This window comes from Trichosurus vulpecula, chromosome 6 (genome assembly GCF_011100635.1).
Source record: "Trichosurus vulpecula isolate mTriVul1 chromosome 6, mTriVul1.pri, whole genome shotgun sequence".
In the NCBI taxonomy this organism is placed as follows: domain Eukaryota; kingdom Metazoa; phylum Chordata; class Mammalia; order Diprotodontia; family Phalangeridae; genus Trichosurus; species Trichosurus vulpecula.
Genome location: NC_050578.1, coordinates 208,646,764 through 208,790,942, shown reverse-complemented (window position 1 = coordinate 208,790,942; position 144,179 = coordinate 208,646,764). Strand labels below are relative to the sequence as shown.

The following is a 144,179-nucleotide window of genomic DNA, read 5'->3' as shown; positions in this document are numbered from 1 at the left end:
TGGTGGCCGAGGGAAATCCTGTTACTTCTTGGGCCTCGGCGAGGTCTCTGCCAATTCCCATTAATGATTTACCTTGAAGGAGTCAGTTGGTGTTTTTTAAAAAGATTCTTCCTGGACCAAACCACCTTTTCTTGTACCACTCCTGCCTGGGGGGAGTAGGGGGAGGAGGAAGAAGATCTGGTTTAAAGGAAGACTGAAAACAATGTAAGCATTTATTATTTTTTCTTAAGTTTAAGGGGAACAGACTCCCTGGTCTTCTGGCCTGGGCCTGCCGGTTTGCAGTAGCGGTGGGGTAAGAGGTGGGGAAAGGGCCCTGCCTGCCAAAACAGGGCCAGATAAGTTCAGAACTAGTCCAGGATACTAAGAGACCTTCAGTTACTGAACAGAGGCCTCTCTGCACAGGGGAGATACAAAGACCCTCCACAGAGACTTGGAAGCAGGGATTCAGGGCCAGCCAATAGTAGCATTGTGAGGGTAGTGGGGGAAGGGAATCACAGAATCCTCCTCCCTCCCCTGCCTATAACTTCTTCTCAGATGGGTCAGCATCTCTCCCAATGAGACCCCTTGTGCCTTCGGTCATTGAAGAAAGAAACACAATGGGAAGGAGCCCTGTACTGAGTGCCAGGAGATTCTAGCGCTGGCCATACCTCTGCCCCTAGAGTTCTCATTGTGGGAGCTTGGGGTAGACATTTCATGGTATAACTCAAATATCAGTTGCTCTCACGTCACTCAAAGGGCTCACGGACATTTGGGAGCATTTCTCATGTCCCTTGCCTACTGCTCCCACCCAGAGAATCTGGGAACTTCACTATAGGATCCCATCGAGCACCTCCCTTGTATGCATGTGGTTCTCAAAGAATGAAGCAAGGAAGGGTTGGTGTTTTTTATTTTTTAAATGGGTCAAAGAAATGAGTTGAGCTCTTAGACATTGTAAGCACTTGCCAGAGGCCTGTAGAAGGTCTGTCCCTCATAATCATGAATTTCCAGGAGAAGTGGCCATCTACCCTACAGGTGGTGGTGGCCATTCATGGCTCTTGAGCCCATCCATTCTCCTAGCAGTTTGCAACAGATCGTTCCAGCCATCTCTTCTCCTGCAGCACTCTGCAACTGCCAGCGGGGAGATATTAGCTCCCATCATTGCCTTGTGTTCTCTGCAGCTGCCAGTCATTGGTCTCAGCAGGCCCCTTTCCAGAGAAGGTGATTTCTGATATGGGCCCTTATCTCAGTTTAGCAGAGGTGGAGTATTTCAACTTCTCTGTCATAGCAGGAGATGCATTAGATTGTAAACTCCTTGAGGACAAGGACTCTTTTGCCTCTACAGCAGGCACTGATTGATTGAATTAGAGTTCCAGACCACAGTGCCTCTACTTTGAACCCTTTCCTTTACGTTATAGTTCTTAAAGACCTCTAGCCTCTCATAAAAGTTTGCCTTAGAATCAGAAGCAACATCCTGTCACCCTTTTGATCTCTGAACTAGTTTCCTTCGTCAGCATCGCATCAGGGACTGGGTAACTTCACAGTCTGATGCGATGTGTTTCCCACCCATGTCATTAATTCCCACTAGCTTAAAAAACTTGACCCAATTTCTCTCCAATTGTCTCTGAGGACAATTGTGGGAATGTGGGTTTTTCTGGGCATGATTAGGCAAGGTCTATTCCAATTACCCAGGGCTACTTCCCACCATATTCCTGGTTGGGTAAGAGGAGCTGAATATACCCTAGAATTACCACATGCCAAAAGAGTGGAGGGAAGAGAAAAGGAAAAAAAATGATCACCACATTTGTTCTAGGCCCAATCCAGCTCTGATATTCTGTATTCTAAGACTCATTCCAGCTCTCACATTTTTAGAGCTAAGATCTTAATGTAAATGAATTTGACATATTACTACCTTCCAGAAATATTTACAAGGAGAAGAAATCAAAGGGATTGAGCTCTAAGGGTGGAATTTCAGGCACTTGGGCAGAGTGAGCAGTATATTAAAGTTATAGATTCTCAGAGTTGTTAGGAACCACAGAGGTCACCTAATCAAACTCAGACCTGAACAAAAATCCTGTCTACAACATCCTAGAAGAATAGTCAACCAGTATCTGCTTAATTTATGGAGAAACAAGGCAGAACTATTAAGCTCTCACTTTTCTTCTGTGTGTATTTTTTCCAGCCAAGGAGAATTATTTTTAGCCTGGAAGTTTGGAAGAAAAATAGCTAATAGGGAGTAGATACTCAAGATAAGCAGGAAGATATTGAGAACACTGATTTCAAGTAATTAGACCCAGATGAACTACATACCAAGGTTCTAAAAGAATTGACAGATGTTATGGCAGTACTTCTGTGAGTGATCTTTGAAATTTCATGGAGAATAGGATGGCTATGATAGTCCGGAGAAGGGCAAATAACCTGCTCCCCCCTGCAAAAAAAGGTGAGGGTGGGGGTGAAGAGAATGGAGCCTACAATGAACTGGCCTTAAATTACTGCCAGAATTCTAGGACATGTTATTAAAGCAATGATTAGTGAAGATTTAGATGGAAAAGCGGTGGTCACAAAAAAACCACCATGGCTTCATTAAGAAGACTAACTCCATTTCCTTTTTGGGCAGGGTAACCGGGCTGTCAAATCAGGAAACGCTATACATAGAATTTACCTATATTTTTAGCAGTATTCAACAAGGTCTATCAGGCTATTCTCATGGAAAAGAGAGAGTGTATGGTGGCTGACCATCTGGTTAGGAGGATTTGGAACCGGGTGAATGAATGGCTGGACCCAAAGAGTTGTCATTAATGGTTTGATGTGAATGGTTTGAAAGGAAGTTTCTGTGGGACGTGGGCATTTCCTAAGTGCCCAATGGCTTGAATAAAGGCACAGATGGTGTGATTATTAAATTTGCATAAACTGCAAAGCTGGGAGGGTTAGTTAACTCACTGCATGCCGGAGTCAGGATGCAAAAATATCTTGACAACATAAAACAATGGGCCAGATCTAATGAGATAAAATTTAATAAGGATAAATGTTGTCTTACACTTGGGCTCCCAAAAGCTCACAAGTACAAACTGGGGGAGGTTTGTGGCTAGACAACAGTTTGTCTGAAAAAGATCTCCTGGTTTTAGTGGCACAGTGGATAGAAACCTGGGTCTGGAGTCAGGAAGACTCTTCCTGAGTTCAAATCTGGCCTTAGACACTAGTTGCGTGACCCTGGGCAAGTCACTTAACCCTGTTTGCTTCAGTTTCTTCATCTGTAAAATGAGCTAGGGAAGGAAATGGCAAAAAAAAAAAAAAAAAAAACTCCAGTGTGTTTGCCAAGATAACTCCAAACAGGGTCACAAAGAGTTGGCCCCAACTGGTCGATAAGAACAACAAAAGTTCAATATAAATTAACAGTATGATTTGGCAGCCAAAAAAGCTAATACTAGACAGTATTGCTATTAGTGTTTTTTTTCCCAATTACTTCTCAAGACAATTTTTAACATTCATTCTTACAAGATTTTGAGTTCTAAATTTTTCTCCCTCCCTCCCTCCCCTCTTCCTAAAATGGTAGGCAATTTGACAAAGTTTACATGTACCATCATGTAAAACATATTTCCATATTAATCACAGTTACAAAAGAAAAAACAGATGAAAAGGAAAAACATATGAAAAAGAATGAAGTGAAAAAAAAAGTATGGTTCAATCTGCATTCAGAGTCCATCAGTTCTTTATCTGGATGTGGATAGCATTTTCCTTCGTGAGTCCTTTGTGCTTGTCTTGGATCATTGTGTTGCTGGGAAGAGCTGAGTCATTCATAGTTGATCTTCACACAATGTTGCAGATACTGGGTACAATGTCTTCCTGGTTTTGCTCATTTCGCTTTACATCAGTTCATGCAAGTCTTTACAAGTTTTTCTGAAATCTGCCTGTTTATCATTTCTTTTCTAAATATTTAATTAATTCATTTTCAGTTTTCAACATTCACTTCCATAAGTTTTTGAATTTTCTCCCCCTCCCTCCCCAAGACAGCATGCAATCCGATATGGGCTCTATACATACATTCCTATTAAACACATTTTCACATTAGTCATGTTGCATAGAAGAACGATAACGAATGGGAGAAACTATGAGAAAGAAAACAAAACAAAAGAGAAAAGAATCTGCTTCCCTCTGCATTCCAACTCCATAGTTCTTTCTCTGGATGTGGATAGCATTTTCCATCATGAGTCCTTTGGAGAAGTTTTAGGTCCTTTCATTGCTGAGAATGGCTAAGTCTATCAAAATCAGTCCTTGCACAGTGTGGCTGTTACTGTGTACAATATTCTCCTGGTTCTGTTCACTTCACTCAGCATCAGTTCATATAAGTCTTTCCAGGTTTTCCCGAAGTCCACCTGCTCATCATTTCTTATAGTACAATAGTATTCCATTACATTTATATACCACAACTTGTTCAGCCATTCCCCAATTGATGGGTATCACCTCAATTTCCAGTTCTTGGCCACCACAAAAAGAGCTGCTATAAATATTTTTATACATGTGGGTCCTTTCCCCATTTTTATGATCTCTTTGGGATACAGCCCTAGGAGTGATATTGCTAGGTCAAAGGGTATGTACATTTTTATGGCCCTTTGGATATAACTCCAAATTGTTCTCCAGAATGATTAGATCAGCTCACAGCTCCAAAAACAATGAATTAGTGTTGCAACTTTTACATATCTTCTCCAACATAGTTCATCATTTCTTATTATACAATAATATTCCATTACATTCATATACCACAGCTTGTTCAATTATTCCCCAAATGATGGGCATCCCCTCAATATCCAACATTTTACCATCATGAAAAGGGCTGCTATAAATATTTTGAACTCAACTTATTTTTGCACTCCAATATTTTCCTTTTTTTATGATCTCTTTGGGATACTATCCTAGTAGTGGTATTGCTGGGTCAAAGGTTTGCTCAGTTTGGTTGCCCTTTGGGCATAGTTCCCAACTGTTCTCCAGAATGGTTGGATCAGTTCACAACTGCACCAACAATGCATTAGTGTTCCAATTTTCCCATATCCTCTCCAACATTTAAAATTTTCCTGTTTTATCATACTAACCAATCTGATAGGTGTGAGGTGGTACATCAGAGTTGTTTAATTTATATTTCTCTAATCAAAAGTGATTTAAAGCACTTCTTCATATGCCTATAGATAGCTTTGATTTCTTCATAGCCTTTGAGCATTTATCAATTGGGGAATGGCTTGTATTCTTATAAATCTGACTCAGTTCTCTATATATTTGAGAAATGAGGCCTTTATCAGAGACACTTGCTGTAAAGATTGTTTCCCAGCTTTCTGCTCTCTTTCTAATCTTGGTTGCATTGTTTTTGTTTGCGCAAACACTTTAAAATTCAAAACAATCAAAATGATCTATTTTACGTTTTGTGATGCTCTCTGTCTCTTGTTTGGTCATGAATTCTTTCCTTCTCCACAGATCTGACAGGTAGACTATTCCTTGCTCTTATAATTTGCTTATGTCATCATCCTTTATGTCAGACAAAATTTACTGAGACTATAGGTTGCTAGGCGGCACAGTAGATAGAGCCCTGGAGTCAGGAAAAACTGAGTTTAAATCCAGCTTCAGACACTTACTAGTTGTGTGATGCTGGGCAAACCATGTAACCACTGTTGGCCTCAGTTTCCTCATGTATAAAATAGGGAAAATAATAGCATCTATTTCCCAAGGTTGTTATGAGGATCAAATGAGATATTTGTAATGCATTTTCTAAACCTTAAAGCATTATGTAAATGCCAATTATTATTATTACTACTTATACTACCAACTTTCTCATACCCTCACTTCCCACCCCCATACTGCATATGTCTTCCCTCTCCACAGAGGACCTAGCTAATCTCCTATTTTACAGAAAAAAATCAGGTCATCTGTTGTAAGCTCCCTTACTTCATGGCTCAAAATCCTATATATTTTCCATCATCATTTTCTTTGCAACAATCTCTAAGGAAGAAGTGACCCTGCTTGTTAAGTATAATCCTTTTACTTGTGTCTTTGACCTTATCAACCCCTGTATCCCTTGGGAGTTGGTGCTAGAGAGTTTCCACCTTCTTTTTAATTCTCAATCTCTTTCTCCTGGTTCCTTTTCAGCTGCCTACCCCTATGTTCAGGTATCCACCATCCCTAATAAATTTTTTGAAAAAGCAAACAACTTCAATTGACCTTACCTTCCCCTCAAGCAATTAACCTATAACTGTGCTGTTCTGTACCAGAAATTCTTACTGTCTCTACAGCCGCACCACCCACATGCTTCTCAACCTCTCACAACCAGGCTTCCACCCCAACCACTTGACTGAAAGAACTCTCTCTGAGATTGCCAGTGATCTCTTACCTGCTGAATCCAGTGGCCTTTTCTCGGTCCTCATCCGCTGGGACTGCTCTGCATTTTTTGACCCCACAGACTATCCTTTCCTCCTCTTGGATACTCTGTCTTCCATTAGCTTCTGTGATGCTGATCTCTTTGGACTGTCCTCCTATCTCTCTTGCTATTTGTCACCAATTTCACACCACCTAAACAAGGGTGTCCCTCAAGGCTCTCTTCTCTCCTCCTGGACTCTCTCGTGGTGAACTCAGTTTCCGTGGCTTCAGTTAACATCTCTACATAGATGGTTTCCAAATCCATGCACCCAGCCCTGATCTCTTTCCTGAGCTACAGTCCTGCCTTGTTGTCTGCCTGCTTGATGTCTACGTGCGAATGTTCTGTTAGTATCTCAAACTCAACTTATCCCAAACAAAACTCATCATCTGTCCCCTAAAGCATGACCCCTTTCCAAATGTTCTCTGTTCTGTGGAGCATGAGGTGGCTTGATGGCTACAGCATAGGGCTTGTAAGTAGGAAGACCCAAGTTCAAATCCTGCGTGATCCTGGGCAAGTCACCTAAGACTTCTGTGCCTCAGTTTTTACATCTGTAAAATGGAGATAATAATAGCACCAGCCTTCCAGGGTTGTTGTGAGGATCAAACGAAGTAATATTTGTAAAGTGCTTAGCACAGTGCCTGGAACATAGTAGGTATTTAATGAATGCTTTTCTTCCCTCCCTCCCTCCCTCCCTCCCTCTCTCCCTTCCTTCTTCCCTTCCCTTCCCTTCCCTTCCCTTCCCTTCCCTTCCCTTCCCTTCCCTTCCCTTCCCTTCCCTTCCCTTCCCTTCCCTTCCCTTCCCTTCCCTTCCCTTCTCTTCCCTTTTTTTTTTTTAAAAAAAAAGAAAACAACAACAACTGAAAAACATAAGAAGCATTATAAGTACAAGAAATTATTAGTATCCACTAGCCTGTTTGGGAATGATCTAGATTAGCCCTCCTAAAACCCTCATTTAGAGAGAGACATCAAGAGCTGTTTGTGCTGGACTCAGGCCACTCTAAAAGGGACATTCGTTCATTCAACAAATATTGATCAAACACCTACTTCGGGGAGCAGTCATAAATTTAAGGTTGGAAGGGGTCTTATAGGTCATCTTGTCCGTCCCTGCTGCAGATGAAGAAACTGAGACTCAGGGAGAGTAAGCAACTTGCCCAAGGTCCCACGGGTAGGAAGTGGCCAAGACAATTGGGGGGGGGGGGAGGGAAGGAGGGAGGATGGAGGGAGGGGGAGAGAGAGACAGACAGAGAGAGACTGAGAGACAGAGAGATGGAGACAGAGACAGACAGAGAGTGGGAGGGAGGGAGCAGGGGAGAGAGAGAGACAGAGACAGAGACAGAGAATGTACATAGATGGATGACCCTGTTTTAGCCATTTGTGAGTCAACATTGCCATCTGGTGGTCAAGTCTAAGAATGCCCCCCAGCTCACGTCAGGAACCAGGCTATGAGAACACAGCCCTGCTGACAACCTTTTAAGGGACTAGACCCTGAGTTATAGCAATGGGGAGATGAGAGGACTGTGTGAGTCCCTGCACACGTATTTCTCTGTTAGCATCTATGGTGAGTGTGTGTCTGTGTGAGCGTCTTCATGTTCGGCGTATGCGCAGACACACCCGTGTGTTCATGCACTGGCCTGGGTGTGTGTTTGTGCAGACACACATTTCCATCTGCGGAGCAGGCGGGGAAAAGGCATAGTGTGTAGCTCTGGCATGGAAGGAGCTGGATTCTCTGAATCCCTGCTCTAGTGCTAAGTCCTGTGTGACCCTGGGTAAAGACCTTTCCCCTTTCTTGGGCCTCAGTTTCCCAGTCTATAAAACAAGTGTAGTGAAAAGAGGGCTGGATTCTGAAAGGGCCTGAGCTCTGTTACTTAGTGACCCTCATCATTTACCCTCTCTGGGCCTTGGTTTCCCCATCTGTAAAATGAAGGGTGGGACTAGCTGTCCTCTAAGGCCCCATCCAGCTCTAAATCCATGATCCTCTGTGTGTGAATGGTGTGGGTTGGTGTGCTCTTATGTAAGCGGATGAGAGCTTGTCTGGGTATTTGCTGCATCCGTCTGTATCCGGGTGTGTTTATTGTATACACCTGCGTTTGTAAGCAGCTGTGTGTGTGGACAATTGTGCAAGTGTGAATCTGTCTTGTTTGCATGTGAGTCAGAGTCATGGAATCTTGGAACTGAAAGGGAACTCACATGGGACCTGGTTCAGTCATTACCTGGTGAGAAATGCCCTCTACGGCGTTTCTTGGTTTATTGGGTGACTTCAACTACCCAAGCTCACCAAGAAGTTAGCCTTTGTTTAGGACTTCGAGTCTCCTTCTCAGGGGCTGACCATGACCACAGACAACGCTGGGAGGAGTGGAGGGATCTTTGGGGGCAGATCTAGTGACATCATGTTTAAGATGGAGACATCTTTGAAAATCTCTTTGGAGGATGAATTAGTTGACTTGGTCTAGAATGGGAAAAAACTGTTGTGTTCCTACAGGCGCACCGTTTTTGGCAAGACTTCACCACGGAATCGAGCCTTTTTGCTATTTTATTGGGCTCAGTGGATAGAGTGCTGGGCTTGGAGTTAGGAAGACTCATCTTTCTGAGTTCAAATATGACCTCAGATATTTACTAGCTGTGTGATCCTGGGCAAGTCACTTAACCCGGTTTGCTTCGATTTCCTTATTTGTAAAATGAGCTGGAGAAGAAAATGGCAAACTACTACATTATTGCCAAGAAAACCCCAAACGTGGTTGTGAAGAGTTGGACATAATTGAAAGACTGATCAAGAAGCTATTTTATTTCCTTTTTTCTGAGCAAAATTAAGACATCAGAGGCCCAAAAGTAGATTTTAGTCTCCAGGGTTACCTGTATGCTAGTATAGCTCCTATGGGACTGTTGGACCATCCTATACCCGAGTCCCAGAGATGGAAGTCTCTTAGTCCAAGAGATGTCAGAAAGCAGGACAGTACTGGAATACAAAGGGAAGAGAGGCACAAACATTCTCAACCATGTGTCAGCCATTGAGAGCTTCCTAGATATAAGACAGTGGAGCACCTGGACAGTCTAAATCCTAGAGTCCAGCCTTCTAGCCAGAGAAAGGAAGTTTCTTACACAGTACCAGCCTCTTGGAGAGAGAAGAGGATCACATATGTGGCTCCTGAAGATGGAGAGGGAGCAGGGAGCTTAAACAGGAAATTGAATCAAAAAAGTTGGGCATTGTCCTACCCTGTTACCATGAGTTATTCAGACAGTACAGCTAACCCAAGTGGAGGGAGTTCCTGAATGAGCTCCAGGAAGAAGCTTCTGTTTCCCTTTCAGAGTAGTACCAAAACACTGTGTATGGATCTCTGGGGGTGAAAGTAGAACTCACCAGAATATCAGGGTATTCCCTGTCTGGCTATCCATAGTCCCTTGTCCTTGAGAAGGGGAGGAGAAAGAAGGACAGGAATTTAAGTTATTGGGGTAACATCCTAAATTAGGATGCCCTGGTCGGGGGGGGGGTATAGGAGTCTCCGCACCAGAATGGTGGTTTATTGCAAACTTAAGTTTATTTCTCTTCAAAGGGGGAGTCCAAACTACACAGTGGTGCTAAGAGTTTGGAGAATTCTAGGATCTTGGGGAGAAGTGGGACTCACTAGAGAGGGAGGGATATTGTGTCAATTGTTTGTGGATTACTGAGTTCTTTATATGTTTTCTGCATTATCTGTGGGTGGAATATAGGCTGTCCTTACCCAATGTACCTATTGTTAACTTGAATGCTTATACAGGAAAGGGGAATCCATTTAGTCACATATAGGGAGACAGACATAGTTATATTCCATCTATATTCTGAGATTTTCCAGAGGAAATTTTGTGAAATCAAAAGGGCCAAAGAGAGAATGTTTTGGAAGGAACCAACCCCCAGATTGAACTTGTTCTGTGTCAACTCATAGTCTGGGAGCAGGGCAACAGGTTACACTTATAAATAGTATTCTGGCTTCCATTTAAAGACCAACAGGAGCGAAACAAAACAAAACAAAACAATTTACTACCTCTTTTGAACATCTCTCTGTATTTGTGTACATGAGTGTCTATGCTTGTTTAGGGGACAGTGTTAAAATGCACCTAACCTAGAGAGGCCCCTCGACCTTTTGTCTCTGTAGCTAGTCCAGGCCCCAGCAAAAATGTTACTATTTAGGGGAAGTTTGCCTTTGGTTGCCTCCATAGTTCTTTCTTTCCCACATCATTGGCCCTTCCCTCCACCAGTGCTCAAGGCTTGCCTCTGGACATCATCACTCCTCCCTTGGAAACAAATCATCCAATATGGAGGTCTTAAGTGTGATGGAAACATTATACTCCTTGGATTACACACTTCAGAGCATGGGTTCTTGATGTTTTCTGTGTCATGGATCCCTGTGGCAGTCTGGTAAAGCCCATCCCAAAATAATGTTCTAAAACACATAACATAAAGTACATAGAATTACAAAGGAAACCAATTATGTAGAAACGTAGGTATTGAATTAAAAAAAAAAAACAACAAGCTCGTGAACCCTTGCTTTACAATACTGTAAGGATAATTAACTGTGAAAGACTTAGTAACTTTAATCAATACGAGTCACCATAACTCCAAAGAACTCATGATATCAAATGCTTTCCACCTCCAGATAGGAAGATGATGGACCCAGAGTATAGATTTTCTTGCTTTTTTTTTCAGAACATGGCTAATACAGAAATATATTTTACGTGACCGTATAAAGGGTATCATGTTTCTTGCCTTCTCAATTGGTTGAAGAGGGAGTGGAGGGAGGGAGAGAGTGAAAATGAAAATAAAATAAAATTTAAAAATTAAAAGCAAACAAAAAGAACCCCTGCTTTTAGAAGATTAAGAAATGCTAATGGTGGAATTTCTTACATTGCAGAAGGTGAGTAGAGGGAGATTTTTTTGCTTAGAAAACCACAGTGTAGAGGGAAAAGCATGAAATTCAGACTCAGAGGTCCTGGGTTTGAGTTCTGGTTAGAGTTACTAGCTGTGTGAACTTGAACAGGTCACTTCCCACCCCAGAATCACAATTCCCTCCATAAAATTTAAGTCAATTCAACAAGCATTTATTAAGGCTTCCTATGTGCCCAGCACTGTGCCAGCTACTAGGTATCTCTAGTAAGTAACCCTACAAAGAAAGGAATGAAATTTCTACTGCCCTTAAGGGCCTTACATTCTGAAGTAGAAGGAACTGGTTGGTATGATCGCTAAGGTCCATCCCAATATGAATGTATTTCTCCCAGCTCACAAATAGGAGAACACCCCTTTGGCATAAGGCCAGTCTCAATCCCTGTGTTCCAACACACCAGGTCTTTGAGACCCTGAAAGGAGAGTTTTCTACACGAACACAGCATCAAATCTAACCAGAAGCCGACAAAATTTCCAGTTCATAGGCAATGCCTGAGAAAGGGAGGTGAAGAAGGAGAGAATGAGACAAAGGAGGCCGTTGGCTTATGTCCCTGTGTCTTCCAGGCAGCCTGGATTATTGTGCCTCCAGCCCTTGCAGAAATGGAGGGTCCTGCTCCAACTCCCAAGACTCCACTTCCTATCACTGTACCTGCCCTGAGGAGTTCACTGGCAAGGACTGCGAAATGGGTAAGGAGTCCCCTCCCCCACCCCAGCACCAGCCTTGAGAAGCAGCTTGGGGACCTGGGATGAGGGACAGGCAAAAGAGAAGGTGCTAGGTTTGGGATAATAGGCACAGGTCAATTTGACAGAGTAGAAGAAGCACTGGGTTGGAAAACAAGAGACCTGGGTTTGAGAGCCTGTTATACTTATTAGCTATTTCCTCATATATTTTTGTTTTAGTTTTGGGTTTTGTATTTTTTGGGCTCTACCTGTAACTACATTTGCGAGGGCTCTCCTACTCTGATGAATACACTTGTACCTCTGGGACTTGGCCATTTATAGTCTTAAAGTGATGCCTAGAGCAGAGAAAGGAGTCTAACCCTCTGGCCAGGTTTCCTATCCACTACGCAACGTTGGCTCTTTGGTTCAAACAGGAGATGCTTTGGTGAAAGATCAATCTAGTGCCTTCAGATAATTGTGACATCTTCACATTTGTGCCAACTCTTAAAATAAATAACATTTTGGTTAGTTGGATGATGTAGTGGTTAGAGCATTGCGGGACCCGGGAGTACCTGAGTTTGCACCCTGCCGCAGGCACTTAGTGCCGTAACCCTCTCAGCCCCAGGTTTTCCATCTGCAAAATGGGGGTACTAGTAGCTTCTCCCCCTAGGGTTATTGTGAAGACCAAGTGAGGTAATATTTGTAAAACATTCTGCCAGCCTTAAAGAGCTACATAACTGATATCGATTGTTATTATCAGACCTTTAAAAAGTACACTCAGGTCCTATATAGAAACCTCTTTGGGACTCCCTAAAATCACAGGATAGAGGCGGATGCCTGCTTCTTCTTTCCAATGCAGCGCTTTCTGATGTACATTTATTTTTGTTGTTGTTAATAATAATAACTCACATTTTTTATAGCGCTTGGACTTTCCTCATAACAACCCTGCAAAGTGAGCTGTATACATATCACAAGCCCCGTCTAACAGATGAGGTAACAGGGCACAGAAAGATGAAGGTCACACAGCTGCAGTGGGCGGAATCCAGCTAGCCTCTCTGAGTCCAGTACTTGTTCCATTAACAACACTGAAACCTGCACCTAGAGGAAGCTAGCGGTGGAGTGGATGGAGTCCTGGGTTTGGACTCAGGAGGATCTGAGTTCAAATAGAGCCTTTCTGGGTGTCAAGTTCCTCATCTCTAAGATAAGAGATTTGGACTAGGTCAGCTCAGAAGTCCCTTGCAGCGCTAAGTCCTGATTTTGACCAAGAGGAATCAATTGTTACCACGGAACCTGACTGCTGGACTAATTTGTCTTTATTGTCCTTCAGTTCTGTTCTCACTGATGTGATTAGTTCCTATTAGCTTCTGCTTTGTCTGGGATGGGAGCCTAGTGAGAGGAAGAACAAAGGTAGATGCTATTAGGACAGGATCTGGTTTATTTTTGCTCATAATTTCTATGTTTTCTTCCTACTGAACAGAGAAATGCTTTGATGAAACCCGTTATGAGTACTTCGACATAGATGAAAGTTGGGCTCGAATCCATGAAGGGGTCGTAGAATGGTGCAATTGCTCCAGGGGTCACATTAACTGTGAGAAGATCCGATTCACAGGTAGCCTGAATTTTCCCTGTCCCCGCTCCCCACCCTTTGGCAACTGAGCAAAATGGAAGGGAGGGAGCTGTTGCTAAGGGACAAATGATGAAGAGGTGAGCCAAATGGGACAGAGACACAAAAAGAGTGGGAAATACCACGAAATGTTAGAACCACAAAGGACTTCAGAAAATAAAGCATAGAATGCCAGAGATGGAGTTAATTGACTTTAGATACAGTTGACAGACTAGATTAGAGAGGACTTTAGAATGCAGCCACTAGGTGGCACTGTGGGAATGCACACCTAGCTGCCTGATCTTCCAATGGTGCCAGCGTGAACCAGATTTATGCTGGTTGCCACTCGCCTACTGACTCTCCTTATATTTCATCTCCTGGAAAAGAGCCCTAGATCTGGAGTCCAGGACTTAGACTTGAATCCTGGCTATAGAAGTGTGAGCCTCTACTGGTCTCTTGGCACTGCCTTTACTTATTGACAAATCTCTTCCTTCCACTCACAGAAATCTGTGAATCAAACGCTTCTACTTAAGCATCATTATGCCAGTAAACAGCTTAATTGGATAAAATAGAAGGGTAATAAAAAATGGAACCATTATCATGTTGTCCCCTCCACTTCACAGGGACCTCCAGGAAACTACCCAGGATTCTAGATATTTTGTGAGTCAGAATCATCTCCAAACAATGTCTCAAGAGCCCCTATTAATGTGCTTACTTTTACTAGCCAGCATAGGGATACAATTAATTCAAAGTAAAGGAATTTAGTAAAACAATACGGCAATAAAATAGCAGAACATTTCCACTATAAACCTTTGATCCCTCTATCCCACAAATACATGCACAATTAATAAGTGTGGACAGGCATGGGGTGATGCATGGTGCATACACATGTGAAGGACATGTGGGACCAAGGCACACATGGGGAGGAATGATTTATGCCTCAGATACTACTTTCTGCTGTGCCCGCTTCCAGTCAGATGTCCCTTCTCTGCTGCTCCCTGACAGACTTTATGTGGCAACTCTTCCTTGCTGGGCATCACATCTCTGTTCCATTTGATACACTGTAAAGATACCCAGCTAGCTTCAGAGTCAACAAATGCCCTGTCCAACACAAGGGATTTGATTCATTCAATTAAATTCAATAAACATTTAGTAAGCACCGACTATGTGCCAGGTACTGTCCTAAGCACCAGGGATACAAATAAAAAGAAGACAGTCCCTTTCCTCAAGGAGGTTACAATCCCATGGATGAACTAGAAAATGGGAGGGCTGGCCGCTAGGGACTATCATGTTCTGTGGGGTGTCCAAACCAAGCAAAGCTGCTGATGGAAAGGGATGTAAGCAATGATTTCCTTCAAGGGAAAGCTATAGATTTTGCAGCACAATCTTTCAGCCATCACCCTCCATCCATTAGGATGTGTTGTGATTAGTAAGCTCCTTTCCTGCCTGTAGGGAAGGGCTCCAGCTCAGCTCTGACCTCCAGCCCAGGTACCACCATCTGCAGGATCATCAACACTTTGTCCTCCATCCACTGGGGAATTTTGTGATTAGTAAACATGTCTCCTAAAGGGGAGAACTGTAGCTTTCTCTGGCAGGATGCTCACAGAAAATAGAAAATGCTCAGACTTTTGGAACTCTTTTTTGAGTTATGTACCCTTTTCCTATCCTGAGTCCTCAGTTCAGCTATAACATCTATCAGTCAGTCAATGCACACTTATTAAACATCACTCACTATGTGCCAGGCACTGTGCCCAGTCCTAGGGATACAAGAAAAGATAACAGAAATTCACTCTAGCTTTTAGTTCTCATTCCACTGGCTGTGGCAAATATCTCCAGGACTCAATTTCCTTAAATGGAAAAGGAACTGGGTGAAACTGTGGTAAGAAAAATGCTTTTATTTTCCCTTACAACGGTCTAGTTTTCTATGCAAATGACAAGGGCTGGGATGGCCGTAGAAGACTGGGAAGACCCGTGACCTCTATTCCACTTCCTTTCTCATCTACTTTCTTTTAGCATAAACCACAGCTTGGTCTCTGTCTGGTCTGTCTGCACTCCTAATTAATATTGATTTTATATCCTAATCAGTCACCAGGGTCCCAGTCCCTCCCAGAGACAGAAAACTCTTTAGACTCCTTCTATGTTTCTCTCTGTGTGTCTCTTTCTCCTTTCAGCCACACTGGGGGTCAGGAATAAGAGGAGTCCTGGAAATTTACTGCGTTCTCCTGGACTTCCCACTTCCCCATGAAAGGGAGCAGGATAGATGCAGCTGTCACCTCTACTTGGAGATTAGAAAATACCATGTAAACTTTAAGTGATTCTTGCAGTCACATCCGCACGGGCGAACAGGGCGATGGGATACTGACTCTTAGGTCCCTGAGAACACCTGTTCCCCAGAGTTCTAGAACTCTGTGCCCTGTCTGTGCATGATCTTGTCTCTCTTTGCAACTCTGAGTGTTGGAATGAGGTGCAGCTTAAGCTTCCCCAGAGACTGGTACCTTACGGCATGGGCAGATTGTTATAAGTCTAGTGCTGATTGTGGCGGGAGGCCCTGACTGCCCTGGTGTCCCTCCGGGTCCCACTCTTCTTCATTCTACCGAAGCATACAGGGAACTAAGCGTCATCATTGCAACATCTGCTACCTCGACAGTACAGGGATTATTGCCTCCATTTTGCAGAGAAGAACATTGAGGCCCAGAAGGAAAGGTGGTTTACCTAAAATCATGCAGCTGGTGACAAGGGCTGGGACATCAACCCATAGCTTCTCACTCTAAAGACAATGCTCCTTTGCCTCTATCATGTTGGGACTCAGCTTTCAAGTTCCTTGTATCTCAAAATAATCCCATCTTTTCCCCTTTCTGCCACAAATATTACCCCTGATACTCTGATCTAAACAATCTGGTAAACTAATTCATAGTAACACGTCAGGGACGGAGAATGGTTTTCTGTGGTCAAGGGAGGGGTTGGGACAAGAGATGTCTGGAGAGGACAATGCTGAACCCCAAAGAATGAAGCTGTAATGGTAGAATTTCAGGCCTTCTTCCAGGCTGATGAGAGAAGCATGTTTAGGAAGGGGAGCCTTCTCCACACACCTCAGATCATGTCATGTAGGTAATGCTTTTCCAATGAAGTGGATTGTCTCTTTGTGGGTCTTTCATTCAAGAAATATTTATTAAGGGACTATGCTCAGTGCTAGGGATACACAAATGAAAAAATGGCATAGTTCCTGCCTTCAAGGGGTTCATTATCTACTAGAAAGATATATACGGAAATAAATATAATCTCTGTTACAATATGATACATATTCAGCGGCAGAGTTTACACAGACTAGTAGAAGAGATTTGAGGGAGGGAGGGAGGGATCACTTTGAGCTGAGGGATTAGGGAAGGCATCAGGCAGGTGACACCTGAAGTGGGCATGGAAGAAATGGAAGGATTCTAACAGACATCTGTTTGTGTGTAGGAGGGCTGGGAGCAGTGCCCATACAAGCCAGGGAAGTGGAGCACAGGTGAGGGTGGAGAAAACAGGAACAGGACAGTAGGAGGGAGGTAAGAGAGGCTCCTAGCAGGGGGTCCAGCCTGAAGCCCTCAAGAGCCCCAGAATAGGGGAAAGAAAGGAATCCTGGGGGAGTTCAGGTGGTTCCTGCTCTGTATGATGTATCTTCCACCCACTCTCACCTGCAGCCTGTGTGAATAACCCGTGCCTCCATGACAGTGTCTGTAGAATGATTGTCTCCACGGGGAAGACCATCTGTGCTTGTCAAGGGCCCTATGTAGGGAAATACTGCAACATTGGTAAGTCAACATGCCAGCCAAAGAATTGTCTATATTAGACATTATCTTTAATATCGTTAATGAATGTCTACATTAGAACATTGAGATGGAACAGACTATAGAACATAGAATGTCAGCCCTGTTGTGTTTTGTCCTTTGTTTTCAAAGAGGACCATGGTATCAGAGAAATGATAACATGACTTGCAGTTGACTTTGATTTGAGCGAAGGAGGGCTGTGCAAGGTCACCAGCCTCACTTTTTCCTCCAGAGCCGTCTGGGTCCAGTGACCAGATATTCATCAGGATGACTGGAAATGACCCAGGATGCAATGAGAGAGCCCTTTTAGGCTAAGGCCTTTTCAGGTTCTCATTTAGAGTGAGGTAATGCCCATTAAGTGAATAGGCCTCTTTAAGAAGTGAGTCAGGCAATGGTCCCTTTAATTAGAAAAAAGAAGAAAAAATCAAGCTGGGAGGGGGAAGACCCTCAGGGTTGCTGTTTCAAAGAGACATTCTCTATAAGCCAGGAGGGTTAGGGTTAGGGTTAGTGACTTTAGAACACAGGATATTAGAGTTGGCTAGTACCTTAGAACGCAAAACATGGAATGTCAGACCTGGAAGAAGCTTTAGAACATAGGGCGTTAGCTAAAAGGGACCAGAAAACATAGAATATCAGAACTAGAAGTGAACTTCCAACATAGAACATAGGCTATCAGAGCTGAGAGGGACCTTGGAACATGGAACATAGAATATCAGAGCTAGAAGTGGACTTAGAACACAGGACATTAGAGCTGAAAGGGACCAGAAAACATAGAACATCAGAACCTGAAGGGAACTTAGAACATAGAACATAGGCTATCAGAACTGAGAGGGACCTTGGAACATGGAAGATAGAACATCAGAGCTGGAAGTGGACTTAGAACACAGGACATTAGGAACAAGGAAACAGAACATCAGAGCCAGAAATGAAGTTGGAACATAGAACATAGGCTGTCAGAGCTTAGAGGGACCTTGGAATGTGGAACATAGAATATCGGAGCTGGAAGTGGACTTAGAACATAGGACATTAGAGCTGAAAGGGACCATAGAACACAGAATGTCAGAGCTAAAAGGGAACTTACAATGTAGAACAGAGGCTATCAGAACTGAGAGGGACCTCGGAACATGGAACATAGAATATCTATAGAACTATAGAACAGAGACAGTTGGAACTGGAAGAGACTTTAAAACTCATTAGAGTTGTAACTATGGTTATGGTGCCTAGAGCAAGCAGTAAAAAGTGAATGCCTTGGTACAACTGAGTCTGACAGAGCCCCAAGGACATTATGAGGAGTAGGGGAAGGCCGAGCCAAGAAGAAGCTCACCTGGGGTATGGCTGCCAAGAGGAAGGGTGATAACCATTTGGTAGCTTCCTATTATAGTTAATTATTTTTGCTACTGAGGTGCTAAGATTAGTCGTTTCTATACCACTGAAGGAATGAAAGTGCCCTGTCATTTGAGCACCCCAGAAAAAAGCCCAGTCACCCCACCTTCATGACAGCTCCTTAACAAAGTGCTAGAGCTGAAAAGAATCTAGAAAATATAGAAGGTTAGCATTGGAAAGGACCTCTAAGAATAGCTAGTCTACCTTCTTCCTTTTACAGAGCAACAAAATAAGGTACAGAAAGGAGTGTGGGACAGTGGAAAGAGCCAGGACTCTATAGTTAGATGACCTGGGTTCAAATCTCACCTCTGGTGCTGACTGTCTGTGTGACCTTGAACAAGGAACCAAACTTCCCTGGGCATCAGCTTTCTCATCTGTAAAATGAGGGACTGGATCTCGCTGAGACTCCTTCAAGCTCAGGTTCTAGGAACCTATAAATAAGCTCAATATAATAATAACAATAATATATTATGATATAAATAATAAGTAATTTAGAAACAAAGCCTGAACTGGACCCCATGTACCCTGATTTTTAGACTATAGACAGATATGTAACACAGAGCGCCTGCCCAAGGGGAGCTCAGAGGTCAACTGGAGAGACAGGACTTGAACACAGGAAATACCAAGAGAACAGTACAAAATAGACCTGTGTATAACAAGATGGTAGAGTGTTGGAAACAGACTACGAAAGCCATCTGAGTTTGGAGAAGGGTCAGTGTAAGTGTGATCGTGTTACTCAGTCAAATGAAGGGACAGGAGGTAGGATGAGCCTGGATGGGGACTCAGGAGACCTGGATTCTCGTCCTTGTTCTGCTAACTTTCTATATAACCTTGAGAATGAGACAACATCTGAGATATAATCTCTAAAATGCAGATGCCCCGGAAGGTTGCAGGTATCACATGTGAAGAATTACTATCCAGGGCTGTTCAGTAATTCATAGTGGGGAAAAGATAGAAGTAATACTCATGGGCTCAGATGTCTATGGAGCAACACAAATAATATTAGTAGCTGGACCAACAGCTGAGTTTCAGTTTTCTTTTTTTTTTAAATTTTCTTTATTATTTATTTATTTAATATTTTTAGTTTTCAGCATTGATTTTCATAAGAGTTCGAATTACAAATTTTCTCCCCATTTCTACCCTCCCCCTGCTCCAAGATGGCATATATTCTGATTGCCCTGTTCTCCAGTCAGCCCTCCCTTCTGTCACCCTACTTCCCCCCCATCCCCTTTTCCCTTACTTTCTTGTAGGGCAAGATAGAATTCTATGCCCCATTGCCTATATACCTTATTTCCTAGTTGCATGTAAAAACTTTTTTTTTGAACATCTGCTTTTAAAACTTTGAGTTCCAAATTCTCTCCCGTCCTCCCTCCTCACCCACCCTCCCCAAGAAGACAAGCAATTCAACATAGGCCACATGTGTATCATTATGCAAACCCTTCCACAATACTTATGTTGTGAAAGACTAACTATATTTTGCTCCTTCCTATCCTATCCCCCTTTATTCAATTTTCTCCCTTGACCCTGTCCCTTTTCGAAAGTGTTTGCTTTTGATTACCTCTTCCTCCATCTTCCCTCTCTTCTATTGTCCCCCCCTTTTTATCAACTTCCTCCTTCTTTCCTGTGGGGTAAGATACCCAATTGAGTGTGTATGTTATTCCCTCTTCAGGTCAAATCCGATTGCTTTTTCTTGCCACTTTTTTGTGAGATAAATTACCCCATTCTATCTCTTCCTTTCTCCCTGTCTCAATATATTCTTCTCTCATCCCTTAATTTGATATTTTTTTTAGATATCATCCCTTCATACTCAACTCACCCTGTGCCCTCTGTTTACATGTATATATATATATATTCCCTTCAGCTACCCTAATACTGAGGTCTCATGAATTATACACATCATCTTTCCATGTAGGAATGTAAACAAAATAGTTCAACTTTAGTAAGTCCCTTATGATTTCTCTTTCTTGTTTACCTTTCCATGCTTCTTTTGATTCTTGTGTTTGAAAGTCAAAATTTCTATTCAGCTCTGGTCTTTTTGCTGAGAAATCTTGCAAGTCCTCTATTTTATTGAAAATCCATATTTTGCTTTGGAGCATGATACTCAGTTTTGCTGGGTAGGTGATTCTAGGTGATTTTAATCCTAGGTAGGTGATTTTAATCGTAGCTCCATTGACCTCTGGAATATTGTATTCCAAGCCCTTCAATCCCTTAATGTAGAAGCTGCTAGATCTTGTGTTATCCTGATTGTGTTTCCACAATACTCAAATTGTTTCTTTCTGGCTGCTTGCAGTATTTGCTCCTTGATTTGGGAGCTCTGGAATTTGGTGACAATATTCCTAGGAGTTTTCTTTTTGGGATCTATTTGAGGAGGCGATCGGTGGATTCTTTCAATTTCTATTTTGCCCTGTGGCTCTATAATATCAGGGCAGTTGTCCTTGATAATTTCTTGAAAGATGATATCTAGGCTCTTTTTTTTGATCATGACTTTCAGGTAGTCCAATAATTTTTAAATTATCTCTTCTGGATCTATTTTCCAGGTCAGTGGTTTTTCCAATGAGATATTTCACCTTGTCTTCCATTTTTTCATTCCTTTTGTTCTGTTTTATATCTTGATTTCTCATAAAGACACTAGTTTCCACTTGCTCCAATCTAATTTTTAAGGTAGTATTTTCTTCAGTGGTCTTTTGGACCTCCTTTTCCATTTGGCTAATTCTGCCTTTCAAGGCATTCTTCTCCTCATTGGCTTTTTGGAGATCTTTTGCCATTTAAGTTAGTCTATTTTTTACAGTGTTATTTTCTTCAGTATTTTTTTGGGTCTCCTTTAGCCAGTCATTGACTTGTTTTTCATGGTTTCCTCGCATCCTTCTCATTTCTCTTCCCAATTTTTCCTCTACTTCTCTAACTTGCTTTTCCAAATCCTTTTTGAGCTCTTGCATGGCCTGAGACCAGTTCACGTTTTTCTTGGAGGCTTTTGATGTAGGCTCTTTGACTTTGTTGACTTCTTCTGGCTGTATGTTTTGGTCTTCTTTGTCACCAAAGAAAGATTCCAAAGTCTGAGTCTGAATCTGAGTCCATTTTCACTGCCTGGCCATGTTTCCAGCCAACTTACGTTACCCTTGAGTTTTTCGTTGGGGTATGACGGCTTGTAGAGTAGAGAGTACTTTGTCCCAAGCTTGAGGGGCTGTGCTGTTGTTTTCAGAGGTATTTCTACACAGCAAGCACTACTCCTCCCCCAAGAACTGCCAACCCAGACCAGACTCAGATCTAAGCTGGCTCTGCACTCCTGCTCACATCTGCCACTTAATTCCTCCCACCAGGTGGGCCTGGGGCCAGAAGCAACTGCAGCTGTAGCTCTGGAAGCAGCCTCAGAGCTGCACCACCTCTGCTGCCCCCAGGGCAGTGGCCAAACAGCAGACTCCTTTCACTTTGTCCCAGCAGCTTTTCCCACTAACCTTCTCTGTTGTCTTTGGTGTTTGTGGGTTGAGAAGTCTGGTAACTGCCACAGCTCACTGATTCAGGGCGCTAGGGCCTGTTCCACCTGGCTCCCGGCCTGGTTGGTCTGGGGGCATCCCATGCTGGGCTCTGCTCTGCTCCTACCTCTGTGGGTTAGACCTTACCCCGCGACCATCCAGGTTGTCCTGGGCTGGAGCCCTGCTTCCCCTCTTCCTTTTCGTGGGTTCTTCAGTTCTAGAATTTGTTCAGAGCCATTTTTTATAGGTGTTTGGAGGATCCTGGGGGAGAGCTTTGTCCCTGCTTTCCAGCTGCCATCTTGGCTCCACCCCTGAGTTTTGGTTTTCTTATCTGAAAAATGAAAGAAAAATATAAGACCTCTAAGGTCTACTTCAATTCTGTCATTCTATATTCTATGATCAACTTTGATTGCTGGCAAAATTCATGAATATATAATTAAAGGAATATAATTTGTGAGTATTTTACAAAGGGAAATGCTGATCACTAAGAACCAGCATGGGTTCATAAGGAACAGGCCATGCCATATCAACATCATTGAGTTTTTGATAGGGTTACAGACTGGCTGATAAGTGAATACTATAGACATAGCTTATTAAGTTTTAGTAAAGCAATAAAAGTTTTTTTTAATTATAAATTCAATAATGAACAACAATAATCAAATAGACATGCAAAATGAAGAGTAAATTATTGCATAAACCTCATTATTTAACAAGGTAGAGCCAAATGAGTTAGCAGGCAACAAACAAGCAAAAAATATTGCTGTTCTATTATATAAAGTTCTATTAATCTCTGTATTTCCTCCCTCCCTCCCTCCTTCCTTCCTTCCTTCCTTCCTTTTTTCTTTCTTCTTTCCTTCTTTTCTTCTTTCCTTCCTTCCTTCCTGCCTTCCTTCCTTCCTTCCTTTTTTCTTTCTTCTTTCCTTCTTTCCTTTTTTCTTTCCTTCCTTTCTTATATGATTTCAATACAAGTGTGTATAATCCTGGTTCTCAGCAAAGCTTTTGACAGAATCTCCCATGCTGCCCTGGAGAACAAAATGGAGTGAGGTGAGCCAGGCGACAGTTCAGATAGATGAAGAACCGGTTAAGTGATTATTTACAAAGAGTAGTCATGAATAAGTCAATGTTAGCTTGGAGGTCTCCAGTGTGGTGCCTCGAGGATCTGTCTTTCACTGTCAGTTATTCAACCCTTCTAGCAGTGAGCTAAATGAAGGCATCAGAGGTAGTAGACTTATCATTTTTGTAGCTTACACCCAGCTGGGAGGAATTGCTAACACATTGGATGACAAGATCCCAAATAAACACCCTTTGGTTAGCTAGAAAAAGAGTGGAACCCAGTAAGATGGAATTTAATAGGGTCAGACATAACATTCTACATTTGGGTTCCAAAAAACAACCGCATAAGTACAAGATTGGGTGCAGGGAGTTATGTGGTAGGTTCAGTGCAAGGGAAAACTTCATATTAATTAGAAATATCTGGAAACGGAGCGGGGCTGCCTCAGGAAGTAATGGGATCTTCCTCCTTCAAACAAACATTGGGTGATAACTTGTAGAAGATATCAAAAATGGAATCTTTTGGGGCTGCAGATGGGATGGAATGATCTCTGAGGTCTTTTCCATTTTGGATATTCTGTGTGTCTGGGCAGATATTTCTTCCAGCTCTGATGTTCTGTGTTCTTTGTTCTAAAGTCCCTTTCAATGCTGGCACTCTAATTGCCAAGGTTGGTTCCAGCTCTAACATTCTAGGTTCTATGTTCCAAGGGCCCTTCCTGACTTTCTCTGCTTCTATGAAGGAAGGTCACTAAAGTGCAAGGTCAGTCAGTTGATAAATATTTATTAAGTACTTACTATTGTGCTCAGAATTGGGGGATATAAAAAGGCTGCTGAGGATCCCTGCCCTCAAAGAGCTCACAGTCTCCAGAGACAGGTTTTGGTTCAGTTAGACTCTCAGCTTGAATTACCAGGCTCATTTTGATAGGTTAATTGGGAAGAGGAATTGGGAAACCACCTTAATACCCTTCTCAAGCCTGGAATATGAGATGGAGGGCAGATTCCACGTTGGCCAGTGCTCAACAGGTTATTTCCTGTCCTCAGTTCCTAGGCAGACCTGTTACTTAGGTAATGGCACAGAATATCGGGGCATTGCCAAGAGGACCATCTCGGGCCAGAGCTGTTTGCCCTGGAATTCAGACTTGCTGTATCAGGAGCTCCATGTGGACAGTGTAGAGAAGGCCGTACACCTGGGTCTGGGCCCTCACTCCTACTGCAGGTGAGTATTCACCTAAGCCTGTTCTCATATGCCAAAACTCTTCAAGGTCTTTCCTGCTCTCATCACAGGAGCGAGCAGACCCTCTGCAAATAGAAAAGCCAATGACATTTGGGGAGGGAGAACCTATATCATGGGTCATGCAGACACCTTCTGCTGGTATAATCTCTCATTTCAATTTTCTCACCTGTAAACTAAAGATAATCATATTTGTACTACCAACTCCTTGGTGATATCCAAGTGTGAGCTGTTATGTGTGTGATAGCATGGGGTCTTTTTTTTTGCAGGGGGGAAGGCAGAGCAATTGGGGTTAAGTGACCTGCCCAAGGTCACACAGCTAGTAAGTGTGTCAAGCGTCTGAGGCCAGATTTGAACTCTGGTCCTCTTGACTTCAGGGCTGGTGCTCTACTCACAGCACCACCTAGGTGCCCCAGGTAGCATGGGGTCTTGGAAAGAGTATAAGACTAGAATCAGGAGACCAGGGTTCATATTCTGGTTCTGACTCTTTTAGTCATATGACCCTGGACAATTCAAATGGTGAACAAGGTGACAGGGGAGTAGATTGACACACCCCATCTAGGAACAATGGCAGATTTCATTAGTCCAGAACCAGAAAGGGTCTGGAAAATATTTTTGTCTATCAGCTAGGGGAGCTGGCAAGGCAATGGAGGAGATGTTGAGAGAATATGAAGTGAAGTCCTTAAAGAAAATGTAACACCTTGTTATTAGCTCATTTTAAGTCTAAGGGTAAGATAATGGTTTCTAAGGTTTACTAGTACCCCCCTCTCCCCTTGTGGCTTGTAGGATATTTATTTTAGTTGAAAAGATATGAGTACAATCACAATCATTTCAAGCTCTCCAGCTACCAAGCCCTGCTAACATTTAGAAAGAAGTTTAGCTCTCTGTCTTAATTTACATTTATATTTGTTTTTAGTTACCCCCTGCCTCCTTGTAGTTGAGAGAAGATTCAGGTTGCTGCAAACATTTGGGTTATGAATTCGGGTATACATAATTATTAAGTATAATTATTTGAGTAAAAGATTATCTTACAGGGTCTGTGGATAATTAGGCATTAACCTGAATCTTCTGCTCCTCCTACTTCCCTTTCCTCAGCCTATAAGATTGAGGACCTTCCTTGGTCTCACTTTGGTTTACCATAGCCCAGTCTTCCGCTTTCTTTCTCTTATCCCTGGTTGCCCGTGGGCTGCTGAGTCTTTATGGATTCTTTCCAGATTGACCCCACTCTTTCATTCCTCTTTCCAGTCCCTTGGAATCCCTCTTTAGTTCCTAGATAGTACAGAACTACAAGTTCTGAACTCTACATTTTATATGTTCCCCAGGATGTGACCAAGTCTCTCACACAATATCTTCTATTGATTTAGAAGATGTGCAAGACCCATTCACACGTTATGATTGATTTTACACGTACCTACCCACCCCTCCCCCACACACACCCCCCACACCCACGATTGATTGATTCAGTCAAGAAGAGCGCTTACCAAGGGGGCAGCTATGTGGCACAGTGGATAGAGTTCTGGCCCTGGAGTCAGGAGGACCTGAATTTGAATCCAACATAGCTGTGTGACCCGGGGCAAGTCACTTAAACCCAATTGTTAAACTTTACCGGCCCTACTGGTTCCCTGGACCTCTGAAAGCTCCAGGTTCTTTGTCATTCGTGGTGGTCTGGGCAGAACATCTGTTGCAGAGGTCAACTGGAAAATCCAAACCAACATCATATTGTGGTAATCTTTTTCTTTTTTTAAAAAATCTTTTTGGAGGGGGGAAGGCAGGGCAATTGGGGGTTAAGTGACTTGCCTAGGGTCACACAGCTAGTAAGTGTGTTAAGTGTCTGAGTTTGGATTTGAACTCAGGTCCTCCTGACTCTAGGGCCAGTGCTCTACTCACTGCACCACCTAGCTGCCCCCTGTGGTAATCTTTCTAAGAGTCAGTGAGACCACTCCACAGACCAAGCAAGGTTAGGCTGCCTGTCAAGAAGCACACTGCTATTCTCATCCTGGCTCTGATCTCAACTCATGGTATGATCTTGAACAAATGACTTCTTCCTCCTGGAACTCAGTTTTCTTGTCTGTAAAATGGAAGTGTTAGACTAAATGCTCTCTAAGGTCCCTGCCACTCTGACATCCTAGATTCTAAGGTCCTTTCCATTTCCAGAACTCTTTTTCTTTCGGTCCTAGGGTCTTTCTGACTTCTGGGCATTTGAATTTTTTTGTGTTCTAACATTGTCTTCTAAGGCTCTTGACCCTGTTGTGTATCCTGCACCTCTGGGGCAGTCCAGTGAAGCCTATGGAACCATTCTCAGTATGTTTTTAAATACATAAAATAAAAATATTAGGTATACAAAGGAAGCCAATTATATTGAAATATAGTTATCAGAATATTAAAAAAAAACTACCAAGTTTTCTAGGCTATAATATTCTATGATTCATCATTTGAATAGAAAATGTAGGGGTTAAAAAACTGCAAAACTGGCCTTTTCAGGGCCCCTCGTTCTCATGGCTAATTCTCCTTGATGTTACAGGGGGAGTTTAACTCTAACCCTTAGGTCCTCTGATCCTATTCTTTAGGGATGGGAGGGCTAAGGGGATGAAGAGCCTGGGTTTCCACAGCCTCACTGAATTATTTCTGTTGTGTCAGAAATCCCGACAGCGATGAGAAGCCGTGGTGTTACATCATGAAGGACAACACTCTGTCCTGGGAATACTGCAACATCTCAGCCTGCGGTAGGTAGGCTTTGAGCCAGGTGATGGGGAGAACTACGGTTGTTTTAGCTCATGGGCATGAAACACACTGTCATCCAACCCCACAAAGAAAAAATAAAACCAAACAGTTTTGCAATAAGGTGCATTCTCAGAAGCTGATGTAGGATATTTTGGATCCCACTGCTGGTGTTCTCACTGAGGACGGTGCTAGGAAATAGGAATAACACCCTTTAGTATGCTTACCCTGCTTTATAGCTAGAGGTATGATAGTAAATGTTTAACAATAGGCTCTCCAAAAAGGCAGGACATACTTTTAATTTTAATCTGCATTGTGAACATTTTCTCCAAAACATTCTCAAGTCCAGACAGTTAAAAAAATAATAAATTAAACCCTGATTTGTTGTCCTTGTGGATTTTTGAGGTGTGAATGCTCATGGTGAAAATTTAACAATTGGCTCTAACACATCCCTATTTGTGACTCACATGTAACTTTGTCTTTCTTTTTTTTTCATTTGGCCCTGTGAAGGTGGCAGGAGTGGGGGTGGGGAGGGGGGGTGGGTTATGCATGGAGGGGCAAAAGCAATAGAAAGAACCTTAAACTCAAACTCAAAAGACCTGGGTTCAAGTCCAGCTCTGCTACCTAATAAAATGTTTGAGCATGGATAAATTATTTGCTCTCTTTGGGCCTCAGTTTCCTCATTCTGGATCATAGAACCACAAAGATGGGAGGAGCCTAAAAGGCCATCCAGCCCAGCCCACATCCAAAGTAGGAGTCCCACCTACAGAATCCATGACAAATGGCAATGGATGTTTGAAGTTTTCTGAGGACAAGGAACTCACTAATTGTTAGGAAGGTTTTCCTTGTGTTTAAGTAAAATCTGCCTCTTTGTAACGCCTTGTCTGGTCCTTCAAAGCCAAGTAAAACAGGTCTAAAGACTCTTCTCTGGGACAGTTGTTCAGTTGTTTCAATCATGTCTGACTCTCCATGACCCCCATTTATACTGGAGTGGTTTGCCACTTCCTTCTCCAGCCCATTTTACAGATGAGGAAACTGAGGCAAACAGCGTGAAGTGACTTGCCCAGAGCCACCCAGCTAGGATATGTCTGAGGATGGATTTGAACTTAGGAAGATGATTCTTCCTGACTCGAAGCCTGGCATTCTGTGCACTATGGCTCCACCTAGCAACCTCTTCTCTGTGACAGCCCATTAGATCTTTATGACAATTGTCTTACACAGAGGCTCCCAAACTTATTTGGTCTAATACCTCCTTTAAAAAAAATATTACTGCCCCCCTGGAAATCTACTTTCTTTAACCCTTTAACTTTTAAAAAATTTGCATCATTTAAAAAAATATAAAAATATTTTTAAAATGTCACATATTATATTTAATAATTTATTGTAAATTTGTGGGTTTTTTTCCCACATTGAAATTTCGATGATGCAATGTTATGTAATGGTATAGTTATGGTAAACAAGTCATTGCATACACATATTCCTGCCAATGCATGCTGGACTTCCCAACAATACTGGATGGACATGACCTGCCAACACTTGCTTGTTGAGAGCTGTCAGTGGACTTGACCACTGATCAGTTATAACTTTCATTTTGTGTGTTTATTTGGGAAATGATGTAATCACTACGACTTTAATTGTTATACAGCAGGTGAAAGGTGCTTTTTCAAAAACTGCTTCTCTTCTTGCCTTATGCTTGCTTCCACTGCTCCCTTATTTTTGTTGCACCCGAGGCACTCCCCCTTGATTGTTCCAGCCCCTTCCCCCCGGGGGTGGTACCGCTCACTTTGGGAATCTATGCGCCCCTCACCACTACCCCATCCCCAAAGTCTTCTATTCTTCAGGCTAACCACAACAGCAAGGAATAATACCTAGCATTTATATAGTATTTTAAAGTCTGCAAAGCTTTTTAAGTTTGAGAGGCAGCTGGGTGGCACAGTAGATAGAACAGTGGGCCTAAAGTTAGGAAGACCCAAGTTCAAATCCAGCAAGAGTCACCTTCTAGTATGATCCTGGGCAAGTCACTCAACATCTGTTTCCCTCAGTTTCCTCAAGTTTAGAATGGGGATGCTCTTAGCACCTACCTGGCAGGGTTGTTGTGAGCTTCAAACAAGACAATATTTGTAAAATGCTTAGCACAGTACGTGGCATTATTAATAAATACTTTTCCCTTCCCTCTTTACATAATATCTCATTTGATCTTCACAACAACTCTGTGAGGTAGGTTTTATTATGATCTCCATTTTACAGGTCAGGAAACTGAGGCAAACAGAAGTTCAGTGACTTTTTCAAGGCCATATAACCAAGTATCTGAATCAGAGTTTGAACTTAGATCTTTATGACACTAAGTTGATCCCAATGAACCACCCTAGTCCCTTCAATCCATCCTAGAGTTTTCAGTCCATTGACCGTCCTAATTCCTATCCTCTGGATGCACCCGGTTTGTCTATGTCCTCCATAAAATGTGACATCCAAATGTGTGACTCGGTACTCCCGGTGTGGTCTGACCAGGGTATACGATATCACCTCCTTTATTCTGATCTCTGGCTCTTATTCATGCAAATGAATGGACATTAAGTTAGCTGTTACAATATCACAGTGTCGCCTCACATGGCCTTTGCAGTCACTAAAACTGCTGTGTCTTTTTCATACGGAATCAGAGGACTTCGATCCGGAAAGGGACCTCAGCGATCATTTAGTCCCACCCTCTTATTTTTGCAGACAAATAAACTGAAACGTAGAAGGAGGGAGGTACTGGTCCAAATTTGCACGCATAGCAATTCCCAGAGCAGGAATTTGCAGTCAGATCTAACTTCAATCCCGGAACTCTTTCCACTAACGCATCTCTTTAAAGCAAGCATGCGGGACTTTCCGTGAACGCTTATTAAACCCCATCTTGTACAGATGGTCCCCTGGGTCCTTTCTCTTTTTAACATTCTATTAAGCTCTGCCTTTTCTCCTGCCCCAGCTGACGGTCGGAGGAGTGTGGTTCCAACCAACGTGGAACTTTTCATGGTTCCCGAGACTTCTCTGCCCAACAGACGGGCTTGTGGGAGGAGGCACAAGAAGAGGACCTTCCTGAGGCCTCGAATTATTGGAGGCTCGTCCTCCTTGCCAGGATCCCACCCGTGGATGGCGGCCTTGTACATTGGGGAGAGCTTTTGTGCTGGCAGCCTCATCCACTCCTGCTGGGTAGTAACAGCTGCCCATTGTTTCTCCAACAGGTAAGCATGACCTTTTACCCCATCGCCTAGGGAAAGGTCAGCTCTTGGGCAAAATGGCGAAGAATGTAAAGATTGGCTCAGTTCAGGTGAAACTTAATGGATGCCCAATGTATCCTTCTCCCCTTTTTTTCTCATGATCTCTCACCTTCCTTCCCCTTATCAAACTCCATTGTCTGGAAAGGCTTTGAACTCCCCCAACTTTCACCGCCTGAGTTCTCCTGGGGGTGGGAATAGCTCTATCCCTTTGAGCAAGGATCCTCCAGTAGCTGATGGAGATGTGGGGAGAAGGGAGATTTGTGGGGCAGGGAGAACTTTCTCAGGATGAGATCGCCTGAATTTCTAGCAGGATGCTTATTCTGCACCATGTAAGGACAGCCATATCTTGGGGTAGACCTGAGAAAGAGAAAGCTGAGTGAGGGGAGAATTCACATGACTGTAGAAAAAGATTGGATCTGCAGTCAGAGGACTGAAGCTGGAATCCCAGGTCTGCTAGACTCAGGCACTTAATAGTTGTGTGAACCTGGACAAGTAACTTAAACTTCTGTCTGCCTTGGTTTCCTGAACTGTAAAATGGGGAATCATAGTAGATTCCTATCAAATGAAAGAATAGTTGTTACCTGTTTAGCACAGTGCCTGGCACAAAGTAGGTACTTAATAAATATTTGTTCACTCCCTCCCTCTACTACCTGTTTGAATTTAAGGAAGTGCCCTAGCCTCTTTGAACAAGGGGAAAAGGGGAGTGGTAGCCAGAGGGAGGTGCTTTTGTCTAGAACTTTATAAGGGTGGTGAATGAGGAGGACTGGCTGCCCATTCCAGTCACAGGAAGGCAAGAAGATTCTAGTCCCTAGGGCTCAGTTTTCCTTCCTGTTAACAGGAATAATACCTGAATTGCTGAATTCTCTGGATTCTGTAAGGACCATACAAGATAGTAACTTTGGAAAATACGTTAAAAAAAATAAAGTGTTACATAGAGGCAAAGTATGATTGATTATCAGGGCAGCTAGGTGGCACCATAGTGCACGGAATGCTGGACCTGGAATCAGGAAGACTCATCTTGAGTTCAAATCTGGCTTCAGACACTTATGTAACTATGGACAAGTTACTTAACCTTGTTTGTCTCAGTTCCTTCATCTGTAAAATGAGTTGGAGAAGGAAATCTTTGCCAAGAAAATCCCGAATGACATCCTGAAGAATTGGACATGACTGAACAACAAACAACATGATGATTGAACAATTCAGTGAGCATCCATGATGGAGATGATGGTACCACGTTCTAGGAAGGACATATACAAACTGGAGTGAGTCTAGAGGAGGTCAGCCTGGAAGATGAATGGTCTCTAGATGGAGAATCAGTGTGATATGGTGGAAACAATGCTGGATTCAGAGTTGGAGGCTCTAGGTTCAAACCCTACATCTGCTGCTTACCATCTTTGTTACTTTGGGCAAGTCATTTAACCTCTTGGCCTCAGTTTCTCATCTATAAAATAAGGTGCTTGGACCAGATATCCTGTAAGTTTTCTTCCAGCTCTAAATCTCTGATTCTATGTCATATGAGGATTGGTTTAGTCTGTCTATCAACCATCTGGCTCCATGTCCAATGTCAACCTATACTTGGCATTTGGAGACTAAATGTTCTTGGAGATTCCTTCCAGAGCAAAGATTCTGTGATTTGATGATGTTCACGCAAAGGCCTTAGGGTGCATTGGATCATGATATACTTCAGTTCTGGGAGATCTCCCAATGTGGTCACTAACTGCCTTCAAAACAAGGTGGTTGGATTTGATGGTCTAAAAGATTCCTTATAGCTTTGATATTCGTATGGATATCAGTGTGGTGAAAGGAACCCTAGAAAGTATAATCCTTAGGAACTGGGGCAAGGGTGAGGGTGGTGGGGGTCTCCTGGTATTCATGTTTCTAGAGGCACAGTAAAGGGAAGGGAGCCATGACCTACAGTACATCCCCCACAAGGACTCGGGAGAAATTGTAGTTCTTGGGCATGGCCACATGGTGGCAAAGTCACACTGCCCACAGTCAGCCTACAAAATGATACTGGGCACTGGAGCTGGGCATCTGTCAGAAATCTGGGGAGAGGGGTGTGCTAGAACCAGCTCCTACAGGTTCCAAAGAACTGATTGTTAAATTTCCGAAGCGAGCATTCACACCTTGGAAATCGGCAAATTCTAAAAATCAGGGCTCGAGTTATTGTTTTGTTGATAGATTATGGGCTTAAGAAAGTGATGGAGGAAAAGTTACTAATGAAAATTAAAAATATGTATACGTGTTTTTTGGAAAACTGATTGTTAAACCAATTTACCAGCACATCACTGATTGATTCCATGAACCAGGTGATTGCATTGATCATGATGTGGGAGTGGTCTTCCCTCCACTGAACTAATAGTGCTCTTTTGGGGTGTTGGGAGACCAGGGTTCTATCCAGTGTGGTCGCTAATTATCTGTCTTCAAAACAAGGTGGTTAGATTTGATGGTCTAAAAGATCCACTATAGCACTGATATCTGGTACTTCCCACTGTCTCATAATCTCCTGGAGGTTTGTTCATTTGCTGTGGGGCCTTGTAGGTGTGTCCCTTTACCGCTCTGAAACTCAGTTTCCTTATATGAAAAGTGGGAATAATTATATTTGCATCACCTGTCTCATATGGTTCACATGAAAAAGTTCTTTTGACGCATCAAAGTATTGTTGAAATGGGAGCAATCTAATGCTATTTTTTTTTCCTGTGGGTGGAGGATTCGAAGCTTCTTCTAGCTCTGATAGTCCACATTCTATATTCTAATGTCCCTTTCATCTCTGGTATTCTATATCCCAAGACCCTTTTTAGCTCTGATATTTTGTGCTCTCATTTTTAAAAGAAAATTGATTTTTATTTATGTCTTTTGTTTTTACATTGTGTAGATTTCTTCCTATATCTCTCTTCCCTGCCCTTCTCAAAGAGCCATCCCCTATAACAAAAATTTTAAAAGAAGTAAAGAAAAAGAGGAAGAAGAGGAAAAAATCCCACAAAACCAATCAACATATATATTTTTGAGAGTAACATATTGAGTTTGTTATATACTTCAAAGAAAGAAAGCTATATATAAGAGATTCATAGTTTCACAATGTCATCTCTTAAATGAGATAATAATTGTAAAGCATTTTGTGCCTGGCACATTGTAAGCAGTGTATAAATGTTATCTGCTATTATTATCCTATTTTCTGTTCTATTTTGTGTATGAGAATATTTTTATTTTTTAGGGTTCGTTAAAATTCAGAAAAAAATCCATTTTTTTTGTCTAGCTCTAATTGCTAGAAACCTCTTTGTTAGCAATCAAATGAAGCTGAATGCTATGTGATTATAATGCCCAATTCTTTGGAAAAGAAATGAAGAAATAAACTTCCTCCTTTTAGTTGAAGAGGTGGGGGACTGTGGGTATGGAATGGTGCATTTCATTTTAAATAGGGTAGATATGCCTGTTAGTTTTGCTTAACTTTTTTTTCCTTTGCTACAAAAGAAGGGAGAGGGAAGGAAGGAAAACACCAACTTAAGTTTGATATTAAAAAAAAACTTTAAAAGCATCAATAAAATTTTAAATAGAAAGTAATGTTCTCTCTATTAAGCAAAATTGCCTCCCAATAACTTAAAGACCACAGATTCTCCACCCCTGTTCTAGCTCCACACAGGACCCACCTCTGGAACCAGAGTGTTTTGGATTGAAAGGTTGAACTAGGGATGGAGTTATTTGTCATAACTCCAGTCTAGGGCAGGGGAGGCATTTTCTCTGCACTCACAGATAATAGTCTTCATTCCCACCTCTTGTTGCCTGCCCACTTTTCAAGATTCCTGGAACATTTGTGCCAAAGAGGAGTATCTCTTCTTGCATTTTCAATGGTTGAGAAAGAAAATCCTGACTGTTGATGGCTTTACCGTGCTTTATCTTTGGTCCAGTCCCCCCACCCCAGGGTCTTAGTTGAATATATTTTGATGTTTTATACAATGTTCCCAACCTGTGGATCCCTAACCCTACCCTTGCAAAGGACTAGAAGGAGGTGACTTCTATTTCTCCTTTAGGGTCAAGCTTTTTGTTCATAATTTTGCAGCCTTCAGCTTTTTGTACTCATTGTGCCTCATTATGTCTATTGTTTTCCTGGTTCTGTTTACTTTCTGCGTTCTAAATTCTAAGGTCCTTTTCAGCTCTGACATTCTATGCTCTATGGGCCCATCCAGGTCTGACTCCATATGTGGGTTCTAAGGTTCTGTCCAGCTCTGACATTCAGTGGTCTGAGTTCCAAGTATCTGTGAATCTGTGAATTTGTATTTGAAGGTTTTACCAAGCCCTTCGTGGGCAGGGCCCTGGGCTCTGGAGAATGCAGCTTTACCCTCATCCTATCTTCCCAGTGGGGCTAAGCGTGGATGAGAATTTATACATTTTGATCCCCATAGTAACCGCCCGCGAATGATTAAAATAAAAGCTGACTCCCAAGGGTCAAGAACTAGGCACACAACTCTTTGTGATATGTAGATGTAGCATGGTAGAACCACTGGCTTTGTCAGCAGGAGACCTGAGTTCAAATTCTATCTCAGCCTCTTACTTTTTTTTTCCTCTGGAAAAAATTTGTTAACACCTGCCCTGCCTCCCTCTCACATCTAAAATTAAATTATTGGTATGAAAAAAGGTTTGCAACTATAAATAAGTGCCAGCTATTCATTATTGTTATTCCGCGTTTTCCAGCCCACCCAAGTCAAGTGTCACAGTCGTCCTGGGCCAGCATTTCTTCAACACATCCACAGATGTGACACAATCATTTGAAATTGAGAAGTACATCCTGTATCCGTTGTATTCTGTCTTCAACCCCAGCAATCATGACCTTGGTGAGTGTGTTGAGTCTTCTTCTGCACCAGATGTCAGGTTTGGCCTTGGGTGTCCACGGACCAGGGCTGATCAAGGAGGGCTGAGGCAGGGAGTTTGGTGAGAAAGGAGGCTGGCGTGTACATCCAGTCATGGGAGTCAGAGGTCAAGGTGGGAGAACTCAGTTAAAGCGGGAAGAAACAGGCAGGTGCCAGAGCCTTCTACAGTAGGGCGTCACAGACAGTGAACCTCAGTTTAGGAATCAGGAAAGATCGGGAGATCAGGAACTTTGGGAAAGAGGCAGTAGAATCTAGATCAGGACACTGGACAACAGACAGGTTGACCGCAGTAGCTATATAAATCCCATCAAACTTGAAAGATTAGTGATGTCATCAGTATGGATGCTTCCTCCGCTTTTGTGGATGGTTTTTGGGAGCTGCTGTGACCAAAAACAATTCCCTTATGTGATAGCCAGTTTTTTACTTATGAAATTCTCTAGCATCTTTGGTTTAGGGGAAAGAACACTGGATTTGGAATCAGATGATGTGAGTTTGAATACCAATTCAGGCAATAATAGCTGCCCCCATTTAGCAGATGAGAAAATTAAGGCTTAGAGTGATTAGGCGATGTGGTGTTTTGGCAGCAGAACTAGGATTCAAACCATGATCTTCTGACTCCACAAGTCCAGAGCAGGAATTATTTTTTTCCCTGTTTTGTGATTTCATCAGTGTGGGGAACTCCCTGGCATGGAAAATTCCTCTGTGGATACAGGTTAACAACTCATTGTCATGGGATCAGAAATAGAAGCAACCTTGGAGGTCGCCTAGTCCAATGCCTTCATTTTACAGCGGAGAAGATTAAAGAGTTTGCTCAAGATCACCATTTCACAGATGTGAAAACTAACCTTCTGTACCACATCCACACTGCCTTCTTTGTTACAGAGCCAAGGGCCTCTTGGGGGGGGGGGGTCCTTATATACTTCCTGCTCAAGTCCATAATTAGGCAAGACTGCGCTGTGTATAGATCACTGGACCTGGATTCAGGAAGACTCAAGTCCAAATCTGGCTTCAGATATTTACTAGCTGTGTGACCCTGGGCAAGTCACTTAACCTCTGTCTGCCTCCATTTCCCCATCTACCTTGTAGAGTTGTTGTGAGGATCAAATGAGATAACATTTGCAAAAAGAGCTTAGCACAGTGCTTAGGCATGTTCGTTAGTGTTTAGTTGTTTTCAGTCATGCATGTCTCTTTCTGACCCCTTTTTGGGGTTTTCTCAATAGATGTGGTCTGCCATTTCCTTTTCCAGTTCATTTTACAGATGGGGAAACTGAGGTAAATAGGGTTAAGTGACTTGCCCAGGGTCACACAGCTAATAAGTGTCTGAGGCTGGATTTGAACTCAGGTCTTCCTGACCCCAGGCTTGGCACTCCATCCACTGCGCCACCTAGCTGCCAAGGACGTAGTAAGTAAGTGCTATATGTTAGCTGTTGTTATCATGTATCACAAAGAGCATCAGAGAAGGAACCAGAAACCCCTGCCCCCGGGGCTTGGCTCTGGCACTTCTTAGTTGTGTGTGACCTCTAAACCCCAGCTGTACTTTATTTTTTTAATTTAATTTAATTTAATTTAATTTTATTTCATTTATTTATTTACTTATCTATCTATTTATTTATTTATTTGTATTTTAATTAATTAATTAATTGATTGATTTATTATTAAACTTTCCATGTGAGTGAATTGTAGTCTCTCCAATAAGAGGTAAACACGGATTCGGTCGAGAGCTGTTGAGGCCCATTTGGCTCCTAGAGCAGGACTGAGCACAAACCTGGGGCTCCATAAACATCTTTGATGTTGGGTGAAGGAATTTAATTCAACAGACTTCCCCAGGAGTTCCTGTGTCCCCATCCCGTGGCACGTCTAGTCTACTTGGGGAGATCGGACTTGCCTCTGGAAAGTAATACTGAATGATATGAGTAATGTGAACCAGAAAAAGCTTTTATTAAGCATTGACAATGTGCCAAGCATTGTGCTAAGCATTAATGATGCAAATAGAAAAAAACGAAACAGTTCATGCTCTCCAGGGACCCATACTATAATCAGGGGAGCCTGAGCATAGAAGAAGTTTAAGCTCTTGGGGGGATGGAAAGGTCTGGAGGTCCTCAAAAGCAATGACTGGGCATATGGCAAGGCTCAAAGGGCCTGAGGTTAAGTCACTAGATCAGAATATGTGGCGGCATTCTGGTTATGGTAAGTAACAGATGAGTGGTATAACCTACTGAGTTCTGAAGAAGAGAAATGAACTTAGGATGGCTTTGACTCTACCGTGGATAATTCCTCCCCCCTCTCTTCTGGGGCTCTGATGTGGAGGTAAGACCTTTCACTTTGGAGTCAGAAGACGTAGAAATGAGTTCTAGCTCTGCTATTCACTAGCTGTGTAAAGTTGGTCATGATGCTTAAACTCTACAGGCCTTAGTTTCCTCATTTGTAAAATGGAGGGTTGAATTTAGATGGCTTCTAAAATGCCATTCAGATCTCTAAAGCTTATTATCCTATACCGTTATTTTTCCTTCAGGAGGGCCATGGAGTCCCAGGAATTGTTTCTGGACCCTTTAACCCCGATGGCCAGTCCTGACGGACAGAAATACTCTTGTCTCTGTGATGGTCAGTCTGATTCCCTTCTCTAATTTCCTGCAGCTCTGATTAGGCTGAAGAAGAAGGGCGACCGCTGTGCTACAAAGTCCCAGTTTGTCCAGCCCATCTGCCTCCCGGAGAATGGCATCACCTTTCCTGATAATCACAAATGCCAGATTGCAGGATGGGGACACATGTATGAGAGTGAGTCTCCTAATGACTGTGGGTGCTGGGGGCCCCTAGCTCATCTCTCTGTTGGCCCAGACCCGCCAAACCAGGGGATGTTTTCCTCTGAGCTGTGGGTCTTTCTGTTGGATTGTCCTCAACATCACAACCAGGGCTCTAGGCAGGGACTGCATACTGAAGAAGCCTCAAAAGTAGCTATGGGATACTGCTTACAACTGGAGGAGGAAATGGCAAACCATTCTTGTACCTTGGCCAAGAAGACCCCAAATGGGGTCATGAAAAGTCAGAGTGACTGACCAACAGCAACAACAACTACTTATAATCTTAAGGGGAGGAGACCATGCCTCTTCCGTATCACTGGCTGGCAGAGCTGTCGATCAGCATCGTGACCATCAGTTATAGGTTCTCACTGATAGCTGTGGCATGGCTGGCAGGCCTAAGGTTGATTGGCGGTTATACCAGGCAGTGACAGAGAATGAAGGGATGTTAGAGGCCACTCCATCTGAGTCCCGCCCTGCCCACTGATTAAACGTAAATTAATAGTCCAAGGCAGCAATCTGAGAGTATCAGGCATGTTCATGGGCTATGGAGATATCCTCAGCAGGCTTAAGCATGTCCCTCTCTGACTTGTATGTAAGCAGCGATGCTTCCAGCTAGGGCCTGGGCGTCATTCCCCTCATGGAGCAGTGCTCTCCTGCATTATCCAGGCTTGTCGCAATCCTGACTCCAACTGAAAGTTTTTCCCTTGGTTTCTCCTTTAAAGATGTTACAGGTTACTCGAGCTACTTACGAGAAGCATTGCTTCCTCTCATTCCTGACCACAAATGTAGCAGCCCAGAGGTCTATGGTGCGGACATCACTTCCAATATGTTCTGTGCTGGTTACTTCGACTGTAAATCAGATGCCTGTCAGGTAAGGCTGGGGGAGGGTAATCCTCATTTTGTTTTGTTTCAGCCAAAGGAATGACAGTGTGGTGTAGTGGAAAGAGGACTGGATTGGTAGCAGGGGACTTAAAAATGAATCCTGACTCTTCAACTCACTAGCTGTGAGACCTTGGTCAAGTCACTTACCCTATCTAGGCCCAGTGTTGTTCGGTTGTTTTACAGTCACGTCTGACTCCTCGTGATCCCATTTGGGATTTTCTTGTCAAAGATACTGACGTGGTTTGCCATTTCCTTCTCTAGCTCATATTACAAATGAGGAAACTGAGGCAGACAGGATTAAGTGACTTGCCCAGGGTCACCCAGATAGTAAGTATCTGAGGTCATATTTGAAATCGGGTCTTCCTGACTCCAGGCCTAGCACTCTAACCACTTAGCCACCCAGCTGTCCCAGGCCTTAGTGGAAAGTTACGGTAGGGGGTGGGGAGAACTGGAATGGATGATTTCAGATTTAAATCCTGTGATTTAAATCTGATCATATTCTATGATATTTCTAGTCCCCGTGGTCCTAAAGGCATCACAGCTCTGTCCACCTGCCATTGTGATAGCCCCTAGAACAGGTATTGCCCTACCCACTGCTCTAAACCATACCGTTCTCAAGCGCCTTCTTTTCTATTATATGGGGAGGAAGCATAGCATCATGGGAGAATTCCTGGCTTTAGAGTCACCGAACCTGAGTTCTTTCAGAGTCTCTCTCTCTTACATATTACCTGTGTGACCTTGGGTAAATGTCTTAATCTTTCTGCCCCTCAGACTGTTTCCTCATCTGAAAAAGGAGGGCAATTGACTTAGGCACTCCGGAGGGCACCTTCCAGGTCTCCATTCTCTGATTCTGTGTCTGCTACTCCACACCCTTCCCCCACTGAACAGCTCCCCTCTTGCTTACTCATTCGAACCTGCATATATCACCATTCCCCCTTCCTGCACTCTGACTACTCTCCACCATCCCAGTTTCATCCTAAATGATCTCTGTGCCACGGCTGACCTTGGCTACTTTTTAGAAAAATACCCAAGCCAATGAAGTTTGTCTCTTCTGTGTCTCTCTCTTTCCTTTGAGTGACTCTCTGTCTTGGGGTCTACAGAGATGTTGACCCAGGCTAACCCACCACCTTCCCCCATCAAAACTTCCTGGACCTCTGTCTCTTCCCCACAGTGTTCCCCGGAACACTAGCTAATGTGATCACCTGTTTCAAAGCACCACTAGGAGTCTAAAATAAAATAATGCCCGTGTAGCCCTTAATGAATGTAAAGGGGGAGAATCGTGTGGGAAGAACACCATCCTGGGGGCCAGGAAACCTGGCTTAGGGGACCCATTGTGTTGCTTATTAGCTGTGTGATTTAGGGCTCTCAGTGCCTGTTTCTTCTGTAAAATAAAGGAGTTAAGCTAGATGATCTTTAAACTTCTTTCTAGTTCTAAATCTATAATTCTAAAAGAATAGTGATTATCCATATAAAGGTGGGAGATGGGAATATCTAGTTAAGACAACAGCTAGTAGTCCTGTTTGGATGGAACATGGAGTTTGCAAAGCGGAATATTATGAAATGAGTAGATAGTATGAAAGGCCAGAACCTTGATGCCAGGCTAGGCTATCCCAGAGATAATAGGGAGTTAATAAAGGTTCTTGGTTAGGGGAAGTGATATCATCACACTTTTGCCTTAGGAAAGTTACTTTGGTTACTGTATGTAGGATGGATTGGGAAGAAGAGGAACTAGAAGCAAGGAGACCCATCAGGAGTCTATTACCATAGTCTAGGCAAGAGGTGACGATGGCCTGAATATGGGTGGTAATCAAGTGAGTGGAAAGATAGGACATGAGGGATTTTGGGAAAGATGAATTTATGAGACCTGGCAATGAATGAGATATGGGGGGATGAGAGAGAGAGAGAAGAATCAAGGGTGGCTACAAGATCAAGAGCCTGGGGGCTGGGAGGATGGCGGCGTCCTCGATGGAAATAGTGACATTTGGAGAAGGCATAGGTTTAGAGGGAAGACAATGGGTTCCATTTGGGAAATGTGGAATTTGAGATGCGTATGAGATATTCAGGAAGAGAAATCCGGCAAGCCAACGGTGTTTGTCTAAAGAGGCCTGTACTAATAGATGAGAACTAATGTTAGAACACGGAATATCATGCCTGGAAAAATATAAAACATGGATTGTTGGAGCTGGGAGGAACCTTAGAATACAGAAAGAGCATCAGAGCTGGGAAGGACCTCACAGGCCACTCTAGTCTGAGTCTCAGCTATGGGTCCCACCGGGAGAGACTCGGGGCTGGGATTCAGAATTATCCTTATCTCCCAGACCATTGTTATCCACATACCCCATGGTGCCTCTCTATCCAAAGATTTTTATCCAATATTGAATCTGTTGCCATTAGCCTCCAGGGAGATGTGTTCCAAAGAAAGGAGGTTCAATTCAACTACAGACCATCATAATGCATAATAAAGCAAGGTTTTGAGGCTCTGCTTAAGCCTTCCCAGCTCCATTAAGCAGGAAACTAACCTAATACCCCATCTCGTGACTCCCAGAGCTGCTTGATCGTTCATCACTCTCCCTCCTCCCCCAGGAGCACCTGTTTCAGATTTGACCCATTAAGCTCCAAACAGTGAATGTCGTGTTTACTAAGTGTTCTAGAATTCTGGGCCCTCTCCATCCTTAGAGCCTGCTGGGATCATAGGGCCATTCTGATAGCATGATATCATAGTGCTCTCTTCCTGCCTTCCCCTGGGGATGAAGGCTTGTTAGAAGAGGACACTTCATATCTTAGAATGGCAAGGCCGAATAGGACCTGGCACCTCAGTGATGCAGTGGATAGAACACTGGGCCTGGAATCGGGAAGAACTGAGTTCAAATGCAGCCTCAGACACTTACTCGCTATGTGACCCTGGGGAAGTTAATTAACTTCTGTCTGCTTCAGTTTTTCCATCCACAACATGGGAATCACAATAGTATTTATCTCCTGGGGCAGCTAGGTGGCATTGTAGAGAGGGTTTCTGACCTGGAGTGAGAAAGACTCATCTTCCTGAATTCAAATCTGGCCTCAGACACTTACTAGCTGAGAGACCCTGGGCAAGTCACTTATCCCTGTTTGCCTCAGTTTCTTCATCTATAAAATAAGCTGGAGAAGGAAATGGCAAAACCGCTCCAGCATCTTTGCCAAGAAAACCCCAAATGGGGTCATGAAAAGTCAGACATGACTGAAAAGGGACTGAATAAGAACAACCACCACCCCGGGGTAATATTCACAACACTTAATACGATGCCTGGCACACAAAAGGTGCTTAATAAATGCTTATTTTCCTCAAACTGCCTCATTTTATGGATGAGGAAGTTGAGGCTCAGAAAGGTACAGTGACTTACCCAAGGTGACATCTCGAATTAGTGTGAGAGCAGAGACCAGACACCAGGTCTCCCAACGCTCATTGCAGGACTCGTCATGCTCTGCCCTTCTGCCTCTCTAAGGATTAGTCAATTATTTATTTTGGTTCCAAGTCACCAGGCTAGGTCAATATTTCTGGTCAGAGTTTGGAATAATAGAAGTCAGGGGTTTTATTTGGCTATTAAAGAATAACAGTATTTTCATGGCTTCTTGCTTTGTGAATAGGAAACTTAATTGAAACAGGACTGCCAAGTTTTCACAGACTGTATACTTAGCAGATTAAATATCTCTTATTACAAGTACATGTGAATTGAATGGCAATAACATGGAATCGGTGAGCTCAGAGGGACCTCTCCCCAAAGTAAGAATCCTGTCTGAAACATTCCCGACGAGTCATTAGCCAGCCTCTGCTTGAACACCTCCAGTAATGAGCCACTCACTACCTCAAGAGGCAAGCCATTCTATTTCCGATATGTAGTAAGAGGCAGTATTGTGTAGCAGAAACAAAAATGAATGTGAATTCAGCAAACCTGAATTCACTCACTAGCCATGCCACCATGGGGCCAAAGACTTACCCTCTCTGTCTCTCAATTTCATCACCTACAAAATAAAAAGAACATTATATTATTATTAATATAATTAATGTTCACTTTGTGAATAATAAGGCTCCATGTAAATGTGAGCTGTTTCTACATTACTGTGAGAAAATTTTCTTATGTTGAAGCAAGACCTGCCTCCATGGAAATGAAGAAGGGAAAGAATTGTGTATTGTGAATTGTGAATTGTGAAATTCCATCTTTAGAGCTTCATTTCTTTGGGTTAAATAGACTCATATTTTAAAATGCAATTTTTCTGTAAAAGAAGAAGTCTATGAAATCAGGGTAAATGAGTTTATTAGGCTGATGCATGCATCTTATAATGATGGAGGGAGGAGATTGGGTATGGGTATGTATATGTGTATGTGTATATGTATATATGTATACATACATATATGTGTGTTTGTGTGTATGTATGTTTGTATATATGTTTAAATTTATATAGCACATCTGGGTCCCAATTAGTGCAAATAATGAATCCCCTGAAGTGGTTACATTGTTTGAATTTGCGTTGCTCTTTTTCCAATGGACAAGAAGCAATTACCATGTTTTCATAATTATAACTTTAAATAACAAATTTGAATACATGAGACTATTATTCACGCTAGTGGGGACCTAGCTGTATTTACTTTTATCCTGGCTGGAAATTCAATAAATCTCAGGCAAGAGTGAAATTGTAGCAAGTAGACTCATTAGTGGGAGAATAAGAACTAGAACCCAGAATGCTTAACTGACTGTCCAGAGTTCTGCTCATCTTCCCACCTTCCCCAACCTTCCGTATGAAAAGTCACCATCTCTTGAAGGTGAGACGATTCACTCTTGGTCTCTAACCAACACAGGGTGACTCAGGAGGGCCCCTAGCCTGTGAAAAGAATGGGATTTCTTACCTTTACGGCATCATCAGCTGGGGTGATGGCTGCGGCAGGTTCAACAAGCCGGGCGTTTATACCCGGGTGACCAACTATGTGGATTGGATCAATGACAAGATACGGCCTCCCAGGAGAGTAACCGCGGCCACTGATGCCTGAGGTAAGCCATGAGGAACCTGCCTGGCCCTGCTTCGCCTCTAGACATCACTGGATGTATTCGTCATCACCAGTGTGTGGTCGCATTGAACTATGCCGATCCTTTGTAAGGATACTTTGCCGTGACAACAATAAAGCATTTTTGAAAGTTATAGTTGACCCGGTGTCTGCAAATGTGAACCACAAGAGAGGTTAACATACCTTTTCACTCAATGTCCTACTGTATACACACCCTTAGTGCTCCACTCTAAGAAGTATATAAATATGTATGACAGTCCCTACCCTCAAGAAGATTATTATCTAGCAGAGGGACAGAATACATGTGCACAAATGAAGAGAAAACAAATTGGCATATCATTGGCACATAATGAGCGCTATGAGATCTAAGGAAGGGGAAAACACAGCTGAGAAAGGGATGGAGAAAGGTTTTTATGGAACTATTATTTGAGCTGGGCCTTGAAGGTTGGGTAACATGTCAGCAGGCAGAGGTAGGGGAAAAGATTCCCAGTGTAGGGAACCTATGGGAAAAGGAGAAGAAGAGGAAAAATATAGGATATATTCAGGGGACAATGAGTAATTCAATTTGGCTAAAGTGTAGAAGACGTGAATCATACAAATAAAATCATAGATTCTTATAGCTAGAAAGGACTTCAGTGGCCATCTTGTCTAACCTGTACCAGAACAGAAATCTCTTTTTCAACATCACCAATAAGTAGGAATCCATCATCTCCCGGAACAGATCTGGTGATGGAAGAGTTCCCTGCCTACCAAGGCAGCTTATTCCTCTGCCATACAGCATTGATTGTTAAGATGGTTTTCCTTACGATGAGCTTAAGTAGCCTCTCTGAAACTTTTATCTATGGGTCCTAGTTCTGACCTCTAGGACAAAGCAGAATAATTCAGATCCCAGTGTGTTGTAGTGGAAAGAACACTGCTGAATAGGAATCTTGACCCTATCACTTATTGGCTAGGTTTGTTGTGAGGAAAGTGCATTTTATAACTTCAGAGTACAATCATGTTCAGGTGGGGCAGTTAGGTGGATCAGTAGATAGAGCATAGGGCCAGCAGTCAGGAAGGCCTCAGATACTTATTAGCTGTGTGACCCTGGGCAAGTCACTTAACCCTGTTTGTTTCAGTTTCCTCATCTGTAAAATGAGCTGGAGAAGGAAATGGGAAACCTCTCCAGTATCTTTGTCAAGAAAACCCCAAACGGGTCGCCAAGAATCAGATACAACTAAAATTACTGAACAATGACATGTTAATATGAATGATTATTATTATTCCTCTTCCTCTGTATAGAACTAAACCAAGATCATCTTTTTTGAGGCATTATTTTATTTTTTTAAAAAATATTTTATTTTTAAAATAATACTTTATTTTTTCTCAATTACATGTAAAAGCATTTTTTAACACTTTTTTTTTTAAGTTTTGAGTGCCAAATTCTATCCCTGTCTCTCTCCTCATTCACTCCCTGAGATAGCTAACACAAAAGCCCTGCTACAATAGGATCCTGGGCTCTAGGAATGGTTAGGGCCCTTAGAGATCATCCAGCCCAACCCCCAACCCCAGCCCAAGGTCAAATGTGTGTGTGTAGTAAAGGTAGAATTTGAATCCATTGCCACTCTTCTTTCCACAGAACTACGTAGGCTCAAACCCATATCTTCATGACTCCCAGCTCTTGACTCCTCATACCACAACAAGTGAATTATTTTAGTCCCAGGTGACATATATCCGTATTAGCTATAATTAATCTTCAATACATCAGAAAACCCAGGCTCTATCCAGTCCCAATTCTAACACACTAATTTGCTCCATGTGACCTTGGGAAAGCCACTTTTAGTCCAAGTTTCAAGTTCCTCCTATTTAAAATGAATGGGTTACATTGCTCTAAAATTCCATATTCTTATGCAAGCAGGTCTTTTCGTAAGTCAGAGATCATATTAGAGTCAGAAGAGATAATGTATTTTCTTCTCCCTTCTGTTTTGTGCCTCTGGGTTTCTGATTTGTCAGCATTTACCACTGGTCATACCCACCATGCTGCTGTGCCACAGTCATCTTAATGCCATGCTGCTGTAGGCACCTATCTACCTTTCCCGCCTCTTAACTTTTTACTTCTAGCTCTGGGAACAGCAGTCAAATCTATACTACTATTCATTGCCCTATGACCACTTCCTATCCCTGTGACTTTCCTGACCAAAACACATCTTCCTGTGTTATCGCCTTCAAATGAAATGTAAGGTCCCTGAGGTCAGGGCAAGATGCCATCCCAGACCTGGAGCATGAACAAAGGCATGAAGGTGGGATAGTGCAAGGCATTTTCTAGAAAACAGAGGCTTGTCCAGTTTGGCTGATGCATAGACTATGCGGAGGGTAGCAATATGAGATGATGCTGGTTAGGACAGGGTTTGAATGCCAAGCAGATCTTGAACTTTTCCTAGGTCCCGTACGGACTTGTTGAAGGATTTTGAGGAGAGGAGAGATGAGATTAGATCAAAACATAAGGTGAATTAGTCTGACAGTATATGAAGGATATTTTGAAGGGGAAATATATTTCTATTATGGTTCTAATATCAAGGATTCTATAAGAAGATTAAGTTACATGCCCTCATGGAGATTTCAGTCTAGATGGGGAGATAAAACTCACATATATGAAATAGAGATAGCACATGATTATACCCGAAATTGTCTCTGACATCTGTACGATGGGACTTTATCCTCAAGTCAAAACCTTTAATCCTGTTGGGTTTTTTTAGAAGGATGGGGGTAGGTAAGAGAGAGAGCACCACCCTCCTCCCTCGAACTGGATAGTGTCTGCAAACTGTCTCCTTAGAAAGCACCCGAAAGGCATGAAGCACAGATGGAAACACTGATGAGAGGGTATAGTAAGCTGGTGGTATCAATTGCTCTTGTAAAAGGTGGGTGTGGCCCTTGGTTCCAGGGGCCTCGGGGGAAAGAGAGACGGACTCAGAAAATCCAGTTAGGTCCTCTGCCTAATGAGTACAACATGACAAGTTGTGTGTCATCCATATACTGAGATCCTGAAAGCCTGGAGTCAAGCAACAAACTCATAAACAGATCTGCTGAAGCCAATCTCCCTCCCTGGGGGCAGTTTGGAATCCAAAAGACCAATGAAATCCTGTGTTCCATACCATATCCCAACTCCGGAGATAGGGGGTGTTTGGAGGGGAGGGGAGTGGTTTCATATAACCTCCAGTAGCAGACATTTCAGGGTTGGTGATAACTGTCTCCTCCCACCCACACAGTTCCTTGAAGAGTGATATCCTGTGTGGGATATTTTGTAACAGACCAGCATTCCATTAATGGATTTTAGCTCTTAGTTGAAACTCAGAGCCCCACAGAACATCAGAGCTGAAAAGGGCTTTTAAAACCATCATCACCATCATTATCACTGCAGGCTATAAAAATTTAGCACCTGCCGAATACCGATTAAGACATGACTGGGTGGCTACTAGAATTATGCATCAGAAGCTTGCTATCTTTCATGAATTGACAAATGACAAATCCCCCTTACTACAAATAGAGAACTCAAAATATCTTAGAGAACTCAACCAACGAACCATATTAGAACTGGACCATTCTCACAAACTGAATTTGTTAATCACAGTTACCTGGACATAATGTTGATTCAGAAAAATTGAAGAATGACATTTTTACTAGTTGTTCCCATCCCAAATAATCGTGATTTTCAAGCTACTTGGAACAAAAGCTTTCAGTGTATAGTGACCTGGAGATCAAAAGAGATCAAGATTAAGTGGGACAAGGAGTATATATCATCCCTGTTGTCCTATCTGCTACTGGAGTAATACCATGGATGCTTTCAGGGAACCTAGACACTAGAGCAGAGATTCTTAGCTTGGGGTTTGTGAATTTTTTAAAAAAATTTTTAATAACTGTATTTTAATATGATGGCTTCCTTTTTAATCCTATGTGTTTTATTTAAAACTGTTATTCTTCACCAAATGGACAAAAAGTTCCGTGACACAAATAAGGCAAAGAAACCCTGAACAAGAGGATGAACTTACATCCCAGTACTATTATGTAACTACCAAAAAGCAGTGGCCCATAGAACACTATATAGCAACAATAACGATCCAGCTATTTGTTTTAGGATCCCTTCTGGCTGAACATTATTAAAATAAAAATGAATGAATGAAATGGATGAAAAAGCATTTAAGTGTATACTATAGCAATGTGCTAAGCACTGAGGGTACCAATAGAAAAGCAAAACCATCCCTGCTCTCAGGGAGCTCCCTTTCTATTGGGGAGATAGATATGGAAGAGGAACATGTGGAAAGTTTCAGCTGCAAGTCAGATAGAAAGGCCCTGTGGTCCTTTGTGCGATGGCAAAGTAGATGGTAGTGCATCTTCTTTTTTCTGATCTTCTTTTTAATAATATTTTATTTTTCTCAATTCATATAAAATAATTTTTAATATTTGCTTTTTTTAAAATATTGAGTTCCAGATTCTTTTCCTCCCTCCTTTCCCCTCTCCCTGATGTGGTAAGGAATTTGATATAGGATATATATACATATATATATATATATATACACACACATACACACACATGTATGCATATATATGCACACTTACGTATATATATGTATGTATGTATGTATATACATATATATACATATATATGCAATCATGCCAAACATTTCTGTATCAGACGTGTTGTGGAAAAAAACACAGACCAAACACACACATAATCACTAACACACACACACACACACACACACACAAGTGAAAAACAGTATGCTTCAATCTGCATTCAGACTCCATCAGTTCTTTCTCTGGAGGCGCAGCATTTTTCATGAGCCGCTTTGGAATTGTCTTGGATCATTGTATTCCTGAGAATAGCTAAATCATTCATGGTTGATCATAGTACAGTATAATTGTTTCTGTGTACAATGTCCTCCTGGTTCTACACATTTCACTTTAAAGCATCTTTAATGTAGTTTTCATTGAAGAAACTTCATCTGCTTTTGCTGTTGCATCATCTGATGGTGCCCAGGACTTTGGTGGCAATAACTTTCCTTCCAGGTCTTCAGCTGCTGCGGAGGCTGCAGAAGCAATTAGCAGGTTGCATCTCCACAAGGATTGTTGTTGTTCGTCCTTCGTTCTTGAAGAGGACTAGTGACATCATGAGGGTGATGTCTTGACCTGCGTGTGTGAATTGGATTTAAGTGAGGTAGAGCTGCTCAAAGTCATCGGCTCTCTCTGCTCAAGAGTCATCAGAGTCAAAAGTCAAGATGACCGGCTATTATTCTACTGGGTGGCTGTGGAGTCCAAGCTAAAAGCTAGAGCAGTGGTCTGTGGAACATTGAAGTTCCTAGAACTTTTCAAGTCTGAGTACTAGGCTGTTTGAAATAGTGGTTTGCATGTTATCTCCCCAATTAGGCTATGAGGTCCTTGAGGTCAAGGACTGTCTTTTACCATTCTTTGTATCCCTAGTGCTTAGTACAATGCCTGGCACATAGTAGGTACTTAATAAATATTTAGTAACTGTTTCCACCTGAGACTGAGACTTTCCACCACTGTTATACTGTTCAAGGTTATTGTGTTGATGGTCTGACCTCCCTGGTGTGGTCTGCCTTCACTCTAGAAGTCTTGCCACTTCAGCTAGGCTGGCTTGCCTGTCCCTTTGCTGGCAAGTGGGCATCAGTTGGTACTGGTAGTTTCAGGGATATTGGGCCTCTTCTCCACAAGGCTTACTCCTCTCACCATGAGGACTAGGTGAGATAATAGTAACCAAACTACATGGAATGAAAAATTGTAAAATATAGAGACTCGGCTGAGGTCATAAAAATCAGGTGGAAATAAGAAAGAATGCCCATCATCCCTCTTGTCTACTACTAGACTTGTATCAAGGATGCTGAAGGTGAGTCTACAGAGGATGAGCACAGATCCTAATACTTTTATTTGACAAGAAAAAGTAGTTATTTTATCCATTTGCACAACAATCTACAAAATATCGAATATAAAAAAATAATTGCAGAATCAATCAATTAGCATTTATTAAATGTCTTTGTTATGGACTCTGCCTGACTCAAAATAGTGCCCTGGTACCTTATTTGATATTGGAACAAAATGAAGCCTTTATAAGCCACTCAAAATTGACAAAAAGATATTTATTTAGCCATAAAAGGAGCAGGTTAGTCAACAATCACAGCCATTGAAGTCACCTGAAGTTGATTCAGCTGAATGAAGCTCCCTTGTGTGAGTTACCCATTATGATCCACCAGCCAGACATCAGAGAGCATCTGGACTCCTTGTGGCTACTTTGCACTTAGGTGACCAGGAAATGATGTCAACAGTCTGAAACAATTAGAGAACAATAAAGATACTATATAATTAAGGACTACATTGTACGCTTCAGGGATAAGTGCTGGGCAATCTCAAAAAACAGAAAGACCACCATGTAGACCAGTATGATCACCTGCATGATCAGGGAGTGCGGCTTAAGATGAGCCATGAAGATCAAGTAGGATTTGGATGGGAATGTGGCAGTAGGGTAAAAAGTATTTTAGGTGGCAGAATATTATGAAGCTAGCTTGCATAGGGAATATGGAGGAGAATGACTTGGCTTAGAAATTTAGAGTTCATCCTTTCTCTACTTGTCTAAATAATCTCTATAATGCATGTAAGATCATGTCACTCCACTACTCAAAAATCTTCAGTTGCTCCCCATTGCCTACTGAATAAAGTATACACTCCTATCTTAGCAGTCAAGGTCTTCTACAATTTGGCTTTATCCTACTTTGTAGGTTGCCTTACAGCCAATATTCCAAGTCCTTCACTCCCTTTTCATCTTCCTCCTTTCTGTCTCCATACCTTTGCTCAAACTATATACACCATGCCTGCAATGGACCACCCACTCCTACTCCCATCTTCATTTGTTGATAAGCTCTCCTTCTTTTATGACTCAACTCAAGTGCTATCTCCTTCGTGGAATTTTTCCTGAAGTTTCCCTCCCCTCTCCCTCTCCCCACAATGAAATTTATATTTCTCTCTTCTAGTTTCTCATAGCATTTTGCCTGGTGATTTCTTGAAGCCAGACTAGGTTCATTAACAGCAATTCTCCTGACTCTTTCACTAATGAGCAATATGATTTTGGTGAATTCCTTTAACCTTTCTTATTAAAGTCAGCCTTTTGATTCTGATCTTGGATGTTGGCTGTCTCAACTGAGGCATCTAAGTAGTGCAGTAGAAAGAATACTAGACCTGGACTTAGGAAGACTTGAGTTCAAATGTAACCTCATCTACTTCTTGGCCGGGCAAGACACTTAACCTCTGTCTGCCTCAGTGTCCTCAACTATAAAATGGGGGTGAAAATAATAACCCCTGACTCCCAGAGTTGTTGTGAGGATCAGATGAGAAAAAAATCTGTAAAGCACTTAGTACAGTACCTGGAGGAAAAGAAGTACTTAATGAATGCTTGCTTCCTTCCTTTCTTTCATAGGACTCATCCAAAGGTAACTTGCTTCTGGTTATGTTTGACAAATAGGCTCTGAGAATATCTATCAGTCCTCTTCCTTCCTCTTGGCAAGGATGTGTTAATCTTTCTAAAACTTGTCTTAGAGCACAGGCCTTGGGTTTCAATAGTATGGACTGGGTTTTTGTTAGGATCACTTCCAAATCTATTATGGTCCATTTTACAATTCCAAAAGTATTCTTTAGGTATTTATTGCTTTAAATGTGTTCTTCCCCTTGAGTTATGAGTTCAGGATGCCAGTAAGTCTCTTAACATATTCCACCACACCTTTAGTAAATTATAGTAATAGTACTTCATCCACTACTACCACCATGCTGTCTTACACTAGGCCTAATCCAAACCCTGCCATCATTCTAAGACCCCTAAAACATAGATACCAGCAAAAGCCAGTGTTTAGCACAGTGCCTTAACACATAGTAGGCACTTAATAAGTGTTTATTGACTGACTGACTGCTACCCAACTGTTAACCTTCATTGCAGTTGTTCTAAGATAACCCAAGAAAAGGTATAAAAGTAGAAGGCAGCAGGGAGGAGAACATGGGAGGGCAGAACTCTGTGGCCACAGGGAACATAGCTGGGGGGGATGGTTACTGGAAGCCAAGTTTCAGATATCCAAAGTGGCGTGATGTGTCAGTAGGACAGAGCAGCCACTGAGCCAGACAAATCCTGCTCACTGTCCTCATGCCAACATACTTGGCCTTGACCCCAGCTCTAGTGCTTGAAATACATGCAAGAGTTGGGTAGGCAAGAGCTTTATAAACCAAGCAACTGCTCAGGGGAGGAAATCAGATTGTATAGATGATGGCTCAAGAAAGAATCTCTAGAGAGAAAGACCCTAACCTCAAATTTGCATTTTCTTTTCAAATATCATAATAGGAAGACAAAATGAACCTAGCAAGTTCCAATAAACACTCTCCCACTATCAAACCAAGATAAAGTGATAGGGACCACTCCCATGTCTATGCTGCTGTAGAAGGTGCTTTCCCATATTCTCCATACCCCATAAATAGTACAAGTAATAATATCCCCATTTGGAAAATGAGGAATCTGAGAATCTGAGGCCCAGAGAGTTGAGGTTACTTGTTCAAGGTCAAAGGATCTGAGATTTAAAAGCTGGTAGGGACCTTAAAGGGCATCAAGTCTGGTCACATCATTTACAAATGAGAAGATTGAGGCTCAGAGTAATTTACCTGAGGTCACAAAGTTATTCATCACCAAGTCCTCTGAATCCAAATTCTGCTTTATTGTATTATATGCTATAAGAGATAGATATAGACATAGACATAGACATAGATATAGATATATATCACTTCTAACCTGGCTAAGTCTCTGCTTACTTTTCTACTTTGTGCAGCTATTTTTACCCCATTCTCTCCTCTTTTTAGTTTTCTTTTATGATATAGAGCTTTTCAGCTCTCTTCCCCCATTAGAAAGTAAACTCATTGAGGACAGTGACTAACTTCCTTTTTGTTTGTATTTTTACAGCTAGATCCCAAATAGCGAGAATTATGAATACTCCTGAAATGGTCACATCCTTCAAATTTGCACTGCATATTTCCATTGGGCTGGAGCCGATGACTATATTTTACATGGGTAGCAAGATTATCCGTGACACGTAGCATGAAGGTGTCATTGTATGGGTAAAAGGGAGGAAAAATACATCTCTAGCCTCTTCTTATGGGCAGCTAGGTGGCACAATGGATAGAGCATCAGGCCTGGAGCCAGGAAGACTCATCTTCCTGAGTTCAAATCTGGCCTCAGACACTTACTAGCTGGATGAACCTGGGCAAGTCACTCAACCCTGTTTGCGTCAGTTTCCTTATCTAGAAAATGATCTGGAGAAGGAAATGGCAAACCACTCCTGTATCTTTGCAAAGAAAACCCCAAAATGCAGTCATGAAGAATTGGATACAACTGAAAACAACTGAACCACAATCTTCTTCTCTGTCCCGCCCCCGCTTCCTTCTCCAAGGGAGACTATTTCCTGCTTGGTCATTCTGCTCTCCTCAGAGAGAAGCATTCTGAGCTAGAATTATATCTATCTACACCCCTAAAATATTATTACTTTAGGGGATGTAGTTTTCAGGTTCAAGATAAACTTTTTATTGCTATTCATTAATAGAGAAAGGAAGACCCAAGCTTTATATTCAAGGCTTGACTCTTCCCACCAGTTTCACAATGAAAACACATAGTAAGTAACAAAGAAACCCATTTACTCAAGTTGACAGGAAAACAGAAATCAGAAAGTATACAAAAGAAACTATATATCAGGCAATACAAAGTGAAAGAGCTCTCTTCCAGTTGCTCCATTGGGAGGAATACTCAGCTCAACTTAGAGAGTCCCAGATCTCACCCAAAGGGAAATTCCCAGAAGTCTCTTGTGTAGCAAACTGGAGACAAGGACATGATGGATATTGCTAGCTCCTCTCATGCTGGCTTCTTCCCAGAGTTTAGTTCTCCCTTCAGCAATCTGAAGGGGGGTTGGCGTCATCCATCTTGTCTCTCAAAGCTGGAAGCTAGAAGTATCATCAGAAGCAAATGTAGAGCCTAAAGACTGAATAGACAAAAGATTCAAGAGATTGAAGAGATCGAGCTCTCTTCTCTTTCACTCTCATCAACTCCTGCTCCCTGCACACCCAATGTAGGCACAGGGCAATGATCTCCACCAATGAGGAGAGAGTTCCATACCGATGGGCTTTGGGACTCCAATTATACATAATTACAACTCCAAATAGTGTTAATTTAAATACATGCTACCAAGGGGTTCATTATTTTCCACTAATATGGATTTAGCTATATTCCCAGCCCTTAGCACAGAGTCTCACACATAGTAAATGCTTAATAAATCTAATTTAATCTCTCAATATAAATATTATAATTTTCACATGATAATAATCGAGCCCACTCTGATGTCCTCCTCCTGTGAACTTAATCACACTCCAAGTATTTCTCCACAGCACCTTTTGGAGGGCAGGGAATAGAAGAATCCTCAATTCCCTGGTCTATCATCCCCTCATCTATGTGGATGATAATGCTTGCATTTTCCTGCCTCATAGAGTTGCTGTAAGGAAAATCCAGACTTTGGTATGCTGAAAAACTTAAGCTGTTGTTATTATGTTATTCAAGAAAAAGTGTCAGGTGATGAGGGACATATAAAAATAAGTGAGAACCAGTCCTTGATCTCAGGGATTTCCCAGTCCAAGAGGAGAGGTAAGAGTACAGTATGATTTCATCTTGGAGCTAGAAGGACAATATTAAATAATGGGTGAATGGAAGAGTGAATGAATGAATGAATGAAAAAGTTTTAAGCACTGTGTCAAGTGCTGGGGCTACAAATAGAAGAATTAGACAGTCCCTGCTCTCAAGGAGCTCATATTCTGACAGGGGAGAAAATACATATGGAAAGTGCTAGCTGCAAGTCAGATGGAAAGATCCCATGGTCCTTAAGCAAAGTGGATCATCATGTGTCATATTTAAAAATTAAAATTCCCCCCCCCCACAATGATGGTAATACAGTGGCATTAATTTTGAAACTAAATAACCTTTGCAATTTGGTTTCTGAATCTACAACTTGATTGAAACTACTCTTTTCAAGGTTACAAATAATTCACTTATCATCTTTAAAGTCATTTCCGATATTGAAATCAGTTTCTTATGGTGAATCATTTGAAAATTCAAAAGGCTTTTTGTTGGCAAGAATTTTCTTCCCTCTCTCTAGTAGCCTTGACTGTAGCACCCACAGGAGCATTTGCTAATGGGGTTGCTTTCCTGGATAAAGGCTTTGAGGGCGGGACTGGAAGCAGGATAGGTGATCTGGAAGGTACTGCCACCCCCAGGGCTCTTGGGTTTACCTAGCTGTTGGTGGCAGTTGTTCAGCATTTGGTACTGGTGGTGGTGAGGAAGATGGGCCTCTTTTCTACAGGAATTTCTCCCCTGAACGATGGCTGTAGGTCCAGGCTGGAAGCAGATCCAGTGATTTGGAGGAAGGGGGAGGCATTACTATTCCTAAGGCTCTTAGGTGCATGATCCTGGGATATCTCTATTGAAACCTTCAGGGAGGTGGTAGTTGAGATGGTAGTAGTGGTTTGACTCACCTAGCACAAGATGCCTTGTAGCTTCAGCAAAAACTTTGAGGAGAGAAAGCTCCAGAGAGGTTTGAGGGAAACAGAGCAAGATTTTAAGGCCCCCTCAATTTAATTTACTTTTAAATGATGAAGAACCACAAAACACAAATTTCACCTTTTACCCAAGGTAAAAATATTCTAACAGTATACACTTCTGCACTCAATGAAAGCCAGTTTCCAGTTGACCTCTAGACTATATGCTTGACTTTTATTTCTTGGACTTATTAGTCTCTGGAGCCCCAAAATAGTTTTTAACCAATTATTGCTTATCTTTTCCTTCTCACCTTCCCCCAACAGCTCCACAGTCTTGTTTCACTCTGATAATCTTAAAAAAACCCACTTTTCCCCCCTACCTACTCTTTGAAACAGACTATGCTGTTTATAGGGTGAGGATTACTAGAGCTCTTTGCCCCTTTCCATCTTCCCAAGTTTCCCTGAGTTCCCACAGCTTTGCCTCTCGTGTCTTATCTGAGTCTCCCCAGTCAGTCCAGAGGCAAGTGAGTTGTTGACATCTGTCCTCTTTGTGGGAGGGAGCTCTGTAGAGACAGACACAGTTATGGGCATGACAGTATTTGAAGGAGGAGGTGACCAGCCTCTTGGCTAAAAGATGAATGAACTTCCTCCTGGCTCCTCCTTCCCCAACATTCTCTTGTCTTTGAGTGGGCGCCAGTCTGACTGACTATTCTTAATCTCGCTGTGCATTGTACTGGGTCCAGGCATCAGTGGACCAGAGAAATCCATTGAAATTAAAAGATAAATAACTATGGTAATATTTGACATTTACATTCTGCTTTATAGTTTTCAAAGCACTTAATACCCATTCTTTCATGTGATAAGGTTTCAATGCCTTAAGGGGACATTCTCAGATGTCTAAGACCTAGGGACAACATATATTCAATTTAATTCATAAGATCCTAGAAATTAGAGATGGAAAGGAGCTTAAAAACCATCTTGATCAATTCTCTAATTTTACAGATGGGGAAACTGAGGCCCAGAAAAGTTGAGTTACCTAAGGCCAAAGAAGTAGTAAGTAGCAGGGCCAGGAAGATATCTTGACTCCAGATCAAAGTAGTCTTTCCAGAGTACCACAGTGTTTTATCAATTTAATTCAATAATTTAATTCAGTGTAATGGGTTAGGAAAGCCAGGGATCAAATCAGTGAATTGTTCCCAGGCAACTTAATGAAATTATAAGCCCTTGATGGAAGAGTCCACGTCTGATGGAGGTAGACAAACATCCTAGTCCTTTTCTGGGGTGGAGAGAGAAGTAGAGGGGACTCCTCTTATTGTTCCCAAGTGACTGAGGCTGCCTCCAAGTTGATGGGCTGATTGAGGCCCTAGACGTGGCTGAAGGACCTCTCCTGTCTCTGGTCTATAAGAGGGGATTGTGAAATGGCCCATGCATTCATATTCTTTTCCTTTAATGGGATGGATTTTCTCTCTCTTGGACTTCCAGATCAGAGTGCAGCAAGGGGGGACAGGGGGTGTGGGGGAAGGTAGAAGCAGAAGACGATGATATACCGGAAAAACTCATGGCAATTGACCAATGGTCCAGGTGGGTCTGAGAGGGCAGCTCTTTCCTGGCTGCCTCCTTTCTCTTGGTTTTCCCTTTCCGAGTACAGGTCAGAGACTAGTGATTCTGTCAAATCATCTATTTTATTATTATTAATTGTTATATAGACATTGTATGTGGACCATGTGGGTTACTCTTCCGTATGGCAGGTTCATTTTCTTTTTTTTCTTTTTAAATTTTTTAAATTTTTTTTCATCTTTTTTTAATTTTCAGTTTACAACACATGGTTCTACATAATTTTGAGTTCCAGATTTTCTTCTCTCCCTCCCCAAGACAGCATGGAATCCCATATAACTTCCACGTATAACTTCGAATTGAATTAATTTACACACTGAGACTAGTGATTCTGAAAATAAATGTATCCAGCCCAGGAGGTTACCTAGTATGCTGTATTGAGTTTGAGAATTCTTGAGTTCTAGAGTCAGGCACTGGGAGAAAATTTTCTTGGTAGCATGCAATTTGAAGAAGGAAGAAGACAGTCCTGAAGCTGTCCTAAAGCTGTATCACGACAGGACAAGAGTTCTGGACTTTGCTAACCTGCCATGATGTTGGTATTAGTTACATAGTTCAGGTCCAAAGTGAATGGGATATGCTTGTTCAGTAGTCCTTCAAAGAGCCTTTACCTTCCTGTGGAGTCTAATGAGTATAATGGACTATTTGAATGTTTTATGTTTCTTATGTATATTCATAAACACCTGAGTCCTTTGTATCTTATGTATTTTCTGTGGTAGATAAAATAAAACTAACTCATACCAATATTGTATATTGAGTACTTGTGTTGGAGCTGGAGACCCTGTCACACATATTTGGGGACACCTAAACACTCACCATACCACAAGCCAGGGAGATATAGCTCCTTCTGGTTGAGCCCCAAGGATCGAACCTGGTTTATGTGAACTGAGAGTCCCCTAAAGACTTGTGAGGCCCAGAGTCCCATGGGTGACATCCACAATTATTAAGTGCCTGCTATCAAATTGACTGTTAAGAGAAAGGAGACTGCTGCATGTTTCTAACGATTAGCTACATATGTACAAGAAGAGGCAGGAGGGTTATCAGGATAGGAAAAGGAAGTAGGCCAATCACCTATCGGGATTGAAGGAAGACAGGTGGACAAGCCTGTGTGCTGCACAAAATATATTTAAAAAAACAAACCGAGAGATCTCTAGTATATTGGATAGATCCTTAGGTCTGTTGGAGAACATGACCATGAACTGAACTGGATGAGGTATGGATGTACAAATGGAGAGAACATCCACATGGATGAAATCATGGATCCTTGGAAATGTACATACAAGGTACTGTTCTAGGTCCTGGAGGCACAACTAGACATTGGAAGCTTCCTGAGTACAGGAACTGCTTCTTATTCTTTTTACCTTCTCCAATGCCTAGTTCAGTGCTTTTTAGTTCAGTATGTGATTTCATCAGCATGAGTGCTTCTGCTAAAGCTAGTTACTGTCCTTTTTAGGACAGAGGTTCTTCTTCATTTTATTTGTGTCCTGGATCCTTTGGTTTTGTCTGCTGAAGCCTATGGAACCCTTTTCAGAATTATGTTTTTAAAATGTATAAAATGAAGTAGAGTTCTTAAAACATGTATTTTTTAAAGTTTAGTGGAACACCTTTGTTAGCTGCTGTGGCTAAAATAATTTTGTTATTTAGTGGCCAACCCTTTGGGGATAAAGCTGTCCACACTTAGGCTAGATCTTGGATAAGAAACACATAGGTTGGACCATGCCTGTATACTTTGAAGCTCTCATAGTTAACTTTTTAATAGCATTTTAAAGTTTACAGTCTTTCTCTTATTGGTCTTACCATGTTTCTCTAAAATTGTCCATTTTGCCATTTCTTATGGTACAGTAACATTCCATTCCATCCATATACCATGATCTGATTATTCCTCAATGGATGGGCATCTACTTAGCTTCCAGTTCTTTGCTACTACAAAAAAGAACTGCCATAAGTATTTTTGAACGTATGGGGCCTTTTCCTCTTTCTTTGATTTCTTTGAGCTATGTCTAGTAGTGTTAGGTCAAAGGGTAAAGGCAATTTAGTAACTTTTTAGGCGTAATTTAAAATCGCTCTCCGGAATGGCTGGACCAGTTCATAGCTCCATCAGCAATGCGTTAGTGTGCCTGCTTTCCCATAGCCCCTCCAACAATTGTTTTCCTTTATTGTAGTCTTTACCAATATGATACAGAGTGCTGTCCTCACCAAAAACCCCTGTAAGATATGTAATATACTCCCTTCATGGTGACATCATAGCTCCTCCAAGCCTTAGTAGACAGTATGAATTGTTTGTTTTTCCTTTGGGTACACATGGATCCTTTTGTACATATGGGTTGCCGAAGAAGTTTCCAAAATATTTATTCTTGAATGCATAGGTTAGTTTATGGACAGCGACAGAGAGTTCATTGAAAGGCACATTCTGAAAGACTTTTGGTAGCTTTACAGATTTTCCAGGCTTTATAGATCTCTACCAGTCTAACTGTCAAGAACCCTCAGAAGCATGATGATATATGGGGCAGGTGAAATCATTAGCTGACAGCCAGTCACAACACTACATAAGAAAAATTTTTTGAAGGAAATAGGAAAACCAAAGACAGAAGCAAACATGAGTCTCAAAGATTCTCTGGGGCCATTCATAGCCAGGAACATAAATATAGCCTTTTGACTGAAGACCTCCACAAATACCAACTTTGCCTTTCTCTATCTTCCCCTGTGTCTTTCTGCCATTCCCCTAGCCATCTTTTACCTGGGTCCCTGTTTTTTGTCTTCGGCTTCTTTGCAAGATGAAGGAAAAGAATTTTAGGATTAATAGCTCAGATTTCTATAGTAATGTCAGGTTTACAGATTTATCAACATCCCTGTGAGGTACATAGTATAAGTATTTTAACCCCCATTAGATAGTTAAGGAAAATGAAACTCCAAAGTAATTAGTTCAGGGTCACCCAGCAAAGACCAGGTTAGAGATGAGATTCAAACCCCAGTCTCTCCAGACTCCAAATCCGGTATTCTTTCAACTACCTCACATTATTTTGGTGCTATCTTTCTTATGCAAGAAGAGCAAATACCAAGAGTTTGTAGGATCGTAGACTAAGAGCTGAAAGGAACTCTAGATGTCATCTGTTCCAAGCCCCTCATTTTAGACAAGGGAACTGAGGAACAGAGGGGAACAGGGAAGAGCAGTACATTATAGAAAGATCACTGAGCTTTGGAGTGAGAGGCTTTCGGTGAACGTTATGCCTGTGCCACTAATTCTTGTGTGACCTCAAGTCATTTAACCTCTCTGTGTCTCTGTTTCCTCCTCTTTAAAATGGATAGGTATCACTAGGTCGTCTCTAAGGTAGTTTTCTTTGTCTGAGCAAAGTTCTTCCTGAAACATCCATTTTGGAGATGGGCCCAGGCAGCATCTTTTATTCTTCAGATGACACCATGTTTCAGCTGCCTTCCCCCTACACCCATGCTGCCCTGTTTTCCCACTGTTGAGTTCTTTCTAGAATCTCTTTTGGGGAAGGACGAAGATTTGCCTTACTGCTTAGCACAGTTTGTTGTATATACAAAGCACTAAATAAATGCTCACCGACTTAAAAATCCTTGCTGTTCTCACGTGTACATGCATTTGTACACGCACCTGCTGGTGTGTTCTACTACTACATCCAGCGTCTTCCTGTTACCTGCTCAGCACATTGCTAGCTTTTGAATTTCCTAAGGCCTACATACCCTCAGGCCAATCCAAGTTAGCAGCTGAGGAAGGAGAGAAAAGGAAGATCTTAACTGCAGGGGCAGTATATATTGATGGAGAGGCAGACTGGTGTGGAAGAAGGAGCGTCTGGATTTGGACCTCAGCTCTGCACTTATAGTGGGGGATGCGATGAGTCACCTGTCACACCTCAGGCTCCTCGTCTGTAAAATGGGGATAATAAAGGCTGCACCCCACACCTCCCGATATTCTTGGGATGAGAGCACTTTGTAAACTTGAAGCACTGGAGAGATGTGACATTGTTATTACGAGCCCTGCTCTTTCTGGCCTCTCACACACTTTGCTCTCCTTTCTGCCCGCCCCCCCTCCCCCTGGCTTGTCAAACAGTTCGCTCTTCTGTCAGCTCCTTCCCTCCTCCCTGTCCCCGTCCAGAGCCCTAATAAAGCTATTTTGAAAGTGACCCAGTCGGTCTGGCTGCCCGAGCGCCCAGAGGGGGAGAGCTCGAGGAGGGAGAGGCCGGAGCTGAGGGCGCAGCTGTTTGGAACCATGACTGAAGATGACGGATTCGGTGGTGGTGGAGGGTCAGGTCAAATTGAGAGATGGAAAAAAGGTGAGGGGCACGTCTTATACCTTCCCCTACCTTCAAGAGACCCTTTCCCCCACCACTGGAGCAGCGGGGGTGGGGGCGGGACGGGGACGGAAGCCCCCCTGCGCTCAGCCCAGTGCGTAACCGTGTGCTTTTCTGTCTCTCCCGCAGTGGAAAACTAGGTGGCTGGTGTTGCGCAAGCCCTCCCCGGTAGCAGGTAAGGCAGCGGGGCGCAGGGAGGGGGCGCGTGGTGTGGGTGCTTCCGGGAAGGGGTGCGTAGCGGGGGGGGGAGGTTCTGGCTAGGGGAGCGGGGCCGCAGAACTCCTAGTGAGGGGCGCGTGGCGAGAAAGCACGTGACCAAGGGAAGGTTTGGGGGGTGGGATTCCAGGTGAGGGGCGCAAGGCTAGGTACAGGTGACCAGGTCAGGGCTTCTGGGGAGGAGCTCGTGGTGAAGGGGTCTGTGACTAGAGCGCGATGTGGGGTGAGCTTCTAGTGAGCAGAGGGTGCACGTGGTGCTCGGTGGGGGACGGCTTTTGGCTCGAAATTTGGGGTCTGGGCTTCTTGGCAAGAGGTACATGGCCGGAATGGAAGAGGGGGCGCTCATTGTAGAAGTAGCTAGCTTTCGGGATGAACAGGCTAGTCACGACGGGGTCTCATGCCTTGGATTGGACTGGGGGAACGACAGCCCAGCTGGGAGTCCCATTGCCGGGTTCCGAGTGGGCAGGTCTCCCAAAAGGCTGTCCCGAGCTGCAGGGAACGATTGCTTCACCTGACCTTCTCTTTCTCTTGCGGCGGGGCGGGGGGAGAAACCGACACTTGGATGGGGGTGGAGGGGGTCGTGCAGTGGAGAGCTCGACCCAGACTCCCTCTTCTCCTCTCCCAAACCTCAGCGGAAAGCGCTTTGCCTGTAGTGGTCCCCCTGGGGATTGACTTTGGTACCCCTCCCCAGGCCCTGATTTCTTTGCCCCGCATTATCTGCGAGCCTCTTGGTGCTAGCCCTGGGCCGCCCGAAATAGAAAGAGGATATTGAAGTAGAACCAAAGTGTAACCGAGAGAAGAGGAGAAGGTAACAGGATATGGGGGAGGAGGGCGCTTCAGGCCGCACCCCCACAGAAAGGCTAGGAGCCGCCTTTCCAGCCTCTGGACTCTCTGCTTCGCCCCCAATTGCTTGGCGGGGGTGGGGCGGGACACCTTGGCTCCTAGCAGGGTCTTTTTAGGGAATGAGTCATAAATTAAGTGGGACACTGGGATCTTGAGTTATATTGCTTTGTTCCCCACCCATAGTCCATCATAGAATACCAGAGCTGGAAGAGACCTTGAAAACATAATGGTTCAAATACATAAAGAGCATCATGGCTTAAAAACCGCTTATACAGATATATGTTAATGTACGTCATCTCCTTTAATATAGTGTCAGAAATGGAAGGCATTTTAAAGACCAATCATCTCATTTTACAGATGGGGAAGCAGATCTGGAGTGGAAGTCTTTTGTGTAGCCTTAGATAGGAAGGAAACTCAGAAAGAACAGGTGTTGGGCCTTGGAAGTAGCTGCCTTTCTGAACTGAATTGTGCAGCTGTAGGATGCATTCTTGTGAAGTTTTTCGTTCCTGTCATCTCGCCAGTTTGAATTGAATTGTCGAGTTGAATTATTGCCAAGCAACTAATTTAAAAGAAAAAAAAAGATTTAGAAATGGACACATAAGATCCAGGCACTCCTATATTTCCAGTCTGTTGTAGTTTTTTACAAACAAGTGATGCTTAGCTTGGTGAACTCCTTAGAAAAAACCCTTTATACCCTCCAGTCTTCTCCCTCCTGGGATTCTGTTTCCATAGTCCTTAAGGCACTTCATAGAGTGGCTAACCTTCTGACTTCCCCTTTCTCTACTTCAAGTATATTGAATATTTGGGCAAAAGTGGGTTAATTTCTTTTCTTCCCCTATTCTCTATGCTTGGTTGGGGAAGAGGAGAAGTGAAATTCAGTTTTCTTTAGAAAATTGTTAGTCAGCATGCATTGGCTTTATCCGTTTCAAGACCTCATTGAGCTGGTTTCTTGGATGAATTTGGTCTTTCAGTTCTTTGGTTTCAATGCTGTGGGCACACTTGTGCGGTCTTTAAGCATTGTTAGATTTGCAGCTGTTTGAGGAAACAGGTGTCTCCATACCATCATGCATGCCAGAGTTGTGTGAGTGAGTGAGAGAGAGTGTGTGTGTGTGTATGTGTGTATTATGCCAGTGAATGAGCATGATAGGATGTTCTCTTTTTGGCCTAGGAAGTGATAGAAGTGCAGCTTCTTCTTTTTATCCATATTTGTAGGTATTTTAGGTATTAGTGAACAGAAGTTAGGAGCTCAGTTCTGGTTTTTTACTTCCTAAGACCTGAAACAAGAGAAGTTTCTATATCTAGTAGAAAGAGCCAGGGACTCAGTGTCAGGACCCATGGATGATGTTGTGTGACAGGGGTGGGGGGCAGGAAAGTCACTTCCTGTATCTAAGCCCTTAGAATGTGAGCTCCTTGAAGGCAGAGACCATGTTTTTGCCTTTAATACCCCCAAGGTTTAGTACAGTGCCTAGCACCTAGTAATCATTTAATAATCAGCCAATAAATATGTATTAAGTGCCTACTATGTGCCAGGCATTATGATAAGTACTGGGGATACAAAAAGAGGCAAATGACAGTCCCTGTTGTGAAGGAGCTCACAGTCTGATAGGATGGGGGGAGACAACATGCGAACAAGTTACGTACAGAATAAATAGGAAATAATTAACAGAGGGAAGGCACTAGGATGAAGAGGGGCTGGGGAAAGCTTTCTGTAGAAGGCAAAATTTTAGTTGGGACTTAAAGGAAGCCAGGGAGGTCAGTGGTCAGTGTGGACAAGGGAGAAAATGCCGAGAGCCCAGAGATCATTGTGTTGTTGGAGTAGTCAGGAAGCCAGTGTCACAGGATCCAAGAGTACATGTCAGGGAGTAAGGTATAAGAAGATTGGGAAGGTAGAAGGGGGTTGAGTTATGGAAGGCTTTGAATGCCAAACAGAGCATTTTATATTTGCTCCTGGAGGCAAACGGGAGCCATTGAAGTTCACTGAGTGGGGGGTGGTGGTGACAGGATGAGATTTGAGCTTTAGAAAGATCACTTTGGTGATTGAATAGGTTAATTAAAACATTAAATTGAATCATTTTGAATTTTGTAGTTCAGTGGGACAACTTTCTGAATAAAGGTATAGTTGGAAATATCAGAGTTGGGAGGGACCTTAGGGGACATTAGGAATAACCCTCTAATTTTACTAAAGATGAGGCCCAGAGACGGCCCTTGCCCAAGGTCATATAGCTGGTTAGGTGGGAGAGTCAGGACCACAACTCACATTTTAAAAAATCTCTTAGGCCGCTATACCTGTTCTTTCCATGACACCAAAGTTCTATTTTGTTCTGCATTTGACTCCTTCTGGAGTATTACGCCTAGTTCTGGATCTCACTTTTCAGAAGGGACGTTGTCAAGAGTGTCTCAACGAAATTCACTGGTATAAGGGAGTGGACTCTGAATGAGGTCATATGAGGTTGAAGGAACTGGTATGTGTGTATGGATGTAAGACCATGGGGTCAGCCCACATCATAGCTGTCTTCCTGTATTTTAAGGGTTATGTGGAAGAATGATTACAAGAGATTAGGTCTTGGAGAGTTGGATAGAATTTATAGGAAGGCAGATGCTGGGTGAAAATAAGATGTAACTTCCTAATAATCAGAGCTCTGTACCAAGGAAATAGGTTGCTCTTTATAGTGTCTTGAATTCTCCATCCCTGGAGGAAGTGTTCATGCCAATGCTAAAGGGGCTTTGCTGATTGGGATTTGAAGGCAAACTGATTGTTCTGCTCTGAGATTCAGTGAGTGTATGATTCTCTTGAAGGTGGCCTGTAAAAACAGGGGACCTCAGATTTTTTTTTAATTCAGTGATTACTTTGTAAACTGTCTAAATGCTGTAAAAATGAGTTTTTCCTGAAGCCTTGAGATCCCTGAAAGTGAGAAGAGGATTCGCTTAGAGTAGTAGAGTGGCTGTGTGTGTGTGTGTGTGTGTGTGTGTGTGTGTATGTGGGAGGGGGTAATAGACTGTCCCAATGCATGCTGCTTGTCTTCTTTACCAGCCATGGATCACAATAACTGTAGAAAGAGGCACTTACCTGGAGGAGCCATCCAGGTTGAAGGTCCAGTGCAGGGGTGGGGATCCTTTGGCCTCAAGGCCACACGTGGCCTTCTAGGTTCTCAAGTGTGGCCCTTTGACCGAATCCAAACTTCACTGAACAAATCCCCTTCATAAGAGGATTCGTTCTGTAAAACTTGGACTCAGTCAAAAAGCTGCACCCAAGGACCTAGAAGGCCACATGTGACCTTGAGGCCCTGATCTAGTGATAGGCAGGTATGGAATTTACTTTTGGTAATTGCTTTCCCTCTCTGACCTCCTAAAGCACTCTGTTTTACAGCTCTCTGAAATAAATGAGTTGTAATGTAATTTGCTTGTTTGACTTCAGATTCCTTGTAGCACTTGGCCTAGATTTTTCCCTTGCCCCTAATAATAATATTTGACAATTCTGTGATTTTGCCAACAAAAAACTTCCCTGGACTATAACATCTATGATCCCTCAATGACTTATTTACAAAGTCCAAGGAACATATGTGGTTGAGACACATCAAAGTAAAGTGACATATCCAGGGTCACACAGCTACTAAGGGTCAGAGGTGGGATTTTTAAAAATAATTAAATTTTATTTTCGCTTAACAATTTTACAACAAATATTTTTTAATATGTGCCAGGCACTCTCTTAAGCATGGAATACAAAGAAAGGCAAAAGATAGCTCCTGCTCTTATGAAGCTTATGGCCCAACATGTAAACAACTATGACAAATAAGATACAGACAGGATAAATTCAAAATAATAAAGCCACTATGAGGGACTGGGAAAAGCTTATTGCAGAAGGTGCAATTGGAGCTGAGACTTGAAGGGAGTCAGGAGGTGGAGATGAGGAGGGGGAGCATTCTAGGCTTGGAGGACTGCCAGGGAAAATTGGAATGCCTAGTTTGAGGAGCAGCATGGAAGCCAGAGTCACTGGATCAAAGAGTATGACTGTGGGTGTGGGTGTAAGGTATAAGAAGACTGAAAGGGAGGAGGGGCCCGGTTATGAGGAGCTTTAAAGGCAGAACATTTGGATTTTATATTTATCCTGGAGACAATAGGGAGCCAGCCACTGGAGTTGATCGAGTAGGTGGGGTGACCTGGTCAGACTTAACAATGATTTATTTTTTCTTCCCTTTCAGGCAAGGTGAGATTTGAACTTAAGTCTTCATGTCCTGAGGCCCAGGATTTGGTCTCCTGGGCCACGATAAAGCAGTAAAGGTCCAGACCTGGGCTCTCAGTATTGTCCCAAAGAGCAACGTGGCCCAGGAGATTGGATGCTGGGCCTCAGAACATGCTTAGCCAAGTGTCTGGCAAAAAGTGGGTGTTTGATAAATGCTTGCTGCTTGTCTCCTCCCTCTCCCCCAGTTACCCCATTTCAGGTCCTATGAATTCTATCCCCACGACGTCTCTCAGATGTGTCCCTGTGTTTCCATTCATATGTCCACCACCTTAGTTCATGGCCTTATCATTTCTCGTCTGAACAACTGTTGTAACCTCCTAATTGCTCCCCTGTCTTCCTCTGTTTCCCTCTCTCTGAGCCATCCTTCACACAGCTTCCAAAATAATCTTCTTGAGTTACAAGGGTCACCATGTTGGTCTCATGCCCAAATACTTTCAATGGCTTTATACCTCTGGGACAAAACAGGGGAGAGGGGCTAGATTGAATTTCATTAGTATAGAGAACTCATGGGTAAGGACTCCCTCTACCTCATGCAGGCCAATACGTTTTCTGCAATTTGTAATCCTAAAGAGTTACCCAGAGTGGTTAAATGACCCACCCAACGTCACACAGCCGGCATATGTCAGAAGCAGGATTTGAACCCACGTCTTCTAGACTAGCTCTCTCCCCATTATGTCATACTGCAAACTCCAAATGATGGATCATAGAGCTAGAGCTTACAGGAACCTTAGAGATCATCTAAGTACAATTCCCTCATTTCATAGATGAGAAAATTGAGACTGAGAAACATTGAGTGACTTGACTAAGGTAACACAAATAATAGATATTAGAGTCAGGATTTGAACCCAGATCCTTTGACTCTGATCACTTTTTTCACCCCTACATAATGATGACGTTTGGGACCTTCGCAATCTGACTTTAACAGCATTCCTTATGTGAAAGGCATCTAGAAGGCACAATGGATAGAACTGTGGACAGGGAGTCAAGAAGACCCGAGTTTCAGATTTAGCCTCAAGTTACTTAACAGTTGAGTGACTCTTAGAAAGTGACTTCACCACTACCTGTCTCAGTTTCTCCATCTGTAAAATGGGGATAATAATAACTCCCAGGCTCGGGAAAATTAAATTAGATCATAATCACAAAGTGCTATATAAACCATAAAGCATTATTTAAATGTAGGCTAGTGTCATTAGCTTACATTGCTCCCTTTTGTGAGCTTTACATTTTACCCAATTTGTTCCTCAAAGTCAGCATGCTTTATCCGGAACCTGTGCATTTGCGCAAGGCAGTCCCCATTCCTAGAAGACACTCCAGTCTTGTTTCTGCCTTTCAGAATCTTTCCTTTGTAAAGAGCTCAGTACCAGGCCCAGCACATAGTAGGTGCTTAATGAATACTTGTTCCTCCTCCCCTTTTACTCTGAGGTTCAGTTCAGGTGTCATCTCCTTAGGGAAACTTCCCTTGGTCTCCCCAGTGAGGCCCTCACCATTTCCACATTGCTTGGTATTCACTTACCTGTGTACATGTATACATGCAACTGGGTGGGGCACTGGGCCTGGAGTCAGGAAGACCCGAGTTCATATCTGGCCTCAGACACTTACTAGCTGTATGACCCTGAGCAAATCACTTACCCTTTGTTTGCTTAAATGGCAAACCACTCCATTATCTTTGCCAAAAATCCCCAATGGACAACATTGGTGTGCTATGGTCCGTGGGGTCACAAAGAGTCGGACATGTCTGAGTGACTGAACAGCAGCAATAGTACAAGGCTTGGCGCATAGTAAGCACAATATAAATGTTAGCTTCTATCATCATCACCACCACCATCACCACCATCATCATCACCACCACCATCATCATTGTTATTATTCCAGTATAGTCTGAGTTTCTAGAGGGCAGAGACTGTTTCATTCTAGTCATTTTATCCTCAGGGCTATCAGTGTTTGTGTATAGTAGGTGCTTAAAAATGCTTGTTGAATTAAATGAGGAGGCCTTGAAGGAGAACTTCAGTTTTCCTGTTCTCAGTTTCCCCACCCAGTTGGGCTGTATTTCAGAAGCTTATTTGTTCCCTTAAAAAAAGGTTTCTCCTAAATAGATTGATTAGTGTTTAACAGGATAACTTTGTACCTGATATTGTAGCAACTGTAGCAACCAAACCACAGAGGATCTTATTTTGTGAATTCCAGAGCAATATAAAAGAGACCTTATCTTGACATTAACCCTAGAAAAGCAAGCTAGATGAAGCACATCTGCTGGCCAGTATGTCATGAAACTGGATGAGCCTCTCATTAACTGAGTCCATGGACATGTATGCCTTGGACAGGTGCTCCAGTAGGTGGAGGCCTCTCTGGATGAGTCACAGTTGAGTGGGTCACTTGTTCACAGATACCCACTGCTTTAACACCCGAATTCTCCCGGTGATGCTAATGGCAATGGTTGAGGGAACACCAAAGTCTTAGAAGAATCAATGCAAGCAAGGTGAGTGGCAATGGAGAGAGACATGTGGTAGAAGTAAGGAAGCTGCGGCTTATTATAAATAATGACTCAGGGGAAAAGGTCACACATGTAATAAGTCTTAGAGTCAGGACTTGAACCCAGGTCTTATGGCTGTGAGACAGGTGCTCTTCCCGTTAGTCCATATTGCCTCTCACTACCCACAAGGGTGATGTAGGCATCATTTCTGTGGATTCTCACAGTATGTGCCCACGCAGGGGCATAGAGATGGGAAGGGTCAGGGCGCATGGGAGGGTCAGTGGCTCTAGGAGCTTGGCTAGAGAGCACAGTTGATATTGGGGAGTAGTGGTAAGTAAGGACAGACAAGCAATGGTATCTTCCCTTAGCACTCCGGTATTTGTTCTGAATGCTATATCCAAGGTCCTTCATGGCCAGCAGTTGTTCCAAACTTGTCACTCACCCTTAATCCGACATAGTAAATGTCCTGTTCCAGTTCCTCAAATTCCATTTCAAAGCCCCTGCACCAGATTACTCCAGACACCTACTTTGTCTTCTCCTCTTCCCCTCCCTGTTCTTTCCCTTCCCACTCAGGCAGATGACCTCATTGCTTAGCTTGTTTGTCCAGCCTTCTCATTCTGAACTTTTCATCTCTCACACTGCCTTCTGGAATGCCCTTCTCTCCTCCCCTTCCTTCTTTGCTCAACCCCACCCTCCCTTTTGCCCTTTAAAGACCTCTAACAATCCCACAAGGGCTTTGCACGGTCAACCGATGGATAACTCCCCTGTGCCCAGCACCGTGTTAGTTATTTCTGGGGAAAGTTGGATAAGTAAGGGATAAAGTCCTTTTCCTTGAAGAACTTACAAATAAAACTCATGCTACCCATTGGGAAAGACCATGCTTCAGGGAGAGAGCCTACCATGTGGAGCAGAGGCAGAAAACCTGTGTCTGAGGCCCCACTAGACCACCCACTCCTAGCAATGACCCTGGCTTCCTCTTCTGTAAGATGGATATCAACAGCAGCAGTAACTAATGTTCATGTAGCACCCTCTATGTGCTAGGCACTGTGTCCAGTGATTCTTACAAATCTTCTCCTCGTTTGAGCCTCACAATCCCTGAGGGGTAGATGCTGTTATTACCATCCCAGTGAGCTTCTGTGTACTTGGCTCAGCTACCATTGGTCACACTCACCCAGTTCATTGTCTTACCAATGCTGGAAGTTTTGGCCTTGTGATAGGACCTGTAATACTTTGGTATGCCCTTCAAGGATCCAAGGTTGCCCCCATAGCACCATGATGTGTTGGAGGAGAAAAATGTCTTGGACTTGGAGTCTGAAGATGTGGGTTCATATTTCAGCTCTGACATTCACTATATTTGTGACCCTGAGCAAGTCAATTCCCTTTTCTGTTATATGCCTTCTCTGCCCCTTCCTAGTAGCACTTCCTATGTGGTCAGGACAGAAAAATGTGGGAATGGTGGGGTACAGCAAAGGGGGAAAGAGGCCAGACCTGGCAGTGAGTGGAGAGAGAAGAGAAAGGAGGAGAGGTGGTTGGAAATTGGATTTTGTTAGAAATTGTGCATATAATAGCCTGGGCAGCTGCTATTTGCTTTAGGTCCTTGGCAGGAATCTGTTTGCAGATCAAAGGAAGCTGAATAAGGATGGCCAGTTAGTTAGGTTAGAAAGCCCACTCTAAAACAGCTGTGCTAGAAATGTAGAACCATAGCTAATTGGAACAGTGGGACAGAAGTTGGGGATTAAGATGAGGACATGTAGTGGTTAAGGGACCTGACCAAGTTATGTAACCACTAAGCTTCAGAGTGGCAGGTTTTGAACAAAGGTCCAGTGTTTCTCCACTTAGTGTGCAGTTGAATATTATATCCTGGAAAAGGTATTCAGTCAAGACATCGAGTTTTTTTGGCTTCAATTCTACCACTAACTTGGTTGATTGTTGTCCTTCATTCTGGTAGAGGACCAAAATGACATCACCATGTTAGAGTCTAGTTACATTGTGTCCGATTATGACTGATCAGACCGTTATGAGCTCAGAATGCTCTACCACAGGTCAGGCACAAATAGTCCATGTGAACATTTGGGGTGGATTCCCTACATTTGCACATCTAACATTTCTTTTGAGTTTCTTCAATTCTGCTTATAGAACACAGCATCCTTTTTGATGAGGGCACACCGTGCTGGGTGGTACTGTGCCAGTGTCTACTATGTCATGCAGTCAGTTCCAAAGTTGTTCAGAGAAACCTCGTACCACTTCCTCTGACCACCGTCTCCACTAATTTGCAGTGTTAATTGAGGCAAATCACCGAACTTTAGGCAGCACATCTGTTTATATAAGACTCTCCCTCCTCACCCCACGCCCACCCCCCAGCACCTTCTCAGCATTGAGAGAACACAGATACTAGGAAGGATGATCTGCCCTTTGTGGGATTTATTCTTTACTGCAAAGGGTCCTTACTCTCTTCTTTGCCTGATACTAATGAGCAACAGTGTGGTCCGATGGGAAGAAAATTCGATTTGGAGCCAGATGACTTAGGTTCAAACACCAGCTCTGTTCCTTATTACTTATATAACTGTGTATAAGTCACTGACCTTCTCTTTTTTTAGTTTCTTCATATGTAAAATGAGAGGTTTAGATTAGTTTATTTCTAAAGTACTTTCCAGCTCCAACATTAGATGATTCTATGAATTATGAGCAGTGTGGGAAGCTTTAGAAGAGAGCTGGGGTTGGGGAGAAAGAATGTTTTGTTTGAGATGTCTGTCGGACCTCTGACTCTAAGACTAGTGCTAGTTCTGGAAAAATCTGCAGAGAGATGATGATTGAAACCATGGAAGTTGGTGAGATCACCTAGTTAAAGAGTATGTGTGTGGGGAAGCAAAAGGGGGTCCAGGACAGACTTTGGGGCATACCCACAGTTAGTGGTAATGACATGGATGAAGATCTAGCAATAGAGTCTGAGAAGGAATGGTTAGATAGGTAGGAGGAGAGCCAAGAGGGAACAAGAAAACCCGGAGAGGAGAGAGTGTTGAGAAGAGTGATAAATGCTTCAGGGGTGCTCAATAAGATGGGGATAGAGAAAATGCCATTGGATTGAGCAGTTAATTGATCCTTGGTAACTTTGGAGAGGTGAACGATGAGATTGGAAGCCAATTTGCAGAGGTTTTATGATGGCTTTTTAAAGGGGTTTGGCCGTGGTGGAAATGTAGAACCATAGCTAGTTGGGATGGTAGCCTCTAGTGAGCGCTTTTTAAGAATGGGAGGGACTTGGGCCTCTGTGTAGGCAGGAGGCAAGAAACCAATTAAGAGGGAGAGATTGGAGATAAGAGAGAACTAGAAATAACAGGAGGGGATAAGAAAAGTTCCATGTAGAGAGGCTGACCTTAGCAAGGAGAAGGGCCACATTTTCTTTAGAGACTAATATAACCAAGAGGCAATGTGGATCAGTAGAAAGATTGCTAGGTTTGGAGTTACGGGACCTGAGTTGGAATCCTGCCTCTTGCTACCTGTATCACCCTGGACTAGTCACTAAATCTTTTTGGGTCTCAGTTTCCTCATCTGTGAAATAGAATTGGACTAGTTGAATTCTTAGGGTGCCTTCTACCTCTGTATTGATGATCCTGCAATATAGTAGTGGGAGATGATATTATAAAAGAAAAGGAGGAACTTGTGCCTAATAACCTTGATTTCTCCCCCCAGCCCTCCCCAATGGATTATATATCAGGGTTCTCATCCGAGAAGAGGTGGTATGGCAGGCTTGTGGAGAAAACAACTTTGAACAGCTGTGATGAGTGGTGAGTCAGATAAAGATTCCATTAGGGAGGATAGAACATTGCCTTGCTGCAGTGAGGGCCTGGTTGAGATTAGATAATAGACATTTGTAGTAGACTCAGTATGTATGGCTTCATAATTTGTTGCATGTCTGTTCAGTAGCAGGTGAGTAGGAGTGGAGAGTGATGGTGGGAGTAATCCAGGATTGAGGCTTGGCAAGGCATGAGTGGTGATAAGACAAGGGGACATGAGATTCAAGAGTAGGGAATAGTATAGAGTTGAACTGGTTCACTAAGAGATCAAGATTGGGAAGGGAGATGAATGTAGACAGAGCAGGAGGAGTGGTCTGGGAAAGTATTGAAGGGTGGAAGGTTATGAGGTTTTAGTGAGGAGGAATGTTGGGGAGTATTAGAAGGGGAGAGGGAGGGAGGGAGGGGACAGAGAGAGAGAGAGAGAGAGAGAGAGAGAGAGAGAGAGAGAGAGAGGAAGAGGAGATGGAGATGATGAAGATGATGATTATAGTTGGAGTTCTTGGGACACAAAAGTAGTAAACAGCTAGGTTTCAAACCTAATTCTTCTGACTCCAAATCCAGGGATCTTTCCATGAGATCACCATCCTGTTGTGGGAAAAGTGATTGAAATTGGAAGATGATAAAAATTTGATTTAGAGACCATACTTTGACTAGAGTATTGCTTAGTATACAGAATAGCAGTGTTCTTTCCAAGTAGAAATTGTTCTATTCATTGTATTTATACCCGAGTGCTTAGCACAATACCTGATGCAAGGAGATGCTTAATAAACTCTTATATTGGTTGATCGACGTTTGACTTTCTTTGGTGAGTCATGAGAACGGAGACTTAGAGATGGAGTAAACATTCAGAGTAATCTAGTGCAACCATCTCATGTTGAAGAGGTTGAAGAAACAACCACAGAGAGGTTAAGTGACTTCTACAATGTCACACAAGTAGTAAATGGCAGAGTCGGAATTTGAACCCGAGTCTTCTGACTGTAAATCTAGCACTCTTCCTACTGGATGAATCTCTTACTATACCTCCTGGTTACCTGTGATGCCAGAGGTCTCTGGACAAAGTCATCTCATCTCAGAAGGATCCATCTTTGAATTTCATGTGTGTTGTGGGTGTGCACAAGCATGTGAGTGTCCATTCTTGAATACTTATTGGGAAGAGGTGAGTCTTTCATTACAGCTGTGTCTTCCAGTATAAAAAAGACTTTCAAGAATATTCCCACTGAACAGCTGAACAAATTGAAATTCAGTTTCTTGATGGTGTTTTTGTGTTCTCTTTTATCCCATTCCCTCTTTTCTCACTCCTGCAACATCAAAGGTCTCTTCCTTATTTTAAATAGTTCTTCTTGAACAGATTTCTCTACAAAATGGTTCCCTTCTTTTGGAGCCCCAATAGCATTTTCATGGGGAAGATGATCTCATTTTAAACCTTGTTATACTGCTCAGTTGGATTCATTCTTTATGTTTCTAAAGGAATACATTTTATGCCTTCCCTTATCCAGAGTTGGAAATAATCTACATTAGAGAGAAATCATATAGTGTGATGAAAAGACTACTGCCTGGATTTGACATTGGAAGCTTCATTTCTTGGCTCTAACACTACCTTTTTGACGATGGTCCAGTTACTTAGCTTTTCTGAGCCATAGAAATGGGCTAACAATGTACTTTTACCCTTATTGGGTTATCGTTAACCAAGTGTGTTAACCTCGTGATTTTCTAGGCATTGGGGGGTGCTGTTGCTGCATTGTAGATGAATACCATCAACAGCGATCAAAAATGGCTTTCGGACGCTCCAAAAGACAGGGATCTTAAAGGGATGGAAGAGAAGTAAAAGCATTGTGTTCATCCCCTTGGATTCTGTCTTTTAAAAATATTTTTCATTTTATCTTTATTCTTTTTTTATTTTATTGCATTTAAAACTTCTTTTTATTATGAATTTAGCAATTATCACCCATTATAGAAAGAACAAAAGAAAGTATTGTTTATGAAATAGTGAACTTCTGTTTGGGTTTTTTGAGTGTATATTAAATTTAACATGGTAGTAAAAAAGTTGCCCTGCTCTTGACCCTTCCTGAACTTCTTTTTTGCTTTCTGTTTTTAATGTTTTATTGATTTTCCTTTCTTTTAAAAAGATTTCAACAACTGTATTCTGTTTGTCCTTATAACAAAAACAGCCAGGTAGCTTGGTGGCTAGAGTGCTCCGCTTGGAGTCGGGAAGAACTGAGTTTGAATCCATGTCTCAAATGCTATGGTGATTGGCGACTGTGGGCATATTACTTCTTGACTTCTGCTTCCTCTGTAAAATGAGGATGATAATAGCACCTATCACACAGCGTTGTTCTGAGGATCAAAGGAGATAATATATGTAAAGTGCTTTGCAAATCTTGAAGAGATGTATTAGTGTTAACTATCATTATTATTAGTCAAAGCAAGTCCTCATGTTGGCTATGTTTGAGAATGAATATCTCATTCTGTACTTCTAGATTAATAACTTTATGCCAAGAAGTGGGAGGCATGCTGGGTTCTGTTTTCTTGAAAGTTTTTCAGGTTTCCGAATGTAGACAGGATGTGACTTCTGTGTCCGTGAGCCAGAGATTTTTGTACATCTGCTTATCTAGTATTCCCAGGGAGAGGAACAGCTGTCTGGGTAACAAATAGCTTGTATGGCTGCCTGAGTCCCTGCTTGGATGCAAGCCTAAACTCACTTTTCTGTAAAAACACTTTTTATTGATATCTTTTACTTTTTTATATCATCTTCATTTCTAAATGTATGTTTTCTCTCTTCTTAGCACTTTGTCATAAAGTCATAAAGACAAAAGGTAAAAGGGAGGGGGGAAGAGAAGACAAGACAAAAGAGAAAAACAAAAAGAAAAACATTTACTAACTAGTGCATCAACCAAGTCTGGGATTATATGCAGTATTCGGCAAAGAAGGGTTTTTTTGGTGAATCTTAGTCCCTAAGGTTGTAATCGTTTTCTTTGTTTTATTTTTATTTCTTTCCACTAACATAGCTCTAGTTATTATGTATGTTATTTTCTGGGTCTGCTGCTTCACTTTGCATCAGTTCATATAAAACTTCCCATATTGCATTGTAGCCTTCAAATCTTCTTTTAACTCTACTGTATTATTCCATTACATTCACAGACCATGATTTGTTTATCCAGGCTCTAATCAATGGACTTCTTTGATTCTATTTCTTTGCTACTTAAAAAAAGATGCTGCTATGAATATTTTGGGACCTAGTGTTTAATTTTTCACCTCTTAGTGGGATCTCTGGATCAGAGTATGGACATTTTAGTTAGTTACTTAGCTTTCTTCTGAGGTACTTTCTAGAATGGTTGCATAAATTCCCCAATCCACTGATAGAGTGCCGTTGGTGTGCCTATCTTTCCATAGCCTCTCCAACATCTGTTCTTCCTGTATTTTATCTTCTTTGTCAATTTGCTCAGGGAAATTTGCTCAATTTGCTCATTTCAGTAACGTGAAACCTTAGAATTGTTTTTTTTCCTTTCTCTTATTTAGTGTTTTGAGGCATCCTTTTATTCAGTTGTTAATAGTTTGCTGTTCTTTTGAGACCTGTTTGTTCATAACCTTTGACCTTTATTCATTGGGAAATAACTCTTACGTATTTGTGTTAGTTTCTTACATATCCAAGCTAACTTTTTATAAAAGGAAAACAAGGACTTAAATTGAATGAAATAACTGGCTTATTTCATGTTTGGGTCAGAGACTGCTTGGATATATATCTGTGATCAGGAGCATTCAAGGCCCTTTGTGATTTGGTCCCCACTTACCTTTCCATTCCTATCTCCCATCACTCTTACTCTTATGTATGTCCTATCCTGAAGCCAGGTTTGCTGTTTCCCGCACAGACTTCTTGGTTTCTTGATTCAAGTATCCCTCTGGCTGGAGTCCCTCTGCAGCCCTACTCTCCATCCCAGATCTTCTTGTTGGCCTTGCCCCATCTTTCCAAAGCCTAGCTCAAATTCCCTCTCCTACAGTCTCTTTCAGCTCTAAATATAAGATTCTATGAATCTATGGTGGTGCTCCCTTTTCAACCTGCAGCCAGAAGGCAGAGCCAGGGTATCAGGTGAATAAGGCTTTGCTCCAGGCCTGAGGACACTGGGGACACTGCCCATTGCTGTGGTACCCCCTGCCACAGGTGTCATCCACCCTTCCCACCAACCCAGATCCAGACTCTCCAGGGGACAGGCTGCCCCTTCTGCCTACACTCTTGGTCTGCTGCCACCTCCCGTCCTGCACTCCAGTCTATCCTTCACATAGTTGCCAAAGCAATCTTTCCCAAGGTACAGATCTCATCTTGTCACTTCCTTATTCACTAGATTCTAGTATCCCTCTATTGCCTTTTTCTAACTGGCTCCAACCTGTCTTTTTAGTTTCATTCTACACTATTCCCCCTACCACACTCTGCAATCCAGACAAATTAGGTTTCTTTCTGTTTTTCTCGTAGGATATCCATGTCTGTGCCCTTGCACTGGCCATCAGCCTGGACTGGAATATAGTCCCTCCTCATTTAAGCCTCATCGGATCCCCCTTTTGCTTTAGGACTCTGCTCAGATATCACCTTCTACATGAAGGCTTGCCTGGTTCCTCAATTGCTATTTAATTCTTTTGGATTTATTCTCTTTCTATTCTGAATTTACTGTGTACTTGTGTCTCTTACCTGCCCCTTTCCCTCCGTTGGAATCTGAGGTTTGGAAAGTAGGTGGTGTTTTATTTTTTGGCTTTGTATCTATAGTCCCTGTTAGTTGCTAGCAGTGTCTGGCACATGACAATTGTTCAGTCGTTTTCAGTCATATCTGACTCTTCATGACCCCTTATGGGGTTTTCTTGGCAAAGATGCTGGGATGGTTTTCCACTTCCTTCTCCAGCTCATTTTACAGATGAGGAAACTGATGTAAACAGGGTGAAGTGCCCAGAGTCACGCAGCTAGTAAGTGTCTGAGGCCAGATTTGAACTTAGGAAGATGAGTCTTTCTGACTCTAGACCTGCACTCTATCCACTGGTTCACCTAGCAGGCACATGGTTGGTGCTTAATAAATGCTTGTTGATTGAATACATCCCATTTGAATTTACCATGGATGAAAGAATTGTTATTTGCAGCTTTGCTGTCCTGTTTCTGAGCTAACATGATATTTTGTATGTCTTTTCATATTCTTTCACACCGCCTTGTGTCATTTGTCCTTGGGTCAAATGTCCTGTTAGCTTTCTGAGGGCAGGGGCAATGTCTTACACATCCCTGTATCCCCCACTGTACTGGTGTATAGGAAGAGTTTGGTAAGTATCTGCTAAATACATTCATGAGCCATTCTTTTTGGTCACAGTTAATCAGTATTTAAAAAAAAATGCCATGGTTCCAGTTTGAGGGATACCATCAGCTGTTATTCTGAAAAGTAAACTTTGATAATGAAATGGAATTGAAATTTAGACTTCAAGCCAGGATTTTGGCAATTAGAAAAATTCATTTGAAATTTTGGTTTGTGATTCAGTGTCCTCAAGGATGAAGATGTTGATAAATATTGGCAGTGCAAAGTGCTGTTTGCCGAATCATGTAACACGTTCCCTAACAGCTTATTCTGTTTTTTTATCTTTTTGATTTTATTTTTATGAGCTGGTTGTATTGGCTCCTAAAACATTAGAATAGGGAGAGGGAGAGAGGGTCAGATAGTCTAACCCTCTCACTGTAAACTTGGAGAAACTGAAGCCCAGAAAGAAATGACTCCCCTTAGGGTCACACATTGAGTTGGAGGTGAGCTCCAACTGAAATCCAAATGGAATCTAAATCTCTGTTCTCAGGTCAGTGCATTTTCCCCTAGACCACAGTTTCCCTCCTTCAAGGTCCATTTCATACGTCACGTCCTTCATGAAGCCTTCCATAACTGCCACAGCTAGAAGTGATGTCTCTGTCCTTTGAACACCAATAGCACTGTGTTTGTACCTCTCATGTACTTATCACATCTGACTCATTGTAGTCATTCTTGGATGTGCCCTCTCTCCATTATTTGATGGTGAGCTCCTCAAAACATGATTTCTTCTTCTCCTTTTGGGCTGTCTTATGCCCCCCTGGATGGTAATCTCCTTGAAGTTAGGGTTGGGAGAACATGGGGTCTATATATACTCAACTAATAAGTTGGGTTTCTGTCTCCCATGGCTCTCAACACAGGACCTCATAGGTAGTAGATAGTAGTAAAGTAGGTAGTAGATGTAAATATTTGCTACATGTCTGTATCTCACAGTCCATTCTCTAATAGCCTTTTTTCTTTTTCCATTATTTTTCAATTGTCATTTCTAGACTGCCTGTTGATGTTAGTATACAAGGACAAATCTGAAAGAGCCAAGGGTTACAAGGAGAGGAGCAGCGTGACTCTAGAGGACATCTGTGGCCTTGATCCTGGTCTCCCCTACGAGGGCTTGACTCACACTCTCGCCATCATTTGCCTGTCCCAGGCTGTGATGCTGGGTTTTGACAGCAAGGACACAATGTATGCCTGGGATATCCGGATTCGCTACTCTCTGGGGGAAGGTAAACCAGTGGTCTCCGCCTTTGTTCCTCATATGCCCATGGTCCTTTCTATTCCTCCAAGGCACAGCTCAGGTGCCACCTCCTTCATGAAGTCAGCTCTTGCTCATTTAGGGAGAGCCCTTGCCTTTTTGAATATTTTACATCATACTGGACTACCTCTGTGCCTTACCATATCAATAAGATATAATGTATCATTCTCACATTAGAGTGTAATAGGGTCTTGTTTCATCTTTGTTTCTCTGGTACTGAGTTCAGTGCACTGGGTGCTGTGTTTTAGTCATAAGGAAATAAATGCTGTGTTGATTTGAAGCCTGTGCTTGTTCTAGATGGAACAGGGAATATCAGACTGGGAAGAGTCTAATCCTCCTAATTTTATAGAAAAAGTTGAGGCTTGGAGTCCGGGGCTTGGAGTCCGGAAGTGATTTATGGAAGGTCATAGTGAGAGTGTCAAGACTGGAACTTTGTTCTCTTGCCATCTAATCTAGTGTTCCTTCCACTTTCCCATGCTGCATCTTTCTCCCCTCATTAGCAGAGGAGAAGGGAGTCAGAAGGGAGTCAGGATGAAACTTAGTATGTAGGCAAACTGGAAAGCAGATTGCCACAAAGTCATTAGAGACAAATGCCTTCACTGAGCTGTCCTTGAATGGGATCTTTAAAAGAACTCACAGCAGTTCATTCGTTCATTTGGACAGTGGCAATTTAGAATTGGACATTGTTTGTCCTCAGCTGAGCTAGGGTTGAACTTGACCTTCTCTACAATGAAAGGGTTCTTGAAGTATCTTAGCACTATAAATAAGGCTATGGGGGACTGCTGGCCTGTAGAATCTCTGAGCTGGAAGGCACCTCCCAGGTCACCTAGTCCTTCCCTCAAGCAAGAATCCCTTCCTTCTACAGCATTCCTAAAAGGCAGTCATCCACAGCCTTGACACTAAATGTTGACAGGAGGTGTATGCATGCTCTATAGTTTTCTAAGACCACAAACCTGGGAACCAGAAGCTGATGTGTTTAAAAATAATCCTCCATGGGCTCCTGATGCATTTTGGTTCTTAGAGTCATTGATTCTTCTTAGAAAGCTCCCCCTTGTTTTCTCACCCCTTTAATTGGCATGTGCTCATTGAGCTCTGCATTAGTCACCATGAGAAACACAGTAGGAGGTATGCTCCTTACCTTCACACAATATAAAATTATTAATATCTGTGGAAAATAGAAGAATACAAGATAGCAGAGAGTTGATTGTTAAATTTTATAGTTTGAATAGTAACATAGTAGTGTTCAGAGAAAGAGAAAACTGGTATCCATTCTTCAGTAAATCATAGTGTAAAACCCAGTTGCAAAGCTGGAAGGGACCTTGGAGAGCATGTGGTCCAATCCCCTCACTTTATATAGAGAACAACTCAAGTGTCGGCGAGGGGAGTGACTATGTCCAGTGTCATACAGTGTGAGCCATTAATGGAATAGCTAACATACATTTATGTAGCATTTCCCATGTGTCAGGTACGGTGCTAAGTGCTTATCAAAAGTTACCTTGGTTTACCTTCGAAAGAACCTTGGAAAGCAGGTGCTGTTATTATCTTCATTTTACAGATAAAGAAAAGGAGGCAGACAGAGGTGAAGTGACTTGCCCAGGGTCACGCTGTCAGTCAATTATCTGAGGCCAGATTTGAACTCGGGTCTTCCTGACTCCAGACTAGTGCTCTATCCACTGAGCCACCTAGATGTTTTAAGGAATGATGGGGACTATAACCCAGTTCTCCTAATACCTTGTCTTGTGCTTTAAAAAGATATAATTCTAGATACCAAGGAGATGCTCCATTCTACCTGCCAACCTCCAAAAGCCATTCTTAGTTCCTTGTTTTCTGTTTCTTCATTAGTCAGCAAGTGGCTAGAAAATGTATAGCACTAGGCATCAGTGTTCATCTGTGAATGGCTATTAGGAAGCTCTCACTATTTAATGGTAGAACACCTCCTCCAAACGTGGGCTGTGGTTATATTAGGCCTCCTCCCTGTGCTCCTCTGAGTCGTTAGAAGGTTGTGAAGTTCACCACAGCTGTCCCCAGGCATATGACCTGCTGGGTAAGCTATGTGCCCTGTCTCCCCACCCCTCCCCTGTACTAGAGATGCCCATGTAGACCCTATCCACTTTTCCCCAGCTCCTACTTGAGGTCCAGACAAAGATGTTAGAGGGAACTTAGCCCAAGTCTTGCTAGTGGAGAGAAATGGGGAATTTATATGAGTTTGAGTGGTTAGCTACAGAAGACTTGGAACCTAAGGTGAACCATGATGGATGAATAAAATTTGAATATTCAGGGAGGGAGGTGGCATTCCAGGTAAGCAGAAGAACACCAAGGCTACCAGCCTTTCTAAATCCAGTCTAGTATTCTCTGTACTTCATGGGTAACATGGTGGGAAGGATGCTGGACCTCAGGTCAGCGGATGCAGGTTCTAGTCTTGGCTTTGCCGCGTTCTAGCCACATGATCTTGGGCAAGTCTGCAGAATAAGTGGTAATTACAACTTCACTATTTGCCTATCAAGGCTATTATAATGGAAGTGCTTTGCGAAATTCAGAATTCTATAGAAGGGTGAACATTTGATAGTCTTAACAAACTGTATGGTTTGGAGGAAGGTATGATCTAATTTTTTTCCTGTGATCTTTTCTCCTCTTCCTTCTTCCTTATCACTTCCTTATAGTCCACAGGTTTCATGTGGCTGTGGCACCAGGCACCAAGCTGGAAAGTGGACTGGCTACTCTTCACCTCTGCAATGATATTCTGGTGCTGGCTAAAGACATTCCTCCTGCTGTCATGGGTCAGTGGAAGCTCTCCGACTTGCGGCGTTATGGGGCTGTGCCAAACGGCTTCATCTTTGAAGGCGGGACCAGGTGTGGGTACTGTAAGTATGACGGGGTCATAGCATAGACCTTTCATCCTTTTAGAATTTCTGAATAAGCTCCTTGGTGTGCTGTTGATTACTGTTTGTGTGAACTGAGTTTTTCAAGAGCACAGTGCTGAGACATCAGTAGTTAGCTCTTGGGTCTTTCGGGTGGGAGGTGTGGACTGAGTTTTTCAAGAGCACAGTGCTGAGACATCAGTAGTTAGCTCTTGGGTCTTTCGGGTGGGAGGTGGTGGAGGAGAGATTATTTTTTCCCCAGTAAATCTTGCTTTTTGATTTATTGGACAATCAACACCTACTCAGATATTCATCTCATGTACATTGTTGACTTGTCACTGGCACGCACAATGTTTTGTTCACGTCTTGCCTTCTCTTTATTTTGTATGCAGAGAAACCAGAATCCTTTATTTTGACAGGAAAGGTTGGAGAGGTAGAGAGAAGCCCCATACCCTGCATCCCTCTGAAAGACTGCTGATCATTTCCTAGCCAGGAGCAGGTGTTGGGAATGGAAGAGAGCAAGAGAACTGAGAGGATTTTTAGGATCTTGGGAGTTGGGACTTCTTAATAAACTTTGACTCTTCTGCCTGGAATGAAGCCCCAGGAAGTCAGCACAACTGAGGCACATCTCAAGTGCAAAAACATATTGTACAGTCAAATATATTTAATACTTGGACGATCTACTTGTTGGGATTCCTTCTGTTTCTTGCCCCTCCATTAAGTAACTAGGACTTGACTCTTTATGAATTTCTGTGTATAGGTATGTGTGTACGATTTATGTTATATTTTGAGACTATTCATTCTTAGACTTTTTTTGGTAGTTCAAACAGGGGAACACTACATGTGCCTCTAGTACAACTATTTTTTTTGTCTTGTTCGCAAGTCATCATTCTTTTCCCATGGATGCTGCTGAGTCCTATCTCTTCTCTTAGGAGGTTCAGTTACTAAATTAATGTAATTCATTATCCTTCCTTTAGTCCAAAGAGCATATTTCCTAATCAGATTTTTCCCTGTGGCATAGAGGTGACCTTGTGTTCTCAAAAAACTGTGCCAGTAGAGCATTAACTCTTCTCTCCAGACATGTTCCTCAGACTTCTAAATGAGGTTCGTGGGACACCTAATGGGGAGGAGCAGATAGGAAAGGAGAAGGGGACGCATTTGAGAATTAAGCTGGGTTTGGATCCTACCTAAGTTTGTGTCTCAATGTTTCTGGGCCTCAGTTTCCTCATCTGTAAAATGAAGGTATGGGAGTTTTCTCAGGCCATAGGAATGAGAGGCATAGATGGGTTGATGCCAGGGATATGGAGCTCCAGAGAAGTTCCCCAGGCTTCTGACTGTGTCACCAATGTTCACTCCTAATTTTAGCTCCTGAGGTGTGAGGCTGAAAATAGCCCTTGGGGGTGGAGGTGCACAGAGCCCCACCTCCAATTGCTTAAGCAAGCTCCTAGTCTACTTTAGCATGACTTTGAAGCCAGAGCAGGTACTGAAGGGTCAGCGTGGTGGAGCTGATGATCTGCTGCTCCTCTAAGCGTTCTGGGGTGGGTCTCTGGTGTCCTGGCTCCATTCTGACCTGTGCCTTTGGCTGCTTTGACAAAAATAGGCATTGGAGGCATTAGACAGTACAAGTTCTTGTGCATGCATCGGTGGCCATGGCACCCAGACTCAGCTGCACCTGAGCTTGGAAGGCATAGGCCACCAGAGACAAAAAGGGGTTGGGTTTTGCTGTGTTCATTCGTCCACCATTACAACTTATCCTTTGTGGAAGAAGGTTATTTTGTAGTAGGGAAAATACCAGAATTGGAATCGGAGGACATGCATTGGAATCCTGGCTTTGCTGCATACTAACTTGGGCCAGTTGACTTAGTATCCTCATCGATAAAATGAGAGAGATTGACTTGACTACCTCCCAAGATTAATCTAACTCCTGAGCTATGATTTGTAGACCACAGTGGTTCTGTGAAGTGTAGTGTGGGGTGTGTGGGACTAGAGAACAGCCACGTATTTGTTTCTTTCTTTGCATAGGGGATGATTTGATATATGTCGACCATCTTCTTTGTAGCCGATGTGATTGTTCACTAGGGAACACTAGGGAAATAGTGCAGCCAATTTCTGTCTCTGAATCCCATCGGCAACATCCCACCATGTATTAAGAGCTCACCTCATGGCTACTACCACGTTGGCCACATAGAGACAGACAAAAGAAATTTAACATGTGACCTGTAATCTCAAGGGGTTTACAGTTAAAGGGGTACTTGGAAATTCCCTTGTCCAACTAGGTCTTCTAACCCCAAATTCTTTTCCACTTTCTAAGTCAAATAGCAATACAAAATTCCAGTCACTGCCCAATATTACAATCAAATTAATTTCATTTCATTAATTTAATTCCAATATGCAAGTGTTAAGTGCCTACCAGGCAGAGTATAGTGTATGTAACAAGCACTGAATGGAATCAGAGGACCTGAGTTCAGATTCTGCCTCTGATAGTTTATTACCTATGTGACCTTGAGCAGCTCATTTAAACTCCCTGGACTTTTCTTATTTTATCTTTAAAATGAAGGGGTTGGACTAGATGGCCTCTGAGGTCCCTTCTCCCTCTAAATCTTGAGATCAAGCTTTATGCAAAGTCTTACAGCTACATGCTGAGGGTATGTAGCTACAGCTACATACCCTCTCTTCAAGAAACTTAGTATCTTATCTAGTGGATAGAAACATATGTGCCCAAGTCATTCTGAAAAGAGGGAGAGGGAGTTAATGCTATGAGAAATTTGAGAAGGGAGAGATCGCTTGCTCCCGGTGGTAGAGGGGGGAACAGAGGGAAGTCAGGAAAAGGCTTAAAAGAGGAGGTGGCATGTGAGGTGGGCTTTGAGGGAAGGTGCGACTTCAACAAACTGACCTTGAGGTTGCAGAGGAAAGTCCCAGGCATTTGGGATGGGGTGAACAAAGGCATAGAGATTTGATGGGACAGGATTCATAGCATTGTAGGATCCTAGAAGGTCAGAACTCTAATTTTGGATACTACGTTTTAGGAAGGACACTGACAGATTGGAGTCCATACGGAAGAGCCAGGCCAGAATGGCTAAAGGATTGGAGACCATGCAGTATAAACATGAGTTTAAGAAATTGGAAATATTTAAACTGGAGAAGGACATTCTTAAGGGAGACATGAAGACTGTCTTCACATATTTGAGGGGCAGTCATGTGGAAGACTTGTTATTGTTTGCCCCCAGAAGGCAAAACTAGGAGTATAGGGTGGAAATTGCAGACAGGTAGATTTGGGTTTGCTGTAAGGGGGAAAACATCCTAATAGTCGGAGCTCTCGAGCTCTCACAAAGTAGAGTGAGAGGTCTCAGGAGAGAGGGAAGGAGTGAGTTTAGTGGAAACCTTCATTGGGGTGTGAGATGATGTAGAGAGTATTCCTACGCAGGTATGGATTTGGTCAACTTAAATTCTGAGCTCTTTTTTCAAGTCTGAAGTTTAACAAAGGAGACAGGATTTGAGCTGAGATCAGAAGGATGATGGGTAGATTTTGAACAATTGGTCCTGGCATGAACAAAAGCAGAGAGGTTGGAATGAGCAAACCTGTTAAGTGTGTACCACATGCCACGTGTGTACCACTATTTGAAGCACTGAGGATACAAAGAAAGGTGAAAGACAGTCCCTGTCCTCAAGGAGCTCAAAAATCTGATGGGGAAGACTGCCATGTAAACAACTGTGTGAAACAAGATGTATACAGGATCCGTTAGAGATAATGACAGAGGAAAGGCACCAGCAGTCAGGAAGAGCCAGGAAAAGGTTCTTGTGGAAAGTAAGGTTTAGTTGGGGCTTGAGTGAAGCCAGGAGGTGGGGACAAGGAGGGAGAGAATTCCAGACTTGGAGACTTCCAGTGATGATTCAGCAGGTGAGGTGTGTGTGCAAATACCAGGAAAGAATGCTGGTAAGGAGGTAGAGAAATCTGGAGACTGAAGAGCGGAAATGGGAGTGAAGTGAGCATATTTTGACTACCTTGTGGTATAATCCAGAGATTTACCAGTCAGAAGAGAGAGCCTAAAGCAGGGTGGGGAACCTGCCACCTCGAGGCCACATGTGGCCCTCTAGGTCCTTAAGTGTGGCCCTTTGACTGATTCAACTTGAGGACCTAGAGGACCAGATGTGGGCTTGAGGCAGCAGGTTCCCCACCCCTGACTTAAGGGCAGAGCCATCTCCAGGAGGAGAAGCCTTCTGGGGGTCTGGTGCAGAAGTCCGTAGAATGAGGATTACTTCTTTTTTTATGGAAAAGAGAACTGAAGCCTATAGAGAGGAAGCAACTTGTTCGTCAGTGTAAAGTAAGGGGCTAGATCCCAGACTTAAACCTGGGATTCCTGAGCCTGAAGCCAGGGAGCTTTTTACCATACCAGGCTGCTTAGGGCACAGTCTCCTTGCCTGTGGTCTGCTCCTTTGAATTCTAGTATATCTTAATCCTTTGCATATGGTAGGCACTTGATCAGTGTTTGTTGAAGGCATTGAGGACCCCAGCAGCAAGGAACAGAAATTAGAATTGTTTGTTGTTCAGTAGTTTTAGTCATAGCTGACTCTCCATGACCCTGTTTGGAGTTTTCTTGGCAAAAATACTGGAGTGGTTTGCCATTTCCTTTTCCAGCTCATTTTACAGATGAGGAAACTGAGGCAAACAGGTTGAAGTGACTTGCCAGGGTCACACAGGTAGTAAGTGTCTGAGGCCAGATTTGAACTTAGGAAGATGAATCTTTCCTACTCCAGACCTGACCCTCTATCCATTTCACCACCTGGCTGCCCAGAAAGAATGTCCCGGGATATCATGTACCTCATTTCACAGATGGAGAGACTGAGGCTGAGAGAAATGACGGTGGTCACACAGTAAAAGGCAGAGATGGATTATGAACTTAGATCTCCTGATGACAAGCTCAGAACTGTTTCCTTTATGCCATATTTTAAGAGTTTGGGAAAGTGAGGGAAGTGACTTGTATAAGGTCATACAGCTAATTAGTTACAGAAGCCAAGCTAGAAACCAGGTCTCCTGACTCCCAGGTCTCTTACCCTGACATAATGGTGCAGAGACAAAAGTGCTTTCATAATCTTTGAAATCACTGGTACAAGTTCAGTTTGGGTGTTGGTAGAAATATCACCTATGACACTCTTACATATTCTCTTCCCAGAGAGTATGCAAACTTCTTGAAGGCAGAACTGTTTCATTTTTGTCTCTGTACCCTCGAGCACAGTGTCTGGGATGCAGCAGGTCATTAATGAATGCTTGGTCATTAATTATCTCCTTCACAAGGCTATTGGGAGAAGAGCTGTTTGTAAGGCCTAAAGTGCTGTACATCCGTGAATTATTTTTATCATGTTGTGGCTGAGTCTGTGTGTTGGGTGGGGGGCAACGTCTGGGACAGGGTAATTGAGGACTATCTTTAGGGCTCTTTGTATTCTGTACTTACTGAAGGTTGATGGCCCTCCCTGCCTGTTAGTCCTTGCTTGCGCTCTAGAATTTAAAATTCTTACTGGATATAGGTGGTCTCCTTTTTTTTCTCCAGTTGCAATAATGCTGTCCCTCCCTTAGATATTTATTTGGAAGGCAGAGGGCTTGAAGGGGCTCTGGTAGTGAGAAGCCCTTTTCTCACAGCCTTGCTTTGACATCATCTCTCACATTTGGTGCTGAGCTCAGCAGATACCGTGTGCCTCTCAATCTGTGTTTGCCTATAAATCCACCCCCATTATGCTGAATGTTATTGAACCAGCTGCATTCACTGTTCCCAAGACACCGGCACTAGGATGTAAACACTTTTATAAATCATTGGCAAAGCATTCTGCAGTGGGGTTGTCCTCCAGCTCCATGCCCTTTTGAAAAGGATGGTGCTAAGGTATCCTGGATAGAAGTTAGTTTCCATCTGTAGAATAGTCTGCCACTAGGAATGTCTTGTGACCTGTTCTTACATAAGATGGTTATCTAAATGGCACTGTGCTTAATTGATCGGCATTTGATTGCACCTTAATGTCCTTGTATGTGCTGTGGATCCCTGACAGATGGGAATCTGGAAGTCTGGGTTCTAGTCTTGGCACATCCTCTAATTCAGTATATGACTTTGGGCAAATTACTTCCCTTTCTCTGGTCCTCAATTTTTTTCCTGTATAAATTGAGAAAATTGGGCTAGATAATCTATTAGGACTCTTCTTGGTTTCAAATTCCATATTTGTGGTTAAATATTAAGTGTATCTTAGGGCACCTTAGAAATAAATTAATACAATCTGCTTTTTGACAGCTAAAGAGGCAGGCCTAGATGAAGCAAGTGACTTGCCCAAGGCCAAGAAGTTAATCAGTATCAGGACTGAGACTAGAATCCAGCACAACTCCATACTTCATTTTACAGTCCATTGTTAAAAATCATTCTTCTTGTGTCATGGATGTACAATTGTTCCTTCCACATCACCATGGTTAGGGGTGTGGCACCACCGCAATCTGGAAAATCCATGTACAATCTTTTGGCCCTCTCTTTGTACTAGAGAAGATATTATATAATACTATACATATGTTTTGTGCTTTTCTGAATTTCTAAACTTTTTCTGTGTTGTCTGCTGGCCTTCAAGTGTCATCTGTGGCTTCTGCAAAACTCCCCCAAAATTCCTATTTGATTTCTTAAGCTGACCTGTGACATTGAAACCGTGATGGCAAAAATCGCAGTGTGAAAGGGACAGCTATACTCTTTTAAAATAAATTTTCATTGCCATCTTATGTTTTCATATCACCTGTATTTTCCCACATATGCTTCCTCTTCCCATCTCTCAGAGGGTCATCCCATACACCAAAGATTTTTTCAAGAAAAAAGAAAAAAATAAAAATAATCACTTCATTGAAAAACATTGACAATATATGTTGTGTCTGCTGACCCTCTCTCCCACCTCAACAAAAGACTTGGGGGAAGTATCCTCTCACACTACAGATATATTCCTAAATGGTCTGGGGCCTTTGCATTTTCAGTTTTTTTGTGGTTGTTCTTTCCATTTATGTAATTGAAGTTGGGTATATTGTTTTCTTGGTTCTGCTTGCTTTTTTTTTGTTAATTCATTTAAATCTTCCCAAGGCTTTGCTGTGTACTTCATTTTTGTTTTTTACTTATTGTGCAATAATAATCTTTTACAATCACTTGTCAGTTTGTTTAGCCAATCTCCAGTCCGTGGCTATCTACTTTGTTTACCATTTTTTTCATTTCAAAAAGTATGACTATGAATCTTTTGGAGTGTGTGATACCTACCTTTCTATCTTTGATCTCCTTGGTCTGTATGCTAGCAGTGGGTTCTTTGGGTATGGACATTTTAGTTACTTTCTCAGCATAATTCCAAATTGTTTTCCAGACTAATTTATAGTTCCCCAATCAATCAATGAGTCTGTCTGGTTTTTCACAATCTCTTTACCATTGATGATCCCCATCTCTTTGTACTTTAGCTGCTTTGCAAACCCTTAGTGTTGCTTTGATTCATATTCCTCTTAATATCAGCAATCAGTCACATGATTTGTTGTTAATTTTTTTGCAAATTTTTTTTGAGAAGTGTTTGTTCATGTCTTCTGGCCATCAAGATGTGGTTCTTAGTGTTATATAGTTAGATTAATTCCCTATGTTTCTTAAATATTGGTGAGTTGCTACCTCTTCTTGGAATCACAGAGTTAGACCCTTGGGGGGCAACTGGTGCAACCCATACTTGAGTAAGAATCTTCCCTACTGTTGTAGCCCACATAGGTTGTCATTCAGCCTTAACTAGGAGCTTGCCAGTGATGAGAACTCATAGTTTCCCAAGGATGCTTGTTCCATTGATTATATTGAGAAGTTTTTCTTTATGTTGAGCCCAGACTCTACCTCTCTATAACTTGTGCCCGTTGTTTTAGTTTAGTTGTCTAGGCTTAGAACAAACCCAGTCCCTTTTAATCATGACATATTTTCAGATATTTGAAGCCAATTTTTTCATGTTCTCTCAAGTTGTCTCTTATCCAGGTTAATAATATGCCATTAATATATTTAATAGAGTATTGCTATGAGGATAATGCTTTGGAAACTTGATAGAGATATAGAAATGTGAGTTGCCAGAGTACAGGATTAGTACCAATATGGAAAAATTATAGGGAGATAAAGTATTTGTTAAATGCTTAGTATGTACCAGGGATTGTGCTAAGCTCTGGAAGTACAAATAGCAAAAAGAAGGTCTTTGCCCTCAAGGAACTTATGTTCTATTTAAAGAAGACTGCATACAAAAGGGAAATAAAAAGAGGAAAAGTATGTGAGGGGAAGATACCTACATGGGGTAAGGTAGAGAAGTAGTTCAGAGAGTCACAGGACGGTCAGAGTTTGAAGTGAGGATAGCTGGTTTGGATGCTTCCTCATATGGGTGTTCTGTAGAAGAATTTGCCAACTAGAGAGGAAAGCTATAGGGATGGAGGGCTTGCTGCCAGTATGAGAAGGCTGCTAGGGAAATGTGGAGAAAGTACTGTGGAGAGTGATGGGCTGGTCTGGTTTGAAGTGAGGATGTTTGATATGGGAAGATTTTATACCATATCAGCAGCAAATTTCTAACAGCTAGAATTGCACAAAAGCGATTGGCTTGCCTTGGGAAGCATTGGGTTTCCTGTCATGAGATGGCTTCAAGGGGAGGTTAGATGACCATTTATTAGTGTAATGGGGGTCTGTCATATGCAGAGAGCACTTCTTATCACTATCCTGCTGGCAGCTGGTTCCCTGGCTTATTCCTTGTGGCAAGATGCATGAAAAATGCTTTTGTGTATGTGCCAAAACCCTGTTAAACAGTATAAGAGGGAGTCTGGTACATTAGGGATATTTTAGAGAGAATTCCTATTCAAGCATAGGTTTGACGATATATGAACTGTATGTGAATAAGGCCTGTCCTCTCTGGATCTCAGTTTCATCATCTGTGAAACAAAGAGGTTGGATGACATAATCTCTAAGACCCCTTTCAGCTCTGAAGCCTTGTGGTCTCTTGAGGTCCTTTCCAACTCTGGGATTCTGTGATTTAAACATTATCCACCTCTCTCTACAGAGAGCACATGCATCTCACACTTCATTTGTATTCAGTCTGACCATTTGAAGACAGATTTAGCAGATTAGATGAGTTCTGTTTGACAAACAGAAAGATGAAGGAACATATTTCTCCTTGTTTTCCAAAAAGATGGTTTTGAGAAGAATTGAATCCATTCTGTCTAGCTTATTGTTGCTAAGTAACTAATGAAGGTGAAAGCTCAGAATCCCAAAGATGCACTTGGGCATTTTGCCCAGTTTTGAGATAATGAGCTGTGGTATGCAAACTTCTAAACAAATGCCCATGGAAATGGCCACATAGCTTTCTAAACTTGGACTCTAATATAAGTAACCAAATATGTTTGTCTGTCTTTCTCTATAGACAGAAAAACACAACTCAAACAGGGAAGAAATATGGAAGACTGGAGATTATCCAGTGATTGGTGAGTGGTGTTGATATAGCCAATTTAGACAATTTCAGATTTCTGGTTCGTTTCAGGGATAGAATCAGATTGACCACTACTGAAAAATTATTGGAAACACAGCATGGTAGAAAGGGCTCTGGACTTTGAGTCAAGAAATCTGGGCTTGAGTCCCAGCTACAACTGTTACCCTTATTGGTGACCCTTACTGGCTATGTAGCTCTGGGCAAGGACCCTAACTTTTCTGAGACTGAATCTTCTTCTTTAGAATATGGATAATAATCCTTGAAGTACTGTACCTACATCATGGGGTTGGTTGTCATGTTTCATAAATCTTAAAGCAGTACAGATACGGGAGCTGGTTTTATTATAAGCCTCTTAAGTAATTTCTTCTTCAGGCTAAATACCCCTAATTTCTTCAAGCCATCCCAGTAGGTATGATGCTTGGTCTCCTCCCTATCTAGGTTACAGTTTCTCTGGATATAGTCTAGCTAGTCATTGACATGCCCAAGCTCACACAGGTAGCGAATGTCAGAGGTAGAATTTGAACCTATGTCCCCTGACCTGAAAGCCAACCTTCTTTCCAAGGCGTATCATGTCCCTTCTTCTGGACTCATTGCTTCTCTTAAAGAAGCCCAAGATTGTATTAACTTGGTGGCAGCTTCAAAGTTGTTAGTCCTGACTTGTTTTAGCTTAGAACAGTTTGTTTTTTCCCAGGTGAACGGCTGGAAAGGGGCCTAATAACAGAACCTGAATAAAAGCTTTATAAACAGATCCCAACGGAAGAATAGCTCAGATATTTCAATATTTATTATTGTTGACTTTTAGTGGCTTAGTGTTATCTCTGCTTACAACAGGACATCACAGTAAGATTTTCCTCAATGCAAAGTGTGCCTTTCATATCAACAGATGAGTTTTCTTCTGTTCTTTTTTTCTCCTAAGCAAAATCATTCAGCTTGACAGAATTGGTCAATTGTAAAATCTCTCTTTTCTCTGAGCAGAAGCATAATTAAAACAAGATGAAACATCTGTCTAGATATATTTATACAATCTCCAACTTCTCAAGAAATGCCCCCATACTTCACTTTCATAAGCAGGCACAGTCGTTTCTTTAGGCTTATGGGTAAGCAGTGAATGGTGCCATTTTGTGACTGCATGCAGGTCTACCCTGTTTTATGCAGTTTATGTGACTTTCCTGCTTCTAGTCCCAACCTATATGCCCTCATCCCTGGGGAAGATACCACTATCCAGTTTTTTTCCTGATTCTTCTCCAGAACTGCTGCCCATTGATGGGGAGAGCACAGTCAGACTGAATCCACTAAAAAAGGTGTGGGTACCGGATCATGGTTGAACTTGAGTTGCTGTTTGACAATCTTCCCATTGTACTCTTAGTCACACCCCTCACAGCAACTCTTCCAAACTTGTGTTCTCTCTTCTTGCTCTCAGTGTTATGCATGCCCCACTACACTCACTAGTTTCCTACTTCAGAGGGAAAACTTAGTCATTCGGTGGGAACTTTCTTAGAATGCCCCACCCCACCAGTCCTTGACATTTCCTAACACCATCACCTCCTCTCTCCTCCGGCTTCTAGTTCTTCATTGTAGGATCATACATTTAAAGCCAGAAGAGACCTCAAAGGGTATCTAGTCCAACCCTCTCATTTTACAGATGACAAGACTAAAACCCAAGGCAGTGAGGGGATGTCCATCCTACTCGCTAAATCTAACCAAAATGTCTTTGCTGGTTAATTTCCATCCCTGCCCTTGAATCCTCTTCTTCTAGCTTCTCAGAGGATCTTCAGTCCCTCCTTCTCTGCTGCTTCTTCCATTTGCCCATGAATATACCTCATCTCCCTAAGCCTGAAGAACTTTTACATTGACCTTCCAGTGCTGTCCAGTTTCTGCCTATCTCTTCCCCTTCATCGCTAAGCTTCCTGAGAAAGTAGCATACTGGTGCAATGTCCGCTTAAAAATACCTGCTCTCACCTTAACTCTGCCAATTAGGCTTCTGGCTCTTTTGACCTCCTGGAAATTCCTCCCTTTAAGGTCACCATTTCTGTCCTAATATCTAAGTCTGGAAATCCTTGAATTCTCTACAGCTTTTGGCACTGTTGGCCACACCCTTCAAAGGAATGCTTGATCTTCAGATGCCATACTCTTTCAGTTCTCTGGTGGAGGCTTTCTTGGTTCCTTCTCATCTTCTTGAACCCTTGACATTGGTGTTATCTTTCTTATCTCCCAAGATATTCTCTTCCTTGGTGATCTCATTTACTTCCATAGCATCAGCTTTGCAGATAACCTACAAATCTGTTTCCAGATCTGACCTTTCTTCTTAGCTCTAGACTTCTACCTTTAGCCTATTATGGAATCTCAGAATTGGAAGGGACCTCAGAGAGTATTTATTCCAACCTATATCTGAACAAGAATCCCTCTATAATATACCTAACAGTGGTCAAAGCCAGAAGGCTTGGGCTCTTGCCCAAGGACTTCCAGTGAGAGGTAAATTATTGTGCATCGAGGCAGTATAGCTCCATAATTATTAGTTTGTTTTTCCTTACATTAAGTCTTGATTTGTCTCTTTGCAATTTCTATCCTAGCTCTGCTCCACTGGATCTAAATAGAACAAATCTAATCCCTTTTCCATTGGATAGCCCTTCAAATATTCAAAGACTGCTTTTGTCTCCCTCATCTGTCATATTCAGTTAGTTATTAAGTCCATTTGTTTCTACCTACGCAATAATCTTGATTATCTTCTACTGTGTATTACTACTACATCTGTCTTAGCATGAGCCCCCATTGCCACCCACCTGGGCTATTTCAGTAGTCTCCTTACAAGGGACTCCATTCTCTCCCCACCTCCAATCTATCCTTCACACTGCTACGACAATAATTGTTCATACTGATAGATATGGTCATGTTGGTACTTAGCTCAAAAGTTTCCAGTGACTCTCTAATGCTCCTGTGATAAAATATTAGCCTGTTTAAGGAAACTCCATGATCTGGCTCCCACTTGGCTTTACAGACATACTGTATTTCATGTTACTCCCCTACACCATTACGGTCTTGCCCAACTGACAATTTTACTGTTTCTAGAATTCAGCATTCGGTCTTCTCCTACAGGAGGAGGTTATACCTGAGCTTGGCTTTGCCAGAAAAGAAGGATTCCAAAAGTATAAATGAGGAGTGAGTTCATTTTTAGTATGGAGGATGGCCTGTATAAATACATGGAGGGCAGGATGAGATCAGAGGTTAACTAGTAGTGAATAAGAGGGTGTGATAGCAAATACATCAGGAGTTACTTGGAATGTTCTGGATGACTTCAGTAAGTTAGTTCTTCTCCCTCAATTCTTACCTTGCCCTCCAGAGTAGAATGTGCCCCTGAGAATAATGTATTCCTGTATCTAGGATACTGGTAAATGATTGCTCTGTATTGTTTTGGATATAGGATAGGTAGGACTTTAGCTGAGGCATTTTCTGTGATGGGTCTGTCTTTTATAAACACAGTCTGACCTCAGCTTCTTGGGATACTTGGGAAAAGGGACTTTCATGAATTTTCCAGGTAACTGGAGATTTACTGGAGAAGACATTTCATGTCTCTCAGACAGTAGGCCATTGATAGAAATAGAAACTTCAACTTTTGTGGGATTTTGTTGCTTTTTATTTTTTGCTCATTATTATTTTTATTCTTCAAGGCAGCCTTCTGAGATTGTCTGGGCAAATGCCATTATTCCCACTTTACAGGTGAGGAAACTGCGTCCTAGAGACGTGAAGTGACTTATAGGAAGTCACACAACTTATAAGTTGAGGACTAAATGGAAGGAGAAGTAAGGGTAACAGAGACAGACTTTAAAGGCCATATTGTGGTGAGAGAAAGGGAAAAGTGGAAAACATGAGAATCATATTTCAGATGGTGGTGGCAGTGAACTTAGGAATGGGAAGGAAGACGTATAGGATCTTGGTGGTTTTATATTAATGCTTCCTTTGCAGCTTGGAAGGTGATCTCTATTCTTGGTCCTGGGCTGTTTAAACTCTTTGTCAGTACTCAGATAAAGGTATGGCTGGCATGCTTATCATATTTATAGATGGTACAAATCTATAAGGAATAGCCAGCTTATTGAATGATAGAGTCAATTATCCAAAAAGATAGACCAGAACACTGGGCCAAACTTAACAAGATGGGATTTAATAGGTATTGTAAAATCTTAACTTCGGCTAAAAAATTAATTTCCTAATTATAAGGTCAAGGAGGAATGCCTAGATAACAGTTCATCTGAAAGTAAGCTCAACTACATTACTCTTGGTTCTCTCTCTGGGCCCAAGCAGGATAAATTTTCACTCTTCCCAGCAACAATACTCTGAATACTAGAATATAACTATCTTATTTTCTCTAAGCTAAATATGGGCAGCTAGGTGATGCAGTGGATAGAAAGCCTGGAGTCAGGAAGACCTGAGTTCAAATCCAGCCTCAGATACTTACTAGCTTTGTGACTCTGAGCAAGTCATTTAATGCTGTTTGCCTCAGTTTCCTCATCTGTAAAATGAGCTGAAGAAGGAAATGGCAAACCACTCCAGGATCTTTGCCAAGAAAACCCCAAATGGGGTCATGAAGAGTCAAATGTGACTAAAAACAATTGAACAGCAAAGCGAGATATCCTCGGTTCCTTTAAGTAGTACCTCTATGGTGTTATCTCTAGTCTTCTCCTGACCTCTCATCACCTCTTAGCAAAACAGAATTTGAGAGTCCCAGAAGACCTCAACCGTTGTCTAGTCCAATCCATACACAAAAGGAATCCCCATCCTTACATACCCAACAAGTGGCCATTCAGCCTAAGCTTGAAGACTGCCAAGGAAGAGGAAGTCGCTCAAGGCAGCCTATGCCACCTAGGTCCAGCTCCAATCATTAGGAAGTTTTTCCTGATATAGTTTTCCTTTTTGCAGCTTTTACTCTTTGCTTTTGGTTCTGCCTTCTGGGGCCAAACAGAACTGATCTTATTCCTCCTTCATCTGACAGTCCTTCAAATACTTCAAGCCAGATATCATCTCTCCTTCCCCCCACCCCAACCCTTACCCTTGAGTCTTCCCTTTGTACTAAAAATGCCCACTTCCTTTACTTGATCCGCCTGTGACATGAACTGAAAGCCCTTCACCATCCCTATTGTTCTCTTCATGACACTTTCCACTCTATCAATATCTTTAAACTGTGGTGCCCAACTGCACACAGTATTTTAGGCAAGGTCTCACGAGGTCATAGTACAGTAGGATTATCACTTCACTATTCCCCTATTCCTGGAAGCTCTGCTTCATGGTGTAGCCCAAGATTGCATTAGATTTTTGGGCTGCGACACCACTGTCAACTGATATCAAACTTTTGGTCCTCTACCATTTTGTATCAGATTTTTTTTCTTTCTTTCTCAAAACTGCTATTTAACCATGCCTTTCTCATCTTGTACTTGTGAAAGTAATTTTTGTACTTAAGAGAAGATTTTACATTTCTTCCTATTGAATTTAATCTTGTTAGATTCAGCTCAGGGTTCTATGCTGTCAAGCTCCTTAGGGATGCTGATGCTATTCTGTTCTGTCTATTGGATCCACCATACTAGCTGCCCCTTCCAGCTTTGTGTCATTTGTAAATTGGTGAGCATGCTGTCTGTGCTTTGATCCAAGTTTCTTATAATGTTAAACACCACAGGGCTCTGCACAGATCTCTGGGCTTCTTTCCTGGAGATTTCCTGCCATGTTTCTATTGAACCATTAACTACTCTTTGGGTCCAATCATCCAACTACTTCTGAATCAATCCAGTTTCCTTGTTGTCTAGTCTATATCTCTCTAGTTTTCTCACAAGAATAATGTGAGATACTTTATCAAAAACTTTCCCAAAACTTAAATTCGTAGGACTGTCCTTATCTACTAATTGAATAATCTTTTTAAAAAAAGGAAATGTGGTTTAATTTGTCATTCCCTGTTCTTGGTGAAACTATGTTGGTTCTTTGTAATCACTGTTTCCTTTTCTAAATGCTTTCTGTCCTTCTCTTTAGTGGTCCATTCTGGAGTTTCCCCAGGAATTAAAATCAAGCTTAGTAGTCTATAGTTTACAGACTCTTACATTAAATTACATTAAAAATGTCTTACTTTTTTTTTCAAAATTGGGACATTACTCTTACATTAAATTACATTAAAAATGTCTTACTTTTTTTTTCAAAATTGGGACATTTGTCACCTGGAACTTCTTTTGTTTTCCATCATCTTTCGGGTATGACTGATGGTGTCTCACCAGTCACATCTGCTAGTTCTTTCACATTTGTGGATATAGTTCATCTGGGCCAGGTGATGTGAATTCACCAAGGGTAGGTAGGTGCTCTCTTACCTTCTACTTACTTAACCTTGGATATAAATTTCCTGTTAGTACCTTCCTCAAATATGGTGTCTAGAATACTCTTAGAGCAGTGGTATCAAACTCAAATAGAAATGGGGGAAGCTGTTAAACCATATATAGGGATGCCAAGGGCCACATATTGACTTAGAAAACCCATATATTAACATTATATTCTATTGTATTTTTATTTTGTTAAATATTTCCCAATTACATTTCAGTCTAGTTTGGGCTACACTTGGGAGTGTTGCACTCATGTGTTTGCTACCACTGCTCTAGAAGTATGGTCCTTCTGGGGGCAGAGGATGGAGGGACTCTCACTTCCCTTGCTATGCACACTGTGCTCTGACTGTTCATCCCAAGCTCAGACTATTCTTTTTTGTTCCTGTGTCATATTTGCCTAGCACTGACTTGTTTTGATCTTTGGTCAAAACAGTTCTTTCTCAGAGGAAAGGCTGAGCCAATAGAACCTGAATAAAAAGCTTCATGAAAAGATCCCATCAGAGAAATACCAGAGACTCCGCAATAGCCTTTGTTGCCGATGGCAGATCAGTATCATTAACCGTCTCCAAAGTACAATAGTCTGGCGTTTGTTTGTGGCAGTTTGAATGCATTGTGCTTAATAAGATGAAGTTGCAGAAAAACAAGAGTCTAAGATAATTTGTGTGCTGTCTTCATTTGGATAGAAAACTGTGCACAGTATCATGGGGCTAATTTAGATTTTTCACTCAAAGAGCATTTTCATTACTGTGGTTGGATTTTTTAAAATAGCTGAACATAATACCTTTTGAGAGGCAGCCGTGGAATGGAGGAGAGTGTCTTAACCTTGGACTCACAAGACAGGGGTTTCTACTCGGATATTTCTTTAGCTTACTTAATCTGGAGTAAAGTCATTCTACTTATTTGAGACTCCATTTTCTTCTCTGTAAAATGAGGTTGATAACACTTGAACTAGTGGTGCTGCTACTTAACTACCACCACTACCACCATCACCACCACCACCACCAACCACCACCACCACCAACCACTACCACCACCACCACCACCACCACCATCATGACCACTACCATCACCACCACCACTACCACCACCTCCACTACTACTACTACTACTACTACTACTACTACTACTACTAGCTAGCACTTCTACAGCATCTACCACGTGTCAGGGACTATGTTAAGCACTTTTCAATTATTATCTCATTTGAACTTTCCAACAACCCTGGGAGGTCGGTATTATTATTATCGCCATTTTACAGATGAAGAAACTGAAGCAAGCAGTGGTAAAGCGACTTGCCCAGAGTCATGTAACTAGCAAGTGTCTGAGGCTGGATTTGAACTCAAGTCTTCCTGGCTTAAGGCTTAGTGCTCTACTAACTTACCTAGGTTGTTTTGGGGAAGTAATTTTGTAAAACCTATGTGCTATAGAAATGGGAACTATTATTTCACTTAAGATACTTTATCTCATCCTTCCTGTAGTAGTTATATCATTAGTCCTTGGTTTGAGATCCCCGAAATATTTCCCAAGAAATCATGACCCAGGATTCTTGAGTAAATGCTGAGTTTGTGTACACACGCATTTCATCTACAAGCTGCTAGTTGATTTCCATTTATTCATAATGTTTGTTTTTTCTTAGTTTTTGCATCAGCAAAATGAACAAAATTATATTTCTGTTGCAAATGAATTTTAACAAAAGGGTAAACTGAGGCAGATCTCCATGAAAGATAATCATTCATTAGTAGGGGCATGCTACCTGTTAGCAAATGGGTCAATGGCTTGCCTTCCTTAATTCCAAAGACCCCCAAACAAGAGGACAGTTCCCCTTCTGTAGGGTTTTGAGGAGTACAGAACAAAGACCAGAGCAGGGTAGATGATATCATAGAATTGAGGGCAACATGATTGATGTCAGAGCTGAGGCGCAGGGAACAATGGGATTGGTTGGAAGTTTGGTAATGGGGACTAGAAACAACCCTCCTTCTTCTCTGATGAGTCTAAGAGGGCTCATTGTCTGAGTGCAGGTATGAGGTAGTGGCCCAGACATTTGGATAGCAAAGCAGACATCCTTGAAGGATAGCTTGGTAGGGTAAAGACATCAGGCCTGAATGGCCTTTCTGTTCACACACATTCTCCAAGGTCAGTTAAATTCCTTGAGGCAAGAAAACTGGATTTTTAGACTTAGCCCATCACAGGCCAACTAAACTCTGAACTAAGTTCAGAGACAAAGAACCTTGACTAAAGCAATTACAGGACAAAATCAGTTACTTGTAAATGGGATCAATAAGAAAACTGATACAAAATCAATTTTAATCTCATTTCTGTTTGGGCTTCTTCCTCACGCTTCCCAGGGAAGCAGATGTTTAATGAAATCTCAGTGATGCTATGGCTTGGTAGACCCTATCCTGCTTTGTAAATAGACCTGGTAATGATAGTAACGACTCATTTATATACTGTTTTACTAATACAGTGGGATTTTAGATACATTAGCTCATTTCATCTTCATAACACCCTTGTATCTAGTACTAAGGCAGGGCTTCTTAACCAATGTTCTGTGAAGTTTGAAAAAAAAAGCATTTTCGATAACTATACCTTTATTTCAATATGATTGATTTCCTTCATAAATTTCCTTTGTAATCAGTATGATTTATTTTCTTTGTAATGTAAATATTAAAAATGTTATTCTGAGAAGGGTTATATGTTTCACCAGACTACCGTAGCTGTCCATGCTATAAATAAGCTTAAGGAACCCCTCCCCACCTTCACTACCCCCATCCCCTGCAAAATGAATGGACTTTCTGTTCTTTTCTACCTACTTGGTATGAATCACCACTTGCTTTGGATCCAATATAGAGTGACGGTTTTCCAGGCTGAATTAAAGATGTTGCTGTGTTGTATAATTAAGTATTACCTGAGGAGGAGATGTAATTATTTGAAACATTTTTATTTTTTTTAATCTCTGTGGGTTGTACTGAGAATGAATTTCTAGTTGATGGCATCTTCCTGAGAGAGGCAGTGTAGTAAAATGAAAAATGCACTGGACTTGGTGTTAGAAGACCTGGGTTTGAATCTTCCCTCTGACTTATAAACTCATTGATAGTTAGAACTGGGAGGACTTACAGCACAAACTGTCAAAACTGAAAAGTACCTTTGAGATGCTCGATGACAATGCCTTCATTTTATAGATGAAGAAGCTTAGTCTCAGAAATGGAAGAGTCTTGCCCAGTAGTATGCTGGGAAATGCTTAACAACCCATTCTTGGGGGAAAAAGGGTATGCAGGATACATTTCTAAGTTTAATCTGTATAATTATCATTTTCTCCATCACTTTCTTAACTCTATACAATCAACAAAATAATAAATTAAGCCCTTATCTGTAGTGTTTGCTAATTTCTGAGGTGTAGGTACCCATGCTGCAAGTTTAACAATCTGTTCACTGGTAGGAACAGTTTCCAGCACACCCCTGCATTGTCTGGTGTCATACAGTGGAACCAGGATTCAACTTTAGTCTCCTGACTCCTAACAAGTGTTCTTTCCACTACACCAGTGATGTCAATCTCAAAAAGAAATGGGGCCACTAAACCTGTACATAAGGACTCCTGCTGGCTGCATATTTACTTAGAAAACAACATGTTAACATTATCTATGTTCTAGTGTATTTTTATTTATTTCATCAAATATTTCCTTATCTGGGCAACATTGGGGAGTACCGTGGTCCCCATTCCTGTGTTGGACACCTCTGCCCCCTGCCATCATGGCCGTGTGCCCCTGGGAATATAATCCCCCTTCCCTGGAGCCTCAGTTTCCCAGACTGTGATTTGGAGATAATAACATTTGTACCACCTAGACTTCCCTTGATGTACCTTAAAGTGTTACAGAAATGTGAGCCTCTATAGGGCAGCGAGCTAGAACTTGAGCAAAACACCGTGCACATGGTCTCTCTTTAGTAAAGATGTTTTTTATAGTTGGAGGACTAATTGTCCTGCAGCTTCCTGCCAACTGTCCCTAACCACGGGATTAGTCTTTCAGCCTTTTGTGAGCGGCAGTGACATGAGCTCTCCAAGCCCCTCACCCCCGCAGCAGGCTGGAGGGGGAGGATTTCAGCGTGAGTAAGCAGCTGTGTTGGCGTTACAGTACCGCGTGCCTCCTATTCCTCTGCTCTCAAATGCCTGTGATGTCAGCCCTCCTCCAGTCCTGAAGTGCCACACTAATTCCCATTGGAACAAGGAGCTCATTGAGGTAGAGCCTTTCCTAAGCTTGCAGACCCCTGGGGCTCCTCAGGGCTTTGCCGTTGGTGGGGAGGGTCAGGAGATATGGGTTCTGGTCCTGGCTCTGACATTTATTTGCTAAGTGACCTTGGACAAATCACTTCCCTTTCTTGGGCCTCAGTTGGGCTAGATGCTATCTAAAGTCCCTTACTTCATTAGCTTGTGATTTCATTGGTATGGTCACTCTATCCCCTGACGCTGATGACAGGCCCTCTGCATCATGGACAATTTCTTTAGCTGCTGTGTCCCAAAAAATAATGATCTCCTGCTGTTCGGCTTTCTGGTGAGAGAGCATTTCCGCAGTCAGTGAGGCTGACCCTCAGATGACATACATGCATGCCATTGTCAGGTCTGTATTCACAGACTTTCCAGTGTGGTAGAAGCTGCCAGTGTTTATACTTCATGACATAGACCAGGGTCAGAACCCAGGGTCACCTCTCTGCCAAGGTGAGGCATTGGAGGACAACTAAACCGCTGACATTTCTTGTACCAATGAACTAGGAATGTTTGGCTTTGGAAGATTTGGGGGCTGAGGTGGAGGAATGGTCCCTGCTTCAAGTATTCAAAGGGCTATTAATGGAGCAGAGATTAGATTTGGAGAGCAGAAGGAGGAAGAGTCTAAAGAAATTGCAGAAAGGCAGATGTTGCCATCATACAAGGGAAAACTTCTTGACAACCAGAGCTGTGTGAAAGTCAACTGGGCCACCTCAGGAGGTGGAGAATCCCCTGCCCCCCCCCCCCACCCGGAGGTCTTCAGGGAGCAGCTAGAGGATTGCTTTTTGAGGATGTCAAGGACTCATTTGGCTAGATGCCTTATGAGGTCTTTTCCAGCCTTGAGATTCTCTAATTCTTAAGGTCTTGCCCTCTGTTTATTCTTTAAAGCCTTGCTACTGCTTCTTACTGGCTATACACATCTCTTACCCAGCCACCCCTGCCAGAGGAATGTACAGGGCTGATTAGACATTAAAAAATAGCTACTTTGTGGGGGTATGGTAGGGATTCAGTCCATACTTGCAAAGCGTCTGGATCGCCTCCATGGTAGCAGGTCCACAAAGGTCAGAGCGTGATTGGGAGATGGATGTTTCAATTGGGCTCTGACCTGACTTCCCTACCCTTACTGTGGAGCCAACATCCACAATGTCCTCTCTCCTTTTTCACTTTTCCTTTCTTTGGGCAAGATGGGCAGCCAGTGTAACTCTGTCAGAGAATTCCTGGGCAGTGAGACGGTGCCACATTGGAAGAGAACCTGGGCTGTTTGTGCTTGTGGCCTTCCTAATGTCAGCAGAATGTGAGCCAGCCAGCTCTGTGCTCCCCATTCATTGCTCAGGCTTTGGGAGTAAGCTTGGTGTTATCTCATTAACTGTTGCTGCAGAGAAGGGAGTGTGTGTGTGTATGTAGGTATGTATGTACGTATGGTGGGGGGAGGAGGGAAAGATGGCGTGCCTGGTCAGTGCGGGCCTTGTATTTGATTTCTCAAGCTCATGTGGTTGGTAGTCATTCCATTTTTCTGAGTCACCTTAGGCTCTGGGGCATCCAGCTTTTAAAAATATTTCATTACCTGGATGGACACCTGACCTATCCCCAACACATCCAGGCAGAAAGGTTTCAAACCTGTGATTTTGGTGTCAGTTATGCAAACAATAGCTCCCATTTCCTACAGGTAAAGCTTTATTGCATAGAAGGCAATTGCTTCACAAGGACTCTCTGATGTAGGGAGCCTATACATGTGAAGAAACTGAGGTTCTGAGAAGAGGTTCATACAGCTAGTAAATGAGAGAGCCAGAACTAGAACCCATGTCTTCTGACAACCAGTGTTCTTTCCTCCACTCTATCTTAGTTCCTACATGGTACATTAGGAAGAATTCTGGTCTTGGAGTCTGGCCACCAGCTTGAGTGACAGCTCTGTGAACCTGTGTGAAGGAGCCTCCGTTTCCTCATCTGTAAAAAAGAAGGGAAGGGGTGATGCTTTCACTTCTGTTCTCACTCTTCAGGGTTGTGAAGGGGAAGTGCATTGAGAACTTTGTGAAGTGCTGTAGAAATGTGACTTACTGTTCAATCATTATAGCTTGATTCCTGATGTTGAAAAACATTTATTGAGCACATACCACGTGTAGGCTCCAGTGTTAGGCACTGGGAGGGAATGCAAAGAAGAGGAGTTTATCCTTTGCTGCACAAACATTGGGCAGTCCCTTGTGACCTGTACATTTCTCATCATGGGGCCTCTGGAGGGCTGAGAGCAGGCTGACCTCATACATACATCACATGAACTTGGTTAGCCCTCATAGCTGGACAGGCTTGGGTTGGCCCAGAGGGCTGGGTTTATTATTTTCAAATGATAGTCTTAAGGCCTTGTTTTCTGGCCCATGCATGGCTTGATGGTGTGAAAAAGGTGCCGGGGACAGCATTGGTAGTGTGAGAAAGATAACGCAGACATCTTTGGAATCAAGTCAGCGAATCATAGAATTAAGGAGATGAAAGGCACTTCGGAAGTCATCAAGCCTCTTATGGCTTTTTCAGATCTAATATTTTGTGAGGCTGTGATCCTAACATGGGGTGAATTCTTAGTGCTGGGGATGGAGTGGGGGTGACACACTTTGGCACAAATAAGAGTGGAAAGAGTCTTTACAGGGAGGCAGTGGGATACTGAGTCTTGCATCATAATTATAAGTCACCAATAATACCTAGAATCATAATAGCTAGTGTTTATATAAATAGCACATTAAGGTTTGCAAAACACTTTATATTTCTTGTTGTTCATTTGTTTCAGTTTGTGAAACTGTTTGGGGTTTTCTTGCTACACTGGAATAATTTGACATTTCCTTCTCTAGCTCATTTTACAAATGAGGAAACTGAGGCAAACAGGATTAAGTGACTTATCCAGGCTTACACAGCTAGTAGATGTCCGAGGCCAGATTTGAACTCAGGAAGATGAGTCTTTCCTTTCTAGGTTGGGCACTCTATCCACTGTGTCACCTAGTGGCTCTATCTCATTTGATCCTCACAACAGCCCTGGGAAGTAGATGCTATTATTATCACCCCCATTTTACTGGTAAGGAAACTGATTTTCTTATCAGTAAGAGGCTACGTGGCTTGTCCAGCATTGTATAGCTAGTTAAATGTCTGAATCAAGATTTGAATTCAGATCTCTGACTCCATGTGCGTGTGTGTCTCTCTATGCATTATGACACCTTTCTGCCTTTTCTTCCAACCCAGTCTCATTATACCCCAAATTAATTTGCCTTGAGCTCAAGCCAGAAAAGATGGCGGTGTTATTGGCGTAGGATACTGTAGGGCCAAGAGCGCTCGTCATGGAGTCAGAAAACCTAGCTACCCCCTTCTTTACATCTTTGTACCTCATTTTCTCCATGTGTAAAGTGAGCTTGATAACACTTTCCTCAAGGAGAGTGGGCATGTTCTATGCCACATCGGGGATTTCTTTTCAGGGTAGCTCAGCATTGGGGAACATCAGAGAAATTCACCTATGGTGGTGAGCTCAATGCCTTGCTCATAGTAGGCACTCGACAACAGCTCAACAGCAGGAATGGGACAGCAACGGCTTCCATTTTGATCTTCCTAACAACTCAGAGAGTAGAGGTACTACGGATTGTACTAGCCTTTCCAGCTTACAAATGAGGAAACAGGCTCAGAGAATGACTTGTCCCACCTCACGTAGGTAGGAAGTGTCAGAGGCATGGCTTGAATTGAAATTTGATTGTAAGCTCCTTGAGAGGAGGGATTAGTAATTTTTATCTTTTTATTCCTAGTGGAAGCCTTGCATTACTTTGGGGGCTTAATGAATATTTGCTGAATTGAATTGAAAACGATGTGATTATCTTCCCTAAGGTATTTCCATACTTGATAGGGAGGCAGGACTAACTTCCATGAAATAATTAGCCAATGACAGCAAAGAGTGGATAATCAAGTGTAAGATTGTGTGGTAGGGATGACAGATTTTAGATGAATCCAGTTATTTGGGAACATCTGCTGGTGAGGGGAAGAACAGCTACAGAGTGGGAGAGATTAGGAGTACTAGACAATAAAGTCCATATTTATTGAATGAGTACTGCCTGCAAAGAAAAAAAAATCACACCTCCTCCCCTTCCCTCCTTTTCACTTCGATACTCTGGCTTCACTCCTTGATTATAGAATAATCCTTGGAAGGTCAGTGCCTCAGTTCTCAGAAGTGTGTGGCCCCTTAAATCCATAAACAACCGCCCTCACCTAAAGGTGGGGTGATGGGTCAGTGGTAAGACTGTCCAGGAACATGGAGTTTCAGTGCCGAGAGTGATTTTAGAAACCTGAGTTTGCTGTCTTCTGCTTTTGTCACAAATTGTTTATTTCCCTTGCTCAAGTCCTCTCCCAAAGCCTCATCATGCTACAGTGGTGACCCTGGGCTGTCAAAGGCTATACTAGCAGAACACAGCCTTGGTAGATTTTACCAAGTTGGAAAGGTTTCAAGGACAGGCCCCTTGATGGACTATAGCTTTAATCTGCAGATCAGCCTAGATGAGAACAGAGAAACTCATCACTGGAAGGTTAATTCAACAGGGATGAAGTTTTGGGGCCATAGCAGTTCATGAACTCATCCACTAAAGTGGTACAGAAGGGTTGAGATCTTTGTTGGGGGAAAATTGTGGATTGTTGAAATTAAAATAAAGTAGGTATTGCTCACTTATGATATTTAATAAGAGACAAACACGACTTCACTGGTACTAAATTGAAAATATTTCTTTTTTTCTTTCATCCCAGTGAAGGATGGTAAAGAAAGGTGAATGTTCAGTTTTGACATCATCTGCCCAATAAAGAAATAGGTGCCCTGAGAAAGCTGGAAACCCACTGACATTGGTTGGGCAGGTCTCTCTCATCTGTCATATCTGCCCAATAGGTTCCAGAGACTTAGCAATTCCTCTTCGGTACCACTTCTTGCCCCCATCCCCTCTCCTCTATTCTGACTGCCACCATTCTACCATAGGCATCCTTTCCTGCCTAGACAATTGAAATAGCTTCTTAACAGGTTTTTCTGTCTCTATTTTTTATGCCTCCTCCCTCCAATGCAGCCTTTCTACCACTGTCAAAATAACATTCCCTGTCCATAAATCTTGTCATTATCTACTCTTCTGATCAGAAATCTCAGTGATTTTCTGTTGACTCTAGAGAAGGGATCCTTAACCTGGAGTCTATGAACTTATTAAAAACATTTTTTGGGATAACTGTATTTCACTATAATTGGTTTCCTTTGTAATTCTGTGTATTTTATTTTATATATTTAAAAACCTCATTCTGGGAAGGTGGTCCGTGGGTTTCACCAGATTACCAAAGGGGCCTTTGACATCCAAATAGTTTAAGAACTCCTGTTCTAAAATTCAGACTGCTTTGACTGGCCTTTCAAAGCCTTCCACAGTCTAGTGCCATCCAACCTACCCACGCTTATCTTGTGCTAATTTCCTCCATGTGCTTGGCATTAAAAACACTACCATATTCTACTCTTTAAGTCCTACAGCTCCTCATCGTGGTGAAGATGTGGCTCTAGGTTCTTGATAGCTATGTATGTTCTTGATAGCTTTCCACCAGACTGGAAAGGTTTCAAGTAGAGGACCAATTATAGACCAAATGCTTGTTGTCTGAGGACCAGCCTTAGTAATAGATGGGTTGTAACTTGTCAGTAGATGGAATACCTATATTGCCAAAATTACAGTCTCGTGAGGTGTTGGGATGCTCTCTACTTCAGCCAAAATGGAGTTTTCTTTGTTCCCAAGAACACACTCTGGGCTTTCTTCATCTATTCATCCATCCAATACACTTCCACCTTCTGTAAGAAACATTTTTCAGTCCCTCTTAATTCTAATTAATTTTCTACCTTTCCTCTATTAATTATCTCCAATTTCTTCTTACATATGTACATTATCTCCAGTTTCTCCCTATATGTGTACATTATATACAAATAAGATATATGTGCGTGTATTTTATATATAATATGCATATATATCTTGTTTGTAATATCTTATGTATATAACTTGTTTGTACATGGTTGTTTGCTTGTTGTCTCCTCCTTGAGAGCAGGGACTGTCTTTTGCCTTTCTTTGTAACCCAAGACTTTAACACAATGCCTGGTGATAGTAGGTGCTTGATAAATTCTAGTAGACTGACTGCCCCAGTCAGAGATGAGGTGGTCCCAGCTCAAACCATCTCACGAGAGCCAGTTGTTAAGTTTTCCTTGTGAGCATTTACACCTTGAAAATCAGCAAACCTACAAGTCGGGGTTTTATTTGTTGTTTTGTTGATTGCTGATACAATCAATAATAAACAAAGAAATTGATGGGGAGATGTTAATAATGCACATTAAAAGTGTGTTGTCCAAGCTTTGTTTTTTTTTTGAAAATCATTTATAAAACATTTGCTGGCATAACTCTGTCCCCAGTCCACCTTCCCTCAGAATTATCTTTTCCCACAACATTCTCCTCCTTCTCCCCAAATAGTCCCTCTCCTTGCCTTTACTTACCTTGTTTTCCATGCCTCTCATATCCTCCTCCTTATTTTGCCTGTTGGATTCCCACTTGTCCTTTACGGACCATTTCATATGTTCCCTCTATGGCTGTCTTCCTGAGTCCAACAATTCTCATGCAGTGCTTAGCTCTCCTAAGATAATTGCCTCATAGTATTGTTTTTTATGATAGCTTTCTGTGCTTTCCTCCCTTTGACCTTTGCTCACACTCTTCCCTGGCTTTAGCTTCCCATCTCTCCTCTGCCTCCTCCTCCTCCTGCTTCTTCTCTGCCTCCTCCTCCTCCTCCTTCTCCTCCTGTTTCTCCCTCCTCCTCCTCCTCTACCTCTTCCTCTTCCTCCTCCCCTCCTCCTTCACCTCCTCTGCCTCCTCCGCCTCTCAATCTTTAAAGGTCTAGCTCATGGGCCATTCTATGCTGTCATTTCTCTGGCTCCCTATTGCTCTTTCTTTGTTCTCTTGTGACACCAATCATGTGCTTGCCTCTGTAGTAACTATTTGTGTCCATGTCTTATCCTCCTCAAAGAGGCCCAGGACCACAGTTTATCTAAACTCTCTTTGTCGGTTCCAATTCCAGGACTTTACTCAGTATTGTAGTAGGTGTTCCATAAATAATGAATGCATGAACATTGCTGGCTCCCTGTGCCATCATGATGGCTGCCATGCTTCTTTGGCTTTCTCAGGGAGTCTCAATTCTTATTTGGGGTCTTGTTTGTTATGAGGGGACCCAGAATGATATTGATGAAGTAGAATTAGGTTGTGAGCTCCTCGAGGGCAGGGACTGTTTTTTGTTTCTTTTTATCCCTAGTGCTTATAATATTAGCACAGTGCCTGGCACTTAAGCTTTTATTGATTGATTGATAGAATAAAGAGTGAAAAGCAAATGGCCCTTGAGAAACTGCTTCATGGGTTTTAAATTGTAAACCCATAATTGTTGGGATTAGAACTGGGATATCCTAGAAGTTAGGAGCTGGAGGGGGCTTTAAAGTTCACTCAGCCCAATCCTTCGTTTTACAAATGAAGAACTCAGCTCAGAGTGGTCAAGGAACTTAGGCATGTTACTGTGTTTAACTAGAACCCAGGTCTCTGAGAGTGAACAGAACGTCTTCCAAAATTTTGGGTTAAAAAAAAAGAATTTTTTAGTCACCTTTACCCCTTGTTGGTCAATGATGCAGTTACAATTTTCTATCCATGTTGCCATCACCAATTAAATATTTACCCTCTAATTAGACATGCCATGTCAGTGACAAAAGTGTTTTGGTTTCCAGTGTTACAGGAAGGTTTTTCCTCTTTCCTACCTGGGAACATCATTTGCATCAGCGGAGCTGGGAAATGCTAAGGGTCCCAAAGAAAAAGCAGGATTCATGTAGTGGCGAGAACACAAAAATCCAGCAGCTCTGTTAGGGGGCTCATTTTTTAAGCTGCTCTAATTTCTTTCAGTTCATTTGCATGACTCTCCCTCCTGAGGTTTATTTGGACTAGAGAAGTGATTAACTAAGTATAGAATCTGCCTTTGCTTCTCCTTCTTGGTGTGTGCTGGGGTTAGATTGGGTCATTTTATTCTTGGCTCGCAAAGCACACTGATTTCCTCTGGTGCCGAGCAGTCCGCATTCTTCAGGACACCATGTCTGTAGATTTTTTTTTAAAACACTTTGCCCAGTTGTCAAAACAAGAGCCTAGATTGACAATGTCCTCTTTTTCTTCTTTTCTAGGGGCTGGTGTATTTTTCCTTTCTTGTGCAGAAGGAGAGCAGATCAGCTTTCTTTTCGACTGTATCGTCCGGGGCATCTCCCCCACGAAAGGCCCCTTTGGCCTGCGTCCCGTCCTCCCAGGTTAATATAAGAAGTGTAGAGTGACCCCTTGGTGTTGGCGCCTGCCTAGGCTAGTGCTTGTGGCTCCACTTGGAATGGCAGGTTGCAGACACCACACCCTGGGATGCAGGGTGATTTTCATTCTGAAATGTCATGGCAGTCCAGATTCATCAGTCCCAGGCACCTAGCTCCTCTCCCTTGCTGTCCTCTCAGCTCATTCACATTCCAGTTACTACCAGAACTGGTCTCTGTTTTGTTTGTCCAAATGGACCACTAAATGATAGCGGCTCATGACTATCTAGTACTTTGTGGTCACACAACATTTTCATTTATATTGCCTCACTTGATCCTTGCGTTGTTATGATCCCCATTTGGCAGAGAGGGAAACTGAGGATTATAGAGAAAGAATGGCTTGCTAAAACTCACAAAGCTAGTAAATGGTTGAACTGGGCCTTAGAATTACTTAATTCCTCTGGGTCTCTGTTTCCTCTGGAAAATGATTTCTAAGGTGCCTTCTAGCTCTAAATCCTGTTTACATTCCCTGTGCTCCTATAATTTAAATCTGAAAGGAACCTTAGGATTGGAGGATCTGAGCTGGAAAAGGCCCTAGAGGCCACCTAGCCCACAGCCCTCTTTTGTTATAGGTGAGGAAACAGGTTCAGAAAAATGAATTGACTTGCCCAAGGTCACAGGGTAAGTAAAGGGAGACTTTGTACTGGTACTGTGTGGCTTCAGGTTCAATACTCTTTTTTCACTGCACTATCCTATTTCCTTAAAAGTATTCTATTTTGGGGAAACACAGCCCTCTTGCTTGTTCAAAAATAAAAACTGCCTAGACTTTGTTGTGGATGCAGCAGGAGAAGTAGACATGAGTGTATTTATGGTTTCCAAAGACTCATGCTGCTTTGCAGTTGAAGGGATGAAGAAATGTCATATATTAGTGCTTCTGAGCAAGCCTTGAAGGGGAGGAGTAGGCAGGCTGAAAGATGAGACTTTGGAACATCCGGGGAAAATCTGTGTATTTGGAGCTTTTGAAATAATGCTTTAGGGCGTTGCCTTTTGATGGCTGTGCCAAATCATATGGTTTTCCATTAAGCTGTGGTTAGGAGCTGCTATTCTAAGGGTTTGTATAGGTCTCTGACCAAAATTAACTGAGATGCTCTGGGAGCTGGTAGGATTTAGAGAGATAAAGTCTCTCTGAACTCTTTTCTAAACCAGACTTGACAGGCAGCTGCCTTTGTTATCACTAGTGGGGCAGAGCACAGGACTGGGAATAGAAGAACTGGGTTTTTGTCCCAACTTATTGTGTGACCTCAGACAAATAGTTTTCCTTCTTTGGGCCTTGAAGTTTCTTCCTCTGTAGAATAAGAGGAGTTGTCTCCTAAGGTCCTTTGTCATTAGTACATTAAACCTAATGTTCCTCAGGTGTTTTGGATTTCTAAGGAAAACTTGTAGATTTGGTGACCTTTGGAAAGCTGGCCTTGAGTTTCAGGTATTGAAACATCAAGTGCTCCAAGCCATCCTGAGTCCCACTGAGGTTCTTTGAGCCTGTTCCACTAGTGGCTGTAGTCAGAATCTTAAAATGTTGATAAGAACTATGCAGATATAATGGAAATTTTTAGGGACCCACACAGATATCTCTGGGTAAGATGTTCATGGAATCAAAGACTCTCAGAATGGAAAGGGAGCTTAGAGGTCAGCTTGTCCAATCCTACCTGGGGAAGAAGCCCCTTTATAACCTCCTCAACAAATGACTATCTAACTGCTCAAAGACTTAGAGTAGAAGGATGTAGTTGAAGAAGGTTTGAAGGAACTGGGTTTGAGTTCTGGCCATACCCCTTCTTATTTTTGTGTCTTTGGGCAAGTAACTTCTTTTGGCCTTTGTTTCCTTATATTTAAAAAGGATGTTAGATCAGATAACTTACGGGTCTCTCCCATCTCTAAATCTGTGAACAGCTAATACAACCTGTCCTAATTCTGGACCACTCCAATTAAAAGGAAGTTTTTTTTTTATGTAGAACTGAAATTTGCCTCTTTGTAACTTCCACTCATGGCTCTTAGTTCTGTCTTTTTTGTCTTTGAATGAATTTTCTCTTTTCCACATTGGTAACATTTTAGATACTTGAAGGCAGCTGTTGTGTCTCTCCCTAAGTCTTCTCTTCTCTAGGGTAAATATTCCTAGTTCCTTTGACTGATACTTGTATGGCACAGTGTCATAATCTGTTCACTGGCCTGGTTGCCCTCTTCTGCATGTTCACAAAATAATAATGACAATAAATGATAACCATAAAAATAACGACAGCTTTTATATCATGCTTTAAGGTTTGCAAAGCACTTTACAAATACTATTTTATTCTTACAACAACCTTGGAAGCTAGGTGCTATATCAGGTGCTATTATTATCTTACAGATGGGCAAGCTGAGGCACTCAGAGATTTAGTGACTTAGCTAGGGTCCCACAGCTAATAGGTATCTCTGAAGCTAGATTTGAACTAGAGGCTTCCTGTGACCACCAGAGCTTCATAGAGTACGTCACATCTGTCTGACCTGGGCAGAGACACTTATTTTCCTTGTTCTGGACATTTTCCCTTTATTAATACAGCCTAAGATTTTATTTGCTTGTTTGACTGCCATGGGGTGTTGTTAATTAATTGAGCTTACTTACAACCTACTAAAATTCCTCCCTTTACCTTTGAAAGTCAATTATTAATATCATACAGATATGAATAATAACAGCAGCTCTGATTTATATAGCATCTACAATTTATAAAGCTATTCTCTCATAAAGACCCTATGAGGTAAGTAGTATAGATATTACTACCCCCAGATGACAGATCAGGACATTGAGGCTCAGAGTTTAAGTGGCTTTTCCGAGATCACAGAGTTAATAAGTGGAGAGCTAGCCTAGGACTTGAAATCAGAGCTTCGTATTCCAAATCCTGTTGCCTCTTGCTGTCTCAAGATATGGTGCCTGTCCTCAAGAAACTTTGTGGTCTATTAATAATAATGGATTAGGGATAACCTACATTTTTATAGAACTTTGAGATTTGAAGAATGCTTCCTGTACATGATTTCATTTGTTCCTCAGGATGACCCTGTTAAGGTAGGTGCTGTTATTATCCACATTTTACGGATGAGGAATCTGATGCTTAGAGATATTAAGTGACTTGGCCATAGGCACACAATTAATAGGTGTCATAGTCAGGATTTGAACCCAGATCTCTCTTGACTCCAAGTCCAGTGTTCTTTCCACAACTCCCAGTAGAAGGAAGACACATAGGAACACATAGGACTAGGAAACAATACAGAATGAGATTAGCGCATTAGAGGTACAGATACCATGCTGGGAGAGTTGAGAGGAGGCAGAGTTCACGTTCCTTTGACTCTTGAAGAAAATGTCATTCAGGAGATGGCACTTGAACTGGACTTGGTGGAGATGTAAGAAATGGAATTAGTAAATACACATGAGGTGGGTTCACATGTGGCTGGAATCTTTTGTTGGTGCAATTTACATCAGTCTTGCCTATGCCTCGGGATGAATGTTTGAACTGTTTCCTGGCTCCATCCATCCAGATGGGTTGAGTTGAAGCAGTTGCCAGAAACAGCCCTATATGAGCATATTGTGTATGGAAAACTGGTGTTGTCCTTTGTACACGAAAAGGAATACCATCCACTCCCTGTCACTAGGACATGTGCTATGAATTGTCTTCTCCCCCTCTCCCCCCAAGCCATATAGTGGCTGTGGGTGAGAGCTAAGCTAGCCAACTCATAAGTAGTTTAATCTTTGACCTTGGCCTCATCGCATTAGCTTTGTGTTCTAAACAAGGGAGTTTATTGGCCACAGGATGTTGGGACTTTGGAGGTCTCTTTTCTTCTGCCATGTGGGACAACAAGACTCCCTCCTTTGATGTACTTTTTGTCATGGCTTCAGACAGAGTACCATACACATATGGACCACACACAAATACCCAGATGAACAAAAAATGCCACATGAGCTTCTGCCTCCCTTTCCCAGAGGGTCACCAGCCAAAGTCAACCAAAACAGACCCAGAGGGAGATGGCAGGAGACCTCAGACTACCCAGGCAACTAAGCCATTGGAGCCAGTTGGACCTTACCTGGCCATTCGTTTCTGTACTTTGCCACACTTGGCAACAGGAACCTCACACAACAATACTACATTAACATTGAACAGAGCACAAAACCTGACCCAGGTGAGATAGGGTTCTTGCCAGTCATCCCTGGTCCCCAGCTCTGAATCATAAGAGTTGAGGTTTCAGACACCGCAGCTACATTTTTAAAAACAAGGATAGTGGAAAAGATGGCTGAGAATACATAGCTGGAAAAGGAGGGGAGTTTTATAATTTCTTTAAAGGCGATATTAAAAATTATGGGCTGGGAATGAGGAAAATTAAGATAAGGAAAAAGTGGGAATTAAAAAATAAGGAAGAAAATAAAGTGAAAAGGTAAATTAAATGCTCTCTGAGGCCCTTCTAATGCAGCTATGAAAAATAACCACTTATATTTCTAAAGCACTTTTAAGTTTACAAAGAACTTTCCTTGCAGGTGCCCGTATTGCCATCCCCTTTTTACAGATGAGGACATTCAGACTCAGAGAAGGGTGATAAGTTTCCACTAGGTTTTGGACCTAGCATTAATACCCAGGTCCCTTGATAGCGGGTCCAGACTCTTTTTGCCGCTCAGGAAGTTTCCATCCTAGGACTCACATCACAGAATCCTAGAACTAGTGTCCTCCCAGGTCTCGTGGGGTCCCTCCCATCCCTTTACTTTGTGGTCCGCTGGTTCGATTGTTCATTAGCATGATATGATGCTTTTTGTAAGGAAGGGCACTGGCTCCCCCTGCTGCTGGTCTGCGAGTTTGTCACAGCTGTGGCTCCATTCACTAGACATTTATATTCAAGTGCCTGCTACATTCAAAGCCTTATTCTTGCACGGTTATCTGGCAGGTGAAAGCAAGAGAAAGGTCATGTTTTTTTTTAATAGGAGACAGAGACAAAAAAGATTATGATGTAATGCAAAATAAAAAAACCCACTTACCTTATAGCCAATAGAGGCCTGGGTTCAAATCCTGCCTGTCGTGATTCCCAGGGAAGTTACCTAAAGCCTCTGTGCCTCTATTGCTAGTGAACAAAAGAGTTCATAATACTTGCATGACCTTCCTCTTATAGTTATTGTGAAGAAAGTACCATATAAGCCTTTAAGAGCTAGGAAAATGACAGTGAGTTTGGAGACCACAACAAAAGCAGAATTTTTTGTGTGTGAGACAATTGGAGTTAAGCAACTTGCCCAGGGTCACACAGCTAGTACGTGTTACCACCTAGCTGCTCCCAGAATTTTTTTAAACTGGGTCTTTCAGTGGTTTTATGCCTCTTTGCAGTTTTTTAGAATTCTGAATAATTTAGATACAAGTCTGCATGAGAAGGAGTTTAGTGCCCTTAGGGAGAGAGACTGTACCTCCTCCGCCCTTTATTCTGATCTGACCACAACAATTTTGAGTTCTATGTCTTAGGAAAGATGTTAATCATCTAAAGTGTGTCCAGGGGAGGGCAATCAGCATGGTGAAGGGACTAGATTCCATACAAGGAGCTAATGAAGGAAATAGGGATGTTTTTAGCCAGTTGAAGAGAAGATGATTTAGGAGGTAACATGATCACTGGCTTCAAATAGCTGCAGTCTGACATGTGGGATTAGATTTGTTATGTTTGGCATTAGGAGCACTGGGGTGGGAAGGTTAAAGGGCAGTAGATTTTGACTCAGAGGTAACAGAGCTGCCCCAAGTGCAGTGGGGTCTCTACTAAGTTCCGTATCACCTGGAGGTCTCCAAGTGAGGTTTGGATGGCCACATGTTAGGGATATCTTTTGTGGGTACCCATTACACTAGATGGCTTCTGAGGTCCCTTTCTGTGCTGAGATTCTGTGATTCTTTGCAGTTGCCAGGAGGATGTACTTCAGGGGAGCAGTGAACCCCGTCCCTGAAGGTTTTAATTTGTAGCTGGCTGTCACTCAGGCATTTGTAGAGAGAATATGGATCGGACTGGATGACTGCTGGAGAGCTGACCAATTCTATTTTTTTTTTTGATTCTAGTTGGAGGGTTAGGGCATGAGTATAAGAAAAGTTAAGTAGTTAATTCAAAAAAATAGTTAAATGAGCCTGGGAAAAGTTGAACAGTTAAAATTTTCAGATGTTAAATAGTCATAAAATTAAATTATTTACCTTTTCACATAATTTAAGCAACTTTTCTTGACAGCAGCAAAAGAGTGGTTACTCTTTTCTGACAATGATTACTTGCCACATGACTGTTATAGCCAGAAAGCTCTGTAGGTCTTTGGAGGAGGGAGGTCTGTGAAGCTGGGCAGGTGCTGCCTGGCTCACTGGGTTTAAGGCAGGTCACTGGGCCCGAGCAGTCTTTGTTTTGATTTTACCCAAAGGCATTTCTTCTGATGAAGAAAGGCTTGTTTTGTTAAGGGGTTTGGGCAAGGACAGAATTTCCATCCCTCTGCCAGAAGGGTATTTGGGAAATGTGACCCAGATTGTCATATGGCTGCTTAATCTTCTCTCTGGATTTCCCAGAGGTCAGAGTTTCCCCCGCTCCCCCTAACATACAGTAATCTAAGAGCCATGCACAAAGGTTGAGTTACCGTTGAGGCTGCTATAGGTGGCAAGTGTCAAGATCTACCTGATGGTTTGACTTAGAACCCCTTTAAGGAATTAATTGTCTCCCACACCTTTGCTAATGAGAGTTCTTCTTGGTAAATACATACCTCAAGTGTGGTCCTGTGATATCACACATAGGCTACCATGCTTATGTATAACATCTGAATGAGTCTTCAAAATGGCCATGTTCCACTGGACTTAGTTCTACTTCGTTTAACCAGAGGCTCCCCAAATTTGTTGTGTGTATATTTTAGCATCCTTATTTCTTTCAGAACTTTCATATTTTGTCATTTGCCTGCTGTCTTAGGTTCTAAACTTGGGATTCCACTGGTGAGTTGCAGGCTTCAGAGGAGACAGTTGAGGAAGACAGTAGTGCTATGGTTGAAGGAGCATGGGTTCTAGTCCCAGCTCTAGTCCCTAGGCATATGGCTCTGGGCAACTTATGACTTCAGTTTTGTCACGTATAAAATGGGGATGATTCTTGTCGTACCTACCTTTTAGAGTTGTGAGGGAAGTGTTTTGTAGTTCTTAAATAGCAATACCGTATCAATAGAGGCTGCTGTAATTATTAATGAAAAATGGAGTTTGGATGATGGGCTGCCTAGGCTGCATATCTGGTTCAGCTATTGAATTTTATTCAGAGAGTCGATATGGTGTGGTGGAAAGAAAACTCGATTTAGAGCCAGAGGATGTGAGTGTGAATCCTGGTATTGTCACTGTGTTGCCCATGTAAGGTAAGGCTTTAAATTCTGTCATCCTGGGGTTCTATTGCTTAGGCATGTACATTTAGCCCCAGTTCAGAGGATGTTGTAGGGATCTCAGAGAGGTTGCTACTACAGGCGAAATTACTTGTCGGCGGGTTACTTGCTACATAGAAGCTCCTACTGTAGGACAAATAAAATTTTAATAATAACCATAGCTAGCATTTATGTAGTGCTTTAAAGTTTGGAGAGCTACAAATATTATTTTATCCTATACTCATAATGCTCCTGGTAAGTATCATTTCAGTCATGTCTGCCTCTTCATGACTGCATTTGGGGTTTCTTGGCAGAGATACTGGAATAGCTTGCCATTTCCTTCTCCAGTTCATTTAATAGATGAGAAAACTGAGGCAAACAGGATTAAGTGGTTTGCCTAGGGTCACATAGCTAGTAAGTATCTGAGGCCAGATTTGAACTCAGATCTTCCTGACTCCAGGCCTGGCACTCCATCCACTGTGCCACTTAGCTGCCCCTGGGAAGTGGGTACTTTTATTATCCCCATATTACATATGAAGAAACTGAGGCATACAGCAGGTACAACTTTCCCAGGGTCACACAACTTACCGTCCAAGGCTGGATTTGAAATCAGAGCTTCTTGACTTTAGGTCCAGAATTCCATCCACTGTGTTGCCTAGCTACTTCTCTCTTATAGTGGTATGGGTCATTCTTCATCCTATCTGCATATATGCCTGGACAGTGCATGGGAAATCACATCTCCAGCCCAAGGAAGAGGCCTGCCACTTTCCATAAGATATCATTTCAGATAGCTCACATGATTAATGCCAATAAATTCAATGACCATTTAGTAAGCACCTATTATGGGCAAACAAAGATGGGAATTCAAAGACACAGAAAGTTCTCTTCCGCAAGGGGCTCGTAATCTAACAGGAGATGATTGACTTGTGGTTTATAAGTCATCCATTCCAATCTTCTCATTTTAAGGGTGAGGAGGCAGAGGCCTAGAGTGGTTACATGACTTACTCACAATTCCACAGGCGGCAGATGACAAGATAAAGATTTCAACTCAGGTCTACCGACTCTTTTCCCACTGGACCATGCTGGGCATCTAGTGTGTATGCAATTAAATGCACAAATGCGGAAAATATGTGCAAAGTGATGGTGATATTCAAAGTGCTGTAAGATTTAAAGGAAAGCTGACTTTTAGCTAGGGGAGTAAGGGAAGACTTCATGGAGGAGATGGCACCTCCAGGTGGGCTGGGCTCCAAAGGAAGGAAAGAATTTCAGTAGGCAGAGATGACCAAGCAGGCATGTTTTCACCCTACAATGAATATATATAGTGATGAGAGGGGGCAGGCAGGGTATAGTCAAGTTGAGTTGGCATCTAGAGTACTCAGAAGACCTTCTGGTAAAGGACTCAAGGAGGGTTGAAGCTACAGTGTGAAAAGCCTTGAAGGCCAAGCCAAAGAGTTTGTATTTTCTTTAGCTCTATCTAGAATTCTTTCCTTCCTTTCTCTCATCTGTAGGACATTAACTTTCACAATGTATTGGAATTCATCTTGCCCTCTTCAAATCCCCAAGGAGTTTTCCTGGATTGATTATCCAAAAGGAGTCAACAAAAAAAAGACAAGATAGAGAGATATTTTAAAACTTCGAAAGACAAGGATCTCTAAGCCTTTAGGGGAAATTCTGCTTCTGATTTCCAGCCCTCAAACAGAGAACTCCAAGTATAATAATGCTTCCTGTCCTGACTTCCACACTTATTATTATTAGCTGTGTGACCAGTTCACTTTGCTTCTCTGAGATTCTTTCTCTTTAAAATATATTCTTGTACTAACCACCCCAAAGGATTGTTGTAAAAAAAAAGCTGTTTGTAAACTTGAAGTAGGATACAAATGTGAGCTATGTTTATTAACATACATAGCACTTTACCTTTACAAAATAATTCTTCTTCTTCCCCATTTGAACCTCACAACAATTTTGAGAAGTGGATGGGGTATTTGATGGGGCAGCTAGGTGGCATGGTAGATAGAGTGCTTCGCTTGGAGTCAGGAAGACTCATCTTCCCGAGTTCAGATCTGGCCTCAGACACTTACTGACTGTGTGACCCTGGACAAGTCACTTAACCCTGCTTGCCTCAGTTTCCTCATCTGTAAAATGAGCTGGAAATGGCAAGCCACTGCCGTATCTTTGCCAAGAAAACCCCTTACAAGTCACAGAGCAGGACACAACCAAAAATGACTGAACAACAAAAAGTGTATTTGAGAAGTTGGTGATATTATTAGCCCTCTTTTGCAGACAAGGAAACAGAGTCTGGGAGAGAGTAAGTGCATTGCATGTGTATAGTCGCACAGCTTCTGACTGGCAGAGCTAGGATGCAGACCCAGCTCTCCTGATTAGAAGCACTTCACTTTTCTTAAACAACTAACGTGACAAGGAAAATGGTTACTTTTTCTGAGAAACATAATAGGAAAGATCTTGAGGAAGGAACAATTTTTAGGTGCCTGGGGATTCTACATTTTTAAACTTTTTGTCAACATGCTTTCCAATTCTATGCAGAGTTTTAAACTTTCATACTCTGTTCCTGAAGGCCAAACTAGGAACAATGGGCAGAGGTTACATGTTATTAGAGTTTGGCTCAGCGAGAGGAAAACTTCCTAAAAATGTGATGTCTAAAAATGGGACCAGGCTTATTTGAAAGGTAATGAGTTCCTCATTGCTAGCAGTGGCTAGAGATCAGCAGGAGGCTGAACTGACTACTGGTTAGAGTTAGTATAGATATAAATCTTTTAGCCAGAGTTTGGACCAATTGCCCTCTGAAAGCCTATGGAGTTCTGGGATTCTCAGGTTGTTTACTCTATGGAGAAACTCAACGGTGCCTTGGTAGTGCTCCTGCCTCTTTTGGAGAATGAGGATAAATTGGCTGTGTTTCTGAGACAGCTAGGCTCCCCACCCATCCCCCTGCAGATCATGTAATTGGGGGGTGGGGCTTACAGTTAAAAGGAAGGATAGCTATTGGTACAACAGCTGCTAAGGATGCCAGGCATTTTTAAACTGTTGACAGCAGTCTTGTTGAAATACCCTCCAGATTGCCACCAATTTGAAGCTTTGAAGTATTTATAATCCACAAAGTCTATGGTGGTTGACCAACATTAACTTGCTGCCTTGGCAGAGACATTTTTTAGGTGTTCTAGAAAGCAGCCCTGAAGGGCTTTAGAGGTGGGGCAGGATCTAGGGGAGGAAGGAAACTTAGAAGCAGAAGAGCAGGATTCCACTGCCAGTTTTGCTGCTATTGAGCTATTTGAGCTTGGCAAGGAAATTAACTTCTCATCTGAAAAAAAAATGGAACTGGAAGTTCCTGCTCTAGCTAGCTCAGGGGTGGGGAACCAGGGTCCTCAAGGCCACGTATGGCCCTCTGGGTCCTCAAGTGTGGCCCTTTGACTGACTTAGACCTAAAGGGCCACATGTGGCCTCGAGGACGCAGGTTCCCCACCCCTGAGCTACCACCTAATACCCAGTCTGTTTCCTATACTGCTTTCAGGTTTCACAGTATAAGTATTATTGTCGCCACTTGGCAGATGAGAAAGCTAAGTGGTCTACAGTAATGCAGCTAGCCAGTATCCAAAGTGGAATGTAAACCTATCTTGTTTTGAAGAGAAATGAGAGTGCTGGATTAGAGTCCGATGATCCGGGTTCAAATTTTATTTCTGTCATTCTCTCTCTCTGTATGTGTGTGTGTGTAAGAGAGAGAGACAGACAGATAGAGACAGACTGTGGGCAGATCACTTAATTTCCCTGTACTTCAGTTTTCTAACTATAAAATGAAAAGACTGGACTAGACAGCCTCTGAGGTCTCTTTGAGATGTAGAGCTATACACCTCTGATAAGATGATCTCTAAGGTTCCTTACTGCCGCTGGGTGGTACACTGGAGAGAACCTTGGGCTTGGAATCAGGAAGCTTATCTCATGAGTTCAAATTTGGCTGCAGACACTTACTAGCTGTGTGACCCTGGGCAAGTCACTTAACCCTGTTTGCCATAGCGTAAAATGAGCTAGTGAAGGAAATGGCAAACTGCTCCAGCGTCTCTGACAAGAAGACCAACTGAACAACCAGGTTCCTTACAGTGCTAAAATCCTGTGATTCTTTTTGTAACCAGGTTGCTCTCATGGGTTCTGGGAAGTTATTCCCTTGGAATCCTTTTCACTATGAAGTCAGAAGTTAAAAGGACCAAGGGGATGGTGAAAGATAGAACTAGCCTCAGCCTTGTGGCTTTTTTTTTAAAAAAACCACACCATTTGTTTTGAGTGAATGTGGCCTTAGGGGGCACCATGGTACAGTAGGAAAAGTTTTAGATTTAGAGTCAGGGGACTTGGGCTTGAACACCAGCTGCTGTGGGGAAAGTAACAAGCAAACCTGAAGGTGGCATGTAAATGAATTATTATCATTATCATTGCAGCTGTTGTTGAAGTGTTCGCTGTGATCTGGTAACTCAGCCGCTTGTCAGTCTGTGCACCCTGAGAGCGCGAGAAAGCCCTATCAATCGTGAACAACTGTATCAGTGATGCTGTGGAGCAGAGGTGTCAAACTCCCTGCCAGCCAGGAGAATGCAGAACTAGATTAAAATGTAACTGGAAAATGTTTGACAAAATAAAGGAAAATGTGACATGTTATAGACAATGTGCTTTTGTGATTTTCTGACTCCATATGCTGCTGCCTTGAATTTGACACCTCTGTGGTTGAGACCAGGGATGATGGGATTATGTGTTAGGGATCCAAGAATGTGGCTGTTACCTAGCACCTCCTACTCTCCCAAGCAGTTTGTTCGACTAGATTCTGTCTTTCCCCACTCTGAATTCAATCCCCAAAGCAAATCTCATTCTAAACTGTATCATACTTAATTGTATGTACAGTATAAATGCCCCCATTGGACTATAAGTTCCCTGAGGACCATTTTTCATCTATGTGCCCCTTGTGCTTAACATATCCTGGGGTACATATAATAATTAATAAATCTTTGTTGAAATTGAAGGAATTTAAATTTTTTCTTAAGGGCAGCTAGGTGGTACAGTGGAATAGAGTACAGGGCCTAGAGTCAGGAAGACTCATCTTCCTGAGTTCAAATCTGTCCTCAGATACTTGCAAACTGTGTGACCCTGGGCAAGTCACTTAACCTTGTCTGCCTCAGTTTCTTCATCTGTAAAATGAGATGGAGAAGGAAATGGCTAACTACTCTAGCATCTTTGCCAAGAAAACCCCATATGGGGTCACAAAAAGTCAAACGTGACTGAAAAATGATTGGACTACAACACTTTTACCTTAACTTAATCCTTATTCTCTGGAGCTAATGATAACCCATTAGTAGAGACCTGTGGAAATCTGAGTCTTCATATTTTTAGACCCAGTTAGTTTCTTTTTAGCCAACATCCAGCTGAAAACTTTTCTGTTTTCTTACCCGTGTGCCTTTTATCTATACCAGCAGAATGAGGCAGAGGGTGTCATAATTATCTGGCACCTTTGGGGCTTTCCTCAAAGTTAGCTCTGGTCACTGAGACAAAATGAAAACCCAGCTTATGTGGACACTGTGAGGGGGGTGACCCAAATGGTTCAGACTGCCTGTCAACCATGATGAAAGATAGAAACCTGCCACTGAAAGTAGCCTAAATAAAACTCAGCTGGGCACTTCATCCTGTTCTAGAGAATGAGCCCCTCACAAGATTCAACTTTTCACATGACTGTGCCAGAGTAGATACAGCATTAGGGTGGTGAATGGTGAGGGGATTTTATTTCAGGGAGTGGGGAGGAGAAATGTGTAATTTTGTTGTGATTAATCATTATATCCTGCCCTCCCCCTTTTGTATTTAGATCCAAATACAAACCCATCGTCCATGGAAGAGAGAGTGGCTCATGAAGCTCTACAGCTAGAGAAGAGGCTCAGTCTTCTTTCACACTCAAGTCGTCCAGGAAGTGGAGGTGAGAAGCCACTGAAGTCAATTGGCAACTCTACCCCTCCCTCCAGAGATGGGCTGGGGGTGGGGTGGACAGAGGAAAAACATCCTCCTTTTCTGGGGGTTTATTTCTTCACATTAACAGGAATTAGTGAGTGTTTTCTCAGAACTCCCTAAGGCAGTGTCTCGAATAGAGGCTAGGTTGGTACTATGTGAGTTATAGGAAAAAGCAACAACGTTTTAGGGTGCTGTTCATGTCCCTGTTCCTCTGTCACCTGTTTATACCTGTGGTTCAAAGTGCTAGGAGGGTTTAAAATAATAACCACTTACAGTTCTATAGCTTAAAGTTTACAATGGGCTTTCCACATCATAGCCCCGAGAGGTAAGGAGGGCAAGGAGTATTATTTCCAGTTTATAAATTAGATTCCGAGAAGTTAAGAGGTAAGACTTGTCCAGCGTGTCCCAGCAAATGAAAATTGGAGCCAGCGGTTGAAACCGAGGCTTCACTTTCATCCAGACTTTGTTCTTTCACTACTAACTATATCATGCTGCCTGTTTAGAGCTCCTAAGTTACACTGGATGTCATCAGTGGATCAGTTCTTCCAAGCCAGATTCTTATTAATTGTTCTTTAAAAAAATTTTCAATTATGAAGCATTCCCTCCTCCCTTCCCTGTTTCCTGGGATGGGGGAATGGAAAGAAAAACAAGATCTTTGTAACCAATATGCATAATCAAGCGAAACAAATTCCCATGTTGACCAAGACCAAATCTGTGTGAATGTCATTCAGCATACTAATAATCCATCCCTTCTCTGTCAGGAGGTATTTAGCATTCTTCATCATTGGTTCTCTAGAGTCATTTTTTAAAGTCTTTCAGAATTTTTCATTTTCACAGCGTTGTTATAGGATACACTGCTCTTTTGGTTCTGCTCATCCTCTGCACTAGTCTACACGAGTCTTTCCAGGTTCCTCAGAAATGGTTTCTTTCATAATTTCTTGGAGTACAAAATTGTATTCTATTGCATTTACATAGGGTACTCTCTTAGTTTCCAGTTCCTGATCTCCCCAGGAAGGGCTGCTGAACATATTTTTGTACATATGTGACATTTTCTTATTCCTTTCATCTCTTTGAAGTATGGGCCTAGTAATGGTGTTGCTGTGTCAAAGGATTTTGACTCAGCACAGTAGGTAACATTCACGGAGTAGTTACAATGCCTAATTGCTTTCCAGAATATTGTAACAATTCACAAGCTCCATGAATAACATATCAGTATGCCTGTTTTCCCACAGCCCCACCAACCTTTTGTCATTTTCCTTTCTTTTGTCAACTTTGCCAATCTGATGGTATGAGTTGCCTCAATTTGCATTTCTGTAATTATTAGTGATTTGTAGCATTTTTTTTCATGTGAATATAAGTAGCTTAGATTACTTCCCTTGAGAGCTAACTGGCTAGCCATATCCTTTGACCATTAATCAACTGGGGAAACCAGATTATTTTTAAAGGACTCTCTTAATTTTCTTTAGATCAGAGGTTCTTAACCTGCATTTCATTATCTTGTCTCTTAAAATATTTTGATAACCGTATTTCATGTAATTGATTTTCTTTGTAGTCTCTTATATTTTATGTATTTAAAACATGATTCTGAGAAGAGGTCAGTAGGCTTTTTTGGATTGACGAAGGTGTCTGACATAAAAAAGATAAAAGAAATTCTGCTTTAAATTCATAATATAGAAATAGAGCAAAGCCCCTTTTCTTTAATTAATAATCCTTTCTCAAATGTTCATAGAATAACAGAATCTCAAACTTAAAAGGGATTTCAGAGGCCATGTAGTCCAACTGGTACTTGAATAAGAATCTTCTTTACAATATCCCACTAAGTAGTCAGTCATCTCTCCTTCCCTCCACCCCACCCCCATCCTCTAAAGAGTGAGAACCTCACTTCCCAAGGTGGCCCATTACATTTTTGGGTGGTGCAGAAGGTGAGGAAGCTTTTCCTTAAGTTCAGAAAGTCTTCCTCCTTTCTGATGCCAAGAAAAATAGGTGAATTTCTTCATCCGTATGACATAATTTTAGCCTTTAAAGATAATTCTTGTATCCCTTATTAATTGGCTAAATGTCAACTGAACCTCCTCATCTGTCTTAACCTCTCTGTGGCATTTGATAGTGTTGACCACCTTCTCGTCCTGGCCACTTCCCTGTGGGCTTCCAAGACACTGTCTTCTCTTGGTTCTCCTCCCACATGTCTGACTTTACTTCTGTCTCCTTGGTGACGTGAAATCATCAAGAGCAGCTAGGTGTCCTCTTACTATCTCCTTATTTACCTTGGGCATTGACTTTCTAGTAGCCATTTTTGTTCCATCTTTTCTAGTTCAAAGATCGCTCTTCTTGGCAGAGAATAGAAAAGCAGCAGAAGAATTGAGCAGCATCATTTCCCTTCCATTATTAGTTATCACTGTCCTTTTCTCTGTGAGCAGCTGTCATATCCCTTTGTGTTTCCTCTTTTTCCTAGTATAGAGTACCACTACCACCACCAAAACCAAAAATCAACCCTCAGCCCTTTTGTTGTCATTGGCTTTCCTTGATAGCCTCCGCTTATTCTGTGCTTCAGGACTACTGACACCATCTTTACTGAACCATGCCATGCCTTTGTAGTCATCATCCATTTCCTTCCCTTACTTCCATCTATAAACATGCCTTTTTAAAGTCAGTGTAGGTGAATGAGTTCCTTGTGCATCCACATCTCTATCTTTAGGCAGCTCCCTTTTTTCTTCTTCACTGAAAGTCTTTCTTTGTACCTTTAGAATGTTATCCTTGGGAGCCTCCCATCTTTCCTGGATTGACTTTCTCTATAGAATTATTGTCTATTAGGTCATACTTAATCTTTTTCTGAACCTTTGAAATATGGTTTTTTTTCAAAATCTGGGGTGCACATCATATTTTTCCCAGCTTTACTCTTTTCTATCACAAATTGTAAATGAAATAGTTCCTTTTCCCCAAGGTTCCCATTATTTTCATCTTAGCACCCAGTTCCTCCTTGTTTGTGACATTACAAAACAGAAGTTCACCCATTGATTCAATAACTTTTTAAAGGGTGGTTCACTGTGTGGTAAAGCATTGTGCTAGTCCCAGAGGGGAAGATTAGGGAAGTGATACAAGAGAAGTGTAAGACACAGGCTTTGTAGGACACAGGGAACTTTCATTCTTCCACGGTGACCAGATTTATACACAAGAAAATGCATTTCAATTCAGCAAAGTTTCATAACTTGTCTATGTGAAGAACACAGAGATAAGTCTATGGGAGTTGAAAAGTGTAGGTGAGACAAAATCTTTGCTCTCATGAAGTTTAAAATTGAGTAAGGAGGGTTAGACACATTCACAGGTGACTATAATAAATCATGGCATAGTAGAAACAGCAGTGATTTTGGAGTCAGGAGACCTGGTTGGAACCCTGCCTGTGCCACTTACCAGCTGGCTATGTGACATTGACCAAGACACTTCCCCTTTATGTGCCTCAGTTTCCCAATCTGTAAAATGGAATAATACTACTTGTCCTACCTACCTTGCAGAGTTGTTGTGAAGGTCAAAAAAGATAATATATATATACATATATATATATATATATATATGACAGTGCTTTGTGACAGTAAAGCTTATGTAATATGTAAGCTGTTATTTTTATTACATGAAGTAAATAGAGAACAAAACAGTATATAATTGAATACTAAATTGTGTGTTGTAGATCATAAATGCTATGAGTCTACAGAAGAGGTAATGTGGTTTAGTGAAAAGAGACTTGTTTATTCTTGGTACATACCTTGCCAAATGAGTGGTTGACTAAGAACCTGAGTTTGAATACCATCTGGTATTTTAGGACCTTGGACAAGCTATCTAATTTCTCTGGTCCTCAGTTTTCTCATCTGTAAAGTGAGTGGGTGGGCCCTTCAAACTCTAGGATCATGGGGCAGAGGTTGATGTTAAAGAGGCATTTTCATGGTGCTGAGCAGCTTGGAAATCGTTGAAAATAAGGAAGGCAAGCTGCCTGTTGAGGGCTTGTGCTTAGTAGAGAGTGGTGGAAAATGATTTTGGATAAATAGAATGAAACTACGTTGTGGAGTGTCTCAAATACCACATTGAAGAACTCGGATTTACTCTGTAAACAGTAAATGTGTAGTGCAAAGAATTCTGGACTTGGGGTCAGAAAACCGAGGTGTTAGTCCTAATTTCCAGCTTTTCCATCCTCGGCTTCCTCCTCTCTAGAGTGGAGATAAACATCCCTGTCCCACCTAACTCCCAGGGCTCTTATGATGTATAGAGTGTGATCTGTAATCAGTTTTATTGTAGTATCCTGAGTAGATGGTCACATGAAAGATGACTCCGGAGTCCTCTTTAGGCCGGATTGGAAACAAGGATACCAATGAAGGGGCTGTTCAAGCGATCCAGGTCAGAACAGTCACGTTACAGTTTGGGTAAACTTTGTCTCATTCCGTTCTATATATTGCCCCCTCATTCACCCCAACATCTCATCTTCCATTGCTAGTTTGAGGAAGGTAGAGAAGGATGGAGAATCCCAAGCCATGTATCCTCCTTTTATTGGTTTGTGACATTTGGCAAATTATGTTTGGGCTCAGTCAGCAAATAATACTGTAACCGTAACTCTAATCATAATAGCTGGGCCAGCTAGATGGTGCAGCGGATGGAACATTGGACCTGGGACTCAGGAAGACCCGAGTTCAAATATGGCTTTAGATGTTTACTACCTGTATGACCCTGGGCAAGTCACTTAACCTCTGTCTGCCTCATTTTCTTCAACTGTAAAATGGGAATAGTAGTAGCTCCTACTACCCCAAGGGTTGTTGTGAAGATTAAATGAGGGAACATCTGAAAGGCACTTTGCAAATTGTAAAGAGCTGTATTGAGCTGTAAGTGTTTGAGATAAGGATTCGAACTCCCATTTAAATGCTGACTACAGGTCCAGCACTCACTCTGTCCACCATCCCAGATCCCCTGGAGTATCTGAGAGAATCTCAGAGGTGAGATGGGCCTCAGAGTACAAAATAGAACGTCCATCCCTTTATTTTCGTTCTGGTTTCTGGGGCGAAGCAGACTAAATACGATTTCTTTTCCATGTCTTCACCTTTCACAATAATCCTGATTCAGGTTGTGTAGATGTGGCAGTGTCCATTATAATAGAGATGAGTGCCCCACTCTACTCTCCCCTGGTCAGATAATACATCTGTAGAGCTGTACTCAGTTCTGGCTACCCCACTTTAAGAAGGAGATTGACAGACTAAATCAGATCCAGAGGAAGGTGTGCATGGTAGTGAGGAGGCTGGTGACCATGTTGTATGAGCATCAGTTGAAAAAACTAAATAGTCGTATTTATATTAACTATGTATTATATTAATATTAGCTAAATATTTTTATTTGTCTATTTAATATATTGATTAATATATTTTATAATTATAATGGTATATTATAAATATTTTGTGTATGGTATAAATATTTTATAAATAAATATATATAAGATATAAAATATATTTTATATATTAAATAATATATTTGCAGCTAGGTGGCGCAATGGATAGAGCGCTGGCCCTGGAGTCAGGAGGACTTTAGTTCAGATCCAGCTTCAGCCACTTAATAGCTGTGTAACCCTGGGCAAGTCACTTAACCTTGTTTGCCTCAGTTCCTCATCTGTAAAAGGAGCCGGAGAAGGAAATGGCAACTTTCTCCAGTATCTCTGCCAAGAAAACCCCAAAAGGGATCAAACAGAGTCAGACACAACTGAAATGACTCAACAACAACATATATTTATGATGTTAACTAAATATTTTAATTTATTAATAATTAACTATTAATATTTATCTTGAAGAAGATATGATACCTGTCTTCAAGCATTTATAGGACCGTCAAGTGAAAGAGATTACACTTATTTATTCTTAGTCCGAGAAGCCAGGAAAAGGATGAGATAGAAAGAAATTACACAGAAACAGATTCAGACTCAATGAAAGGAAAAACCTCATAATAATTGGGACTATCCAAAGGTGGAATGGACTGCCTCAAGAGGTCCTGGGCTCCTCCTTCCAGGAAGTCTTCTGTTAGAGTCTGGATGACTCCTCTGGGACAAGAGAGAGGAGATTCTCATTCAGCTACAATGGACTTGGTGATCTCTGGGATCCATCCCAATGTAGAGGGATTCTGCAGTCTTGCGAAATGCTTAAAAGCCTGCAGTCATTGTGTCCCTCTCCTCACAAGACTTCTTATCTTTAGGTGTCTCCCAACTTCACCTATTTTAAAGTACCTGCATTAAAGTTATAGAGACAGCATGTGTAAGAGTAGATAGAGAGCCAGGCTTCAAAGTAAGAAATGCTTGGGTTCAGATCTGTTTTTTAACACATTTTGACTGCGTAACTCTGGGAAAGTCACTTAACCTCCTAGTGTTCAAGGCAACTGGCCAAGACCACAGAGAAAGTGCCAATGTGTATTGGTAGAGGGAGCTCCCTTGCCTGGAAGCTCTACGTGTCCCGCTTCTGTCTCCACCCCTATACCTGGCTTGATGATAAAGCAGCCCATTTCATGGACAACGTTGGCAATCCATAAGGCCTTCTCTAAGTGAACCAGACTATATTCTTGCCTGGAACATTTCTGGCTGCCCACGTGCTGCTCAGGATGGCTTGGTTCTCAGTATCTAGCCTTCCAGTGTTCTGTATATAGCAACCAAGGGCAAAGCTTCTGAACAACTGCTTCTTTTCTCACATGCCCTGTGAAAACTTAATTTTATTATGATTAATTGGAAGGGGATTAAAAGTGGCCAGCAATGCAGAGAGTCCCTCAGCAGCTCTGGGTCAGCCTCTAGTATGGAGGCATTCTCCCAAATCAGCCTGCCTCTGGAGCTCCTTTGCTACCTTGGAGTCTGCGCCTGGCCACAGAATATGATGGCTTTCTAGTTGGTCTCTTTGCACACAGTGAAGACTGCTGTGTGGATTTTAAATTTCTCCAAGGACTTGCATTTGTTGATGGACCTATAGAGCAAAGCAAGATAGGGAAATAAAATCCTTCTCTCCCTCTCTATTTCTCTCTTTGTATTCTGCTAGCTTCTAGAAAGGGGCAGCTAGGGGGCACAGTGGATAGAGGACCCAAGGACCCACAGGACCCAAGGACCATGGGCTTGGAATCAGGAAGACTCGTCTTCCTGAGTTCAAATCCAGCCTCAGACATTTACTAGCTGTTTGAGTCTGGGAAAGTCACTTAACCCTGTTTACCTCAGTGTCCTCATAAATGGCAAACCACTCCTGCATCTCTACCAGGAAAACCCCAAATGGGGTCGCAAAGAATTGGACACAAGTGAGCCACAATAAAAGCTTCTAGATCATAGTAAAATCTTACATTAGTATTTTCTTACCTTTACAATTACTTACACGTTGTCTCATTTGATCCTCACTACAGTCCTGTGGTGTTGGCAAGGCTAGAGTGCTTTCAGTGTTAGAAAGTATTTTTCTCACAGTAGCTCTGTGAGTTAGGTGATGGGAGTATAATTTTCCCATTTTACAGATGCCCCAAAGAGAGGACGTCATCTGTCCGCTGTCTGATAGCTATTAGGTGATAGAGCCAGAACGTAGACCCTGGTCAATCAATACATCTTTATTAAGTGCCTACTATGTGCCGGGCACTACTAAGTGCTGGTTCTCATCTCCAAATTTAGTGTTCCTTTTTATAGCAATACATCTGCCCAAGGTCACAGAGTCAACATGGAACCTGCTACTAGCCTGTAAGTTCTTTAAAAGTAGGGACTTGTGTCATTTTTAACCTTTTAACTTTCATTGTCTGGCACTGTGCCCTAAACCCAATGAGAATTAATAAAATAAAAATTATTCATAAATTAATAATAGATGTTTTTGGAAGGGAATGGGCCAAACCAGGACTTGAAGCATCAGTTAGAGGACCTGGGTCTGAGCTCTCACTCTGACATTTACCAGCTGGTGGACCTTGGGGAAGTCATCCCCTTCTTCTCCTCCACCTTAACCACCCTTCCCACTTTGGGCTTCAATTTCATTTTCTTACATTTTCATTGTCTAACACTTCATTTTCATTATCTATAAAAGGTAGGGGTTGGATGTAGGTGACCTTTTGCCTTTAGCTTTCTGCCATTCTGTCTCCTGGCTGTCGGCACCTGGATGACGTTGCTTTTTTTCTCTCGTTTCAGGAGATGACAGGAGTCTGTCCAGTTCTTCATCAGACACCAGTCACTCAGATGCCAGTGCTGGGAGCCGGCTCACTCTCTGGCCTGAGCAGTCCTCGGCCAGCACCTCCCAGGAGAGCCATGGGCTGGCAGCTGCTAAATCCTTCCAACTTGGGGAAGACAAGGCACACATGGAGGCTATGCATGGTGCCGCCAAGCCACTGCCAAAACCTCTCCGGTCTAGACAGCTCCAGGAAATCGGCCGCCAGAGTTCTTCTGACAGTGGCATAGCCACAGGGAGTCACTCCTCCTACTCTGGTAGCTTCTCTTCCTATGCTGGGAGCCTGGACATCTGCCATGGTGATGAGTTTGGTTCCCTGCTCAGCTTGCCTTTGAACTTTGCTTCGGAACAGAGTTTGTGCACTTGCCAGCCCAGTGAGCCCCACAGGGGCCTGGAGTATCAGGTTCCTAGCTCTTTCCGACATCTCTATGACACACCCAGGAGTATATTACAAGCAGCTGCTAAGGATGCTCAGCACGGTGGTGGTGCAGATTCCACAGGACCCAAGGACCAGGCCCCAGGCCCTCAACAGGCCAGTGACCCCAAAGCAGCACCAGCCCCTCCCTCGGAGGCAGGAGCTGCCTCTGAGCCTGACCAAGACTCGGCGGGGCCCACTGCCTCCCTTGCTGAAGGCACCAAAGACTTGGGTGATGAGACTTATGCAGATTTTCTTTCCAGGTGGTCAGGCATCAAACCTCCAGGACAGGTGTTAGAATCCCAAAGTAGTGAGTCGGTTTCACCTAGTGGAGTGTCTGCTGAGCCTTGTGAAATGTGTAGTCCCCGCCCCGGGGCTCCAAGAGCTTTCTTTACATCATGTCCAGTCTGTGGTGGACTCAAGGTAAATACCCATCCCTGAGCAGAAGCTAACCCAGGCCCAACCTGAGTTTAAGTGATGTGATTGATTTCAGTTTATCGAGGATGCAGCATTAGCAATGGGCAGCGGTCCTGTTGGAGAAGCATCCTATTCATGTTTTTTGTATAAATTAGCTTAGAAAGTGAGGGATAAATGACCAAACCCCACGAGAGAGACCCAGGCCTTGAAGGCAAGGCACAGGGAGTACTTGAAATGATGGGCTACTAACCCTGGGGTCATTTAGCCTTGAAGATGCAGGTATAGTTTTCTTCCTTCTGGAGAAGAGACCAGGTGGGTGGAGAGAGCACCTCCTCAGTGTTTAAACATACTTTTGATGAGAGGATGCCTCAGGAAGGTAGGAAAGGTTTGTATTTGGAGAGAAGAATCCCAGCTTGAGGATATGTTGCTTGAGCGGGAATATGAGTACTATCTAGAAACGTAGATTGGATCCAAAGACCATAGAATTTTAGACCTGAAAGGGTCATTAGGGGTCATCTAGTCTCTTCAGCTTATATGGGGAAACTGAGGCCCAGGACAGGAACTGGACTAACCCAAGGTCTCACAGATAGTGAATGGCAGAGCCAGGAATCAAACCCAGGTCTTTTGACTCGGAATTCATGATTCTCTTTACTCGTACTGCCTCTTGGTGAGAATTTCAGAGTATAAAAGATTGAAATGGCTTTGTCACCTAAGACATTCACACCCAATAGATTCTATTTTCTGTAGTGCTTGATAATTTACAAAGTGTGTCCCTCGCAACAGTGCTGTGAGGCAGGCAGTTCAAGTATTATCCCTGTTGTACAGATGGGAAAACTGAGGCAGAGAGAAGTCAAGTAACTTGTGATGAAGGTCACACAGTTGGTAAATGGTAGAGCCAGGACTCCTGTGTCCAAACCCAGTGCTTTTTTTCTTTTTTCACCATACTACACTTTCTTTAAGCCAGTATATTCAGTCTACACAGGGAAAGAATTGCCCCCTAAAGACTGAGGCAAGGATAGTAGAGACCCAGACTAAAAGATGAGATTTCCTAGACTTTTTGGCTTTTCTTGGTCCTACGCCTCTCATGCTTTGCATGTCCTTTATTTCTCTGCCTTGTGTTTCTGGAAACAGAGCTCTGCATTCCTGAGCAGTGATGAGTTAAGTGACAGATTTCTGTCCCCTCTCTGTTCTGACAGTAACTTAGCACCATTTATTGTTAACCTGAGATGGGTCTGTCTTAGACTAGCTAGAATTAGAAGGGTCCTTAGAATCTAGAACATAGTGGGAAAGGGTCTCAACATCCAGTCCAGTTCTCAAATTTCACACACAAGAAACCCTAGGATCTAACTGGTAATGTCCCTCATGGCCAAGGTCACACAGTGAGTTAGTGGCAGACATAAAGGACTAAAACCCAGGTCTTCCCTGAAATCCGGGCCAGTGATTTTTTTCAACTACATCACAGATAGCTGATTAGAAAATAGATCTTAGACCTAAGTTCTGGGATTGTAAAGCTAAAATGGAAATCCTTTAAAAAATCAGTAAGAGATTTCTTCCTCACTGCACTGCTCCCCACTTCCTCATCCCATGTTTAATGGAACTCTGAAACATGTCTCCTCTAGATTTTCAGTAGGACTTTTTGAAAGGTTTAAGTTAAAGCGCTGCAGTTGATTTTAGTTTGTTAAGGATGTAGAAGTAGCAATGGACAGTGGTCCATTGGAGGCAAGCACCTTATCTGTGCTTTTCGTGTAAATTAGCTTAAAAATAGCCCTGACCCTTGCAATGCAATCATGGGATGTGATAAAATTCTGAGGAATCTGGGAGGCTCTACCTGAATCTCTTTTCTCATCTGCTTCTCTCAACCTCATGAGTAGAATGAATAGTTTTCTTAATGTTCATATTATAAACTGGGAACAGTATCTGTGATCAGATGTTATCTGATCAAAGCATAACTCAAGAGATTACTTTGATATTCGAATGAAAATGGCTTCTGGGCATGACCTCCTGAGAGGCTGAAGTCTTCCAGGGAGCACTTAAGAGGCCCATAAGCAAGAAGGAGAAGGGGAACTTGTTAACAAAGGGCCCCATTTCCTGCTTCTATTTTGACATTTCATGCTGAGATGGTGGTGAGGATGACTCGGTAGCAAGTGGCTCCATTGTCTTCTTTTCTTTTTATATAAATGGCCATTTTGCCTCCATGATGCCATGAGTGGGAGAGCCAACTTAGTGATTTCTGAGGAAGAGATAGAGCATCCTTTGGGCAGCTCCAATCTCAGGGCTTTCCACCATGCCTTCCATGTCCTCTGACTCCTCAGGCCTCAGCCAGGCAGTTTCCAGAAATCCTTTTTGTGGTAAATGCTGAAGCTCGTTATTTTTTGTGGATCTCGTATGGTGATCAAAGTGAGTGACAGTAGTATTTATTCAGCTTTTGAACCTAGTGATTTTTATCAATGGGATTTTGTGGGGGGGAGTTACTTGTTGTTACAATATAGTAGATTATTAGCCTATGTTCCTCAGTGATATAGATGTAGTGAAAAAAAAAGACCCTTGGGAATTGCCCGAGTCTAAAATCTGGTTCTGTGCAACCAGCAGGCTGGTCTCTACGGCTGACTAAGCTTTTGGTTGTTTGAAGTTTCTTGCTAGGCAGAGATGGGAAAGTGTGTTTTGGCAGGTGGTAAGAGGACCATAGGGTCCGAGTGCATTACTTTACTCAGTTTGAGAATGTGGAGTATAGCTGAGGATCCATATGGACTCTCATCTTATGACTTTGGACTGGGAAGAATGGCTGTTAGGATACAGGGCATCACATTCAGGATGGAGATGGCCAGGAGAAGCCTTCTAAGGGCAAGGAGAAGCCCTTGACTAAGAATCCAAGAACTTCTGGAACATAGTATCAGCATCAGAGATGCAAGATCAGGGCCTTGATCCTTCCAATCTTTTCATCTTCTAGCCTAACTCTGCCATTCTGCAGAGAATTTTCTTGATGACAAACTGCATGGAGTGTGAATTTCTTTGCATCTTTTTAATTATTTTCACTCTGAGATTTCAGATGCACCAATGAAAGGTGTTAGCTAAGTGCCCCGTTCATATCATCAGACATCTCCTGTTGGGAACCATGATCACTTTTTGTTTTGTATCCTTTCAGGTGTATTGCTACCCTCTCTCCATGCTTTGGTTTGGGATAAAGTAGCTTAATGTGTACATATTTTACTCTGTAACTTTATTGTCAGGTGACATTTTGATGCTATTTTTATTTTTTTTAATCATCCATTGTTTGTAATACCTTCTTAGTTTGGAAATAAAATTTTCTCTTTTCCTACCATCTTGTCCATTTCCATTTGGCCAGTGTCCTTCCCTAACCCCTTTCCCAATATTCTGGTAATTTGAGTGTATCTGAAATGCCTTCTTGCAACTGGCATTTGGCATTGGAGACTGGGCACGGTCCAGGATCCAAGGGCAGATCCATCTTCTGTTCTGTGGGCAGTATCAGAGCACAGTTTTGCAGAGGTGGCTTTGAGCGTGGATGGAATGGACTTGTCGATGGAGACACTAATGAACCAAGCCTGGGCTGCCTACTGACTGTTCCCTCGCCAGTCTCAGCATGAGATTCTTTTTTCTAAGACTGAGACCTGAAGGAGCTTTCAGCAATGAAGGAAAATTAGGCTGATTGCTGGACTGCTGCCTTAAAGATTTCATTGCCCTAGCAATCTTCTAATTCTGCCTCTGGGTGAATGTGTGTGCATGTGGAATGTATATGTGTGTGTGTGTGTGTGTGTGTGTGTGTGTGTGTGTGTGTGTGCTTGTGTGTATGTATATGCTTATAGGAGGATGAATTGCTGGCTGTCAGAATCAGGGATCCTTATTCGGGGTTTCTGATGTGACACTGCACAGTTCTTGTGTTTTTTTCTTTAAGTGGAAGGTGAGGCTTTTCTGCCCTTTCAGATCAGGATTTCTGGGCCTAGATAGAGATAGTCATAGAAGCCTAGGAGGATGGCAAGAATGAGAGATATGGTATGGGGCTATGGGTCGCACACCTCAGGCCACAAAGAAACAAATTGTGCTTCTGTATCTGTCAAGAATTCTGTAGTGGGTATCCTTACATTATGTGGGAACTTGCCCTGCATGACTCTGAATCACAGAATATCCTGTTGGAAGAGGCCTGGGGAGTCATCCAGACCAACCCCCTTCCTGATGTAGGAACCTTCTCTAGAATTTGAACCCCCTCCAGTCAGTGACAGAGAGCTCACTACCTAATGAGACAATCCATTTTCATTGTTAGGAAGTCTTTCCTTTGTTGAGATATTATCTGCCTCTCCCCATAACTCACTTCTAGGGTCTTAGCCCTGCCCTCTGGGATTAAGTAGAACGTGCCTCATCTGCCTTCCACTTGGTGATCTCATGGAGGCAAAGACCTTAGAAGTCTCTTCCAAGCCCAAGGTTCTAAGATAGGGTCTTATTGATGCTGGGCTAGTATAAAAGAACACTGAGAAGGGACCAGCTTAAGAGGAATGTGAATGGGATGATTCTTCTGGACCCATTTTTTTGATAAGGGAAAGCCCGCTACTCCATAATTTAACAGGCTGCTGGTGCCTCAAGCAGGAAGGACAATCATAAGCTTTTACAGTTGGAAGGGACCTTAGTGATCATCACTCATTCTCTCCATTTGATAGATGAGGAAACTGAGACCCAGAAAGACAAAATGACTTGTCACACAGGGTCAAAGCAGCAGAGCAGGGATATGGACCCTTCTAACTTTAAAGCCTACAATCTTATAAAGACTAAAAACCTTTTTTCTCACTTAAAAAAAATCCTTTGCTCTCTTGGTTGCACCCACTAGCTTGATTGCATGTACTCATGGCATGCACTCAGGCATATGAGAAGAGTCTTGGGGACATCTGCACATGCCCAGAGGTGGCACCACAGAGTCTTTGTCTATCTGATGCTTTTATCATTCCTGTCCTTTTTTCTGTGGTTTGGGTCTGCAAGGCTGCTACTTGGGACATTGTTTATTCAGAAGGCCAAGGATGACAGCATAAAGATCAATCTAGTGAGTTCAGATCTCTTGAGGTCTTTGCAAAACAGATGAGATATAAATCTATAATAACAGAAAATTATCTCCAGCTGGAACCTTGGTGGTCATAGTTAGCTTCTGTTCCCACCTCTAAGTCATAAATAATGACTCTTCAATTTCATCCTTATCAGATACCCCCAGGAGCCTATGAAGGCACCCAGGATGTTAGGCTATTCAAAATACATGCACATGCATTCACCTCAAGGGAAAGTGGAGAAGAGTCAAAGATTACTAAATTAGTTTCTGAAGCACTTTTAATATATTTAGAGTCTTGCACTTTGGTTAAAAAAATCAATCACATAGGGGCAGACACAGATAGATGTATGATAGGGCATGTAAGAGAAAGATGAATGAGGGTTTTACTGGATTGGAAGCCCAATACAAGTCAGCAATCAAATATACACTAGCATACAATGTGAGCTGGCAACCAGACTTGAACACACATACACTATGGGCCAGCAACCAAAATAAAAATGAATGATTTTAGGATGTCCTAATGGATGCCTAGTTTTTAAGTGAAGGTGATAGTTCAACTATCTTTCCCCTTGGTCAGACCATAACTGGATTATCATACCTGGTTCTAGATGCCTCATTTTAGGAGGGATACTGACAAGCTGGATTGCAACCAGAACAATGAGACTAGAAACTATGTTTTCTGAAGAATAGACAAGTGGACTGGAGAGGTTGATTCTAGAGATGAGGGACAGTTCATTATTGAAATATCTGAAGAATTGTCATGTGGAAGACAGAGTGGATCAAATTCTCTCTCTCTCTCCCTCTCCCTCTCTCCCTCTCCCTCTCCCTCTCCCTCCCTCTTCCTCCTCTCCCTTCCTCTTCCTCTCCCCTCTCTTTCCTCTCTTCCTCCACTATCACCCCCATTTCCCCATTTTGGTCCAGACTGTGATTTCATCTGTGTGTGGGAACTCCTTAATATGGAAACTTCCTCCATTGATCCATGTTAACAATTTATTTGTAACATACAGTCTTGGAGAGTCACCTGGGACTCCATGATATTAAATGAGTTACACATGGTCACAAAGTTAGTATGTGGCACAGGTAGGACTGCAGTCAAAGCTGGTCCTCTATCCACCAGTTCAAGCCAACTATCCAGACTCAGGATCATAGGAGCAGATTTAGGACTCCGAGGGATGTTAGAGATCATCTAATTCACCTCTTCATTTTAGAGAGATAAAGTCACTTCTTCACGGTCACACAGGGAGTAAGAAGCAGACCTAGGTTTCACACTTAGATTTTCTGACTGCAAGTATAACACTGATTCCATTGGATCATGTTATAGTTCTGAGAGCAAAATTAGAACCATTGGTTCGTCCGATTTTGAATCAGTATAAGGAGGGGTTGCCTAACATAAGGAGCTGTTCCAAAAAATAGAATGGGCCGCCTTGTCATAGAGTGGGAAGTGGTGCATCTGGTGGCCCTGGAGGTCTTCAATCAGAGGCTGGATGACCACCCTTGTTTGGTAAGCTACGGAGGGAGCTGAGCTAGATGCCTTCTGAGGTCCTTTCCATCTCTGAGATGCTGTGGTTACAGGGAGTGGGAGGAGAATATGCAGCTGCACAGCAAATCTGAGTACTGCTAGGGTTCTGCTCCTTTGCCCCAATGATTTCACCACTCAGTCACTGCTGCAGACCTTATCTGGGCAGCTGGGAAGGTCCTTAGGATATATCCACTTTCATTTCTGTACTCTTCCAAGTATAGTGAGGAAGACCTGGAAGAGGTGAGATAAGACCTTCCCAACCCATCTTCAGGGAAAGGTCACCATGAGATATCTTCAGAAATTGAGAGGGAGGAGAAGACACCTATTCACCTCTGTCATTTCTCTAGTCTGTTCATATTAGACCTTTCACTGGAACATCCCTGAGGACTCTTAAAATTCTTACTACTCTTATACATTAAGGTCTTAGTATTTCCTCCTCCAATAGAGAGATGAGATTATCATGGGATATCTCCAAACAGGGTGGATGACCACTTGTTGGGTTTGCTGTAGAGTGTTGGACTAAATGACCTTTGATTTTTCTTAATCTCTGTCCTCAGCAGCTTAGTGGAGGACACACACAGTATACATGTAGATGGTTTTTGGAGGTTTTGTGGCTGAAAAAGAAGATTCATTCCCTGGAGGCCAACTTTGCAGAGAGGAGTACACCAATCAGCACTTGGCTAGGCTGGTCCTCTGAAGGACAGATACAATCCATCATCAGACCCTTGTTTGAAGCCCCTTCAAGCTTGGTAGGACCCACCAGATCCTATTCTGCACTTAGCATGGTCTTTAAGAACCAGAGACACCACTCCACCAGTGAGGCACCAGAGGAAGACTTCAGTAGACTTTAGACTGTCACTATCTCTTTGTTTAATGTTCTTTTAATATGGAAAGCCTTATATCTATTTCACAGTATAGTATGAATGCATCAAAACGCTTCTTAGTAGTTAGCTGTTTTTATTTGTTAAGAATGAAAACTGTACCTTGAGAAGGGAATATTGAAGGTCCTTTCAGAACTGGGATGTGCAGCCAAGATTTCCTTACTGTTTGTCCTGGCAGAAAAATTAGCACAAGATTTGGAGCCAGAAGACCCAGGTTCAAGTCCCAGCTCAACAACTTATGGACTCTATGACCTTGGGCAAGTCACTTCTCCCCAAAATTTCAGCTTCCTCATCTGTAAAAATGAGGATAATGATATTTGTATTACGTACTTTTCAGGCTTGTCAAATGATGTAATGGATATAAAAATACCTAATAACCATGAAGAACTACCGAAATGTAAATTATGTTGCCCGGGCCTTTCCATGTGCCTTCCCTGGCTCCTTATCCTGCCCTCACCTGCCCTCCCTTTTGCTTGAGCATTGATCTTCCACAACATACTTGCTTGTCAAATGTGTAACCTTGAACATATTACTTCCCCTCTCTAGGTCTCAGTTTCCTCATCTGTAAAATTAGGTGGTTAGATTGCCTCACTTAAGTGCCTTCTGACACTAAATCCTATAATCCAAAAACATACTGTCAGCCATCACTTATTTTAAAAACAATAGTAAGCTTCTAGTAAGGTCAAATAGTGCTTCTTAGAGGCATTGATCTTTTTAAGGTACTTGTATAATCTAGATACCACATCAAAGCAGAGAGAGCATTGCTGTAACAAGTCTAGATTCTCGTCGTGAATCTATCTCAGAGATCTTTATAATGGGACTTTTAAAAAAATTTCTTAAACAGTATCTGTGTCAAGGATACTCCTGGTCTGTGGCCCAGCCTCAAATATTGGTCTGGTGAGAATCAAGAAGCATGATGTCCAGAAGGCTAGATTTCCATGGGGAAGATTTCTAATTTCTGGAAAGTGGGGTTTATATGGGGTTTTCTGAAAGTCCTTCGAAAGGCTGGAGGTGGTTCTGCCAGCAAGAAGTCTACTGTCCAGGACATGGAATGTGATAATGATCAGGCTGGAAGGTTTTCTTATCTTTTTTAAAGAAATGTGTCCTAAACCCTGAAAAAATAACTTTCCAGCTGATGTGACTAAGGCTTGGGAGCCCTGAACTTTCACTGAGGTTGCCTCCCTTCTTTGGAACTAGAGCTGCATTTATTTTGGCTCCTGCAGGATGCCTGGCCTCGATGTCTGTCAGCCCTTGGAGCCACTGGGTTTTTAATCCTTTGGGGGCTTTCTTCAATATTTAATTATCTGTAATAACAAGGTCCCAGTTAAAGATCTGTCCTCATTTCTATTTTCTTTCAATACTCATTTGTGCTTTAGAAATGAAACTGGAATGGAGATCTCATCTTGGAATGTGAGATCTCATCAAAGGGAGAGGGAAGACTTTAAAAATTTTTTTAAATAGAGGGCAGGGATTATATTACCAATGTCTTGCTGAAAATAAGGGTCATCATTCTGTGTAGAGAAAAGCACTGGATTTGGAGACAAGAAAACCGAGTTCTAGTCTTGCTACTAACATTGTCTGTGGGACCTTGGGCAAAAACACTTCCCTGCCCAGAGCTCTAGTTTCTTAATTTGTAAAATGGGAATATAAATCCTTGAACTACCTGCTGGCCTCATTGGGTCAGCTGTGAGAAAAACACTTTGTAAACCTGACAGTGCTTTAGACACAGAAGCTGGAACATAGAGCTAGCTGGAACAAAGCAGTCACTAGAGGCCTGTCTCTTCTTTGGGAGCAGAGGGAGAGTGGATACGGGAGGCCTCACTTCTAGCCCTTGGTCTTGTCTTTTGGTCAGGAGTGAGCTTCCTCCTGTCTTTTATGAGATTTTATAGGGAAGTTAAGAATTGATTTGGTGATTTTCTTTGGATCTCCGGGCTCCAGTCATACCACAGACACTGGTTCTTGGGAACTGGCCGGGTGGGGAGAGGGAACGATTGGGTTCCAGCAGAGGGTTATTTGGCAGGAGCAACTGGATTCATTCAAGTAGTCAGTTATTAGGCTGAATCCAATGTGGCATCCAGAACCAGATACAATATTCTCAATTGTATACCCAATGTGGTCTGACTAGGGAAGAAGACAGCAGGAGTACTATGTCCCTTATTCTTGACACTTCAATATAACAGAGGATTTGTGATCTCATGAGTGCATGGATTGCCCAGGTGAGGATCATGGCTCTCCCCATGCATCCTTTTTTTCCTTCTGTTCAATTCTTTTTGTCCATGTCTTCATGGGAAACATACATAGCAGAGCCATCCAATGTACTAAAGACTGTCATGTGGTTCTTTCAGGGCGGATAGGTGGCTCAGTAGATAGAGCCTCCGGCCTGGAGTCAGGAAGATCTGAATCAAATCTGGCTTCAGAAACTTAGTAGCTGTGTGATCCTGGGCAAGTCACTTAACCCTGTTTACCTCTGTTTCCTCATCTGTAAAATGAGCTAGAGAAGGAAATAGTAAACCACTCCAGTATCTTTGCCAGGAAAACGCCAAATGGCGTCATGAAGAGTCAGACGCAACTGAAAATGACTAAACAACACATGTTCTTTTAATTTTAATATTATATAAATACCATCACTGTGCTCAAGGATGTAGCCAGTATAGTGAAGCTTTTCATTCTTGTGCTTGATACATACATATTCTGGACAATGTCACCTCTTAAGTACAAATTATCATTTGTGAGCCACTAGGTGTTGCAGCAGATAGAGCTTTAGATCTGGAGTCAGGGTTGTTTTGAATCTAAAATGAGATGATGTTTATAAAATGCCTTGCAAACCTTAAAGCACCATATGCACTCTATTATTACTGTTGTTACTACTATTACAATAACATGCCTATGGCCTGCTTCTGCCTTAATCTCTCTCCTGAACTGAAATCCTATATCACCAACTACCTTTCAGACATCTCAAGTTGGATGTCTCATAGGCATCTTAAACTTCATATGTCTAAAATAGAACTCATTATCTTTTCTTCCCTCCCCTACCCCAAATGCCCTCCTTTTCCAACTTTCCTGTTACTGTTGAAGGCACTCCTATTCTCCCTCTCACCCAAGCTGCCAATATCAGTGTCATTTTCAACTCCTCAGTTGTACTCACCCCACCCATCTGGTTTGTTGCCAAATCTTGTTTCTACCTTAACATTTTCTCTTATACATCTTCTGTTCTCTACTTCCATAGCCTCCACTTGGCTTTAGGCCTTCATTGCTTTCCACCTTTGCTCTTGTAATAGCCTTCTAATTAGTCTTGCTACCTCAAGCCTCTCCTCCCTCTAATATATTCTCTCCTCAGCTGCCAAAGAGAATGACTATGTCATTCCTACTCAGTAAACTGCAGTG

The 144,179-nt window shown here is 42.3% G+C and overlaps 2 protein-coding genes across 3 annotated transcripts in view; both read left to right on the top strand.

Annotated features, from left to right (window-relative positions):
* The window catches only part of HGFAC (HGF activator), a 60,035-nt gene extending 15,855 nt beyond the window's left edge, over nt 1–44,180 (top strand). Inside the window, exons 5-14 of the mRNA XM_036764014.1 lie at nt 11,853–11,975; nt 13,426–13,557; nt 17,232–17,342; nt 24,302–24,476; nt 27,129–27,214; nt 30,175–30,430; nt 35,156–35,295; nt 37,966–38,106; nt 38,852–39,000; nt 43,843–44,180. Coding sequence (XP_036619909.1) covers nt 11,853–11,975; nt 13,426–13,557; nt 17,232–17,342; nt 24,302–24,476; nt 27,129–27,214; nt 30,175–30,430; nt 35,156–35,295; nt 37,966–38,106; nt 38,852–39,000; nt 43,843–44,031 — 1,502 coding nt within the window. The 3' untranslated portion in view covers nt 44,032–44,180. The remainder of the gene's footprint in view (nt 1–11,852; nt 11,976–13,425; nt 13,558–17,231; nt 17,343–24,301; nt 24,477–27,128; nt 27,215–30,174; nt 30,431–35,155; nt 35,296–37,965; nt 38,107–38,851; nt 39,001–43,842) is intronic.
* Nucleotides 44,181–61,422: 17,242 nt separating this feature from the next.
* DOK7 (docking protein 7) lies at nt 61,423–136,670 on the top strand. 2 transcript variants are annotated; one of them, XM_036765646.1, is made up of 7 exons: nt 61,423–61,544; nt 61,692–61,737; nt 79,430–79,660; nt 82,350–82,550; nt 110,842–110,961; nt 124,197–124,304; nt 132,483–136,670. In XM_036765646.1, exons 1-7 carry the CDS (start codon nt 61,491–61,493, stop codon nt 133,373–133,375), a joined length of 1,653 nt encoding a protein of 550 aa, XP_036621541.1. In that variant the 5' UTR covers nt 61,423–61,490; the 3' UTR covers nt 133,376–136,670. The 2 variants fall into 2 exon arrangements, with proteins under 2 accessions (XP_036621541.1, XP_036621542.1); XM_036765647.1 differs by lacking the exon at nt 110,842–110,961 and having other exon boundaries at nt 61,432–61,544.
* Nucleotides 136,671–144,179: the final 7,509 nt, after the last annotated feature.

Bases quoted from the DNA above. Each gene is read 5' to 3' on its own strand.
- DOK7 (XM_036765646.1), top strand. From the start codon at position 61,491: ATGACGGATTCGGTGGTGGTGGAGGGTCAGGTCAAATTGAGAGATGGA. The intron at 79,661-82,349 runs GTAAACCAGTGG...ACTTCCTTATAG, and splicing joins TCGCTACTCTCTGGGGGAAG to TCCACAGGTTTCATGTGGCT. The intron at 124,305-132,482 runs GTGAGAAGCCAC...CTCTCGTTTCAG, and splicing joins AAGTCGTCCAGGAAGTGGAG to GAGATGACAGGAGTCTGTCC.